Genomic DNA, 144,179 nt, shown 5'->3' on the forward strand with positions numbered 1-144,179 from the left:
ATGTTGATCCAATAAAAAAAAGAGGCCTTTATAATTTTATTATATGTAGACGTTTCTTATGTCTCTGTTATTAATAGATGTAAAGAAAGTAGCATAGGTATTATAGTAATGCGTACCTAAAGTTTCGTGCGCTTTTTGTAGTTGTTGTACTCCTGTAATGATGCTATATACACGTAATGTCAGGAAAAGATTTCGAAAACATTCGTCATAATAGATTACTTTAGGTAGTTTTCAACAACTCTACATATGACACAAACACAAACACCCGACTTACAACCACCTGGCCGATACAAACATTTTTTGCGATGGGTGCTTGCATCTTTAGCTTTAGCTCTGTCAAATAATAATTTCAATACCTACTTATGCAAGTATGTTCCTACAATTAATACTACGTTTTATAATTAGTAGGTACAAATGGGTACGTGAACATTTGACTTGTGTGTAAAACAAAAGAAAAAAATGTTAGCGATACTTTAATTATTTCACGTTTACTGTTGAGGTATTTTGCATTATTGTTGTAAGAAAACAACAATACGAGCAATGCCACCACGTAATGGATCCAATGAACAGACGCTGGCACTGCCAGCCACCGGACGTTATCGCCTTCATACAAACGTAGGTCACCACAAACGTCATATTATGTGTTACATTCTATGTAGCTATGTAAACGGTACCACGCTTTATATCGTTCATTTTATTATGTAACTTACATCTCGACATCGTGACGCTAAACTTATCACTTTACCTGTACCGTATGCGAACACGTGTTGTACGTGCTGATCTATTACAATGGATTCATAATAACGCCTTATATGCATGTTTTTTATTTATTTATTTAAAATTAACATCCAAGGACTCTAAAGGCCCATACGTTTTGTTGAACATCATGCATTATAATACCACATGCGATTTATTTTTCGAACTACAAATCGATAGTCCTGTGACTGCATAGTAACGCTAGGACGTGGTCCGTCGCTAACAAAATTTTTGAATGTAAGTAGGTAAACATAGTTACAACATATTAATCTTTTGCTTAAATGCTTTAATTTAGTACAGCGTTGATAAAAAAAAACGATAATAATTGTGGTATTATTGCCACAATCGAGGATATAAATGAGAGTGCGTAAATATCAAAGTCTGCGATGCAACTCGAGTAGAGGTGTGTCGCGCGACCAGATGCCGGTGGTGCCAGCCACCGACGCGCGATAGCGGACGAATGTACAATCTGATACACATAATTAGCTGTTGGAAATCACACAAAAGATTATCATATATTGATCTATAAAATTATATATATATAGAATTATAGCTTACAAGGCTAAGGTATTTATTTATTATTTCAAATAAGCAGCGTAATACCTGCCTATTTTTTATTGACGTTCATTCTGATTCTGGTGTTCAGCAAGAAGTTTTCTTTACAGGCGTAAAGGTGCGGTTACGGGTTTAATTCGTGCACTTTAGTACTAATTGTGTCGTATAAAATCAAACTCACGTAACATCAAGACTAACTATTAAGGTCACAAAATCTAATCACAATATTTTCCTAATACAGGTATTGTTTGGAAATTGTATTAAAAATAAACGATAGTTCTTATTAATTACGCATGGGTTATTTGTTGACGTTCCATTGTTAACCATCACTTCCGAGGAATGTTATCGCTGGTTATCAGGGGATGTAAGCATTGCAAAAATACTATCAATTCCGCTCCAATCGCGGAATTTCCGTTGTGATTTATATGACGAGTTCAAACTTAATCTAAACACATAATACAGCAATCCTTGAAGATTTTAATGTCTGCTTGTTTGTTATCAAACTCGTACTGCTTAGAATCTTTAAGGAATTTATGTATAATGTTTCCAATCAGCGACCAAAGAAAAACACTTAAATAACACACTTAAAAAGCATAAAAATTTTACATTTTTTTTTTCAATTCTAAGGGACCAAAATTAAATTTTCTATTTTAGATGGAACTTATACACAATTACACACACATGCACTAATGTATAATTCATTCTATTATCGTAGGTAAAAGAACTGTCGGGTAGGTCGGGCAAACATAAGATAAGAATGAAAGTGAATGATCCGCATATTATCTTCATGTTCTGTAAACAGCTTTTTAATTGAAATAAAATATTCATATATTTTTTCGTAACGAAATAAGTACTTATGAGTAGATACATCAGACCTAAGATAATGTGTAAATATAGATGAAAGGTTGTAATTTACTAAGTAATAATATGACAGAGATTAACACTGCTGTCGGTGAAATGTTAAACGCAGATCGTGTGTCACGTACAGCGACTGTTAGCTGTAGCACTCCCGATGGCGCAGGCTGCCCGATAATCGTGGATCGCTCTTATCGTCCGCGCGTCCGTGTCTCTGTCCGGAGCGGGTACGATCACTCACTCTAGCCACAGGACGCACCGCATGCGCCTGTCTGTGCCTTACCAGTAATATTTTTCTAATTTTTTCTAATAGTGTCGTAAAATAAAATTTAAAAATTAAAAATTATAGTCCTTTTAAATCGTGTAAGTACGACTATTATTATTTTTTACATTTTAGAAGCGCACCTTCATTTTTTTCTTTCTTTCTAGATTTAAAATGTATCGCGAAAATAGCGGTATGTCGAGCGAGGGATTAGGGGAGATGCTAATGTTCGAGTATTCACCGGCAGAGAGTCTTATTAATTTCGAATTACCGTCGAACTTGAATCCTGACATCAACGATTGGCAACTTAACGATTTAGATTTTCATTGCGATACGTTCGTTCACGGTTTGAATGACTTTAATAGAGACAGTTCCACTTTTGAAGATAGCTCAAATATACTTTTCGATTTCGACGATTTAGACAAGAATATAGATTTAGACGATTATCTTCTTGAAGCATTGACAAGTGACAAATCCAATGATGTGATGCAATCAAGCCGAAATACTACAGATGGCGACAGTGACTCTGCTCTAGGAAGGCTATCTGTTCTCGGGATCGACTTGGAATCAACTTGTGTGCAAGATATTCAGTACTCTCCCAATAAATCAGAAAAAACGTGCGAAAAAGTGCGATGTTTTACAACAGAAACGAAAGTGCGAACGTGGGGAGAGCCAACATTCTGTCCAGAAGTCGGTGCGTTCCGGTGTCCGGTGAAAGAATGCAGTAAATTATATGCCAAAGCGTCGCATGTTCGCGCGCATTTACGTCGGCACAGTGGTGAGAAGCCTTATCGGTGTACGTGGGGGAGCTGCAGTTGGCGTTTTGCTCGATCGGATGAGCTAGCGCGCCACCGCCGAAGCCATTCAGGAGACAAACCTTACCGGTGCAGCGAATGTGGCAAGAGGTTCGCGCGCTCGGACCATCTTGCAAAACATGGACGAGTCCACGCTCGCCGCGCGGCCGCCGCCATCGCCGCTGCCAAACGAGCGTCTACCCAATCATACAGAAATAGAAGACTGATGTGAATATGTTATTGCAATACACCTGTGTTAAAAGACCATAAATCGCGCGGGCGCGTTATATTTTCTGTTTTAAATAGTGAATATTAGTAATTATAATAAAATCCGTTACGTACCTACTTATAACAAACATTACCAAGACTTAAGAAATTTACTGTTGAGTTTAGTATTTATATAACAAGTGTAAGAGCTTTTTACTAACCGACTTAGAAAAGGGAGTTTATATATATTTGTGTGTTCGCGGATTACATTGACATTTGTGAACCGAATTTGTTGCTTTTTTTTTTGTTGGAAAGGAGATATCCCAAGGGTGGTCCCATGATAAGGAAACCAAGATCTGATAATAGCCTCCCAGAGAAATCGAGGTTAACCTTCGAAAATCTTAATCGCGACTAGTGCGTTTGTTAATTTTTTTCGTCTACTTACGTTGTATTACTTGTCGATGTAATTGAAGTTGAATTATTTTTTTAATAGTGTAAGTATTTTATCAAACAAATTAACAAATTATAGTTAAGCACCTACTTCGCATGATAATTTTACTATTTTGTTATATGTATTGGTATTTGGTATGGATAAAGCCATAACATTGTTAAAAATCAAATTAAGCTTTAGATGAAAGAATAGTAGTTCCCTGTTAGATTATTATGCATTTATTTCAAATGTTAAAATATTTAAATATTTTAAAAGTTACCAATATAATTATTATTTTATACTACAATTATAACAACTATGTGTAAAATTAATTACGTTGACCGTATGAATCTCGAATACTGCTGTGCGTGGTTTTTTTAAAAGTAATTCTCGGATTAGTCAGCTAGATGTTTATTTTATTTTATTATCGTTTTAATGGGCGGCAGTATCTCATACTTTGTATATAATTAAACATATTGTTTTGTACTTAGCTTTTAGATAACCAAAAATAATAAAATAATGGTTGACTCTACATTGTAGTTAAGTAAATTTTATTACAAAAATCTACGTAATTTTTATTTTTAAAAATGTAATACTTATTGGTGTTAATTAACCTCTAAATATTAAATTACAATATTTTTTTAACCAATACTGCAAAATAGTCTTATATATTAGGACAAGGCTTAAAGAAGATTGGAAGTCTCTAATTCCATTGTAAGTTTTTTTGACATACCTGCCTAATCTTAGAAATACTTCAAACAACTTTATCACAAATTTTCTTTAATTATGAATTTTTTTAACTTTAAGAAAATCTTAATTGTAATAGAAGAAAGCCCAAGAATGAGTACCTATGTTATTTTTTACATTCTTTTTTAAATTCGACAATGACAAATAATTCCTTAATATAGAGCTGCCGTGGGGCCAGTACGCATGCAGCCAATGTTTGCAGAGCATGCTATTCTCTGAAACCGCCGGAGCTTATTTTTAACGGTTGTAAGTTCTGTTCTCTGCCACCATATTACCGTTCCGTAGGTGATTATAGGCCTGACAATGGTTTTGTAAAGCCATAGAGTAATTTTAGGTGATATGCCCCAGCTTTTGCCGAGGAGCCGTTTGCATTGGCAGAGGATTATGCTGGCTTTGTTGATTTTTGAGTCTAAATGCCTGTTCCAAAGAAGTTTGCTATCCAGGATTACTCCAAGATACTTGACCTCCTTGGTCAGGGCAAGACTGATGCCAAATAATTTAGGGAGTTTAAGGTTCCCTAAATTCCGTTTATTTGTGAACATCACAAGTTCGCCTCTGGTTGTTTCATTCACAGTGAATTGGATGGCCATGTACTTTAGCATGCTGTCAATCCACCCGGCAATTGTGGTGTTGACTCCATGCTTAGTCAGAGCCCGGCTTATGCTGGTAAACTTAGTTTTATCAAGGGCCCCTTTAATATCGATAAAGGTGCCTAAGGTTTATATTTCATGATGGAGATTGCCCTCTATGTAGGACAGAGTCCGTTGATTTGCCCATTGAGTAGGTAGTTGGGATTCAGAGGTTGCTCAACTAGAGTTGTGCTCCTCAGCTCCCGATCTATTAACCTTTCCAGAACTTTCAATAGAAAGGAGGTAAGGTTAATAGGTCTAAATGTTTTTGGTTGCGAGTAGTCTCCTTTGCCGATAGTCGCGGTGACTAGACACACCAAGGCCTGTGTCTACTACACCGACTACAGAGATGACGCGATCTGTCGTTTCGTCGGGAGGGCGGCGGAGGCTACGGAAAAAGACATCCTCGAGCATAGTCTCAAGATAGCGATTCATAATAGAGACACCGCCGTCGTTGAGAGTATTCTCGAGATGTCAAAATAAAATTCGAATAGGTTGCTTTGCTTGGGAGGAGTAAGTTGGTAGTAATATAGATAATATTAAAAAATATATTTTTAAGAAAAAGATTATTACGCATGTAAATAATGTAAGATTAGGCTAGATATAAGTATAGTATTATAAGGAAATAATAATAATACAAAAAAAAAAAATTGTACCATACATTAGATTAAGAACCGGTCGGTGGACTCACGTCTCTTTTGGAGACATTAAAAACATAGTCTGACTTGAACAGCGATGTTGCTGAGTAACGCCTACCTTGAAATAGAAAAAAAAAATAAAAATAAAAATTGCATGTTTTAAGAATAAAAAAGGACATGGGTTCATAAACCCGTGGATGTATATCACATGTAAATAAATAAAAAAAGTCTGCTTTGCCGGGTTTGGGTATGAAGACTACCTTGACTTCCCTCCATATCTTAGGAGTGTAGCAGTAAGCTAAGCAACTCCTATATATGGAGACAAGGTGGACGATTTGTTTCCTATCACTCCATCTTAGCAGGCCTGGAAACACCTTATCCAGTCCTGCCGACTTGTATGGAAGGAAACTGTTGATGGTCCATATTACTTTGTCATGTGTGACAATTTTCTTGGTGGTGATCCAGTCCACCATTACAGGTGTCTTCTTCGACTCTTCCTCCCATACCACATTTCTTTCGATTTGGCATCCTGGGAAGTGTGTAATTATTAACAGTTCTGAAGTTTCCAGATCCGTTTTGGTTTAGGTTCCATCCGGTTTTTTCAGGCATCCCAGGTTGTGCACCGGTTCGCTGCACAGTATATTCTTGACTCTAATTGCCTGATTGTTCGTTTCAACGTTGGTACAAAAGCGCCTCCAGCACTCCTTCTTCCTCATTCTGATGCGCTTTTTGTAGTGATATTGGGCTTGCTTGTAGGCATCCCAGTGGTGTTCTAGACGAGTATTCTTTGCTCTATTGAAGAACTTCCTCACCCTGCGTCGTAGCTTTTCGAGCTCCGGTCCCTACCAGTGCCCTTTACGAAACTATCGCGCTCTAGGTGATGAAAGTGGGCATGTTTGTTCGAAGCTGGTGACTGGGCAGTCGGTTACCCGGTTGCTATGATTGTACCTTCATGGTTGTCAGGTAGTGTGACACCTTTGAGTTTCTCCGCTGTCAGAAGCTCATACCTACCGCGGTCCATCTTCCGAGGGTCACAGCGGGGTCTAGGTGACGTCAGCGTAACTTCTAGGTTGTATTTGATTCAACGGTGATCAGAACACGATACGTCGTCGTCAGACACATGCCAATCTGAAATATATTCGGACACATGCTCGGTCGCCAGAGTTAGATCTATGATAGTTTGGGATCTCGACGTTACAAAGGTTGGTTCAGATGCTTTATTTATAACATTAAAGTTAGTTGCGAGTAGAAATGAAACAAAGTCCTCATCTCGCTGGTTGTTATCCTTGCTGCCCCACAGCGCTTGGGTTTTAGGTGGAGCTGGCAGTGCCATCATCACTAGATAGGATGGCGTCGTCAATATCACCTGGCTTATCCTTAGAGATATCACCTAGGTCTATTTGGAGACCCTCCTCCGACGAGCCGGTGTCGACGACAGGCTCCTTACTGGGGCCCGGCTGTCCCTCCACCATTTTGTTTTCTGCACTGCCTAGGTCACTAGGGACGTTCTCGTCCGTACCGAGATTTGGCAGTGCGATAGTGCGGTCTTCGTGGAAGTGAGCGTAGATGTTACCGAACCTGTTATAGACACTACGCTCGTTCCAAGGCCAACCCTCGCTTATTGTGGCGTCGGAAGGTCTGCAGGAACTTCCCCACATCATCCCTGCAGAAGTGTTATGTTTATCCTTGTTGTTTAGGTTGTATAGGTGCATGTTTAGTATGTACGCTCTTGCGCCTATGAGGGTCTGTGAGAGTGTATCTGTGTAGTATAAGTGTGGTGTTCTTAGGTGAGTATATTATGTGTGTGTGTGTGTGTGTGTCACGGGATTGCCCGTGCCGGCACTGCCCACGGTTTCTTCCGCAGGCACTCTCGGCTTTGTTATTCATTTAGCACCTCCCAGGGAGCACGTGTAGGGTAGTGGTAGATAATTCCTACGGACGCGAATAGCTTTACCCCCCATACTAATTGAAGTCATTTTTTTTACCGTTACCGTCCATGTCCAAGACCAAAAAACAAGACCCATTTTCCTTCGGCGCGGGGTAAGACAGAAAGATGCAATATCACCGAAACTGTTTACCAATGCGCTGGAGCATCTCTTTAAGACCTTGGATTGGGGGTAATAGGGCATCAACGTCAGCGGCGAGTACATCTCGCACCTTCGTTTCGCCGATGACATCATCATATTTGCGGAGACGTCGGATGAGCTAGGCGAAATGCTGGGCAGCCTAAAAGAGTCCTCTCGACGAGTCGGTCTCGGTATAAACTTGGACAAAACGAAAGTTATGCTTAACAACCAAGCCATACCGAGACCGGTATCGGTCGATGGTACCCTTCTTGAAGTTGTTCAGGATTATGTTTACTTAGGGCATACCATCCAAGTTGGCCGTAGCAACTTCGAGAAGGAGGTCGAGAGAGCAATGCGTCCTGCCTTTGTTAACATACGGTGCTCAGACGTGGACTCCTACGAAGGGACTGGTCCACAAGCTTAAAGTCGCTCAACGTGCATCGGAACTTGCTATGCTTGGGGTTTCTATCAAAAATAGGATTAGAAATGAGACTATTCGCGAGAAAACGAAAGTAACACGTCTTGACACGCAGCAAAACGCAGTGTAGGATGGCCTCTGGCCCGCTGTACCGACGATCTACCGTAACTGCCGATCTGACGTAAGATTGCCGGTGTAGGCTGATGAGGATTGCGGAAAAATGGGATCTCTGGCGCAAACTTGAAGAAGCCTCTGTCCAGCAGTGGACTACGATAGGCTAAAGTGAGTAAGAGTGAGTGAGGTATATGTATATATTTTTTCCATCAAAAAATAAGGAAGTTCTGGAGGGCCGGGGATTTTGGACCATTATGTTGTAAATGTTGGTTATCGGTGTGGACTGTGGCTGAATAGTGAATGTTGGACAACCTTTAGATTTTATACATTACAGACATAGGCACACGTTTTAGGGGATGTCATTGTGAGAAACTTTAAAATATACAAAAATAAGAACGCTATATGACGTGACGTACGTGAGTGACGTACCGGACATCCGTGTAAGTATCAACAAGCGTAGGAAAGTATTTGGTGGTCCATATCGTCGTCCTCTAAAATATAAAAATAAATCTTTAAACGATGATTGCAAAATTATTTTCTATATGGGTGATCAGACTTAACCCGTTACTATTGCGTTTGACCATTATATACATATAGTTATGTAGTTAATACGCTATTGATTTCATAAGCAAAACGATTAAAAAAGAAGATTTCAAACGTTTATTTTTTATATACTCCATAAACAGCATATTATACTTATTAAAAATGGTTGAACAGATTATGTGAAGTGACTCTTATACCTTTGTGGCAGACGTTGCTGTAGTTCATGGAGCTTGGAAAGAATTTCTCATAAAATGATCGAACTAAACGTTGATAGATTTTCATTCACACATTTCAAATTAGCGCACAACAGCTCGCGCTTTTATTGACGCAATTTAGCGATCGCAGCGTTACGCTATTTCGTCGATATTTCCGGGACACTATTTTCTACGGCGATTGTTCTCCTTCTCTCCAAGCTCCATGCTGTACTTTGATTGAAAAGTAAAGTTCAATAACAAAACTTTTTATATGATGAACATATAATTTGGTGTATGCTATATTCGTTTCAAATATAATTGTGCTCGATTAAAATTTGACATAGGATACGTTGATTTACTAAATTTTAATTCATACTAATTACTTGAACAAATTGACATTCTTATAACATGGATTCTTCTATAAGAATAATTACCAAATTTCTTTTGACAAATTATAAATATAAGTTTCGTAGTTTAATTAAAATAAGTACAATATCTATGAATCCAACCAATCATTTGAACAAACCCTTTCTCCTTGCACAAGGTCAACGTTGAAATAATAAAAAATATCTCCAAACTTTTTTCATTTTATAATTACTACAACAAGTAAAAATTCGTACATGCACATTAATATTTATCTCGTAATAAAATATACCATTCCTAATATACATATTATTAACATTTTGTATAATTATTTGTTGAACAAAAAATGCTAAAAATAACAAAATATATTGTAGGCTTATGTTCCGACATCTTTCGTTTGTTAAATCAACAAAAGTAAAAAGTATTTATGGTATAGTTACAGATTACTCTATGCTTGAGTATAACACGGCTAAATAATGTTGTAAGCAAGTGCAATGTCTTTACTAAGAAAGATAAAAATTCTTGACAGGGCTAAGTTATCAATAAGATACACGATTCAATTCAACTCTACATACAAATAAAAATGGTGGTTCAATTTCTATATAAAATTTAGTAAATTGAAATATGTTTTAAAACCTGAAAGAGTCTTTAAGAAATTGTACACGATTTTAAGTATAATTATAAAGTAATTGTGCTTCTGGTACGATTACGTGGTGTGTAAGTGAGAATTGTATATGACAAATAACAGGTTGTTGAATACACCGACTTCGTTGCAATTTTGTGTTACATTGTTAGTTTGCACTGACATAGAAGATATAAAAAATAAAGAAAAGAAGACAGCATTTTTTGTGATTAATTGAGTTGTGTGTGACATGTCAACTCGTTAAGAGAGTAACAAGCTGGGCCGTTTCAATTTAATCAGCATGTGACCCACATCTGAGATTTCTCTTCCTTGTAGATTGTTTTCAAACTAAAATCGAATGTTTAAAACTCTGCTGCAGACCGGCTAGCATCTGGAATTCACGACAAAGAAGAAGTGACATATATATATGGATATGACAAATCGTGATCTTGTCACGGTTGACTACAAGTTGTGCAGCTCTCGGGGGGTCACAATCACATTGCAGTATTTCTGCAAACATCGTTGACGCGACGACGATAACTGATAATCTTAAAATTTGACGGAACAAAAAGTGTAAATTAAGTCATTCAATAATATTTGATACCTACAAAAATGTTAAAAGAAGTGATTTTTTTAAAAGACATTTAACAGTGTGTTGTGTCAGAAATGAGATTGAGTTCTTTACTAATAAATTAAAAGTGTGTACAATGAAGCAGGATGGCTCATGCTGAAAATCATAGATATATTGTGCAGGTCAGTAAAATTTTCAAAAATATTATTAGATCTTAAAAAATGAGCCCAATAATCTGTCGAAAGTTTTTTATAAAACGAAAATATTTTGAATATAATAGTTAAAAATAATGGTATACTCCAAAAAAATTCAGAGTTATGGTGCCTCTGATGTTCTTTTTGGCTGTCTTATACTGATAGCATAATTTAAATTGACCTTTGGTCAACTTTTTATCACTACTTTGAAATGAGTGAAGTTAACAAATAAATATGGCATTATAATAATTAATTTTTTTAAAATATTTATTTGTTTATTTTATGAGAAAGATAAATAGGTAAAAGAAATAAAGTGGTTTCTAATATAGGCAAAAATTACAATTTGGTTACTAAGTACATTAATAATCAAATTTATTACAGTGTTAGTTAATTTTTAGAAACTTTTAAGCAAACACTTGTGTTGATAATTACCACAGATATACTTAAAATGAAATTAAATAAAAAATTTAAGAACAGACTTTACTTTCAAATTAATTTAAATGTGCTTTGCTTCAAATCTTTTCTCTTTCATTATTTTATTTAATATGTGTAGTTTATTATACATTTTTAGATATTATCCACAGATTATTTATTTCACCTCATTTTTAAGATTTTTAAATAAAAGAAGTTGCTTTTATATCTAATATTTCATGGCCTATTAGAATACTTATTACTATTAGAATTTTAATGGCTCACAATAGTGATGTGAACCAATTACAATTTTGGACATCAATAAATATACTAGTTACTTTTATTAAAAATTAGTTTTATTAGCTTTTTGACTTCAATAAAAAAAGAGGAGGTTCAAATTAGACTGTATTTTTTGTTACTAGGTGCAAATTTTGATGATTTTTTTTTTGTAACCCAAAGTTGGTGCTTATTATCCCCCATTTTTTGACAAAGATCTGTCAAATACTCTATGAATTATCCATAATGATGCATAATTATTTTTCAACTACCTACATTCATATTACTTGTCGTGTAAAAGAGATTACATGTAGTCGATTCTCTATAGGAAAAATTGCTTTTGAAATGTGCAGTCAGGGTTAGCAAAGTATCCATGCTTTGAGTGAACTACAAATCAGTGGTCAGTGAAACAATTTTACAATTCCTAAAACTCTCATCCTCAACTATAGAGTATTGCTAAAAGTTCATGGCAATAATACTACTCACCAGTCCTCTGATGCTGAAACCCCAAAGTGGGTCTTGGCCTCCGAGACGAGAACTCTCTATCTTGCCCGGTCCTGAGCGGTCTCTTGCTAATTATTATTGGCTTGTAATGCGCACAGGTCCACCTCAACTTGATCGCACCAGCGATACTTAGGTCGTCCAACCGGGCGTCAGCCCGATGGTCAGCCCACGTAAGCCTTCCTCAGTCCTCGTTTCTCACCCATTCCTCCTACATGACCAAGCCAACGGAGGCGTTGTGCTTTAATTTCTCCAAGTATCAGGCTCAGTCATAAGTTCTTGTAATTCGGCGTTCTTTCGGACTCGCCAGCTTCCATCCTCTCGTTTCGTAGGACCAAAGATCTTTCTAAGAATCATGGCAATCATGGCAGTAATAATAGTAAAATATTTGTCAATATTCTTTTTGATGCAGGATTTTTGTTGTTTTGTTTGGTAGTTCTAATAGAGGTTCTTTGTGTGCTACTTGGCTGGTCACCATCTCCTACTCTATCCACTGTAACTTGAGGATTCTTTTAAGTAATATTATTTATCTTAATATGATCTATATGAGGTTCCTCCTCCAAATTTGATTACTTTAGCACATAGCTTACACTTTTCACTGTTATTGTCAAGTAAATAGTTCCTAGTAATTGATTAACCTTTTAGTTTGGCATTTTTACGCAAACAAGATAATGAATGTAATGTTTCTAAATAGTTCATAAGCCATTCTTAAACATTTTTGTACTGCAAAATTAGTTACATATTAAAACGGGATATCCAAGGATTCTTATGCCAGAGGTATACACATCATATTGAGATACATTATTCCTATCAACCTTTCCATGTGGTTACTTGGGATGCCCCCCCTCTCGTCCTCCAGTCTGGCGACGTGGCCAGCCCATTTCCATTTAAGTTTCTGGGCCAGACTGAGTGCGTCTTTCTAATTTGAGAGTGGTTTAATTTTTATATATTTTTTTATTTTCACCGTACTCCGTTCCATCCCTCTTTGGCATGTAACTATTAATCTTTTCGCCTTTGTTGGAAACTTCCATGTTTGGCATGCATAGGTCAATGTAGGGAGTATACACATGTCCATCACTTTCTTTTTGAGCTGGATTGGTAGGTCGCTTTTCAGTGTTTCTTTTTGACTCCTATACTTATTCCAAGTATTTTTGATTCATCTTTCAATTTCCTTTTCATTACATTTTGGGTCGAAACTTATTTGTTTTCCTAAATATGAGTACTAGTTGATATACTCTATCTGTTTGTCACCTATTTTTATTGTTTTTTTTTTTGTAATCAATCCTTTGCACAAAAACCAGAAATAAAAGGCTTTATTTTTTATTTTATTTTTTATATATCACTAGGTCGGCAAACAAGCGTACGGCTCACCTGATGGTAAGAGATTACCGTAGCTTATAGACACCTACAATACCAAAAGCATCGAAAGCGCGTTGCCGACCCAATTCCCAATCCCCCCAAGGAGCCCTGGTCACCTTACTCACCAACAGGAACACAATACTGCTTGAAAGCAGTATTATTTAGCTGTGGTCTTCTGTAAGGTCGAAAGGTAGTAGACCCCAGTCGGGCTGCTCCATATTTTGAGCAGGAAATTCCTACTGTGCCCAACCTCAGTTAGTTAAGTTATTTATTATTTATTTATTCCTATCAACTACTCATAAAAATGATCCATGTTTTAAATTTACTTTAGATGAGAAAATTTAAATTACAAAAAACTATTTGAAGCTTGCAAGAGCATTTGGAGAGAGAGTCGTCATTACTGGTAACCCAAAAAACTGGTGATTATCGGTTTAACAAAAAGCGTTTTTTTTAGGTTTTTTATGAAACCGGTTCCCATCATTAGCTCACAAATAATCGATCGATCATATGTGAATCCTGTGCTAAGTATCCAGAAATGAGTATGTTTCTATAAACATTCATATGGTTTATACTGACATTTGTCATGTGCGGAGTTCCAACATTATTTTCTATATATTAAAGCATTATAATGTTATTGGTTGAGGTAGGACACAGCAAGAAATATATAGCTCCAAATTTAGAGCAGCCTGTCTGGTAAAGTACTTCAACCTTACAGAAGATCATACCTAGATAATACTACTCTCAAGTAGTGTTGTGTTCACGTGGTCTATAGGCTACAGTAACCACTTACCATCAGGCAGTGTGCTTGTTTGATGGCCTTGTTGTATAAAAAAAATGTGTACAATAAATTAAATATTTTTGTAAACATTTTTTTTTTGTTGGTTTTGTATGAGAGAAACAAAAAAATCTTCTTTTTGATTTATTTCTAAATTTACAAATATTATTTTAGGTCTTTGTGGGAGCGCTCTCTGCACAATATGAAGCTTTGTCAGTCGAAGCCTCAAAGCAAACAAGTTCTGAAGAGATAGTTTGTTGCATTGCTGACAAACTTAACTTGAACAATGGATCCGGGGGACCTTATGAATTGGCAGAGGTATGTGTATACTTCATTTTTGCAACATTTGTAAACCAATTCTTATGTAATGACACTTGGACACCACAATGTCAATTTAATAATATTCTGAACTACACATCTTGTACATTTCAAGTAAGAGATATATAAAAAAAAAAAAATTGATTATAATTTTCAGCAAAAGTATAATGTACTTAAAAAAAAAGTTGTTTAAATAACTTAAATTAAATATATAATACTTGAAATTCAAATCTTTATATTTATATACCTATTTTTCTCACAATATGATTAAGTTACCAGATATCCTATGTTGATTTTTATACTTATAAGTTTGTTTAGTATAATAGTTATTATTTTGGTTTCGGTCCAATGACTTAAATGATATGTTTCGCTAGTTGCCAATAAATACACTAATGAATAACATATAAATATAAATAAATAAATTCTTCACATTCAACGGCCCCCAGTAGGATTTTCTCCTGTGTCGGGGGTCCGGAAAGAAACAATACACAATATAATGAAGTATAACATATAATAAAAGCTTATGATATGCTTATTGAAGTTTATCTGTTAAATATTTATATTTGCAACCAAGTTAAAATGAAACATGTACTAAAGCAAGCATTACAGGAAATAGATCTTTTTAATTGCACAATAGAATAAGTGGGACATCCAGCAAATCCTTAAAAGATGTTATGCCTGCTTAAAATGGATTTTTCACCTCTGTTTATGTTACATTTTAAATATTTTTTACATGTTTTTGTTTGTTTTTTTATAAACAATATTATTCATGCAAGGCTGCTTCGATGCGACAAAGCCAGCCCTGCGGTCACCAACCCGCTTACCCGGCGTGGTGACTATGGGCAAATACAAATGAGTTGACGCCATTTCTGACGCGTTGTGGAGGCCTATGTCCACCTGTGGACTGTGGTAGGCTGAAGTGATGAAGGCTGTAGTGTAGTGCTCTTATGTGTTTAATTAATAGTGGAAGTTTACTGATTTCAATTTTTATAATTAGTCATAAATATAATATAATGATGTAATATACGATTATTTGTCTCCTAAATATAAATAAATAAAAAAATTGTGTTTGCTCGCAAACGAAAAAAAAAACCGACTTCAATTACATCGACGAGTAATACAACGTAGATCGACGAAAAAATAGTCAAGTAACTACGCGTTATCAAAGATTACTCAAAAAGTAGTTATCAGATCTCGATAAAATTTATATGTGACCACATGATAAACATCAGCTTTTGATTAAATTAAAAATTATCAAAATCGGTATACCCAGTAAAAAGTTATTGCGGATTTTCGAGAGTTTCCCTAGATTTCTCTGGGATCCTGTCATCAGATCCTAGTTTCCTTATCATAGTACCAAACTAGGGATACCCCCTTTCCAACAAAAAAAGAATTATCAAAATCGGTACATCCAGTAGAAAGTTATGCGGTATAATACAACGCAGATCGACGAAAAAAGCGTCAAGTAAAAACGCATTATTAGATATAACTCGAAAAGTTATTGTAAGATCTCAAATAAATTTAAATGGGACCAAATGGCACACACCACCTTTCGATTTAAAGAAAATTTGTCGAAATTGCTCCACCCAGTCAAAAGTTCTGAAGTAACATACATAAAAAAAATACAGTCGAAACCTCCTCCTTTTTTGGAAGTCGGTTAAAAAGGCGTTTTATCTCCTGCTGATGCCTGCCAGTAACTTACATGCAAGACAAACTTTATTGGTGGTTTAGTGAGATGTTTTGAAACCTTAAGGTTGCCTATGCAAAAATAATTTTTCAAAACTCTTCCATAGAACTCATAGATTTCGAGTATTCCAATTGACATTGTAATATACATAAACCATGTTTATATTTTAATTAAATGAAATAGATGTCATTGTATTTTAATATTTTATAATATAAATTTATTTACTTTGAATAGTGTGAATATTTAAATTTTTAGTTTAACTTCCTCAAACATATTGTTATATTAAAAGCAACTCTAGCAAGGCAACTGATTATTATTAAAACCAAAATGTTTAAACTTTGGTCCCTCTACAAACAAGTTGTTAGTGTGATGTCTTTAATCAAAATGTTCATTTAAACATTTTACTCGAAACAATAGTAATACAATCCCAACGTAAGACAAGATTAGTCACTGATGATAAATATCATCAATTAATTTTTTGCTCCGTTACTAGAAGCTACTTGTGCGAATTCCACACTATCTGAACTTCCTAACAGTTGCAAGAATTATTATATTTGCGTAGAATTATTGTTTGTCTTATTTTAGTTTTTTTTTTATATGTATATATGAACCTGTTTTTGCTATTTTCAAACTTCGCTTTTAGTAACTTCGGTTTTTGTAGATTTTTTCCTTTTTTTTAAGGAATTATTCAACAAAGTTTTATTAATGAGCAGTGTGCAGTGTAATTATAAAAATTAGTATTGCACAAGTTGGTCTATGTTTTAACTTATTTTATTGGTTTTCAAGCCAAGAATTGAATTTAACTTATTTTGGACAAAAATCTATTTATTTTAGTATAAAATAATGTAAAAACCTATATTAGTAAGGTTTTAATATTAAAAAGAGATCGTATTTTTATTTAAATATCTTTAAAAAGAAGTAACTTCACGTGTTAAATAGTTAAGTATAAGTTCTTTGAGAATTTTTTTAGGCTATAAAGTATCACTCTGACTCATAGAAGTGAAACAAACAATCTGATAAAGTTTTTTAATGTAAACGAAATCACCGCGAACGTCCTGTTATATAGAGTATACTCTATTTAACCATTCATGCGTATTTTATATGGAAAAAATCTACCACAGGTTGTGGGCGATATGGTCAGCGGAGAGTGTAAAGAGAGGCGACTCGGACCCAACGAGTCGCCCGTCGCAGTTATGATGCTGTGGCCCAACAACAACTCGGGACAATACTACAGGTATGTCGTATATATTTTTAATAAATCTGAAAACTTTAATGTGTCTTTTATAGGAACTGTTTGTATAAATTCTACTGGCCTGAAAATATTCCACGGTCCAAAACTAGAACATCTGCTGGCACATTGGCATTTATTTCCAGTCGTGCTTTGAAAACAAACATCGCCCCGCCGGCGACGACTGACATTACCTCACAAAGAACTGACTAATATTTTTTAATCGCAAATATGTCAAGAGAGAGATTATTCACGTTTGTTATAGTTCATTTATTTGGAATTTTTATTACGTGTTCGACGACTAGACTGCGAGACTCTGCTTTATCGATATCTTTTCTATACTTCCTTCCGAATAAAAATGTGACTGACTCATCGAACGTTAAAAACAAATAATTTTGTCGTTATCTATAATATATATAAACGCGAAAGGTCATTCATCACGAAATCTCCGAAACTATAACACCTACAAACTTGAAATTTGGCAAGTAGGCTCCTTATATGACGTAGACATCCGCTAAGAACGGATTTTACGAAACTCAACCCCTAAGGGGGTAAAATGGGGGTTGGAAGTTTGTATGAGAGTCCCATGTTTTTGACGTAAGAGACTTGAAATTTAAAATGTAAGCTCTATAAATAGATGGTGAAAATGTGTCCAAATAATGTATCTTTAGAAATCAACCCCTTTTTGGGTTAAAACGGGGGATAGTAGGTCGGCTCACTGATCACGAAATCTCCGAAACTATAACAGTTACAAACTTGAAATTTGGCAGAAAGGCTCCTTATAGGGCGTAGACATCCGCTAAGAACGAATTTTACAAAATTCGACCCTTAAGGGGGTAAAAAGGGGGTTGGAAGTTTGTATGAAAGTCCCATGTTTTTGAAGTAAGAGACTTGAAATTTAAAATGTATACCTTATAGATGATGAGAAGGTGTTCAAATAATGAATCTTTAGAAATCAACTCCCTTTTGGGGTTAAAACGGGGGATGGTAGGTTTACTCACTCATCACGAAATCTCCGAAACTATAACACCTACAAACTTGAAATTTGGCAGATAGGCTTCTTATAGGGCGTAGACATTCGCTAAGAACGGGTTTTACAAAACTCGACCCCTAAGGGGATAAAACGGGGGTTGGAAGTTTGTATGAAAGTCCTATGTTTTTGGAGGAAGAGACATGAAATTTAAAATGTATGGCTCTATAGATAGTGAGAGGGTGTTCAAATAATGTATCTTTAGAAATCAACTCCCTTTTGGGGTTAAAACGGGGGATGGTAGGTTCACTTACTCATCACGAAATCTCCGAAACTATAACAGCTACAAATTTGAAAATTGGCAAGTAGGTTCCTTATAGGGCATTTGCTAAGAACGAATTTTATGAAACTCGACCCCTAAGGTGATAAAACGGGGGTTGGAAGTTTGTATGAAAGTCCTATGTTTTGGAAGTAAAAGACTTGAAATTTAAAATGTATGCTCTATAGATGTTAAGAAGGTGTTCAAATAATGTATCTTTAGAAATCAACTCCCTTTTGGGGTTAAAATGGGGTATGGTAGGTTGACTCACTCATCACGAAATCTCTGAAACTATAACATCTACAAACTTGAAATTTTGCAGATAGGTTCCTTATAGGGCGTAAACATCCGCTGAGAACGGATTTTACGAAACTCGATCCATAAGGGGATAAAACGGGGGTTGGAAGTTTATATGAAAGTCATATGTTATTAAGGTAAGAGACTTGAAATTTAAAATGTATGCTCTATAGATGGCGAGGAAGTGTCCAAATAATACATCGTAATCTATATATATATATATATATAAGAGAAAGGTCACTGATTGACATCACGAGAACTCAAAAACCGCTGGATGGTCCATCCATCCAAGATGGACAAAGATGAAATTTGGCAGGGAGGTAGATTATAGTTAGTAGACGTCCGCTAAGAACGGATTTTGCGCTATTCCATCGCTAAGGGGGTTTAATTGGGGTTGATAGTTTGTATGAAACATATACAGTAGCAACAAGTTCGCCTGATAGGTTATTCATACTGCAGCCTGAAAATAAAACTAAAAATGTGGTGTATAGAGAGGTTTTATAAAAATAACTATTAAATTATACTAAATTGTGCCTTTGAAAAAGTTACTCAGAGTGATAAGCATTTCAAGTGACTGAAATAAAAAATAATTTGCGATAAGCATCTTAATAGTAATGCATATCTTCATAACCACGCGGACGTAGTCGCGGGCAACAGTTAGTGTATTATAAAACAAAGTTCCCAAAAGCGTATGTGACCGATTCCCTCAAAATCTACTTAACGGATTTTCATGCGGTTTCACAAATGGAGAGAGGGCTTCAAGAGGAAGGTTTACGGAACGGCTAAGCCGTTTTTGATGAGAGTTTCACTGGAAGTTTGCCGGGAAAACTTAGTGACAAACTGATTTCAACGCGGGCGAAGCCGCGGGCACAGCTAGTAATATTATATAAACGAACGTACAAACGTTCGGTATTTAATGAATTTATCATATCGCAAACGTTTTCCTCCGCGACTCAATTAGCAACAATGCACAGTGGCCGGTCCTCTGTGTAATTATCGAAGTACAGCGTTACACGTATAACCTTGCTAGCATATTTATTTACATTCAATATGTGAATGGTATCTTTTCTTATAATAGACTCGAACACGGTACGGACTTAGCTCTCCGAGTTGCATTGTTTTTGTATATTTGTAGCATTGGTTATATTATATCTTCTATATATTAATACGTGAAGCAAAAACTTTGTACCCTTTTAGAGGAGTATGAAATTTTGCACACTTATAGTTTATATAGAGGAGGAGTGCAGAATGCTAATATTTTTGGAACAAAGTTTCTTACGGCAAGCTTGACATTTGGCTTGGCGAGCGAAATGAATAAATGTGAAACTAAAACCGTAAGAAAAATATATAACGGAAGTGACGTAATATCAGTCACACATAATATGACGTATGTAGAACTAAAATATTACTAATAAACTTTTTTAAATTTATTTATGTAATTTTATACTGTCGGCAAAAATAAATAAAGCCATATGTTTTTTTTTTATTTCACTTAATAGTTTGAATTATTATTTTGTTTGATTTATTTTATTTTACGGTATTTGCTATTTTTTAAAATACTAAATTTCCTCAATATTTTTATGTACTTAATTAAAAACCAATCAACAAAATTAAAAAAATATCAAGTACTAGAAAATATATATGTATAAAACATTTTTTTTTCAAATTGTGTTGCTTCTATACTATCCGAAGGAACTTCGTTCCTACCTGGTGTTCCATGACACCACATAATTTTTTATTAAGTTATGCATAGAAATACATTAAATCAATAAAAAAAACATTACATCACAATACTAGGTATGTATTTGACACACACACGCATATTTATTTATTTATTTATTTAATTAGAACCACCAACAGAATTGCATGTTTAAAAAATTTACAATTAGATATATGCAAAGGTATTAAGTATATACATATAATTCCTCTTAAAGGTAGTTACAGCATGCGCTTTAGACAATTGAGACATCAGCATCAAAAGATTTTAAACATATAGGATTTAAATTTAAAAAAAATATAAACAAAATAAAGAACTAAATACATAACTATTACTATTATAAATTAAGATAAGTTAATATTAGTGCTACATAACTTTTGATTTGAGGAATCAAATGACTTTAATAGTTTCTTTTTAAATACAGCTAAGTTATCTGCAAAGATGTCTAATGACTTGTTTTTAACTGTAAATTCTCTGTAAAGCCTACTCAGTCTAGGGATGAGGGAATAATAACCGAGGTTTGTTCTCTGGGTTTTATAAGCAAATAGTGGAAGGGGATATCGTGGTATGCGAGAGGGAACGTTAATTGAAATTTTGCTTAGGAGTTCTGAATTATCCACAGTTCCATTCACTAGTTTGTGTAAGAATACCATATCAAGTAGCTTGCGCCGGTTAGAGAGTGAGTTTAACCGAAACTTATTTAGCCGTGAGTAGTAGGGCATTCTTTTGTCCTGTCCAATAGAATAAAATTGCGTAAACCGTCTCTGTATACTTTCCAATCTATCTTTATGGGTCTGAGTTAGGGTTCCAAATGAGCGTTCCATATTCTAGCTTACTCCTTACTAATGTAGTGAATAAAATTTTTTTGGTTTTCAGTTTTTTAAATTGTTTAGAATTTCTAAAAATAAACCCCAACATCTTGCGTGCCGACCTGCATATGTTATCAATATGTACATTATAACGTAACTTACCATCAATAGTGATACCTAAATCGCGAACATACTCCAATTTCTGTAATTGGTGCGTACCAATAAAATATTTTCCCTCAACAAAAAATCGTTTACGTGTGAAAGTAATATATGAACATTTGGAAGGGTTAAGCTCCATTCCATTTAACTTACACCATTCGAAAACTCTATTGATATCTTCTTGTAAAGACTTAACGTCATGCTTATTTGTAATTTCTTTAGCAAGCTTTAAATCGTCAGCATAAATTAAACATTTGGAATTCTTGATGCAATTAGTAATGTCGTTAATGAAAATATTAAATAGTAATGGTCCTAAAATTGATCCTTGAGGAACACCAGACACAGCGAGATAAAATAGAGAATTGTGACCTTTGATAACTACGTATGAGCGTCTGTTGGCTAAATATGAAGAAATCCAAGACAAAAGAGGCCCTCCTATGCCAAAAGTTGAGAGTTTTGCCACCAGCAGTTTGTGGTTTACCCTGTCAAATGCTTTTGAGAAATCTGTGTAAACTGCATCGACTTGTCTACACGCATCTATAGATGTTGTAACGAAGTTCATGAAATTAGCTAGATTTGTTATGGTAGATCTACAGTCAATAAATCCGTGTTGAGATTCTGAGAGAGCATGGTGAACGTGGCGTGACAAGATTGGATGTAGCAAAGATTCGAAGACTTTCGATAGTGTCGAGAGTATTGATATAGGCCTGTAGTTGGTTATAGATTCACGATCGCCATTCTTATAAACAGGGACTATTCTTGCTAACTTCCATATCTCAGGATAAACACCTGTGCATAAAGATTTGTTATATATTAAGTGAAGTGGTAATGATAATGGAACAGCGCATTCCTTAATGAATAAAGGAGGCAAATTGTCCGGACCTGATCCTTTTCTTACATCAAGTCCTTTCAGCTTTCTGATTATATCATCAATGGTAATTTTAATATTGCAAATGCTACCTGAAATAACATTCAAGACATGTGAGTAATTTTGTGAATATTCACTCGAGTCATAGACTGATGCGAAGAAATCCGCAAAGAGATTGCACAAGCTAGAGCCATCAGTGGCAATTTTATCACCAAGCTTCATCTTTGCGGGATATGTATTTGTTGACTGCTTCATATTTTTTAGATGAGTCCAGAAACTTTTAGGATTTTTCGTCAAATTATCTTCAATTGATGCAATATATCTATCATAACATTCCTTCATTAACTTGTTACTGTCGTTTCTTAGGGATTCAAAATGAATTTTATCAAGTTTGTTTTTGAATATTTTAAATTTTAACCTGTATTTATTTTTTTGTTTCAACATGGAAATTAGTTTATAGTTATACCATATAGGGAATTTACTGTTTTTACGTTTAGTCTTAGGAACATGTTTTTCAATGATTTCCCTTACTTTATTATAAAATATTGTGAGCATAGAATTGACATTAAAACAATTTGAAAATAAATTAAGCCAAGGTGTATTATTTAAATCATTGATAATATTACCATAGTTTGCCTTATAGAAGTTTAATCTTTCAGTAGTCTTTTCATCTATATTAGCTAAGTCGCTTTGTTCAAGACTAACTAATAAGGGTGGATGGTGATTGTCAACTATGCTGATAGGGTTTGGGTATTTGATGACATTGACATGCGTATTACAAGTCAGGACTAAATCAAGTAATCTTTCATTTGAATTGAAAATGTTATTAAATTGTTTCAAATTATTTTCTTCAATAAAATCAATAAGAGAATTACCAAGACAATTACCATATTCTGGGTACATATAATTTACTTCTGGTGATACAGACCATGATATACTACTTAAATTAAGATCACCTATAATGAGTACATGTTCATTTGCGTTAATTATTCTAGAGGTGTTAATTAAAAATGTATTCAGTGCTTCACTTTTGACTGGTGGTGGTATATATATACTCTTTTGTTTATTATTACATAAGTTTAGTATTTACTTACAGTACAACATGTACACATGTGCAACAGAACCTTAATAATGTTCAAATCAAATGATCAAACTTATAATTTAAATTAATTATGGTCAAATTTCGACCACTGGGCGACCACTAGCGTATCATTGTTTATTCGCAAATGAGTCTTTTTATTAAGATGACAATTTTACAAAGAATATTTATTTTATTTAAAACGTAGCCTTATTAAGCTCATTACAGGTGTTTACCGACCCCTCACTGTAAATATAGTTAAGACTTATGCAAAGCCTTCTTTATTGTACAGAAGTTTATTTGCTTAAAAACATTTAATATCCTCCCGGCGATTGCTCGGGAAGCGCTTTTCCCGCTCGTAACACATTTCTAATACTTATATTGTACAGCACACCCACTTACGTCCGCATGCGACCCACGTTGTTTTTCTTAAGCGATAATTTAAAATCTGTAAATTTGTTTAAAAAAAAAAAACATGTTAGAACTATCAACATTGCACCTAAATCTTTTACTTTGTGATTATATTTCTTAGGTAAAAAAAAAATTGCTTCCGTGTTTCGTATCAGTTCTTTCTATATTTATAAAAAAAAAATTGGCCAACTTTTTTAATATAATAATATTTGTAGCATAAATAATAAAACATAGAGTAAATTGTGGGAGGACAGAGCAGGAAATTTTCTGCTCATAATCTTAAGCTGCCCGACTGGGGTAGTATCTCGACCTTATATTATAATATACAGCAAAATAAGACTGCTTTCAAGCAGTATCGTGTTCGTTCGTTCGTGTGGTTAGAAGATGAGCTCCTGGCGGGAGATTGGGGCTAGGGTCGGCAACGCGTTTACGATGTTTCTGACGTTGCGGGAGTATATGCTACGATAATTGTTTACCATCAGGGGATCCATACGTTTGATTGCGAGCCAGTGCTGTGACCTCTGCGCCAAAGCATTATGAATCAATATTTTACATATTTATAGATATCAGTATCGAAATATTATTTATAAGTATCTAAAAGTTATAAGACACACACTTGGTCGTAAAAACGTACAGTATCTTAACAATAACTCAAAAGTATTTTTTGTATTTACAAAAATTGCTCTTATTTAGTTATCTATACAAATAAATAAAATTTGAGTGTCTGTTTGTAATATTAAAATAACCACCTAATTTTTATACATATATACACGGTACATATACCAAAATATATATTTTTTTACAATTTTTGTTGTCTGTCTGTTTGTTCCGGCTAATCTCTGAAACGGCTGGACCGATTTTGATGAGACTGTCACTGGCAGACAACTGATGTAATAAGGAGTAACTTAGGCTACTTTTATTTTATAAATTTAATTATTTTATAACTCTGCGAACTGAACAAATAACCTTTTTGTTAAATCCACGCGGACGAAGTTGCGTGCACAGCTAGTGTACTTCATATACTTAGCGATGTGGATAACATTGTAATTTGTTTACGAATGCGTGTGTCGTGTCGACGAGTCTTAATATTTACTGGTTCATTAAATTATCCTGTCACTGGACAACTATTTGTAGACTACAATGGTCTTTGTAATTATTTTCCAGTGATTCATGTATAATTATTAGTTTCTGTTCGATTTGTTGTAATTTTACTCGTCGTATCCTTGATATTCATTTTAATATATGTGTTCGCATGTTGGGAATTGTTCTTATTTAAAAATGTCAGCTATTAAAAACCACAGTTTATGTTAAGTAGTGTATTTGAAATTACATGATTTAATAAAGGGCCGTATTACGACAGTGGTTGGGGATATTGATGGTGCGTGTGCGTCACTCTTCCTGCCGCCGCCGCGTGATAACAACCATCCTGCCAAACAAATTTAAACTGAAAATTTTTACTACTCGCAGTAAATATGAACTCTGTTCCTAAGTACTGACTGGTACAAATATAAAATGTTCGAAATGTAAAATCTTTTGTAAATATCGTTTGTACTACATGTGTAATAAGTATACTTGTGCTAATGTTGTTTTGTGTCCGACAGGTTCTACCTTCGGGAGAAGATTCCCGACGAGCCATGGATGGAAAACTTCTCCGTGGATCCGCAGCTCATAAAGGACTACTTCCAGAGGTTTCTGTACCAACCTAAGGATAGAGAATACCCGGACTTGTGCCAATTGCCCGAACTGAACGAACAGACGCTACTGGACAACCTGAGAGCCCGATTCGCCGCCGGGTATATCTACACATATGTCGGATCCATCTTAATAGCCCTCAATCCCTTCAAGTTCTATCCGATATATAACCCGAAGTATGTAAAGTTGTATCAAAACAAGCGGATAGGGTCGAGCCTCCCGCCTCACATATTCGCAGTAGCCGACGCGGCATACCACTGTATGCTACGAGAACGAACGAATCAATGTATAGTGATAAGTGGTGAAAGTGGTTCAGGGAAAACAGAGAGTACAAATTTTCTTCTCCATCATCTCACTGCGCTAAGTCAGAAAGGATCTCATGGAAGTGGCGTGGAGCAGACTATATTAAGCGCCGGTCCAGTGCTAGAGGCTTTCGGTAACGCGAAAACAGCTCACAACAATAACTCCAGTCGTTTTGGGAAATTTATTCAAGTTAATTACAAGGAAAATGGCATGGTTCATGGTGCTGTTGTGCAGAAGTATCTTTTGGAAAAGTCTAGAATATGTAGTCAAGGTCGAAACGAAAGGAACTATCATGTGTTTTACTATCTTTTGGCGGGTGCTTCTGAGCAAGAAAAGGAACAGTTGCACCTGCTCAGTGTGGACAAATATAATTACTTGTCGAAGACTGGTTGTAGTGTAGTGCCCGGCGTTGACGAACAGTATGAGTTCTCGAGACTCAAACAATCTATGGACATGGTTGGGTTTACCTTGGACAAGCAGCGACGGTTGTTTGCCGTTCTCTCGGCTGTACTCCTCCTGGGTAAGTTCTCAGCATATATGTCATAATTGAACAAATATTTGTGTACTGCACAACATAAACTTTTATAGTTTTCTTGAAGATATCTTTATTTAAATTATCAAATCAATAAAATAATAATATCATGAAAAGTATGATAAATACTTATGAAAGTTTTCAATATGCTAATCCAAGTAATCAAGTATTATGATAAGATATAATTTTTTATTTATCAGAAAGTTAACTGACCTTTATTTGCAGTTTATAATATTAGGTATTAATGAATACTATCATATTTAATAATTTAGCATAACTTGCCTAGGTTACTCTAGTACATCTCATATAAGTTAGTACTTTATATTTAATATTTATAAATAATTTTCATGTAGGTATGTAAAATTTTCCTTATTGACAATATTGACTACAAGTTGTTCTCATTATCTCTTATGAAAATGAAATAAAATAAAATAAAATAAATCCTCAAAACTACAAAATAATAACATATTGTCACTATTGTCTTAAAGATCTCTCAGTACTTAAAATTGAAAATATAAGATTGAATCCTAAATATTAAAAAAATGTTACATTTTTACAACACCTAAATAACAGTTGTACAATTAAATTATATTTTTCTCATAAAAGTGCTGAGTCTAAATTATATTTAAACTAATCAATTTTCTGATGCTAGTCGCAGATGCTGAAATAATCAAATATTGATAATTTTAGTGATGTGTTTCAGTGATAAGCCAGCCGGTCCAATGATTATGGCTTTATTTTTTAATTTTTGAAACAAGATTTTAATCTTGTAATATTTCAAGGTTCTAAGTTAACCTTGATTAGTAATTCTTGCAGTCTTAAATTAAATTTTAGTTAAAATGAATACTTAACGTGAATTTAAATTGAGAACATAAAAATAAAATAAATAATAAACAATATGACGTATTCTTTACACAAATTATAGAAAGTCGGGCTTAAATTTTATATTTTTGTTTTTAGTATATTTTCTTTTTACTTACTACCACAAAATAAAGATTTGTATTCTTGAATTGTATATTAAACTGCAAGATAGGTCTTACAATATTTTTTACTCGTCGTTACATTTCTTTACTTGCCTAGGAGTAGATTATGTACATATTTTAAGTAATCACAGTAAAATCGAATATATATTTATTAATTAATTTAGTCGTCTTAGGAGATTGTAGGAAGCAAATTAGATTTTGCTTTATCCAGCAGTGAAACTTTTGTGACAGATTTTAACAGTACCAGTATTAAAGAGCAAATACAGAACAGTATAATAATTTTCAATTTCCATTACAATATCTTCCTAAATTGTTTATGGTCTTTGACAGGCAACGTCGAATTCCAACCGCAAAGAAAGTCATACCATCACGACGAGGCAGTAGGTGTGCGGAATCCAGAAGTCGTATCTCTCATATCATCACTGCTGCGAGTTAAACAAGAGACATTGCTTGCAGCGCTAACGTCTAAAAGAGCTAGAGCTTCCGGGGAAACACTTGTTATTAATTATAGGTATGTGTGAAAAATCATTTATTAGCTGTAACAAATTATTTAGATTTTGGGTATCTTAAAGTAATTGATAGAAATGTAGGCCGATGAGTGCATACATTCGACTGATAACATCATCAACTTGATGAAAGTAGTCCGTTTACCGAGAGTCTTTAAGCCCAGATTATCCAGCAGCGGAACCTTGTGAAGACAGTTGTAGGAGGCCTTCGCAAAATGTTACATCGATGAGAGTATTAGAATAAAATAAAAGAAATTTATTATGCTCAAAATCTAAATTAACGTTATATATTTTAGTGATAGTATTATGTGTGAATATTATAAGAAAATATTTTTTTATTAACTTTTAATCTGTTTTAAAATGGGACCATCCTCGATTTTATAATAATATTGACCACATTCACACCAGGCTTACAATTCAATCTCTAAGATGTGACGTATTTTACATACATATTTAAATTAATCTAATAAATTAATAATAAATATAATCCAATGATACCTACGATGTTGATAAATGGTGATACAGCCTGAAGTGCATGCATGCTTGGATCATGCATTAGAAGATGCCTTTTCACTCTTTTTTGTCTCGTTTACAATATCATGTTAATGCTATAACTGTTAGAAACGCTCAGTTATTAATGTATTTGCTACAATGATTATTATTATTGTTTAAAAATGTTTAACATCCTAGGTTGCCAGAAGCAATTGCCACAAGAGATGCGATGGCGAAATGTCTGTACGGTGCTCTGTTTGACTGGATAGTGATGCAGGTCAATCACGCGTTGCTCTCTAAAAAAGATACACTCAGGGAACACCAAGGACATAGTATAGGTAAATTTTTGCATATTTTTTTATACGATTAGGTCGACAAACACTACGCGTACAGCCCACCTACATACTATCGTACGCGGTGACCGTAGCTTATAGGAACCAGAAACATCGCAAGCGCGTTGCCTACGCTATGCCTGACCCTCACCTGGAGCTCTTTCCACCTTACTCACCACAGGAACACAACACTACTTTAGAACAGTATTAATTAGCCGTGATCTTCTGTACGATTGAGGTATTTCCCCAGACCGGCTGATTGAAGTTAGTAAATCTTATAAAATAAAGAGAGTAGTAGTGTAATAAAAATATCAAAAAGTGGTTGTGGTTTTGCGTAAAATTGAGACTGGATGAATTCATTTGGTTATTTTTGTAAATGACTGAAACAGTGAATTTATATGAATTAAAAAACTAGGAAGGTTATAAAATTATAAGAAAACTTTATAACAACATCTGTGGTATCAGCTGATTAATATTACACCCGAATAAGCAGTAACGTAACCTCTCCAGGCGTCCTCGACATATTCGGCTTCGAGGACTTCGGTCCGAGCAACAGCTTCGAGCAGCTGTGCATCAACTACGCGAACGAGCACCTGCAGTACTACTTCAACCAGCACGTGTTCAAGTACGAGCAGGAGGAGTACCGGCGCGAGGGCATCCGCTGGACCGACATCGGCTTCTCCGACAACACGGGCTGCCTGCAGCTCATCGAGGGCAAGCCCGGCGGCCTGCTGTGTCTGCTGGACGACCAGTGCAAGTGAGGCTTGTCCGACTCTTAACTATGAGTATTGCTACTGTAGTGTTCATTTTAATTAAAGCTGGGAGGAGCTCGCATTAAATAGATAATTTTGGCGATCTACTATCATATCTAAGATTTTTATTTTTGTGTTACCCACATTAGGAATTCTAAACATTTTTGAATATCATATCAAAAATTGACCGCTCCAGCGGGGTTCCGAAAATTAAAAATTATCATATCGAAAATTTCGCTCGAGCGGGTGCATCGTTCCATAGCTTAATTGGCTAGAGCGCCGACACGGCAAGTCGGAGACGCGGGTTCGAACCCCGCTGGAGCGGTCAATTTTTGATATGATATTCAAAAATGATCTACTATCAATTATAAAATTAAATCATTTGAAGAAAATCGACTTCTAGCGCTTGATTCAAAACGCCATGTTAATAAACAGAGACCTAAACCCTCCTATACTTACACATACAACTTTGCGGGTCAGCTTTACTGCCGCAGTTGCTCTAGGACATTTAAAACTAAATGTAGATTAGCGAGCCATATTAGGGCCCATCAGAGAAATTAGTCATGACTCCCTGGGTCGCCGTCATCGAAATCGATGAGGAGGACTACTATATTTTAATACACTTCCTGTGGTGGGTATCACATGGTAAGCAGTAGTAGTTTATGTTGACTTTCAGAGTGACCCCAGGTTGGGAGAACCCACATTACCTCTTAAGTTAGACTAAACATAAGTTGTTTGGTCAAGGATTGTATGTGTTGACTTGACTACCAAGTTTTATAACATCATGATAAAATTGTAATTTACTATTACAGTTTCCCATGGGCGACGAATGAAACTCTCCTGCAGAAATTTAATTCCGTGCACGAAGATAATCCCTTCTATGAAAAACCGCAACGACGGGAACCGGCGTTCGTAGTGCGACACTATGCCGGAAGGGTTAAATATCAGGTAAGCTTCGTTGCAACACTATATACGATAAAGTTAACTAACATCGTATTATTATATGGAAGATTCATACATTTTATTTGTTTAGCAAAAAGTTTAATCGTCTGATTTTTTAAATTTTAAGGTGACAGCAATGCGTGAGAAGAATTTAGATCTAATGCGACAAGACATCGTAAGCGTGTTAAAGAATTCTTCCTTGGCATTCGTACGAGAGTTAGTAGGTGTCGATCCAGTCGCAGTGTTCCGATGGGCCATTGTGCGAGCTTTTTTCAGGTGAGCTTGCTTTTTTTACTTTTAGAAATGACAGAAAAGTGGCAGCTTCTAATTAAAAAAATTCCACAGGGGATATTTTGCCTTCTTAGAAGCTGGCAGGAGACATCGGGTAAATAGAGTCGAGGGAGCGTCAAGGGTACAAAGAGCGTCTATACATGCGCCGAATGACAGTATTATCAGGTGAGCTGCGGTACACCGTTAAATTAAATCGATCTTTTCTTATCGAAATTGCATCAACCCTAAAATAAAGATATGCTTCTGTCTCCAGTTAACCGAATCGTTTTGAAGTGCAAAATTATATTATATTAACATGTAAGAGGCATGATAACGATCTATATAAAATTTGCCAAATGTTTGATAAATATACTTTGAATTTCGTATTACTATGTTACCTATAAGCTTTGCTAATACCGTAATGTGACGTAATGATATGTCTTGTTGCTCAGCCAACTGGTGACAGTATCGTCAATCAATCTCGCAATCAACCGCATTGCGTAAGTCACCGTTTATGGCATGCTTTCAGTTCTATGTGCACTTTACGCATGGATATTGATGTTTTTTATTTTTATCATATTTTTCTCGACCTTTTTTCTCCTCAATATAACATCATCTAGGCTGTGTTTAGTCGTGTCAGTCCCGTAGTATCGCATCGCAGTACACGTAAGTGGACGGACCGTTCGATGGCGAGCCTCCGCCCGGCCCGCTAAGCGCAGCCTAGCTCGGTACTAACGGGCGCCGCGCAGCCGGGCTCGCGCCCGCGAGGCGCCGCGCGGCAAACCTTACAGGCTGGCGGAGACGCGCGCGCGCCGCCTCGAGCGCGACGAGCGCTTCGACGACGCGGACGTGCTGCAGCGCGCCAGCCTCATCGTCATGTACGTGCGCACGCTGCCGCCTGCCGCTTGCCGCTTGCCGCGCTCGCTCGCTCTCGCTCTCGCTGCCTCTCGCTGTCTCTCGCTGTCTCGCTCTCTCGCGCTCTCGCCATCTCGCCTTCATCAAACAATCTCGAACGAGCGCTATCGAATCGAACGTTTGTGATGTACTTTTCGTTCGATTCGTTAGCGTCTGCGCATGATTCGTATCCTATTCGAAGATATCGGGAAGCTCACTTTATTAGCTATAAGTGAAGAACGAGGGATTGTTTTTTTTTTCTTTTACGTATTAGTTTAATGATTTTGTTTGATGAATATAACAATACGGTCCGATCGACCGACTGCGGTGGAGGTGTTTTTGTTTATAATTTTCCGCGCACTTTTAATAAAGGTTATAGATAAAGGATAATAGTTGTAAATAAAGGTTTTACAGGGAATCTGTTGTGTCACTCGGTATAATTTCTTTTATTTATAATGTGTACATAGTTTAAAATATTGTATTTTTTTTTAATATTTTATATTAATAAGCTTTTATAATTTATAAATATTGGGGATCAGCCGCATGTACGTTTTAACTTAACTCCGGTGGCGGGGTCGACACGCCGACGCCGCCACCTCGCTCAAGCGGCCGTCTCACGCAGGAAGAACAAGTCGTTCAGGCCCCGCGAGCGCGCCAAGAAGGGCCTCAAGAACCTGCAGAGCGTGAAGACGCTGGCGGGCCGCACGGCGCCGGCCGGCAAGCGCAAGCAGCCGCTCACCGTGGCCGCGCAGTTCCAGCACTCGCTCGCCGCGCTCATGGAGACGCTCAACCAGGCCAACCCGTTCTTTATTAGGTAGCTGCTAGCGCTCTACTTGCCTCTAACGTCCCTCAGAATTTTGCCAAACCACCTTTTATTAAAGATACGTTAGAACGTAAGAACTCAATTCCTAACGATAATCTTGATTAATAGATCTAATATATAAAATTCTTGTGTCACAGTTTTCGTTGCCATACTCCTCCGAAACGGCTTGACCGATTTTGATGAAATTTTTTGCGCTTATCCGATATTAATGAGAATCGGCCAACATCTATTTATCATCCCCCTAAATGTGAGGGGTAGTCCACCCCTAAATTTTATTTTTTATTTTTTAGACTAAATTTTTAATTTCTATTCTTTTATGATACAACATTAAAAAATACATACAACCCTAAATTTTCAACCCTCTACCATCAACCCCTATTTTTAATATCGTTTAGCGGCAAGACAACGATTGCCGGGTCAGCTAGTATATCTATAAGAGTTTCACAAGTTTACTCATTATAATTTCTTTCACTGCCAAGTATGGCCACATCTTGTCTCCTCACTTTACTAAACAATTTCAACACTATCCATTCCATGTAGATAAAATTATGAAATGTCAAATTGCGTAATACCTTCGTAAATACGTTATCCTTGAAAACTAATGCCTATTTCTTATTCTCAGGTGTATAAAATCGAACAGTGATAAAGTGCCAAATGTGTTCGACGAGGAGACAGTACAACGACAACTGCGATACACGGGCATGTTAGAGACGGTCCGCATCAGACAGGCGGGGTACAACGTGCGCCTCACGTACGAAGAGTTTATACAGTTGTACAGAATACTCTTACCGAAAGGATTGCTAAGCTCGCAGACGGACGTACGACACTTCCTCGCTACGTTAAACTTAGACAGGGATAACTACCAGTTAGGTGAGCCGATTTTTTCAAACACTACTGCAAGTTTGTTTTTTTTTATCTTACGAAACAAATTATCTCAATTTTAATTTTGTTAATTGTTTACAGGCGCAACAAAGATCTTTATGCGGGAAAGTGAACAGACAAAGTTAGAATATAGGCTACATCAACAAATCATGGCGTCCATCATCACCATCCAGCGCTGGTTCCGCGCCGTACTAGAGCGACGGCGTTTTCTGGCGCTACGACGCGCTTCTCTCGTGATACAGGGATACTGCAGGTAGTATATTTAATTTCACCGTAAGATGAGGAATGTCATTGATCCAGAGTGTCATCATCATTTGAAGGTTGAGGTCTTTTGACTTTCGAGTCGAGGACCTTTAAGAATTTTGACCATATCTATCATCATCATGTCAGCCTATCACAGTCCACTGCTGGACATAAGCCTCCACAAGTTCACGCCAAAAATGGTGCAAACTCGTGTGTGTTACCCATAGTCACCACGCTGGGCAGGCGGGTTGGTGGCTGGCTTTGTCGCACCGAAGACGCTGCTGCTCGTCTACGGCCTGTGTAGTTCAAAGCCAGCAGTTGGATGGTTATCCCGCCATCGGTCGGCTTTTTAATTTCCAAGGTGGTAGTGGAATTGTGTTATCACTTAGTCGCCTCTTACGATACCCACGGGAAGAGAGGGGGTGGCTATATTCTCCCTTGCCGTAACCACACACCAAAGACCATATTATCTATAAATAAATATAAATTTATTGAAATGAAACGTCATGCGTAGACAGTTTGAGATCCGAAATAATATATATAGGCTAACTTTAGTTATTCTCGTTCCGCGAGTTGTATCTAGTAAATTATTTTATTTATTTAGACTCTATTAGTAATTTTCTGTCTGTTTTACAATAAAAAAAGAAACAACAAAAGGCAGACTTAATGCCTAGTGGCATTCTCTGTCAGTCATCAGTAGGCGAAACAGAAACAAATAAGTTGCACGCTAATAATCTCCACTCTTAATTGAGCTCCAATCATTCTTCTACATAGAGAAAAATATCTATGCCCAGAAATGGGATGTTACAGACTGAATCGTAATCACACTCAGAGAAACATCCATACCAAATACTTTCTAAAGGCGGATTTATATTTGACTGACGTGTCGTGTCGTGTCGCATCAGAACATAATCGGTATCATACATTTTATATGACAACGTTTACATTTATGTGTTGTGTCATATCACGTCACCAGCAGGCCTAGCATGCACGCCACGACAAAATTTTGTCGACCCCTTTTCTCGTATTATCTCTCTATGTCTACAGTAGCTAACATGCGTGCACGCGATACTCTTCTCGTTACGTCAAGAAGAGATAATCATTAAATTTTAGTGATCTGTGATATTTATCTCTACGGAAGCTAACATGACATCGTAATTTTGTCGAATTTTGTCGTTTTAGGAAGAGAAACTTCTCGTCTTCAATATTATCGACGAGAAAGACGATAAATAAAAAATAAATAAAACCGGGTGCCTATTTTTTGTATACCATGGCGTTTCCCTATTATAATTATATAATTTCGGTATACGAAGAGCGGGAAATGCGAAAAGTCGAGTGAAGTGTGCCATATAATGACACAAAAAACGTATTTGCGCCCTGTTGCTTCTTATTCTAAATAATAATAATAATAATAATACTTTATTTTAGACCAAAATATAAGTCCATATTGGGTTAGTACAACAAGACAAGACAACATTCAGAATAAAAAACAAAACAAAATTATATTAAAAAAATCAATAACTAAAAATAAAATTAAATAGAATAAAAGTAAAATCAATAATCAAAAAAAAAATTCAAAAATTCAAAAAATTTTAAAAATTAAAAAAAAAAAAAAAAACAAACAAACAATGCGTGATAGAATTACAATTATCTAATGTGCGACAAGATATAAAGCACAACACGAGCATATTGTTTTACATATATAATTAAATTCATTTACTTACGCCGTTTTATTTTCCATATTAGAGTTTTTTAAATTAGATATACACTTTTTATCTTAGCCAAAAGGCCGAGAACATTTTTAAATAAAACATGTGTCACTCGTTTGAAATTGGTCAATAACCTTGTAAATTCAACTTTACGACATAAGAAATAAGAATGATATTCAGTTGTGATTATGGTTGATAATGTTTCTCTACTCGACAAGGCGAAGTCTTCGGAAGAGAATTTTGTCTCTCGTAGTGCGCATGTTAGGGTAATCGAGAAAATACTCGATGTAGACATTATTTTTCTCTCTCGTCAAGAGATATCTCGTTGTATGCATGCTAGGCCGGCAGATTCAAGAATACGGACAATACAGAAAATATCGTTCTGGTGCGTTAGAACACGACATAATAATGTAAACACTAGCCATCACGGCATGACACGACACGGCACCACAGTCAAATATAAATCCACCTCAAGAATAATTTATTTATTTATTTTCTTACATTTAATATTACAGACATAACCCAATTCATTAGACATAGTAAAAGAGACAAAGAGAAAAAGGAGACAAAAAGTTAAACTATGATATAAAAAAAATAATTAGCTGACATAAACAATAATACTGCAAACAAAAACAATGCCACATTACTAAATATAAAAACATTAAATTAATTTCTCATAACATGTTATAGACAAAGTAACTTTTTGCGGATTCACTCCACGAACAAGAAAAAAGGTCTATAATAATGCTATATGCATCTTCGGTGGCAGGCAGTGGCTGGTGGCGCGGCAGGAGGCGGCGCTGCGCGTGCAGGCGTGGTTCCGCGGGCGGCGCGTGCGGCGCTGGTTCGTGCGCCTGCGCGGAGCCGTCGTGCTGTTCCAGGCGGCGGCGCGCGGCGCGCTGCTGCGGCGCGCGCTGCCGGCGCTGCGCGGCCGCTCGCCGCGCCGCCCCGCGCCCGCGCTCCAGGTGACGCCGCGCCGCCGCGCACCAGGGCCGGGCTTAGGGAGGAACATGTGGGGCTCCACCAGAGCTTGCACTTTGTGAAAAGAAATCTTTCAAATTCTGGCGCGCCAGACATTCAGCCACTTTACCTTTGAGATTTTTTTTTTAACTTTAGCTATAGTACTTTGTACAAACGTCATTCGATCTTAAATACAAAAAAAAAAAAAATCGATTCATTTATTAAAAGATCGCGTAAAAAAAAAATCTTTTTATTTGGAAAATAATTTGGGTGGGCATCCACACCTCTAAATCTGGCCCCGTGCGTACGTTTTCATCGTCCCTAATAAAATAATTTTTGACCTAGATTCTATGTGGACTAACTTCACATTCAGTAACCCACTAATTCATTATAAGCGGTCGAACGTGTTATGAGACACATCCGTGCATAATATCAGTGTTTCGTATTTTGGTCGACAGCATGAGAACAAAGCGGCGATCGTTCCTGACTCCGATGAGGTTATCAGGAGTAAACAGCACAGTATCGAGCAACTGAAGAACATTATCGATATACAACTGTGAGTTTTCATTGTGATGTGTTTATCGAACGTGATCATGATCGTATTTATGAATGATTCCTAATGATGTTTCAGAAACATGCTTATACAAGAAGAGGCTGAGAAGACGAGACAGCTTCGAGCGACTCAATCACTGCCATTAGGGAGGTACGTAAAATAAGAAAATAATATCTATATAATGGATATTATTATTATTATTTTTAAATAATAAGTAGGTACAATATATTATGATAAAAGTATTATGTTTTTGTACAGCTTAGAGAAAAAACGAGATATCTTATTAGAGAGCTCCAGTGCCCAAACATACAATAAAAGGAGAATTTCTAAAACTCAAAATATAACAGAACTGCCACTTAAACACTCAAATCCAAGGTATGTAGCATTTGTAACATTTCAATTTCAAATATTTTACTTATAAATAATATAATTTTTTATGATAAATGATTAATAATGTACTCTGTCGATTTTTTTTAATGGAAGATATGTTTGTGCTTATTATGTTTTTTTTTTTCCTTATTTCACATAAAATATTTTCAAAAGCATAGGATATGTCTTGTGTGTAAATTTAGGAATAAGAAACCTATTACGATAATTTTTATCATTTTACAGCTTGGTTAGTCAAGAGACTAACGAATCATCACCAGACGACAGCTGGAATGTAAACTCCAGCAAGTATCCTCAAGGCATAGTCGCGTGGCCGAACAAAATTACTGCAGAAGACCTGGCTAATGAATTACTATGGCTCAGGATAGACCAAAACTATCTCATGGCTGAAAAGAACAAGGTATATTAAAATTTTTGAATTATATATAGTTGGTCGAAATTTATCAGTCACAAAAATATTTTTTACAAATCTGAATACAGAAAATCCACATTCACCATGCTCATCCATTTTAGGCGTGAAAGTATCAGACAGATGTATATGTTTTTCTTAATTCAATTTTGAATTAATAATTACGGATGGAACAATAACTTATACTGTAGTAATAAACATTAAAAATAATATTGTAGATTCGCGAACGCGAGTTAGCGGAGTCGATCGCCAGCAGTAGTGAGGAGTACCTGCGGCAGGTGGGCGACTGGAGCCCGGCCGAGAGCTCCGACACCACGAAGAGTGGCTCCAGGTGTGTTCTTAGATATTTTGTTTACAAGCGCTCCTTAATGGCTAAAGACCATTATCCCGCAACTGGAACTCTGCACGTAAACGTGTTAACCTATCAGCTTGAGACAGTCCAGGTCTGCAAATGTTGAAAGCTGATGAAGGAAAGGCTAAGTAATAAATGGATGTTTTATAAATAACCTTTCAAAAGATCATACGTCTAGTCAAAAAAAAGAAAGAAAAAGAAAATGAATTGTCATAAAGAAATGTTGTCACAATAAAAACTACAATGGCTGTGGCTTACAGTCCAGTCCATGTATCCATTCCTCATTTTCATAAAAGAATAACAAAATCATATGCGAATATTGCTTGCCCACAAGCATAGATAAATACATAATATGTATGTATATTACAATTTTAACACTCTGTGTTACAGACGGACGTCCCCGCAAGTGTACCAGCGTAGCCTCTCCAGTACCACGCTGGAGCCCCCTGCGCGTGCGCTGCATTCCTTGCCGCCAGTGCGTCGCGACCCGCGCGACGCGAGAGACGTCAGAGACCCTCGCGACCGCGACTTACGTGATTGCGCCCCCGCACGTGTAGACACTGACGCTGATACCGGTAACTCATCATGACTACTGATTTTTTTCTTTATTTATAAATGAGGCTTCTTAGGTCTCTTTAACGACTATGTCGGCCCCATGTCTTGCATCACAAAATCACTCAGGCCTTAATCTAATTAATTTTGGAAATATACAATACGTCTCAATGGTCTGTGCGTCGTGCACGTGTATTGTGCGTTTTCGGATCCCCGTCATAGGAACCAATACACATAATGAGTACTTTGTAAATGGGCCCACCCGTGGCGGACAGTCCCGTGGTGCCCAGCAAGTAACAGTCCCCCCCGCCCCCCCGCCAGCCCGCGCGGACGGCCCGCCCGCGCCGCCGGTGCGCGCCGCGCGCCGCTCGCCCCGCCGCGCGCCCGCCGACGCGCCGCTGGCCGCGCTGCCGGCGCTGCCCGCCCTGCCCGTCCTGCCCGTCCTGCCCGCCGACCACCTCGACGTCAAACGGTACGCTCTAGCGTTTTGAACCCGTACGCCTCGGCGGCACCGCACACCGTGCGGTCTTTAACCATAGCCGATTGTCGACTTTTACAATTTGATACCGTATGTTTCAAAAATCACATTTGATACATTTCAAAAAGAGTGACTGTGGAGTTTCTTAGCGGATTTTTCTCTGCAGAATCTACATACCGAATCGGCGGTATTTACACTTTTGACTATAATAAATTAAGTAACTCAAATATAAATTTAATTTGTTAAATGACGTTGAAGTATTTTTGAAACCTATTTGAGTAAAATATTTATTGATTTCGATTGTATTATGATAATATAATATTCATAGACTACATACTTGTCACCAATTAAAAGCCGCCGCCATAATTGGTGTGACGTTAGGCTCGTACCACCGAGCCGTTCCTCCTCCACCACGCAACATGCCGCAGGTGCGGCGAGGCGGCGGGCGGCGAGGCGCTGCGGCGCCGCAACTCCGACCCCGCGCCCGAGCCGCGCGCGCCGCCGCCCGACTACATCGGCCACACCGGGAACGGACTGTTCGGGATCGCTGGACACAGGTCGGCCCGATACTTTTCTTTTTCAAATATTTATTACCGACTCAACACTCACATTTTGAATTCTTAATTTTATTTTATTCAAAGTGTGCCAATGGAACGACTGTGCGTTCATCACTGTTCATGCCAGTATTTTAGGTAGTAGGTTCAAGCTTTAAATTTCTCATAGAACATGTATTGCTGTAGGCGCTATGACGCACCATTTTAAACAGAAATAGGAGTTATAAGAAGAAAACTTTCATTTTTTGTTGTTTCCGAAACATTTTTTTTTTTTTTGTCAAATATCTGCGAATTAAGTTTTGTGTATTTTATTTTTGATGATACTCCCCATTTTTATGTAAATGTACTTCTAGCCGTATCACTATTAGCTTTCAATCTTTAATTTCCGGTTCGAAAATAGTGATTTTCTTCATAATTTCAAGAACAACTAATAATTTATTTTACAGATTTCGGAAAGGTACTAGATTCGCGAAAGGCGATAAATGTGTATACTGCCATCAAGCTATCGACGCGTTCGTCACTCAGGGACAACGATGCATCGACTGCAAACAGTTATACCACACGAAGTGTATACAGAATAAGGGAGTGATCACGATGCCCTGTCCCAGCCCCGTAACAGTTGCGTCCCGTAAAAACAGAAAACGAGTAATGCTGAATAAAGATTCACCATACAGTTTAACGACGGACCAGTCCAAAGGTTCCGTCAGTTCTAATTTCAGTTTGACCGGTACCTCGGAATTCATGGACAGGACAGACAAGATAATATCGGATGCGACAGAGCTACAGGCTATGCAAAATTTCATCACAAAGAAAATATACCTAATGGATGCGTCTGAAAATGAAAAACAGTCAGAAGTAAGTGAGGCAATTTGTGTACTATCCATATTATTGGCAAAATGTCTTAAATAATAAAATTATTTTTATTTAACAGGTGGATAGAGTATTTAAACACGCACTGAGGGAGTTCAAAGATAATCTGGTAGCCACTTACAGCATAGTAGAAACTCGAGGGTCAGCTCTCAAATACAAAGATTTGATTGGTAACTTTTTACACGTGATGGAAACGGTTTGTGCCAGAGAAGGGTCCACGCTTTCCATAACGATGGGCGTCAATGCGTTCAGAGGTTTCATGGACGAGTTTATGAGCCAACACGAAACAGATAAGGCTAGGACCAAAAGAAAAAAAGACAAGAAGAGAAAAGTAAGTGTATGAGGATTGTTATGCTATTGTGCATATTTTGAGATTTATTTTACACATAAGATTTTAGATTAACATGGCTACTTCTATTACTAAAACTATTCGAAACTGGGATATTTACCATGTTTTTTTATTTAAATTTTGCGGAGCTCGATATTTCGACATTAACTGTGAATGTCTTGTTCACAAGACTGAAATTTGTGGGTAGATCTTGACGGTTTTAGCAGTGTCGATACAGACGAAACGTATGATATCTTGTCCTATTAACAAACACATTTAACTGAGGTAGGGCACAGCAGGAATTTCCTGCTCAAAATATGGAGCAGCCCGACTGGGGTAGTACCTCGACCTTGCAGAAGACCACAGCTAAATGAAAATAAAAAACATGATAATAAGCTACAAGTACTCGCAACTTAGATAACAGTACAATCACATATGAAAAAAATATAAAAATTTATTAGAAACTACGAAATACTAATCTTCTATAATTTAATGGCAACTAGAATTAATCGTAGATAAATCTACTTCAAAAGTAGTTTAGAACTTAGCTTAAAACTAATAAAAGTATACTAGTGCATGCATTTCTCATTCGTCCGGTCAGTTGTCACTTCGTTTCCAGGTGGACGACCCGATTCAGTACAAAGGGCACACGTTCATCCTCTCCATGATCAACATCCCCACGGAGTGCGAGATATGCAAGACATTCTTCATGTGGCCCATCGAACGCTCTCTCATCTGCCAAACCTGCAAACTCGTTTCACATAAGAAATGCTACATGAAGGTACTAAAGTGCTACCTTAAATATCTTTTACTCTTTTTGGAGACTTGTGATTCTTCAAGTGTTTCCGACGTCTATAGGCAAATGGTTACCCCTTGCCATCAAGTGGGCCGAACACTTGTTTGCCGACCTAGTCTAATAAAAAAAATGTACGCCTGTAATTATTGTTTTGTATCTTTATATCTAGACGCCGCGTTGGCCGGTTGCGGGTTTCTTTCCCCACATTACAAACATTTATATTGGCCATACAGACGTTTGCCTTGGTGTGGTCCTTGTGGGTCTCCCCACCGTGCCTTGGAGAACACGTTAAGCCGTCAGTCCCGGTTGTTATCATGTACACCTTATACCAATAGCGATTCGTTACTCATAGTAGGGATTGAGCTTTAAGCCTTCTCCTACATGGGGAAAGAGGTCTAAGCCCAGCAGTGGGATATTACAGGCTGATGCGATCCTTATATCTAATAATGCCGTTGTAAATATTAAATATACAAAAGAAAAAATCATTTAAATTTTTGTGTACTTTTTTTATTAGTAGGGTAGTTACAAAACTTCATATTTGAAAAAAGAAAAACACGCGAACCTTTTCACTCTCCATATAATACGAAATTATAGCGATTACTTAACGCGTATATTTTTCTATAGTTTCTATTCAACCAACTTCAAAACGAGGAGGGTTCAATTCGACTGTTTTTATGTGTTTTATCTTATAACTTTTTACTGGGTAATGTACCTGTGTATTTTGATAATTCTTTTTTTTTATTCGAAAACAAATCGTGTGGTAGTTTTTGAGTTATCCTTAATAATGCTTACTTATCGACTATCTATACTCTGTTTTTTTTCGCTACGGACTAAATTGACACATGCAAATGTCAATTTTCGAAATAATGATACCAGCTTTTTAGTAATAGTACTGTACTACGAGACCGGTTTTATGAATCGTAATTTTTTATTTTGCCCACATAATTTTATTATTATTATTGACGAATCTTTTAAAAATCATGGTAACTATGGAGCATCAGATACAAAAATATATATTTTTTTATTGTAATTACTCAGTATACGGAGTAAATACAACAATTATTTATTTTTTGTTGAAGAATACGCAATAACAAGTTAGAAATTGGTCGATAGACTGTAGCTAATGCCATAAAAAACGAAAACACGTTGCTATTTTGAATACATGGCATTCGTCCTTCAATCTCTGAAGTGTTCGAATGCGCCCGTTGTCATAGGCGATTTCACGTGTTATTTGTTTCCTTTTCGTTGAGTTTGTTTTTTTTGTTCTTAAGTTTTGTTATTTTGTTTGAGCCATATATAATGGACGTTCAACCTTCAACTTTGTCGCGTAAACGCGATTAAGAAAACTTTTCGCCAAGAAAAAGACAAAAGCGTATTTCTTTCGCCAAAAGTGAAAAAAACATGATAATGAACGCGTACAAATATGTATACACCGAAAAGAGAACAGAATCTCCAGCCTAAACGCTGAAGAAAAACTAATGTGTTTTAAAAACTGCTGAAATTTTAAACATAGCCAGGAGTTCGGTATACAAAGTGCTCAAGGAGAATGAGAATTTGAGCGTTCCAAAAGTTACACATAAGGCAAATTATAAAGAGAAACTGGTACCTCCGCTACCACTGCCACCCTTCGGAACTCCATGGTTATGCAGATATTATGGAGATATCCATGGTTAAATTTTTGAGATTAGAAGAAGAATTCCGCAGCTTTCACACGTTTATTTCACATTTCACATGTTATTTTCAACAAGGAGTACATAAAAGTGATCTCGACTGCAAGATCAATAAACAATACGAACTGACATAAACGACATACGATCACTTTCAATATTCTATCTATCTCTGAACTTGCTTACTACAGATATAATTTTGACGTGAGCTCCATAGAAATTGCGTCAAAAATCTATCGCTAAGAGGCAAAACCAGAGATAGATTGACTATTGAAACAGCCGTATAGACAACATAGACTGAGATAGATAGATCTCCATAACCATTGGTTTCCGAACGATGGCAATGTTACCTAGTATAGCTCCCCATCCATCCTCCACCCTCCATTCCCCAAAACCCCATAATTCGATAGTTCTTAATCTAAAAGATAGCCTTAATTTGCATATGATTACTAAGCTTAATAAATACTTAAAAAATAAGCGTTTCATTTATCATATCTATACATTAGCCATACATAGGTATGCCTATAGGTACATTACGGTTGTCGCCACATTCTAAAGTTTATAAGACACATTTTTGTAATTATTGCTGAAAAACGATACTAAATTGTAAATTACGTAAAGTTCCGGTAGTGGCATATCACTATTAATGATTCGCAAAAAACTAGCAACACAGCTTATGTCAATTTAGTCCGTAGCGAAAAAAAACAGGCTATAGGTTGTATTACTTGTCGATATAATAATAGAAGTTATTTTTGTTCGTTTGTCAGGAAGCACAATGATTATACTTTTTTTTTGTTTTAAGATGTTACAATAACTAAAATTGAAATTGTTTTTATATTATGAATGATATGTACCTACTCGTTCAGGTGTCGACGCAGTGTCGCAAGGACTCCGTGACGCCGTCGGCGTCCATCGTCGGCGCCGTGGACGCGGGCGGCCGCGAGCAGTTCGGAGTGCTCAAGCGGGGGAAGGTGTGCGCACAGTTATTATCAACCTAAATATAAGTGTTTCGAAGAAAAAATTTACATTTGAGTTCTGATCCTTTTCCTACACGGGGAAAGAGGCCAATGCCCAGCAGTGGGATATTACAGACTGAAGCGATACCTTTCAATAATGTTGTTTGATGATAAGTAAATATTATATAAGGTCTACTTAGAATCTAGAAAAATTATATATTTTTCTATTCTCATTAATGTAGTACATTTTAGTCGACTAGGTTGTTTTGTAAAAGTTTTTTCAAAACCTTTTAGTAATTAACTCCTAATCATAAAAATATTAAAGGGAAAAGAGCCCAATGGTCATTTACAATATAGGTAACTATAGTGCGTTCAACGAGCCGAGATACCAAACGTAAATAAACAAAATGCGAGGTCATTCAACTATGCAGGGGTTTTGTAACCTATTTTTTACTTACACAAATTTTTAAAATGCAAAATATATTTATATTTTGATAATAAATATAATTATGCATATAAGATTTGATACTCCTTAAATAATAATTATCAAAATATAAAAATCACCCCGAGCGCTTCAGGACACGGAATGAAATAAAAATAAATAATACAAAATCAAAGGGCCATCCGCAGTCCGAATGTTTTCAAAGCCAGTTAAAATATCGTTCGACCTTGCAGAGAGACGTGCAGCAGATAGCAAACAAACAAGATAGAAAGAGATAGATTATATTTTGTTTGTTCCGTCGTCGCTACGAAAAAATGATGGGCTTTGTTTACGTTTGGTAGCTCTTCTCGTTGAACAGACTTTAGTAGTGTCTAGCTTGAAAAATTGTTTATAGTTACTAGTGGTCGCCCATTGGTCGAAATTCGAACATAATTAATTTAAATTATAAGTTTGAACGTTAAACAAAAGAGTATATATGCGTGTGTGTCTAAAATACATGGTGGTGTGTGTAATGTTTTTTATGTATTGATTTTGTATTTTTTATGCACAATTAAAAAAAAATAGGATTCTGCATTCCTTCTTCCATAAACTAAACTGTGCGAAATTTCATACTCTTCCGTCTGCGCAATGTTTGTAAAAAGGGACACAAAGTTTCTGCTTCTCGTATTAATGTATCGATTTATATTTGACTGTTTACCTGTTTGTTATTCATTTATATCAATATAAATCATATCATAACTTGCGAGCAGAGCACTAATCAATTTAGATAAATTTTGCTAGGCAAATAAGCTTTAACTATATTGAGCTATGTATTTTTTCAGGTATTTGGTATTCCTCTAAGCGAGCTACCCACTGGAGAGGGCAACATTCCAATCGTAGTTGATAGACTCATTACCACTATTGAAATGACTGGACTGTACACCGAAGGTCTTTATAGGAAGAGTGGACTCAGTTCTAAGGTACATTCGCTTTAAACTTAAAATATAAATACATATTTTAGTTACTTTTTATTGATAAGTTATTGATGTTGAAATAGAATACTTATTCCTATTGTTGATGCCATAGTGGTATTGAAAATAATTGCACTTTCCAGAACAACTGGAATTTATTTCACTTTTACACAGAATGGAGGAGGGGTCCAATGAAAAAAATGTTTTTGAGGGTTCATTTTGCCTGTTGAAATAAATCTCATGGCTATTAAAATCATTTAGTTTTTCCTTTGAATTTTATTAAATTTAAATAAATTAAGTATATTATACTTGAACAGTTTATTATTTCCCGTCAATCTCTATTATATTCACGTCAATTTCACTTAAGGGGAGCGGGGGATCCAAGCAAATCTCATTGATTTGTACGATTTTATTTTTGTGTTACCCACACATTAGCAAATTCTAAATTTTTTTTAAATATCATATCAAAAATCAACCGTTCCAGCGGGGATCGAACCTGCATCTCCGACTGACCGTGTCCATGCTAGCCAATTAAGCTATGGAACGATGTACCTGCTAGATCGAAATTTTTGATATGATGATTTTATATTAGGTCGAAGCCACCGTGGCGCCGTCCATAGTGAGTTCTTTACAGAAACCCGTAACTATTGAAAGTTGCGTGCGCAGGTGCGCGAGCTGCGGCGGCTGCTGGACGAGCGGCCGGAGGAGGGCGTGGAGCGGCTGGACGCGTACGCCGTGCACGTGCGCGCCTCCGTGCTCAAGAGCTTCTTCCGCGAGCTGCCCGAGCCGCTGCTCACCTTCGACCTCTACGACGACTTCATACTGGCCGCCGAGATCTCCGACCCGCAGGTACTGCCGCTGCGCCTGCGCACGCCACACCCACACGCCCCTGACTCGGTCGCGTTAGTGTACCGGTACAACAATGTTAATGCTTCAAGGTTAATGTGATAAACGTAACCCAATGGAAGTCGCACTGATATTATTGAGGTAATTATAAGTAAGTATATATAGGCAGATACGGAAGTCTAAGGTTTATGCAAAAACTGCAATTTCCCTAGAAATAATCTGAATTATATATAACATTGCTGAATGTGCGGTAACCAATCACGTTGATATCAAACACAAAAAAAAAACGACTTCAGCTTATGTCGATAAGTGGTATCCAAATCCAATACACATTATAAGATATAACATAATAATCACTCATCATATCGCGATAAAAATTTGTAAGGGAGTATACGGAAAGTGCCAACTTTCATTTTAAACAAATGATTAAAATCGGTACTCCCACATAAAAAAATATATTGAAAACCTCCTCTTTTCAATAAATCGGTTGAAAGGCCAATGAAAAACCTTTTACTCGTATGTCAAAAGAAAATACCCTTTTCGAATACATAATTGATTGACTGAATTTATGAACATGAGGAGAGTGTATAAAGAACTGTATATTTGGAAACGCTGTAATTTTTTTGTTGCTGGCCATAGTCAAACAGAAGAATTTATTGCACATTATCACAAATACAACAACAGTTAGATGTTTTTAATGTTTAAAAAATGTATTACAGTATATTCAAAATAAATATTATATCGTCATTTTTAGGAGCGGGTGTCCAGTATTTTCACAATATTGAAGAAACTCCCTAAACCAAATTATGATTTAGTTGAAAGACTGATATTTCACTTAGCAAGGGTGGCTTTAGGGGAAAATCACAATAGGTAAGTGATATTGTGTTGTTCTTAACATTACATAATCTATACTAATATTATGAAGCAATAAAATTTTATTTATTAATATGTAATTCGTATTTAAATATGATTTCCAAAAAAACACGATTTACTAAAAATACTGAGCTAAGCTCGGTCACCCAGGTACTTTATATTACACTAAATAAGCTATCAAAGTAATTAACCAATTTTTAATAGTTCACCAATGGTAAGTTACATTATACAGAAGTGACATAATGTACTTTAACAAAAATGCGACGCATTTTAGCTTAGCAGTAACTAAGTATAAAATGCATCGTGAGTTGCTATAAGGTCAACTGTAAATAATAGTTTATAAATGATTCTTTAAGATATTAATATAGGTCAATAACAGTGAGTTACGTCATTTCGATCAAAATTAATTTATTTTAGGTGTTGGACAAATTTTCTCATGAATCTCATAACAACGTTATTACAATTGGAGGTTTCATTTTTTCATTAAAGACTATTAAATTAAATACTGTATGCTAAAACAGTAGCAATAAACTTAGTTATGTTTTATATGAAACAAGTAATTTGTCTAGGAGTTAAAAATAAAATGGTCATGATTGGTCAAAGAGTCGCTCATGTCCCAGGATGGGCCCGAACGCGCTGGCCATCGTGTTCGCGCCGTGCATCCTGCGCACGCACAAGGTGCAGCCGGCGCAGGACTCGCTGCACGACATCGCGCGCCAGACCGCCTGCCTCGAGGCCATCCTCGTCGACAAGATGAGCACGGTGAGCCCGCCTGGCCGATACGAGTTGTCTTTACTGCTTCTAGCACGACTATTGCTGCACGACATCGCGCGCCAGACCGCCTGCCTCGAGGCCATCCTCGTCGACAAGATGAGCACGGTGAGCCCGCCTGGCCGATACGAGTTGTCTTTACTGCTTCTAGCACGACTATTGCTGCACGACATCGCGCGCCAGACCGCCTGCCTCGAGGCCATCCTCGTCGACAAGATGAGCACGGTGAGCCCGCCTGGCCGATACGAGTTGTCTTTACTGCTTCTAGCACGACTATTGCTGCACGACATCGCGCGCCAGACCGCCTGCCTCGAGGCCATCCTCGTCGACAAGATGAGCACGGTGAGCCCGCCTGGCCGATACGAGTTGTCTTTACTGCTTCTAGCACGACTATTGCTGCACGACATCGCGCGCCAGACCGCCTGCCTCGAGGCCATCCTCGTCGACAAGATGAGCACGGTGAGCCCGCCTGGCCGATACGAGTTGTCTTTACTGCTTCTAGCACGACTATTGCTGCACGACATCGCGCGCCAGACCGCCTGCCTCGAGGCCATCCTCGTCGACAAGATGAGCACGGTGAGCCCGCCTGGCCGATACGAGTTGTCTTTACTGCTTCTAGCACGACTATTGCTGCACGACATCGCGCGCCAGACCGCCTGCCTCGAGGCCATCCTCGTCGACAAGATGAGCACGGTGAGCCCGCCTGGCCGATACGAGTTGTCTTTACTGCTTCTAGCACGACTATTGCTGCACGACATCGCGCGCCAGACCGCCTGCCTCGAGGCCATCCTCGTCGACAAGATGAGCACGGTGAGCCCGCCTGGCCGATACGAGTTGTCTTTACTGCTTCTAGCACGACTATTGCTGCACGACATCGCGCGCCAGACCGCCTGCCTCGAGGCCATCCTCGTCGACAAGATGAGCACGGTGAGCCCGCCTGGCCGATACGAGTTGTCTTTACTGCTTCTAGCACGACTATTGCTGCACGACATCGCGCGCCAGACCGCCTGCCTCGAGGCCATCCTCGTCGACAAGATGAGCACGGTGAGCCCGCCTGGCCGATACGAGTTGTCTTTACTGCTTCTAGCACGACTATTGCTGCACGACATCGCGCGCCAGACCGCCTGCCTCGAGGCCATCCTCGTCGACAAGATGAGCACGGTGAGCCCGCCTGGCCGATACGAGTTGTCTTTACTGCTTCTAGCACGACTATTGCTGCACGACATCGCGCGCCAGACCGCCTGCCTCGAGGCCATCCTCGTCGACAAGATGAGCACGGTGAGCCCGCCTGGCCGATACGAGTTGTCTTTACTGCTTCTAGCACGACTATTGCTGCACGACATCGCGCGCCAGACCGCCTGCCTCGAGGCCATCCTCGTCGACAAGATGAGCACGGTGAGCCCGCCTGGCCGATACGAGTTGTCTTTACTGCTTCTAGCACGACTATTGCTGCACGACATCGCGCGCCAGACCGCCTGCCTCGAGGCCATCCTCGTCGACAAGATGAGCACGGTGAGCCCGCCTGGCCGATACGAGTTGTCTTTACTGCTTCTAGCACGACTATTGCTGCACGACATCGCGCGCCAGACCGCCTGCCTCGAGGCCATCCTCGTCGACAAGATGAGCACGGTGAGCCCGCCTGGCCGATACGAGTTGTCTTTACTGCTTCTAGCACGACTATTGCTGCACGAAATCGCGCGCCAGACCGCCTGCCTCGAGGCCATCCTCGTCGACAAGATGAGCACGGTGAGCCCGCCTGGCCGATACGAGTTGTCTTTACTGCTTCTAGCACGACTATTGCTGCACGACATCGCGCGCCAGACCGCCTGCCTCGAGGCCATCCTCGTCGACAAGATGAGCACGGTGAGCCCGCCTGGCCGATACGAGTTGTCTTTACTGCTTCTAGCACGACTATTGCTGCACGACATCGCGCGCCAGACCGCCTGCCTCGAGGCCATCCTCGTCGACAAGATGAGCACGGTGAGCCCGCCTGGCCGATACGAGTTGTCTTTACTGCTTCTAGCACGACTATTGCTGCACGACATCGCGCGCCAGACCGCCTGCCTCGAGGCCATCCTCGTCGACAAGATGAGCACGGTGAGCCCGCCTGGCCGATACGAGTTGTCTTTACTGCTTCTAGCACGACTATTGCTGCACGACATCGCGCGCCAGACCGCCTGCCTCGAGGCCATCCTCGTCGACAAGATGAGCACGGTGAGCCCGCCTGGCCGATACGAGTTGTCTTTACTGCTTCTAGCACGACTATTGCTGCACGACATCGCGCGCCAGACCGCCTGCCTCGAGGCCATCCTCGTCGACAAGATGAGCACGGTGAGCCCGCCAAGATTTTTGTAATTACACAATTTAAACCAATACTAGAGTGGAGACCGCGTCTTGGCAAACGCAGTGTGGGACGTCCTCCGGCCCGTTGGACCGACGATCTACGTAAGATTGCCGGTGTAGGCTGGATGAGGAGTGCGGAAGACCGGGATGTGTGGCGCGAACTTGGGGAGGCCTATGTCCAGCAGTGGACTGCGATAGGCTGAAGTGAAACCAATACTATTATTTTTTATAGATGCTACCGAGAATTGTGGAACCCTATAAATTGAATGTTTTTTTATCGTAAATAAATCGTAGAGTGGTACTCGGTAGTAATTAGTCTAACAGTATAGGGAATTCACCATAGAGCCAAAAGGCCCTGGGCGGCAAGCTATGAAGAGCAGCTCAAGCTTAGCATATGTATTCTGCTTTTGTTTTTTTTTATTAATTTTAATTACGGGACGACACACTTTATAGGTGAAGAGTGCTAAATCTTAAAATACGCATTGGCGCCACAAGACGTTTTGGCCAACATTAATTATCAAAATTAACATTTCACAGACGCGCGGAACCCTGGAAGATATCGCAACACTGGATAAAGCCTCAGAAACAGCGTCCAACCGCCTCACAATCATCCGAGCACGCAGCCTGGCACCGCGCCAGGAGGAGCAGATCCTGGAGGGGCACATCCACGAGATCGAGAAGGAAAAGCGCAACCTCACCATCAACCTGCCCACCCTCATCAGGTACAGTGACTGCTCGACAGAGACGCGAATCGGAATCTCTTGAAAGGCGAAATTTTTCTTCCTAAATGATGATTATCAACCAACAAATCACTACTTTTAAACTGTATATAAGTATATAATAGTACATTACGAGTGATGTAAATATTTATTATAATATACGAATCACTTGTAACACCCTATTTATCAATTCCAGGGCGACGTCAGACGACGATCTACTGTCAACAACAGACCACGACGGCGAGTTCGGAAGCACTGATGACGTCAGCACGGGCGCGTCCTCACTGCGATCCCAGCGTCTACTTCACCGACAGCTATCCTCCGACGACCCCATCATGGTGTGAATTAGGGATGTCAAGATCAAGATTCAGCCTGCAATATCCCACTGCTTGGGATCGGAGCTTGATTTACGCTGCTCAACTGCGGGTTGATTGGATTAGGAATGTATCGGTGGTCATTTATCGGAACCGAAGACGGAGTTTTTAAATTTGCTGCATTGGAGTTAGAACCGGAGTCGGAAGCAGTTAAGGAGTAGTTAACGGAGTTGTAGATTAGGCCAGTGAACTAAAAACTTATTCACATGCTACCAGGCTGTTGATTTAAGGGGGTAGAATTTTCTATATTCATTTCCACTTTTCCCTACAATAAGGGATTATTTCCGATAGAAATATGTTTTTCTCTATTGTACTCCATTCAGTAAACTTTTTATTTTGATAAATTTCTCAAGAACTACATGTTTCCCGAATCCAACCTTTGATTAAAACGTCCGACTCAAGAGTTTCGGATCCGAAGGTGTATTAATTGTCGGTAGTTCCGGCTTATCAGAGTTGGAGTCGAAGCTCCATAACATCCCTAGTGTGAATTTATATATGTGTGTGTACTCGCGTTACGACGCTTATGACCTACGTACCTTCTAGTAGCTGGTTAAGAATAGTACGATTGTTGCTCTATAACGCCATTTTTATGCGTCTGCCAAACTATCGCTGAATTAAATTATTAGTACCGATAATCACCGCCGTATAGATTTTGACGCCAATTTCTATGTATAAATTATATTTGACAATCGGCAGGCGATCAATCGATATCTTAAGTAAAACGTAAATGATTTGAAGTACTTGGCCATAACTTTGCGATTGCCATAAATGGCTTAACTTTTATCTAATATACCTACTGGTTTACTGCTATCCCCTGATTCTAAGTCGCGGCTTGTTGTGACTTTCTTAAATGCTTAGGTATCTATACATAAAGGCCTACCACTATCCCTTTTGCGTTCTTAAGTGTCTTTTAGTAACTATGATTGGATATGATTAGAAGTATCGATAGTTACGTTTTTGACTGCCAAATAAAAAGCAAATATAACTAAGTTCAGTTTAAAGTATTTATTATATCTTGCCATGATACTTAATATTTACAAAATATTATGAATAATTTTTCAATAAACTTTTACTATTTAAACATTGAAAAACAGGTTTGAAAAAATTATAATTTTTTTCTTAATATGTATCGAATTTATCATAATATTATGAATTATTATTAACATGTTTTTAAATTATGTAGTTTTCAAACAAGTTCTAAGTTATTAAACGATATTTTGACAAACATGAGAATAAAGAATCAAAGGATAACAACAAACAATAAAACATACTTTATGGTGAGACACGTGTTTCTTACGCGACTACTAATTTTAAATACGTAATTCAGTGTTTTAATGCATCAATGTTTAATACTCCAATTTTTTAAAATTTTAGCCAAACATTTTAGACTTTTACTTAAAAAAAAATGCATTTTAAGAATAACTTTTTAATGATAATAATATAATAGAAATTTTATAGAATATTGATTGTTAAGTTTTAAAATCTGGTAAGAATTAAAAAAGGACAAAAACGACATTTATGATGTTAACAAAATTTAAATATAAGTTTTTAAGGTACAAAAAAAAAAAATATTGTTTTTATTTGAATATATATTTAATTCACCATTTTTAAAACACAACATGCAAATCTCTTGTTTATGCAATAATGAAACAAAAATGATTGAATTTTATTGTTGATTTAAGTTAAATTATGTTGACAAACATAATGTTATCAAACAATAAACATGTAGTTTAGTTAAACTACTAAGCATTTATTGACGGATCCACTCTTATTTATAAGCTTTACTCGTACAGGTGAATTGCGAGATGACATGATTGTAAGACAATGTATCGCATTCGATATCTGTGTTGTTAAAATGTTCTGTATGTGATTACATATTTAATAATTTCAACAATTGATTAAGTATTGTGATAAAAAATTAAATATTTCTAGAAATAAATACAACATACAGTCTAGATTATTTACTTAAACATATTTTAACTACTAGAAGCTTTAGAGAACATCTTCTGACTTAAATTTTGTAATAAGACATCACAAATATGATAAAAAGTAAATACTATTTTTTGAAAGATCAAAAGTATTCCATGAATATGTTAGTGTATATAGGGTTTTAACATAAATGAAATGTTAGGAACATTTAATATTAATTTTATGCATGGTATATCTGTTAGTGTTACCGATCGTACCTTGCTTATATTTTATTCGTTTCATAATCTAAAAGACTGTCTATTGTTAAGCTATTGAATTTATTGTTAAGTCACAAAAGTTTTATGTGCTTTTAATTAGTTACTATATTTATACTTACGATTCAAACAACGAATATCTCTGTGAAATGTAACTTTATCTGCAAAGCATATTTGTAGCATTAAGTTATGAATTGATATTGCATGATCAAAAACTCACCATAATAAAATATGTCACTGATTTTATTACTAATTTTACCATGTTTTACTTGAATCTCATTTATTAAATAAACCATTTTTATGTATATCAATTACGTAAAGAAAAATCATAAATAGTTCTACTTAATTTGAAGTATGTTGCTGGATTTTTTAAATTGTATTTGAATAAGTTTATCTTTTGGGGGTTGTGTCACAGTACAGTTACTGTACTTTCTGTGCCTTCAAATTCTTTGCTTTCAGCAAACAGCAGTTCATGTGTATAGTTGTTTAGATAATGTTGTATTTACTAAATGTTAACTATCTTAACATATTATGTATATTACAGATTTCTAGATTTAAGTATTGGTTAACCACTTCAAAAATCTCTAAAACAATATTTTATATATAATATACCTTTGAAATATTTACTAAGGATCATAGAAACTTATAGCTTATATTGTATGTTGTAGGTTTTTGATAATTGTGCATTGTGGCTCTATCTTAGGATTATAAAAATTACAAGTCCATGTAGATAAAATGAAAATTTCCTTGTAAAATTTTTGTAAATAATTATTAGTCTAACAATTTAGTTACTACTTTATTAAAACATATACAAATTTGTTTTAAGTTGATTAACATTTAGAATGTTTTACGATTAATGGTTAGAGTTTTGGAATTGGTGCCTAAATTGATTTACTAAACACAGCTGTTTTACCTTCATAAATGCAAACAAGTTGAATTTTTCACCGTCTTAACGAATGTCAAACAACTTTTGATAAGATATTAATTTGATATTTTGTAATTTATTTAAAAAAAATGAAGGCAGTGATTTGATTTATTACAGTAAATTATAATTTGAGTTTGTTCTAAGGACCAATATGATGCTTTTCATTTATATTTTTAAATGTCCGTCTCCAAAATGACTAAAGATTTTTTCCTTGAATCTAACAATGTAATTTGTAATATATTATTAATATGTATATTTATCCTTTTTGATTTAGGGGTCCTGTAATGTGTCAATATAATATAATGATTTTAATAAAATGTAACCAAAATATTAAAGTGTATACAAATTATGGTAAAAAAATAAACAATTGCTGTGGATAATTATCTTTTATTGTCTTTTAAATGTCCACTGGCTCACCTTGCTGGCACATCTGCCATGGCAGCTGTCCTATGGGGCATGTGGACCATGCATGTTTTTCAGAAGATATTTGCCAAATGCCATATTTTTGATTACTTGTGTCTACAACGGGCTTTTCTTTTTCCACTGTATTGACTTCTAGCACTTCATTGTCATTAACGACAATTAATTCATCAATAACTTCTAGTTGTTTAATATCGTCCACTGTGTAAATTTTTGTAGACATCATTGGAAATACTTCTGGAGATGCAACTACTTTAGCCAATCTGCATATTTTATTTATTGCAGATTTCGGAAGTCGAGGTTGCACTAAGTTAAGTAAATCTTGAATGAAATATGTCAGATTAGGATTGTAAGCTGATATTATTGGCTTAATAAAGTTTATATTTGTTATTTCCTTTGGTACAGGTTTACGTAAATCTATAAGTAGACATTTCTTTTTATTTGGAAACCAATGATAGAACAGTGAGTATAAATCCTTTTTATCTTTTACACTCAAAACTCCCGTTTCTAATCTGGAATTGGAATTTATCTTGTAAACTTATATGTATATAACACAGCACTTAAATTCTAAAATTAATAATTGTTATTGGTATTTTTAATCACAATTAATGTACACAAAGTAAAAGAACTGACACTAATTATAAGATAATAAAACTGAGAAAGAGTAGTATACAAATGTATAATAGGTCGGGTAAAAGTATTTTCGTATTTTCTATTAAAAAGTTGCAATAAAATCTTTTTGGTTATATTCAAATAGCCAAAAATGTTAAAACACAAGTATTAAAACTCAATGAAATGAAAACAGTGCTATTTTTAACACTGAATTACAATAGAAGACTTATTTATGTTCCTCTTTTTGTCAAATAATGAATCATTTATATGTATGGAAATAATATATAGCAATAGCTTAATTTGTAAAAGAACTGAAAATTTGATTAAATCAGCAGTCAGTCAGTCAGTGAGTCAGTTCAGCCTAATTAAATCAGCACCAGTAAAATATTAGTTTTATTACTTACTCATATAATTTTTCCATAAATATTTGGTTTTTCTTCCAAGCTTTTAATATAATGGACACCCACTGTGCAGCAAGTCTACTCTTTCTATCACTATTTGTCTGCGTTAGTTTTATCAACTCTAATACAAAGTTAAGCAATAAATCATTTTTGTGAAGAAAATTTAACAGTCCTTCAAAACATTGTACATATTGCTTACAGAGACTTTTTGTACACTCAGAATTAAAATTGTCTAGAATATTGTGTAATTCTACTGATAAAAATAAAGAGTCATCAGCCATCAGTACTTTATTAACAAACCTCGATGCTAGCTCATTACTCAAAATTTTCTTACACTTTGAATTCATTGTTTCAATTAGATAATTAATAGACACTAATTTTAAGTTAGCAAAATCAATATTGTTATTAAATAATTCTCTGGCATCATTTATTAAGGAGTCTCTTAAAGTGCCGTCTGTTATATCAGAGACATGTTTTATATTACATTTTGAATGAGAACAAATGCTCAGAGAAATACAAAAATTAATAAGAGCTCCAATTTTATCTTCTATATCGCTATTATCTTGTAACTTCCCGACTATTAAATTATCAAAATTTTGTTTATTCTTCTCCCAATAATTTACTTGAAGCCACTCTAAGCTAGTGAGGGTTGCTTCCCGCAATAAATCTAAAGGCGGTAGTCGGTCACTATGGGCTGTATCGTGTCGTAGTTCTATAATCCAATCTGGGATACCTGAATTCTTTGCAGCTTGATACAATGTGAGACCTTTTGCAGAGTCTGAATCTAGCATATGATTTACAAATCGCATTAGTGCCGATGAGTAAGCTAATCGTAATATATGATCGCTACGTATATCTGTGTTATTGCTTAAGTCTTGTACATGAACTTCAAGCAAAGTTAACGTTGATTCAATGCCTGAAGGCAAAGAAGGACACCTGGCCTTCCAGACTAATAAATGATTTAGAGCGTCTTGTTTTGTAGCAAGCACTGAAGGTTCTGCATATACTTTGTCATAAACTTGCTGCCACTCTTGTTTATTAAACCACGGAACCACCTCGCCGCCTTGACTCATTTTTAATTTTTTCTTGTATAGTTATATTCTAATAAAAACTTTTATAACCTAAGAACTCAGGCACAATAAATGAATAAACATTTATTGACAGCATGGAATGACAGTTGATGAGTGGATTTGATCATTTGACACATAGGGCGCGTTCCACTGACCATTCGCAACGCCCGCTACACCCTATCTATCGTTTGTACTTATGAGATCGTGACATATGCGTAGATAAATAATCTGGGGTTGAATTCAACTCCGTGGTAGACAAGTCATTAACTAGCTACGGCCAAAGAATAGAACTATCTACCAGCGGCTGTGTTTCAGGAAAACTATAACCTAGGGATCTTTAGGTCGCGAGTGAATATGCTACTTCCGGGGCTCGCCCTGCTGTTAAAAGGTAACACAGAAAAAACAAGCGTTAAAAAATCAAAGATCGATACGCTTGCGCAAAAATACGGGGACGACTCTACCTGCCGTCTGGTGCAATTGCACAATAAAGCGATAGTGCTATTCGAGTGGGGGGAGAAGTCAGCCTTTGCGCAGGCCAGCTCGTGGCTGCAACAGCTGGGTGAATCCTCCGGGGGTGTCCCTGGAAAAATCAGCGTGGACTCTATGAGAGTTGGTTACGATAGAGGTGGCGTATCGGACAGATACAGCTGCCTACTAGCGTCAAGACACCACCAAATCATAGCCTATGAGGACAGGGGGGAGGATCTGGGCTACTTAAAGCCCAGATCACAACCACTTTCACCCCCTGTATGGCCGACTCTCGAGAGGCTGAGGCAAAAAAGAAAATGGAGGGACGACGCGACCCCGAAGATAATTAAAAAGGCGAAGCCCCGACTGATGGCGATAGCAAAGTTCGTCCAGGCTACCATCTCCCCCAAAAGAGGTAAACGACTGTCCCACCTTTCCCCAAAATTGGCGGAAACGAGTGAGCTGCAAATGAAAGCAATAAGCAGATTTACCAAGGACGAAAGTCCGAGGTACTCTCAAGCACCATCAGCCACTCGAACGAGGGCCGACATGGGGCAAGTAACACCACCCAGACTTCGACCAGCATCCACACCACTACAGCATGCGGAAAATGCGCTGGTCGAGTTCCTGGCCATAACAAATGCTAACCGCGAGGTAAGCCTGGCCATATGCAAGAAAATCATGCAGACCTACCAGTACAACCATGAAAAGTTGCTGGAGGTGGAACTCGAAGAAGCCGAAGCAGCCATCTATAATAACGACACCCGGCAAGTCCTCAAGGGCAACATGTCGGGAAGATATATGGCTGCATACAACATCACGTCAGGCTTCGTGGACGCAGTCGAGGACGAGGGACAGAACGACGAGATTCAGACCTTTCACACACCGAAAAGGGACCCGTTGGTGGTGGTGGCCAAGTGCACAAGAGTGATGCTGGGTGATAGGGTGCTCGGGATGGCTAAAACCATCATGAGTGACCCGGACGCCGAAGGCGCTTTCGGGGCTTGGAGGCTACCGCAACTGAGATGGACAAACGGGGTACCCGGATGCGGCAAGACAACTCACATAGTCAGGAACTTCGATGAGGACGGCGAAGTCGTAGTCACAACCACGATCGAGGCAGCGAAAGACCTTAAAGAGAAGCGGGCGCACCGCTACGGCAATAAGGCCAAAACGAAAGTGCACACAATGGCGTCCATACTGGCAAATGGTTTTCGTGAGGGCGTTAAGATAAGCCGATTAACGGTAGACGAAGCTCTTATGAACCATTTCGGAGCCATAGTCATGGCTGCCCGGTTATCGGCAGCAGAAGAGGTGGTCCTCATCGGAGACGTAAACCAGCTGCCGTACATCGACAGGGAAAACCTGTTCGAGATGCGGTACAGCAGACCTTACCTGATAGTAGGTATCTCATGCGAGCTGTCCTGCACGCATCGAAACCCAAAAGACGTGCTTTCGCCATCAGTGAGGTGTACGACGGGATCTACAGCTCGAGCCCGATCATCCACTCGTTGCGCATGGAAGGATTCACCGACTCACGAATACCAGCAGAACAGGACCGGACCCTGTACCTGACTTTCACGCAAGAGGAGAAGAAGGCGTTGATAGGTCGAGGATACGGAGCTGGGGAGGGGTCGAGAATCCTGACCATTCATGAGGCGCAGGGACAGACGAGTGAAAACGTCATTGTTATCCAGACGAGGGCGGAGAGGCTTCGAATCCATGATAGTGTCTCGCACGCGGTGGTCGCGGTGACTAGACACACTAACCCCTGTGTCTATTACACCGACGACAAGGACGACGCAATTGGCCACTTCGTCAGAAGGGCGGTGGAGGCTAACCGTAGGCAAATTCTCGAGCACAGCCTCAAAATGGCGATCTATAATAGGGATGCGAATGTTATTGAGGATGTGCTCGCGAAACTGGCGGCGGGCGCTGGTTTAGAAAAATGAGAGTGGCCGTCGACATGCATTATAAAATTAATGGAGCATGTAGAAAAAAAAAAAAAAAAAAACCATAATCGTAAGTGATTATTCTAGTTATTGTTATTTAATTTAATTCTAATAATTATTCTAATTATTATTATTATATAATTATATATATCTCTCACGGTCAGTTTTGGACTCACCATCGAAATAGAGAAAATAAGCTTTAGTTCGTAATTCGAATGCAATGTTGAAAATAATACGCCTCAATACTTGAAAATTAAAATTTAAATAAAAAAAGGCATGGGCACTCAAGAGCCTATGGATGTTAAAATTTAAATAAAAAAAAAGAGTGTTACCAGTAATTCTTATTACCATTAGCCCAAAATGCGGGTAAGTAAATTGTAGGCAATCATAGAAAAATAATTAAGTAGAAAGTGGACATCATTATTGTGTTTTTTTTTATCGTGTGATTTTATGTTTTACCTAAATTGAAATCAATTTGAATTTTTAACTCGTTTGTGTCTGTTTAAATTTGTAAATTAACTACTCATATTTTACTACTAAATATCATGATTTTAGGTTTCGAACAAATATTTTAATAGGAGATAGATAGAATAGGTAGCTGCTGTACGACTGAGCCGAAATGAACTACACCGACAGCCATCCTCATCTAATGTGGTTTGTTCAAACCATTTTGATAAAGCTGACATGTACGGTACTAAACGAGGACTTCGCAGAGTACCATCACATATATACTACTAATTACTACTACGTATTTTAATGTTGTATTTTTTGTTCTAGGACCTACCGGCTGAGTCTAAAATCAGTCGTTAACCAAGATTCAATCTTTGATACACCTAGAAAACATAAACTAAGAGAAAAGTAAAGAAAAAAAGGAACTTTATTTTAAAAAAAAAATGTAAAAAAATTAAATCATTACAGCAACGAGTTAGACGTCTTTAAAACAGGAACTTGCCCTTCAGAGGAATCATCAATTACTTAAAAATGCAATTTTCATTTACACAGATTTATATAATTCATTAAATAAAAACATGGCTGCAATAGATTTATTTAACAATTTGAAGCGAAAAAAGGAGTAAATATATTTAAAACTATAAACAGATTTTTATTTTCGCATACTCATTTTACCTATATTAAATTAATTGTGTTAATAAAATTTTCAGGGACTTTTTTTAAAAAGTGTCAACACTTCACTCACTCACACATATATAAAAAAGTGGCTTCACTTTTTTGTTCTAAGTGCGTTATCTATTTTTTACTTGATCTATGGCTACTTCTAGGTAAGCGTGCTCCATCTTTGACCGCATTTTCACATAATTATCATCAGATGAAATAGTGATCAAACGCAAGCCTATCATTGTATAAAAAAAAAACTAGCTGACCCGGCAAACGTTTTCTTGCCACTAAACGCTATTAAAAATACGGTTTAGTGGTAGAAGGGTGAAAATTTAATTTTGTATGGATTTTTAAATGAATCATAACTAAATAAAAATATAAAATTTTGTCAAAAAAATTGAAAAATATATTTAGGAGTTATATGTACCCTTATTATTTAGGGGTATAAAAATAGATTTTGGCCGACTTTCAGACCTATCAATATGCACACAAAATTTCATAAAAATCGGTCCAGCCGTTTCGGAGGAGTTTGACAAACACCGCGACACGAGAATTATATATATTAGATGATAAAAATAGAAATCCATATTTTTTCTTTAATATATCGATATCATCGACCTATTATTACGAACGCTGCCCTCTTACGGACTCGGTTAATATGTGGTCTAAGCGTAACTTTACTGTCGAGTATGCTTAGGTATATTTCTTTTTGCCGACGGATTGGATTGGAGTACCGAATAGGGTGATAGTACCGGGTCGACTTTGTTTTCAGAAGACGTGATTTGGATGTTCGACGAAATGCACAGCAATGGCAACTCTTGGCTCGGTGTTGACTTCGGTTCTAAATTTCCTGAACCACCTTCCGAGAGCGGTGATTGCGGATTGTCACGCTTGACGGAGCGTCCTGATAAGTAGATTGTTGTGTCGTCGACGAATGTACAGGCATGTCAATCGTGTATAACGAGTAGAAAAGCGGTAAGAGCACCGAGCCCTGAGGGACTCCGGCGCGGAGTAGACGGCAAGACAGAGTGCCATCGACTCGATATCAGAAATTACGATTTGATAAGAAGTATCGTATGATGCGCACGAGTCTATCTGGCAATTCTAACTGGTAGAGCTTGTAGATCAAGCCGACAAGCTAGTTTGTCCAATACTATAGCAACATTGAAGATTAGCCTCCGTTATGAGGGTTCGGGACGTAGCGAATCTCGCTAGAATTTGTTCGCTGTTTGCTCGCTGATGAACGAATGTCGCGATTGGTTAAAATACTAATTTTTGATGTATATTTTAATAAATTATTCATTAACTATTCATTACCCTCTGATCATCATCATCATTTCAGCCGATCACAGTCCACTGCTGGACATAGGCCTCCATAAGTTCACGCTAAAAATGGCGTTATACCATTATAGACCATTTATTGATATCGAGCAAAAATAGGCAAAATGGCGTTTTTGGTATGGGAGCCTCCCTTAAATATTTATTTTATTTTAATTTCATTATTTATTACTAAAGTAAAAATACAACTGAGTATTTTATGAATATTTCAAGTGCCTACCTGTTGCCTGTGTTGATATCGAGCAAAAAAGGGCCAAATTATCGCGTAGTTTGTTGTATGGAAGCCCACAATTAAATATTTATTTTATTTTGTTTTTAGTACATATTTGCTGTCATAGCGGTAACAAAAAAACATACTATACAGCCTACAGGTGAGACAGACAGACGGACGGACGGACGGACGGAGGGACGGACGGACGAACGGTCAAGAGCGAAGTCTTAGTAATAGGGTCCCATTTTACCCTTTGAGCACAGAACCCTAAAAAAGTACGAGGACTTTTTTTTACGTAGAACGTGGTCTATAACACCTACAGAACCGCCAACACCTAAACGATTTCAGCATTTTTGAAATTCAAACTCTAACGGGGGTGTTGTTTAACAGACTTTTTGGAATGCTTTTGAAGTTACGCTTTTTTTCCAGGGCTCAGTTAGGCACTGCCTGATCGAGAGCTCTGAGAGCAGTCTGATAGTTCTAGCCAGTGTTGTTCTAGCGCATGAAAGAAAAACATAATACATTTTTATCATTCTAATTTCTTCTAGTTCAAACTAGGTATAGTTCGCGTCATGTAAAAAGAACGCTGGCCTTGAAGCTGCGCAGAAGCGATTTATCGGTCTATTTGGTGGTACGGGGTAGGGGGACGGGAGTGTTTATCACTGTCGCATGCTTGCCGGTGTGCTATTGGTTGACAGCGGTTGACAGTTCGACGTCGACTCAAATTATTATCGCGCACAAAAGTTTTAAATTACAAAATTCTCCATTTACTATTTATTTCACTAAAAAACAATTATCAGTTTATCATTTAAAACACATAAAAACTATTAAGATACGAATATCGAGAGTACAGATAATTATTATTTTTGAATACGACATTTCGATAACTAAAAAATTTGTTATTGCTTTTGTTTAAAAAAAAATTGTGATTTTGTAAAGTGATAATTATTATACTTATTTAGTCCGAATTATTCGCACTTGTATTTCTAGTATTTTTTAATGTACCTACCAATAACCATTATACGAAGCCGCGAGTGAAAGCCTAATTAAAAAATAAAACAGTAGTACTTGTGCGCGAGTATACCCATGCGCAAACGTACCCCCTCCAGTTTCTTTCAGCGTTCTTTTTACATGACGCGAACTATACTCACCGTTAACGACTCGTTTAAGCATCATCCTTTCGTATGTTATTGTGTAAAGTTTAGGAATTTAAATAGTTCGGGTAGTGTACAAAAATTATGTGTGTGATATTTTAATTTTAAACGCGATCGTAATTGGCCTTAATGATTATATTTCATTCTTGTTTTATTTTATAAATTTTTCTATGCACACAGCATACCATCTATACAATTTTTTTACTAATTTCAATTTTTTTACTAAATGCATACGGTACATATACCCAAATTACATTTTTAACCGACTTCAAAAAAAGGAGGAGGTTACTCAATTCGACCGTATATATATATATATATTTTTTATGTATGTTCGGGGATAACTTCTTCGTTTATGAACCGATTTTGATAATTCTTTTTTTGTTGGAAAGGAGATATCCATAGTTTGGTACCATGATAAGGAAACCAAGATCTGATGATGGGATCCCAGAGAAATCGAGGGAAACTTTCAAAAATCGTAAGGGTGACTAGTAAATTTAATCATGTTTTCATTAAGTACTATAAAGCACTACTTTTTAATAAAGGTCTGTCTGTAAGTACAATGTTTTGACATATCTAATAATATTTTTTGTACTTGTTTGTTGTGTGTATGTTGTTTGTATTTGTTATTGTAGCCAAGTTGTATTTGTATTGTATTTACTTGGCACCAACTTCAAAATTATAAAATATTTATTTAATCATTTCTGATTAACTAAATGAAAATACGAATTACTTTGTACTAAGTAAATTTATTTTTCACTTTTTAGTTTCCTGTTTGAAGTCGGTTTTTTTTTTGTTAAAAATTATTTACAATTTTTGTCAGTTTTTTTTTTAATTCTACTCGGATGATGTCGCGAGCACAGCTAGTAAATAAATAAAATAATAGGCCGTAAAACAGAATGTCTTGATAAAAAAATAATTGTATGAATTCATACTAATAGTACATAATAGCGTAATTAACTGTTGATAATTAATGAGTGTATGAGATTTTTCATTCATTGTAGCCACCTAAATATTCAAACTGTATACTTAAATACATTTAGACTAAACACTAAAACTAAATTAAAGGTTTGTGGATAAGATAAAAATGAAAAGAAAGTATAAGAGAGTAATTTTTTTATTAAAAGTTTGATACCAAAGCAAATGCATATTGTATGCAGTTAAAACACCGAAAATGACGATTGATTGAATTTTTTCATTATTATTTTAGTTTAATTTCAGACATAAATATAAAATGTCGTTATATTATTACAATAAATATACCAATTAAAATTAAGTTTGTCCTCTTAAAAAATAAATAAAAAAATAAAAAGTAGTAGTAAAATTAAAATTGACAAAATATATGTATTGTTTATCAATTATGCTTTAAATTTTCGTGTTCATTTTAACTACTTACCATATTGACATAAATTTTACTGCGCATTTTACTAAGGTCTCAGACACAGACGACAATTAAAAAGCATATAAAAAAGTTTTTTCATAAGTAAATAATAAATAAAATACTATCCGGAAAAAAGAGTTACTAACATGACTCTTTGTCATAAGAACAAAAATGAAAGTTTCGGTAATAAGTCACGTCGGTATCATTCAGCCAAATTACGGCGACGACGAGCTAAAAGAACATAGGCGTCGGGTCGCGTTCGCGTGACTCGTACTACATATACAGTTTACACATAGAAAGGAACGTCAGGAAAAAACTACACCTTTTTGATATAAAAGAGTAATCTTATTACGTACCATAATAAATATCTATCAATATATACTCTCGATCAACAAATATAATTTAATATAGGCAATAATATATATAATACGAATTTTTAAATCTATCAACATTATCACAATACGAGTTTCGACGACATTATGCCGTCTAATATAAATTACGGTTCGTTTGTAACACTTTACTATTTACAAACATCGCTCGCCACCCCGCCCCCCCCCCGTCTCGCTCGCGGTCGCGCGCTCATAAGTCGACCGAGTCCAAGTCCTGGCGCGGCGCGCGCGGCGAGGGCGGCGAGGGCGGTGAGTGCGGCGAGGGCGGCGAGGGCGGCGACGCGGACTGCTCGGGCGAGGAGCAGCCGGGCGGCGGCGTGGAGGCGCGCGGGTGGAACTTGCCCGGCAGCGCCGCCAGCGCCGACAGCGCGGCGTCCGCGTGCGGGATGCGGCGCATGATCTTGCCGGACGTGATGAGGCGGCCGAAGCCCTCCTGGTGCGCGAAGGCGTAGCCCGAGCGCACGGAGCGGCGCGCGCGGCGCGCGGACGGCGTGCGCGGCGCGGGCGCGGCGGCGGCGCGGCGCCAGCGCGTGCGCGCGCGCAGGCGCTCCGCCAGCGTGGGCCGGCGCCGCGCCCACGCCAGCCGCCACGACACCACCGGCACCATCAGGATCATCGTCTGCGGACGAAGCACCGCTTGACACACTGAGGCCCCGGCCCGCCCCGCGCACGGCAGGATACGTCACGGGAAACACCTCAACCGTACTGAAGACCGCAGCTAAATAGTATTGCTCTTAAGTTGTGTTGTGTTCCTGCGGTGAGTGAGGTGGCCAGAGTTCTTGAGGGGGGTCGGGGGTGGGGTCGGCGACTCGCTTGCGATGGCTACTGGCGTTACAAATGTCGATAGGCTACCGTGACCGCTTATGATCAGGTGGGTCAGCTTGTTTACTGACATAGTCGTAAAAAATATATCCATGACAAATTAACACAAACTATTTTTTATTTGATAATCTCGTCGATTGATCAATTTTAAAATCCGCTTTAAACTGAAGCTAAAATGAGTGGCGAAAAAATCTCTACACCCTTCATATAAAATATGTTTAGGAAATCGAATCGTTACTTTAAATTTTTTTATATTTTAAGACCAATCTGACATTGGTAGTGTGCAGAAAAGTAACGTAAGCCACTACAAATTAAAATTTTGCAACGATATTATTTATGCTTCAAATTAAAGTAAAATTCTGATCTGAAAAAACATCTGTTGTTTAGGTTCTATAGTTGGGGTGCATCGCGAGGCCCCTGTATTTCCAATCCATAGGCGAGAGCCCACTTCAAACTAGCTTGGTTACCTTGACCACTGGCAGTATGACGGACAATGCCAGCTTACTATTATGATATCACCAATAATAATTAGAACATGGACACTGGACTCACCGTGAGCACGGCGGTGAACCAGAAAGTGGCCTGCGTGAGCGCCACCGTGAGCGAGCCCACGTAGGGGCCGCGGATCACGTAGTTGTAGAAGTAGTCCAGCACGAAGTACGACACCAACGAGCCCCAGATTGTGATATGATTGAACACCGTCCAGTACGTCGTGTCCAGTGCGATCTACGACACACAATTACAACAAATATAATATAATTACTTTTGATATAATTTTGTTCTCTTCTCTATTTTATCTCGTTTAGAAATATTGAAACCTCACCTGTGTAGTGTTGTCAATTATCAATATCGTAGCCACTACACTCCCTAAAAGCATGTGATCGGACAAAATCTTGCCGTCTGGCGCCAAACCATCCTTGTAAGTACCTGTAAAGTTATAAATGAAACAAATATAATACTAAGAAATACTATTATAAAATATTATTATTTGTAGTATTGTAATCTAATGAAGTGTTGTTACATAATTTTGCTGTCGTCGCCCATAATTATGAACATACCACAAATTTTTACTATTCGTAAGTCAGTACAACGACGGTTTTTCTTACTGTATTCAATAAGACAATCGCTTCCCTGTTATCGTCGATTTGCTTTAGATCATTGTCTTTTAAAAGACAATCAGGTATTCGTAGATGACATCAGAGTTGATCCTGATTCATCATTAATTCAAAAGTTCGTTAAGTTCGTATGATATCTAGTCAGTCCCGAGTGTGGCTCAGGCTGCGCTCACCGTACGGAATGAGGAACAAGACGAGCGAGGTGAAGCAGCCGTGCAGCGTGGACTTGATGAACTCGGTCTTGTTGAAGAGCTGGCTGGTGTGCCCGGGCGCGTACAGCTTGGGGAACTGCAGCGACGTGGCGTCCGACACGTCCTGCTCGAACACGCCCAGCGCCAGCACCGGCAGCGACGTGTAGAACAGGTTGTACACCGAGATGAACATCTCGTCGAACACCGTCTGAAAGAAGACATTTCTTTTTTTTGATTTTTCAGATCACTTATAAGCTTACCAACTACTGAACTTCCTTTAGGTTTTATGAAATATGTTTGATACTTCGCAATCCTTGAGCAAGGTAAGGGTCATAAAATTTGTGCGACTTTTTTTATACTACTGGGGTGGCAAACTCTGGAGGGGCCGACTGGGGTAGACCTCAATGTTACAGAAGACCACAGTTAAATAATACTGCTCTCAAACACTGTTGTCTTCCTATACGGTAAAGTAAGCTGAGTAAGGTAGCCAGAGCTCCTGAGAAGGGTTAGGGGCAGTAATCGCTTACCATCAGGTGAACCGTACGCTTGTTTGTCGACCTAGTCGTATACAAAAAGACCGATCTCTAAAGACTCACTTGGGCACTAAATCCACAGAAGAACGCGAACCAAAAGTGGCACACGGTGAAGGCGAAGTTCTTGTAGAAGAAGTAGCGCAGGAACTTGCACATGCGGTAGTAGGACCAGCGGCCGTGCACCAGCAGCAGCCGCTGCAGGAAGCGGAACTGCGCGATGGAGTAGTCCGACGCCAGCACCGCCTGCATGCCCTCCTGCCCCGATATGCCCACGCCGATGTGCGCCGCTGGACCATTGGCGCAAACTCATTGTATAATAGTTATTTAAAAACATCATAAACAGGTATGAAACAAATTGCACAACTCCTACATAGCGTTAAGTAACAAGTTTCAGTGCTGGTTTTAAAAAAAAAGACTGACCAATGTAGCGCAATGAAGGTGACTGTATTATTACACAAATTGCTAACATATTAAACACATATATTTATATTACAGAAGACTTAACTTTGATATGTTCAGTATTTCTTGTAATGTTGTTTTGTGCATCGCGACATTTTCGTCGCATGATGATTTATTGTTTTTTGTTTAAAAAAACTTTTTATATCATACAAAATATGTTTCTCACGAAAGGAAATAGTTTACTTCGCTTAGCGCAACAGTTTGTAAATACACATGAAAAATGATTTAACTGTCAATTTGTAAATGTGACCCAATTATTAGCAGATACAAATTTCTATTATATAAGCTATATTTAAAAGAATAGTTAATACCTTTTATCATAGAAACATCATTGGCTCCATCGCCAATAGCTAACGTGACCGCTTTTCTGCTTTTCTTTATAAGCTCGACGACCATCGCTTTTTGTAAGGGCGTCACTCTACAGCAAATTACTGATCGACAATGAAGGACTACGTCGAGAAATCTGAAAATATTAAAACCATATAAGATCAGTAGATTTCTTTTTTATTATACTTTAATTGACAATTTAGTAAATTTGACAATATTTCGCATTATTGAAATTCCAAAAACAACGATACTGAAAACGTTACTTTTGTCGTTTAAACTTTTTATTTAATCATCCATTTTGAAATTATTTATTAAATAGGACGGCCTTCAAACCAGAACAAATCCAATAGTAGAAGCCCAAGACGCTATAAGTATTTACTCGAGTATCATGGAGACCTATTGGATTATGAAGACTGGAAATTAAAAAGAAAGGTGTGTAGTCAATATATATTTTATATAAAAAAAAATGTATGCTCTTTTAATGGGGATAGTAGTACATTTTTTTTAAATATTAAAATTTTCTAGGCAAGTATTCTAATTAATTTTACCCAAAACCTAATTACTGACACAAAATTTAGAAAATTGAACAGAAAAACAACCAAACAGTACTCACTTTTCCTCGAGCTTCGGATGCAGGCAGTGCACGAGCGAGTGCCCGTTGACGACGATCGCGAACCCGTTGCTGTCGTCGGGGTGCTCGTGAGCGACTGTCGCGCCGCCCGCCGCGTACTCGTTGCTGAAACATGCGACCGCCACTACCGTCACTGCTACCACTACCACCACTGCCACTAAACACCCTATTACGCTTCAGCCTGTAATATACCACTACAGGGCATAGGCCTCTTTCCCCATGTAGGAGAAGGATCAGAGCTTAATCCACCACGCTGCTCCAATGCGGGTTGGCGGATATATTCCCTACCTATGAGTAACGATCGCTATCAGGTGTACATGATAACAACCGGGACCGACGGCTTAACGTGCTCTCCGAGGCACGGTGGGGAGACCCACTAGGACTGCACAAACACCCAGACCACGGCAAACAGCTGTATGGCCAATACAAATGTTTGTCATGTGCGGGGATCGAACCCGCAACCGCCAGCGCAACAGGTACAATCCATGGCTGTGACCGTTGCGCCAACGCGGCGTCGGCAGGTTAAAATTAAAAATGTCAGCACTTAATATCAGTGCCGATGACTATTCTATTGTAACTTTTTAAATAATTACGTTATTGATTGATTGATTGACATTATAGGAGAAGGGAATCATTTAATTATATTATTACTATAAATTATTATTTTCTTTTATTCAATATATTTCCCCATTTTTTATTAATAAGATGTTTATTTATGTTATAAGATATTTATTTATTTATAAGTTATTACATTTTTAAATTTATAAAAAAGAAAAAAATATTTAAAAATATATAAAAAAGAAAAAAAATAGTCAGGTGGCAGATTGAGGCCCAGGCCGCCGTTACTTAAAGCTACAGGCTGAGGGACCTCCTCACAATGCTGGCTGTTTCAAGCAACACTGCCTTTTGAACCTGACCCCCGATACAACAGTCACGTTAGAGTTTCTTAAGTTGTTGGTCGAAACTCTTCGCTTATAGACTATTGACCGAAAGAACAATGGGAATGATTATTATTGAATCTATATTCTACATGCTGGTAATCCCGTGGGCAAGGTCTAAATATTGAACTAATTTTTCTTTTTCCGCCTTTTCGAGACTATCGTCACGTGGAACGGTAATGTCAACATTAATTGTTCGGCGCGTTGATCGGTCTTTTAGCACTGTAGGTTTCATCATCATTACAGCCTATACAGTACACTGCTGGACATAGGCCTCCACAAGTTCACGCCAAAAATAACGTGAACTCATGTGTTTTGCCCATAGTCACCACGCTGGGCAGGCGGGTTGGTGACCGCAGTACTGGCTTTGTCGCACCGAAAACGCTGCTGCCCGTGTTCGGCCTGTGTATTTCAAAGCCAGCAGTTGGATGGTTATCCCGCCACCGGTCGGCTTTTTTAAGTTCCAAGGTGGTAGTGAAACTGTGATATCCCTTAGTCGCCTCTTACGACACCCACGGGAAGAGAGGGGGTGGCTAAATTCTTTAGTGCCGTAGCCACACAGCACAGTTATTGTTATTGGCTGCAGTAAACCTGTCAGTGACAATAGTCTAACCCAACACACACGACCATTTCCAAGAAATGGAGTTGGGTTATACCTATTATACATTAGGTAATACTTGAAGTAAAAACTTTGTGCCCCTTTTTACGAGAATAGCGCGGACTGAGAAGTATGAAATTTTGCACATTTATAGTTTATATAGAGAAGGAGTACAGAATGCTAATTTTTTTTAAATTATGCATAAAAAATACATTAAATCAATAAAAAAAAAAAATTACACACACTACCATGTATTTGACACACATACACACATATACTCTTTTGTTTATTATTATAGTATAGCCTTTGACAACAGAATATGTATAGTCAGTCAGTCAGTATAAGTATTGTCTTTGTCAACATCAACATCATCATCATCATTTCAGCCTATCACAGTCCACTGCTGGACATAGGCCTCTACAAGTTTGCGCCAAAAATGGCGTGAACTCATGTGTATTGCCCATAGTCACCACGCTGGGCGGGTTGGTGACCGCAGGGCTAGCTTTGTCGCACCGAAGACTCTGCTGCGCATCTTCGGCCTATGTCTTTGAAAGCAAGCAGTTGGATAGTTATGCCGCCATCGGTCAGTTTTTTTAAGTTCCAAGGTGGTAGTCGAACTGTGTTATCCCTTAGTCGCCTCTTACGACACCCACGGGAAGAGATGGGGTGGCTATATTCTTTACTGCCGTAGCCACACAACAGAACCTTATTAATTTTCAAATTTATAATGTTTATTAATTATGGTCAAATTTCACCATTGGGCACTGTAATAAGGCAACTCATTTTAAACGGTATTATTATAAACTGTAAAAACAAAATTTAAGCATGGTTACTGTTTTAGCAGACCACAAAATCAATAGACATGACTAAAATAGCAATTAAAGTTTTTAATTGTATTTATCCCATACACTTTATAAAAAAACAACACAAACATTAACGGCAAATTAGCAATAGCATGGTCACAAAGGGTAAACGTTATTTACGGGAGTAAATAGAAACATTTACTTTTAAAACTCTTTAAAATTATAAATAAGAGTACGTCAGCGATACATGGAAATAACTGTATCAAAAGTTGACTATTATACACGATTAATAATAATGCGAGGTGTGATGTAGTTTGATTGGTGATGTCATCATATGTCGTTTTATTATTATTTGTAAATTAGTTATAATTAAGATTTGGCTCGTTTTTTTTTTACACATTTTTATACTAAATCTAAAAATCAGCCAATCAATGTTTATATTTTAAAAAAATCTAAATTAGGAGATATGAATACTTTTTGAGGTATCATTAATAATGCGTATTTGAAAGTTTTACAGTTTATGTTCCCAACTAGTATGTTATGACTGGTATCAGCACTCATCTCGAAGAGGATTGATATCAGGCTAAAGATGTTCAGGGACTTAAGGTACATATGAAACGCAAAGGCAGAGCTTAATAAATGCCGCAAATATATTTGGAGTCAAACGTTACATATGAAACGCAAAGGCAGGGCTTAACAAACGAGGGTCGCAACGTCACCAGCACACGATAGCATACAGGCGGCTAGGGAGGGGCGCGGTACCTGTCCGGCTGAGAGTTATGTTCCCACCTAAAAGTGACGACGGACACGGCGGGCGCGTTGAGCTTGACGTTGGCGGCGCGGCCGGGCGACGGCCGCGGGCCCGCGCCGTTGGCCTCCGAGCGGCCCGGCGCCTCCGCCGTGCCTGCAACGCCGCCTCACGCTTTACACATGGCCGCACAGATCTCAGACACTCGATCGCTCACTTTATGATATTTAAAAAATTATTATCGAAAAACAATCTTATTACAAACAACATACAATATCGAAGCTTTTGTTTTTTTAATATTGCAAATCAAAACTAATTGGATTATTTGATTATAGCCTCCACCACCATAAGGTTATGGTCTGATTATTTTTTAATGTGCGTAACAAAACGGATCGATTGAATATAGGAACTCGTATCGTTTTCTAACGTTTACGCGAATTCCACTCATTATAATGAAACGACTTTTTCGGATTTTATCGCGGTTTTCGGATTAAGCCGTAAATCCGCATCATGAAGGTATAGGAAGTGAGTAAAGACAAGCCGTGCTGGTCACCGTGCGGCAGGAAGGTGTTGACGACGCGGATGGAGTCGCGGCACTTGGCCAGCTGGCGCTCCACGTCGTCGTGCGCCGCGCCGTCGATCACGAACACCTCCGCCATGTCGTCCGCCAGCAGCTGGCACGAGTAGCCGATGTTGATCGCCGTCTCTGGGGAGAGGGGTCCGTATATCATATTTATTAACTACGAAATGTACTGACCATATGTGTATACACGGTTGTCTGTTCTTAAGGTAAGTTAAATGGTAGTTTGATATCAGTTGAATTATTCATATATTTTTTTAAAATAAATATGTAACAAACTGAGAATCAGGAGAAGAATCATATCCTCTGGCATAAAATACTACCAACTACGTAAATGGGCCAGTCAAATAGACAACAACTACATTGAAATTCCTTAGCAATTTATTTAATCAGTTCAGGTAAACCTAGTTAGTCATATAACGATTATTTAAGTAAACGTTTTATTTCATCGTATCATTATTACCTTGTTTATCGCCAGTTAGTACCCATATTTTAATTCCTGCCATACTAAGATTTGCTATTGTTTCTGGTACTCCATCTTGGAGTTTGTCTTCTATTGCTGTTACACCTGCAAAATTGAAACAAATATTAACATACCAGAATCTTACGTTTAGAATTTAGATCGACCAATTTAACCTTATGATCGCAACTTAGTGAGTCAGTTCTGGGTTACAGGAAGAAGTTACTGAAATTTTCAAAATTATTTCTCTAATCTTTTTATCTCTTGTCAATTATATTGACGTTGTTGCAAAATTAAAGCCGTCATATATAATTTTAATTATATATATAATAATTAAAATTATAATTATATGTAAAAATTATATGTTTTTTTTCTTGGCATAGCGACTAAACGGGGAAATGCTGCCTGCATCCTTGGCACAATTCTATGTGGACATGATGACCAAAACTATTTGTAATTATTTAGTTTTTTTTTATGTTGTGAATTGTAAATATGTATAATGTATAATAAACTATTGTTCATTTATTTTTTAGTTGTGGAAGATATTATAAAATGATATATAATTTATGTGGCGTAATTGTGAGGTTAAAAAGGGAGGCAAACATCTTAACCTTAGCGTATTAACATATATGATGAGTTAGTTTTTTTAAAGCGACAAAATTTTTTTTAAGACCACATTCTTATTTGTGTTTTTTTATTTAGTGATGTTTTTTCATGTAATTTTACGATTTAAATCGTAAGTAAATTTCAGTCGCATCAAACATTGAGCGGCGAGTGCACAAAGCGCAACAGTAGTGAGGCGGCCCTACCCAGCAGCGCCAGCTCGGTCTCGATCTCCTCGTAGATGGCGTCCAGGCGCTCGTCGCGGTCGCGCAGCGCCAGCGCGGCGGCCTGGTGGCGCCGCTTCCACTCCGCGAAGCCGCGCTCCTCCAGCGGCCGCCACGCCAGCGCCAGCGTGCGCAGCCCCTCGCCCGCGAACTTCTGCACCAGACCTCACGCTTAGCGGACCCCACTCTCCAAACAAAACTTTTTTTTTAATGTCACTAGGTCGGCAAACAAGCGTACGGCTCACCTGATGGTAAGCGATTACCGTACCTGTAACACCATAAAAGGAAGCATCGCAAGCGCGTTGCCGACCCAATCCCCAATCCCCCCAGGAGCTCTGGTCACCTTACTCACCAACAGGAACACAATACTGCTTGAAAACAGTATTATTTAGCTGTGATCTTCTGTAAGGTCAGGTACTACCCCAGTCGAGCTGCTCCATATTTTGAGCATGAAATTCCTGCTGTGCCCTACCTCAGTTAAAACTGCCTAATACGAGTCATAGCGACGACCACCAATCGACATAAAAGACTTAGTTACGTTACAAACTTAAGTGACGTTCCCAGTGTCATCCAGCAACCTTAACCTAGTCACAATATGTATGTAGTATGTGTCTAATTTCACAGCAGGAATTTCCTGCTCAAATTATGAAGCAGCCCGACTGGGGTAGTACCTCGACCTTACAGAAGATCACAGCTAAATAATACTGTTTTCAAGCAGTATTGTGTTCCTGTTGGTGAGTAAGGTGACCAGAGCTCCTGGGGGGATTGGGGATTGGGTCGGCAACGCGCTTGCGATGCTTCTGGTGTTGCAGGCGTCTATAAGCTACGGTAATCGCTTACCATCAGGTGAACCGTACGCTTGTTTGCCAACCTAGTGAAATAAAAAAATAAAAAAAGGTAGTGCACGCTAAATCCTAGTGTCTCGGTAGACATCACCCTCCTATTATATCATTAGCTTTATTAAACGTTTTTTAAAACGATAAGTTAATTAATGTCCCCAGTAATCTGTATGGCCAAAATATTTGTCGTGTGCGGGGATCGAACTCGCAACCGCCAGCGCGTAACGCGTCGTCATACTGTCATGTGTCGTACATTGTATTAGATAAAGTAATTTAACTTTTACATTATGTGTACGGTTTCATGTTATAGTTTAACATTTTATAACAATGGATAAGAAAAACATTACTATCATAATTAAGTTAAACGAACTTACATTTAAATGCTCTTGTGTTTTTGATTTCACTTCTTCCTGACTGCTACGTTTTAATCTGTCGTATATTACATTATCAGCACCTTTAGTATATAACCTAATTTCACCATCCTTCTTCAATATCACGGACATTCTTTTTCTAACATTATTAAAATCTAATATACATAACAACTCATACACCTGAAACAAATAAAAATATATTAAAGAAAATTACATAATAATAATCATAACTATAAATTCAAAGTGACAGAATGTTACCTCTGTTTTACCCATAACTTCTATAGTAATCGTATTGGGCGAGCGTTCTCTGAACACAAAACCAAAATTTCTCGCCGCCGACACTAGTGCCGCCTCGTCCGGCGATTGTGCCTGTAATAAGTCGTCAATAAGATGATCTTCGTTTATTCTTAAAATGATTACTTTTTTAGACAATACCTGTACTTGGTCAAAACACGTTTTTATTAAATTCTGTTGCTCTTTTTTTATAAGAGTAACGAGATAGCGAAATATTCCCTGTTTTTGTAATGTGTACGCTCAGAACAGTACTCTGTTGTGTGTCATTTATATATTAATGTTATAAAGCTGAAGAGTTTGTTTGAACGCGCCAAATCTCAGGAACTACTGGTTCGAATTGAAAAATTATTTTTGCATTCGATAGTTCATTTTCTGAGAAAGGCTATAGGATATATAATACGGTGTGAAGTCGCGGAGCGCCGGTAGTAAATAAAGCCTTCAGTACCTGGTACTCGAGGCGGCCGTTCTTCTGCTCGGGCATGACGGTGTGGCAGAGCGCCAGCAGACGGAAGAAGTCGTACACATGGCGGTCGCCTTGCCGGACTGCCTTCAGTAGCTTCGAGTCGAAGAACTTGAACTCGGGCTCGTACTCCGGGTTGTCGGAGAAGTCGAGAGGTTCTGTGTTCTGTCGTATGTGAAGAACGGTTACTTTATTGCTTTCTGTTTTTTTTTTAATATTTGGAAAATTGAAACATATATTTTTTATTTAGCTAAGACAAGACTAATAAATTAAAAAAAAATTCATTCGTTGATATCATAAAGATAATTTCGACGATAAATATTTGTTATATTTACTTACAACGCAACAAAAAAACCATATTGCTACACAATCATGCAAAATCATGCAATACAACAACAAGTATACGAATCGTAACAACATGCAACTTTGTGAAGTATGTTAATGAGTTAATCATGTACTAAGAGAGAGTATGTGCAGGATTAGTCATATAATGTTTAGCACAGTATTAATTGCGACATCGATCATCGATTTTATATTTAAGGTTAGTGTACTTTTACTTCTAGTAGTGGGTTTAACAGGTTATATTTTCGAAAGATACCGAAGAGAATAAAGGTTTACAACAGCATAACTCCTTCTTATAATCAATTTATTAGTGTATAAGAGAAATATTAATTTGAAATTTTAAATGTTATAGCGTTTACTGAAAGATCAATAGGGCTATTATTTAGTATCATAATCGTTAGCGTTAGCGAGAGAAATTTAATAATACGACTCCGACACATCATACTACGAAGAGACCAAGCCGAATCGCTAACAGAATCTTGACTCGTGCGACCCACCTTTGGAAACCAAAAGGTTTCAAATGTAGAAAGACTTACTAAAGCCGCGTTGACGACTATTTTTACGCAATGAGAATTAATCATCGTCACTTTTTTACTGCTCGGTCCCGAATCATTCTTGACAAAAGAATGCAGCTTCATGAAAATGATTAGATTACGTTGACGTTCCCATGTGTTTAGATTACTGCTTGCCGACGAAAGATGATCCCGAGAAGGGATACGAGCACATTCAGAGATAATGGATTCTTAAGGCTAGTTCGCATTAGGCTAGTAGTTTAGAGGAGTAGCGAATTATTAAGTATTTAAACTATAATAGCAACAATTTGGTCGAGAAGATTCGAAAGAAATTTAATCAAGACGACTTCTAGCATACCTTGGTCAGTTTTGCTTTACAAACATTTGTGTACCATTCCCACTGGGTTGCAAGCGACACTTGGGTAGGATCGAGCGTCTTATACTTTATTTTTTTGTGTACATAGGTTAAAAAGTTAAAAACAATAACTTGACACTAAGCACAGAGATATTAAGACAGCAGCGTGCTCAAATCCTTCTTCTACAGGGAGACAGAGGCCTACGCCCACTAGTAGAATCTTACAGGCTGAATTGAGCAAGTCACTAGCCCAATGCGAGCTGGCCTGGAGAGCGTCAACGCGGCCAGTGGAGGGGGGGGGGGGGGGGCAAGAGTCAAGGGGAGCGTCGGGTGGGGTGAGCGTACGTGCGCGTGCGGCTCGGCGCCGGGCGTGCTGCGGCCCTGTTCGTGCTCCAGCTCCAGCAGGCGAGCGCGCGCGCCGCCGCCACCGGCTGCAGATCCCTCTGCACGCCTGCGCCCGCGCTGCGTCACACACCCGTCACACTCGCGTCACACACGTCACACACGTCACACACGCGTCACACGCGCCTACCACCCGAACGTGCCGCACGTGCCGTTCGATTCATATGAGTTGTCACAACATTATAACAGTTTTTTTTTTTTTAAATAACTGCGGAGTTTCTTGCAGTTATTCTTCTCGGCAGAATCTACATTTGGAATCGGTGGTAGCTTCAGATTTAATGATGGTTAAAATTCTAATTTGTAAAATATCAATTCGTAGGTGTTTTTGAAGCCTATTATTACAATAATATTATTTTTAACTTTGATTTTATCTTACCCGGAGTTACCCTATCCGTGTTGTGGTGTACTTTGTAATTGTTTTTATGATGTCGTTCACAGCGTACCACACGCGCTGGTCGTGCAAGCAACATATGCGTCAATCACACTTCGATATTTATGAGTCACCCTATGTGTTCTGGTGTACCATGTACTTTACTCACTTGTTTTGTTAAAAGGAATACTGGTGATTTGTTTGAACGTAACGTATAAATTATCGCGCGTTTATTTGTAATTTGTGCTGCGGTATTGTGCATGCAAGCTCTAAAATACTACTAATCGAGGTAGATGGGTGGTAGATTCGTGTAAAAATACTTTGTTATGACATTATTTTAATTGAAACGGTACTGCGAGTGTCGACGAACTTAGGTATAGGCAGGCAACGAGAACGAATCGTTTCGAATTGATGGTCAATGCATGAATAACAAACGAGTGTTCACATATAAATTATTCAAACAAAATGACATAACAAACATACACGTCTTTCAACGAGAAACATTAATTGACCACAGAGGCTGACCGCCACAAATATTATATTGCCACTCAGAATCAAGAATACAAAATCGCAAAAATTCAAAACATGCAAATAAATTCAATTCGATAATACGTGCTATTTTCAAAATGTATAGAACTAATCGCTCGCTCATATTTATTGTGTTGATCATCTCGAGAACAGCCTACATGCAAGTCCGCCGTGTCTTCTAAAATATTTAGTGCCTATCTACTCGTGAAAATATTCGGTAATCTGGTTGATTGTAAAAGCAGTGTAACTTACGTCAGTGAGTTCGATGGCCTCGCCCGTGTTCTCGTCCACCACGTCGCCGTAGCTGATACCGGCGATCGAGCACTTGTTAAACGTCATTATATTTTGCGTTAATGTGCCGGTTTTATCAGAGAATATGTATTGGATTTGACCTGAAAAATATACGAAACACCTCATGAAAACTGAATTAGTTGTGTACCCATTACTTTCTACAAATAAACTTAATTTTTATGCAACTTACCAAGTTCTTCATTTAATGTTGTAGTACGCGCCTTAGCCGCTGTTCCAGTCTTTTCGTAATACATTTTTTCATCCCAGTTTATTAAAAAACTCTGCGCAAATCTGATTACCTGCAAAAACAATAAAACTATGTGATTATCGTAAAATATATACGCATTAGCGCTACCCCTAAGCCGGCTGACCTCTCTAATGGTCATTAATCTATTTATGAACGAGCTCGATCATTCCACCCCAACGGAATAAAAGTTCTATTTTCGAAACAGTAATTTAATATAAAAATGAGTGTAATCGATCTTTTACGTTGAACGTTATGTTCAACGTTAAAAGGAAAAGTTCAAGTGCGAGTAGGTACATCTCGCACTTCCGTAGTTCCGGTCCCAATTTTTATATTGAGATGAAACTTAAATTTTTTATTAGTCAACCGTGATATGTATCGTGCGTGACGTGCATCTGCAACGTCACCGAATTCCATAAAACTAAAAGTGTTGAAAATTTTAAGCTTTTCTTTACATTTTCAAAAATCACATTAGTCCAGTGACTTATCTCGACAGAGATGTACTACCAGAGATACCAACAGTGGAATCTTAGTAAAAGTAAGTTGGTACTACTGGATACCCTTTAAAAAAGTTTACTCACCTCGACGGAGACGTACAACGAGATGGGCACGACAGTGTTCATGACGATCGCGTACGAGAAGAATACGAGGAGCGCTATCACGATGGCGCCCGAGGCGGGCTCTGCGGGCACCAGCGTGTCCCACGGCAGGTAGGCCTGGAAGTAGCGCCCCACCAGCCACTCCCACACGCCGCACGCCACCGTGCAGAACACGCACATCGACAGCAGGAACAGCACTATCTGGGTGTGGACAACTCTAACTGACGATTGCGCTTACACTTTTAGTCTAACTTTAGGATCGCACTGACAGTTACGTGTAGTTTAGTAGTGGTGGTCAGCGCGAGACGTTTTAGTATCGTGTTGATTTCCGCTAAATACGGACTAAAAAAATTATGAGTTCACTAACTAACCAAGTCACGTGTAGTTTAGCAGTGGTGGTCAGCGCGAGACGTTTTAGTATCGTGTTGATTTCCGCTAAATACGGACTAAAAAAATTATGAGTTCACTAACTAACCAAGTCACGTGTAGTTTAGCAGTGGTGGTCAGCGCGAGACGTTTTAGTATAGTGTTGATTTCCGCTAAATACGGACTAAAAAAATTATGAGTTCACTAACTAACCAAGTCACGTGTAGTTTAGCAGTGGTGGTCAGCGCGAGACGTTTTAGTATCGTGTTGATTTCCGCTAAATACGGACTAAAAAAATTATGAGTTCACTAACTAACCAAGTCACGTGTAGTTTAGCAGTGGTGGTCAGCGCGAGACGTTTTAGCATCGTGTTGATTGCCGCTAAATACGGACTAAAAAATTATGAGTTCACTAATTAACCAAGTCCTAGAATAGAACGCTCAATGAAGGCAAAGGCGCGCTTGCAATTGTCAGTATGACAGCTATACGTTATTCAGAATGGCTTTGTTGTTCATAAGTTTTGGGTGGTTAGCGCCGACGGTCAGCGTGCGGCCAGACTCCGAAATCAGTCTAAATACTATCGCTGCTAGTGAACGTTAAAACTTATCACACATTGTAGTCAAGTATTTATTTTCTTATAGATTGAAGATGTCTATCTTTTGTATGTTAGAAAAATTACGAACTGCGTGTTGTACTTCATTTTCGTAGAATTAAATTTTTTCGTAATGCGGTTCATCCCTAAATAATTCCGTTTTGACTTATCCTTCTCCTAGTTTTAAAATATATTCATATTAAATTTCATCATATCAATATCACCTTTGGCCACGAAAGTCTAACAGCAAACAGACTTAATGTTTAATATTACCGTACTAATCCGTACAGATCAATAAAAATGATTAGAGATTGGATTTTAATGTGACTTATCACAACGATACCATATAACATAATTAAGTCTAAAACATAACTTATGCCGTTAAATAATAATTACAAACAAAAATACATGGTATATTTCATACAAAATAACTAAAGAGATAATGGACTGACAGTTTTTTTTAAAAGTAACTGCGGAATTTTAGCTGTCGAATTTTATATGCAGAATCTACATTCTGAATCGGCGAAATGAAGCTCCTTATCAAATACATATAGGTAATTATTATTTAAAAAAAAATCTATAATATAAATGAGAAAGGGACTTAATCCCATACTTACCCCTATAATAAGAAAATTAAGTAGCCTATCTATGCTGGTGCGCTTGAACTTGGTCTTGCCGGAGTTCTGCATGAGCTTGGTGTCCTTCCCCGCGAACACCACAACCCCGTAACACCACGACGTATTCCGAAGCACGCAGCCCCGCAGAAGGATTTTGTCATTATCCAGCGAGAAGTGCTGGTCGCGCCAGCTCAGCGTACCTGTAATAATTTACTCATTATTGTACCTACACAAATAAGGAGATTACAATTAATTATGATTGAGGTAGGGCAACGCAGGATATATCCAGCTCAAAATCTGGAACTGCCCAACTGGGGAAGTAGGTACCTCAAACTTACAGAATATAACAGCTAAATATTTACTGTTTTCAGGTAGTATTGTGTTCCTGTGGTGAGTAAGGTGGCCTGAGGTCCTGGAGAGGATCGGGGGTTGGTCGACAACACACAATGCGTTTGGTGTTCTAGGTATTTATAGAATACGTTAACCGCTTTTTTTCAGACCCGTAAGGTTGTTTTCCGACCTAGTCGAATAAAAAAAATATACTAAAAAGTTTTTGTGCCAACTCCGACACGCGACTGAAGTTTACTCCTTAAAATAAAAACACACCTTACTACTTACATACCTTAATATATAAACATGAAATTTTTTCAATAATTCATCAATATAATATATATAAATTACAACAATACCACTAAATGTCAACATAGTGATTGTAAATTAAAGTCTGAGTCGAACGTTCAGTAATGTTTAATTTTTGAATATTCATCATATTACAATGAACCCAATTAATTATGTATTTGTATCATCTTACCTTAATCTTAAGAATTTTGTTACGACAAGCAATTAAACATTTAAGGATCGTTTTAAGGTCGCTTCTACTTTGCAAGATAAAAGCGGATTACATCAAGCTTAACATATGTTGTATTGTAGCACATTTGTATTTAAAATGTTAGTTATATTTTTATTACATTGTAAGGGCCAAAATAACATACGTATGGTCCATAAATTATATAACCTTTTTGTTCTGTATCTTTAACCCATTAATTATATAGGAGACACTGTTTATCTAATAATAAAAATTATCATTAACTTCGTCATATCACGATGATCATCTGACGACGCTTTGGCGCATCGTTCTCAGGCCCTGGCCTGGAAGTCGCGGGTTATATATCAGCTCATAGTAAATATTTGCATAACCAAGATGATTGCCATGGTCAAGGCGCTTGTACTTAAGTACAGAGTTTCCGGCCCCCGAATGTGGAGTAAGACGGACTGCGGGTCGTTGAGTATGAGATATTCATTTATTTATTTTATGTAATTACTTTTAATGTGTTCAGCCCTAAAAAGAATTATTTTCAAACAAACGTAATAATGTGTTTATATTTGAGGAATAAAAGCTATTACGAGTGAACAATGCAGAAACCAATTTCCATCCGTCAATTACTATCTAATTTAACAGCAAAATCATCGTTTAGTTATGAAACCGCAGCTCACAGCGCAGTTCTGCAACGTGATTGCGTGTATGAACTATCACGCCGAGCATCGTCACTAGTGCCTTATATTAACCAACTTCCAAAAAAGGAGGAGGTTCTGATTTCGATTGTATTTTTATGTATGTTACCTTAGAACTTTTGCGAGGGTGGACCAATTTCAATGATTTTTGTTTTAATCCACTAGAGGGCAATAGCAGTTTATTCTTTATAAATAATTCAGATCAATCTTTTTTAATCGAAAGCTGATGGTTGCTGTGTGGCTACGGCACTAAAGAATTTAGCCACCCCCTCTCTTCCCGTGGGTGTCGTAAGAGGCGACTAAGGGATAACAAGGTTCCACAACCATCTTGGAACTTAAGAAGCCGACCGATGGCGGGATAACCATCCAACTGCTGGCTTTGAAATACACAGGCCGAAGACGGGCAGCAGCGTCTTTGGTGCGACAAAGCCAGTACTGCGGTCACCAACCCGCCTGCCCAGCGTGGTGACTATGGGCAAAACACACGAGTTCACGTTATTTTTGGCGTAAACTTGTGGAGGCCTATGTCCAGCAGTGGACTGCATAGGCTGTAATGTAATGTAATGTATGATGGTTGTCTTGCGGTCCCATTTAAATATGATCGAGATCTGATGACTACTTTTTGAGTAATCTTTGATAACGCGTATTTACTTGACTATTTTTCGTCTACTTACGTTGTTGCACTTGTCAATGTAATTGAAGTCGGTTTTTTTCGTTTGCCAGCAAACCCAATTATAATCTTACTAATATTATAAATACGAAAGTTTGTGAGGATGGCTGGATGGTCGGGAGGATCTTTGTAACTTATTGAAACTTGGTACACAGATAGCTGGAGAATCTTCCATATATTTACATTTATGGAATCGGAAATTACGCATGTGAAACCGCGCGCGCAGTTATAGTCAGCACATAAATCTCTGATACGATCTCAGGTGCAATAACTTAATGACATAAAAGTTATCATTTACGTAATTGAATAATGAATCGAAAACAGGTTTTTAAACATTTAAAGGTTGCATTCATTCATTGCTATTTAAATAGTTATGTAAGTGTTCTTAATATATGTGGCTATTTTTGTGTTATGCGGTCACCGAGACCGGTAATCGTTTGTAACACTAAATCATCTATAATTGAGTTCCTGAATAAAGAAATGAATAAAAGGCAGGCTAAACAGCTGAGGGACGAAGGTAGGGATGCTGGCTTTTATCTTTACGTCAGCTACTTTACGTCGATTTTGTGTTTGTGAAACTATTTAAAATACAAATACTGAATTTATATACCTTCAAATTTATTAAGTAGATTGTTGGGCGTTTCGCAGACGATCTCGCCGTCGAAGGCACCGAGTTGTGCGTCATCCTGACCCATCGCAGCCGTCTCTAGAAGGCACTGACGACATTTCAGATTCGTCTCTCTAAAAATAAATAAATTTGCATTGTCAATAAAATATTTCAGTACCTTTACCATAAATGTCCGAAACAACGTTCAACAATTTACTTTATCATATATACAATTGTATAAAGTAAATAAAAACACGTAGCATATCACACTTTGACGATATACTTACAAACATATAAAATGTTTATATAACGAGTAAATAGTAAAAAAAACATATACCTATGAAAATCATAATTTTACAGTACCTAATTAAACATATAAGTGAGCATTTATGATAAATATAATTTAATAATCGAAGAAGAGAAATTACCGTAATTTTACACTATGGTAAACTAGTCATTATGATGTTACAATGTTCAAACTGATTACAGTTGTCAGGTGTGCTTAACGTTCATTTAAGCTATTACTGGGCATTTTAAAGATAATTAAAGGACGAAATTTTATGTCAAAATAATAAATTATATATCCATTCATTTATTCGTTCCTTTGGAAGCGTAGACATCGTGTACATACAAACATCCTATCATATTTGGATACTGGTAGCTAATAGTGTCAAAAGTACTGGCAATTTTCCTCCAACGTCACTTAGAATAGAGTAGCCAAGAAGGTCGAAATTACAATCTCCATAGAATTTTTCAGAGCGTAGAAATAATAACTATGAATAATCCAAATCGGTTCCATAGTTTCAGAGTACATTTGAACATAATTTAATACTAAGCGAAGACTATTATACATATTCATAAACACTTAACACCACCCACATCTTCAGATTTCTCTTGATATATCGTCACATCATAGCACTTGAGTTAATCAGTGATTTTAAGACAGGGTCTTAGTATGATAAACACTTTCACATTTATACTTAAATCACTGTATGATTAACGTTTTAGCAAGCAATGACCTTAACCGATAATAAGAAATACGTAGGAGTACTATTTACAGTATGTTGTATTCTTATATTATAAGTCTAACTGGAAATCCCGAGTGGTTTCTTCTTCGTAGTTTCGGTACATTAATTATCATTTCTTATTACAGTGCCGATTGAATGAATCATATCTTAATATTATATAGTCTATACAATTCCTTACATACATAAAAAGTTATTTTGATTGTATTCTATCAATCTCGATGTACGCCTACTCTATCTATCTCGAGATAATACCTACTTGAGAAATTAGCCGATTGTCGCTTTTCAATGGTCGATGTGCATTATTAATTTATTGCCGGGTACTGTAAGCTTTAAGCTTTGTTTACTTTTATGTCTCGATCAAGCTCTTTGTTAATAGTACAATATCTATACAAATAAATAAAATTGGAGTGCCTGTTTGTAGTATTAAAATAACCGTTTTTTTTTACTTTTATTTTAGAAATTTATTTATTTTATAACTGAACAATAACTTTTTTGTCAAATTCCATGCGGAAGAAGTTGCGAGCACGTCACGAGTTGTTAATATAAATTTACAGATTAGTAACGAATAACCCAATTTTGTCTTTAATATCTCAAAAAGGTATAGATTAGTATAGATATTCAAGAGCATTCACAGCGACTATAACATAGCTAATTTAAAAATACTTCTTGTATTTGTCGATTTTCATAAATTGGAGAACGTGTTATACACGCACAAGCATATGTTAATTATAAAGAGCCGATTGACTTACAATACCTCACGGCTGTCTCGGGACGACGTCGGATTGGCATGCTTTCAAAGAATAAGTTTATTCTATCAGTAATAAAAAAAATCCTATTTGATCCTATTTCAGTCCAATCAATGAATCTCACATAGTCATACCAAGGTATCATAACTAATAGGACATAGCATCTACAATATTATGATAATTTTTAAGATTATTATGAAATACTTTATTATTATATGTTAATTTTACTCATTTATAATAAGGGCATTTTTTCAGAACAGTACAATTCGTCGTCGATTCGAAATGTCAGTAACCCTGGCCAGAAAGCTCGATGTATTTCGGAACACATCCAGCGATTTAGTTTCTATATAAAGATCCAGCTTTCCATTTTTATAAAGTAATTTTTTATTATAATTTATTTTACGCAGCAATTGGTTTCGTAAAACACTAAATGTAACCAATTGACGAAATTTTCGTCGTAAATAGTCGCCGTCGACACGCGGTAGGCCTATGACGTCAGCTACGTTGATGTTCAAATTCCACGCAAAAAATTAAGTTATTTATATATCGTGTCTAATGTTATGACGGCGTTTTTGGCAACCGCACAGTTTACTTTACACGCCATCTCCCATATCGTAGTTTGTACAATAGTAAAATATAATTGTAGCGGCGGTACATGACCGCTAACTGGGTGACGGTAATCTACTTCTTATTTCTAGGTTACGATTAGTAAAACAACAACAACAAATAATTTAAGTTTTACCTCTTTAAGTTTTTATTAGATTAAAATCTATGGCAGTTAGAAAACGCTATATAGTAACATTAATATTTCTAGGAAAATTTTTATGATTCATCCATAGGATTTATCCAATTTATCACAACTGGATCATTGAAACGTGAATTGTAAACATTGATACAAGTAATAGGTTATTTCTCTTAAAAACCTACACTACCACAAGAACACACCTCTTAAATAAAATGAATGACCACGAACAGTTCCATATGAAAAAAAGAATAATACACCTAATATTTATATAGTCCATATAAGAATGTTTGCAGAGGTTGGAGGCGTTTGTGTTCGTTTCCTGACAACCTAACGACTTATTTATTATCCTACTGAGAGAGGTTGAGTGTGAGGCGTCAATACTTACCCGTCTAGTTCAGCAGTCTCTATGTAACATAGCCCGTTGGGTTCCGAACTGCTGAGAAGCAGTATATCCGCTGCAACGAACTGGTCGTTCTCCAGCCTGATGACGTCTCCCACCTGAACAGACGCCCACTTCTCCTCCACAAGCTTGCCATTACGCAGTGTCTTCGCTCGCCTGTGGTTTACTTGCGAGTCGTTCTGATGACGTTGCTGTAATTAACATGACTCGTTAAAACACAGCGATGAGTAACACATTTTATTAATGAGAAAATATAAAAACTTAATTAACAAAATGAAATTAAAAGTAACTAAAATACGTTTGAGCCTGACATTATAACTGGGTCAAGTAATTAGTTAATTCTGCTAATTACCAAAAAAAAAATAAACATATATATCTTCAAAAAAAAAAAAACGATAAACACGTTTTTGTTACGCTCTTGATGCAACTAACATTTATTATTTGTAAGTATATAGTCTAATGCTACAATCGTTTTCACATAATTCTTTTAGAATTATGCGAATTAATAAAAATAAAACTTTATAACAATTTTAACTATAAGATTGCCTGGAAGAAATCGCTAAGGAGTGATAAGGTCACCTTATTGTTATATTTTCTTTCTTTACGATTTCGTATTAAATTAGTCTTTGTGTATAAAGATTAAATAATGAAAATATGTAACAATAATAATAATCTAAGTTAATCTCGAAGAAAGATCTAGGGTAAGTATTCTTTAATTAAGCTTACAATTTCATTTGTTAAATTGTTCAGGTACGTTTAGAATTTCTGAACTAGTTTTCCTTAATAAAACATTTAAAACAATTTTAATTTATGCATATGTTTATAAAGTATTACGTTGATAAGTATATAAACATACGCAAAGTATTTACCTTGGCATAACGTGTAATCGTTCTCTTATCACACGTTACTCATATCCGTTGTGAGTATTTCTTTACGTTACGATTATACGATAGAAACTGATTAAGTTTCACTAAGTCTCTAGTTGTAAATGGTATAAGTCGTTTATATGAGTAGGTATGTGAAACGAGATATAAATAATTTTGTTTGGCGCCAACTACCGATCCATTAAAAAAACCACTTCTGTGATACATCCATAACGCTTATTTTAACATATTATTAATTTCTATTTTTTTTTATTTTTACCCATCTACCGAAGCAGGCTAATGTTTTTCGAGTGTATGTATGTATGTATGTATGTGTGCAGATTTTTATGTTTTTCTCTACAGCCTATACGGACTGAAGGTTTTTAACGTTTGAGGTGTTGTAAGATTCGTCTTTACGGCCCGAGTAACACTGGGTACATAAAAAAAAAATCAAAATGGCGGATTTTGACCCCACAAAACACAAATTAACAAAAATATGTCTACTAAACATATCGAGTGGAGTATCACGTTAGGGACTAGATTAGCTAATTTCAGAAATATATACCCTTAAATCCAACGAAGCACCCTCGAGAGATCAAAAAAAAATCGCATTGCTTTGCTTAGAAAAGAAACTTAGGTTTCAGAAAGGTGCTTATTTATTAATGATAATCTAAAAAGTCTTATATAAAAGCTATTTATTAAGACAACAAAAAACTCGACAGCGACAAATAACCACTAAAAAGGGAAAAACAAGCTTAAGAATTTAGTGTGAAGTGTATTCAGTGCACCGTGTATTATATTCCATTCGATACTTAATAAACTAAAGATATTGTTAAAAGTTTTCAAATTATTGCAAGCGGGGACAAAATATAACCCAAATAAATTCAACTGATAGTAGTTCAAATAGGTTTTGTCAATGTTCGATTGGTAGCATCTATAATCAGTGTTTTGTAGAGCTTTCTTGTCTACCAAATACGGATCAAAAGATGGGCCTTATCATAGGATAGAAGGATGGTTTGTCTGTACCTTTATATAGTGAACTTCAAAAAACATTACTTTGAACGTTTTTGCAAACTTCAGTTTTACGAATCACATAAACAAACCAGTCCCTTCACACAAGAAAACGTATATAATTCAAAGTTTGTATATAATTTAAAATGTAATAAAACTAAAAATAAATAAAATACATTTGAAATACGTAAACAATATTGTTGAGTGTGAAATAAAACAGTTGTGCCAAACTTCTGGTTACTATGCAATGATGCTCTGCTTTATACTTACTAATGGATATATTACAGATAGATACGCGGAAACAATAGAACGTGGTTATGTACTTAAGCTCAAATTTCGATTAGCCTGTTGGCGCAGTTTTGCAATGACTTCTACTCTGGAGTTTATGGGTTTAATTCCCGCCTTAAGTTTGGGTGTAATTTATGTATTTATCTATAATTGTGTTATTTAAACGTATACTTATCGGATTTTTTTTTCTAAGTATACAGTAGTCGACCAGTGCTGCGAAATAGGTCTATTTAGCGCCAATGGGACAATATCACCGCTTGGTAAGTAATATAGTCATATTACTTACCAAGCGGTGATAATATTTTATTTATTGTCTATAGATAGCCTTTACTAGGCTACTGTGACGAATGTGAAATATTAATTCAAGGGCTTATTTTTCAAGTATAAATAATAAAGAAGATTTAGTGAGTGAAAACAAAACTTCGAAACCATGTGTTACTTACTGCCAATGAATATTGCATTAATTAGGACTACGAAATATATTTTGCAGTTATTTACTAGTAAAAATTATGAAGATTCGACCATAGTAGTTAAATGAAATAATGGTGGATTTATTGAAGCACTCTTAACCTTATAGAAACAAAGAAACTGAAAATTATGTTTAAAAAAATGTTTTATAAAAAGTTAAAATTTCTTATAACGGTACTTGTTATATAAGAAATATTTATTATTTCAAAAAAAAAAAAAAAAAAAAAATAGTCAATGTCACTTAGAATCTTAACTATTTATGAAATGGGTGAAAATATAAAAAAAATAAATAATAATGTTTGATCGCAAACGAAAAATACCAACTCAATTACATCGACCAGTACAACGTAGGTAGACGAAAAACTAGTGGGGTAAATATGCGTTAATAGAGATAACTCAAAAAGAAATAGTCAAATCTCGATCAAATTTTAATGGTATTACATGACAAGCATCAGCTTTCGATTGAAAAAAGAATTATTGAAATTGGTCTACGCAGTCAAAAGTTCTGAGATAACATACATTACAAAATACAGTCGAATTGTCGTCCTCCTTTTTTGAAGTCGATTAAAAAATAAACATTACGAATGTACTTTAATAGTTAAATATTATCTTTTTATTAATAATTTAATGTTCATTTTTAGTATAAAATATTGGTTAGTACAAAAAACTTAAGTAAATTTTAAATTAATTTGAAACTTCCTGCTGTATTTGCGCACCATGATGCGCGCGCGGGCTGCGCCAGGGCTACATGCGCGCCGAAGTGAGGCTACTTCGGACAAAATGATTCTGGGTAGTACTGTAGTCGACTGTTACCTTATATAGATTATGTTGCTTACCTTAGATTACCGTGTGTGTATATTAAAGATATTTATTTATATATTATAAATTTGCAGATGTAAGTTCTCGTACTTACAAAGTCGTCGTAGGCGTCTTTAACGGCAGTGAGGGCGAGCACACCGATGAGGGGTATCGCGGTGGTTATCGGCGTGAGGGACGATATGGCCGGTATAAGCTGAAGAACCAGCAGACACAGGAAATAGAAATTGGCCAGACGCTGGAACTGCTCCAACAAGTTTAATGGCAGGAACGTGATGATCGAGTACTTCGATGTTTTGATATAATTGTTCTGAAACAAATACGATGAGACAACAAAATTAAACATTCATTTAAACAAACGTGTCTAAATAAGGTATACGATACGTTTTTAAGCTTATTAAAATTATTAAAAATGCGATGACTTCGTTGAGATCCTTATATGAGTATGTAATATAGAAGCTGCATGGTTGCCAAGAAGATAAAAAGACTGTATATGTTATGGATCAAGTGATTAATTTGGCATCATATAATTGTGATTGCTCGCAAACGAAAAAAAAACCGACTTCAATTACATCGATAAGTAAAACAACGTAAGTAGACGAGAAAATAGTCGGAAATCGGTCTATTTAGTCAAAAGTTCTGATGGTAAAAAAAACGAAAAAAATAGTAATCGAATTGAGAACCTCCTCCTTCTTTGGAAGTCGTTTATAAAATGACCGCGCAGTTTGATAAGAGCCCAATATGGAAGTTTAATAAAAAAAATAGAAATACCTACAATAATCAAATCGACCGAGCATTATTTACAATGCTCGTTACCTATGCGGCAGAAGAATTATATACACGTCCATAACATATACAACAGTTGGAATTCAGAGCCTAAATTATAAGTATATTTTGTAATTTAGGTCTACTACTTTGCTGTAGAAAATAAAAAAGGTATTTAAAAGACATTAACTTACAGCGTAGCGGAACTGCGCGTTGTACTCTCGGTTGTTGGCTTTGATTCTCCGTTCATTCTCTGCAACAAAGAACACGAGCGATTCAAGCGATTGTTACTTTATAAAAATCCTATTTTTTAAATGTAGTTGAACAAAACGAAATCTTTTTTTCGTAGTTTTCAAGAAGAAAAACTTTCGAGAACTACGCTTAAATTTACAACACAGATATAAGTTATTATAGTTATTGTTTATTATTTTTAATAATTTCATAAATCTGCTTTATATTGTTTTTCAGTGTTAAATGATATGCGTAATTTTAAGCACGTAATCGAAATTCAACAGATAAAAATGCCCCAATAATCAAGTCAAAGGTTCAGTTAATATTAACTTTAATATCAAGCTATAATAGTGAAATTTACTGTATTTCATTCTAATATAACGTGTACATTTTTAACATATACACACGGTTGTCTGCTTCTAAGGGTACGTGAGTTAATGTCTGATTGAAGGCAATATTGGACTTTAATGCAAATTTATATTTTAGTTTCTTAAAATACATGTGAATATTGCACATATTTTCAGATTTGGTAGATCAATCCCATGACCCAACATCGGAAAGCAGAGCCGTGTTGAACTGCGTCAACGGGCCAGTCAATAACTATATTATTTGATATATATGTAAGTACCGACTAGTGAGGGTACTACGAAATATGTTTGTAAGTATTAAATTATTATGTTAAATGAAGGTAAATCAGTTTCGCATTAAATGTTGACTAGCAACAAGTCTTTCCTTTGGTTCCTATATTTTAATATTATAAAATACTTAAATATTTATCAATTATACTAGCCGACCTTGCGAACTTCGTACCACCATTTTTTAAACATAATAATTATATATATATCGAAGAGGCCGCGTTGGCGCAACAGTTACAGCCATGGATTGTACCTGTTGCGCTGGCGGTTGCAGGTTCGATCCCCGCACATAACAAACATTTGTATTGGCCATACAGGTGTTTGCCGTAGTCTGGGTGTTTGTGCAGTCCTTGTGGGTCTCCCCACCGTGCCTCGGAGAGCACGTTAAGCCGTCGGTCACGGTTGTTATCATGTACACCTGATAGCGATCGTTACTCATAGTAGGGAATATATCCGCCAACCCGCATTGGAGCAGCGTGGTGGATTAAGCTCTGATCCTTCTCCTACATGGGGAAAGAGGCCTATGCCCAGTAGTGGGATATTACAGGCTGAAGCGTAATATATCGAAATATAGCCTATCTTTCAAGTTGGATATTGCACACGGTGTGCAAATTTGTTTAATAATATTTTATTTCAAAATTATGTATTTATTATTATAAATCGGTTAAGTAATTTAGACGTCCATTGCGGACTAATAACGTGAAGTGTAATTTATATATATTAAGAAGATAACACATTTGTAATGAGACTGTAACAACAAGTCTAATACATCTCGACGGATTCGTGATGTCAATAAAAAGCGTAAATTATTCAAAAAAAAAAAAAAATACGTTAGATTATAACTTATTCACGTCTTTCTTATAAGTTATTTACATATATTTATTTATGTAGATGTTGTTATAGGTACTATTAGTAAAAAAAAAAATTAAAGGATAGACATGAGAAGAGGCAAGATACGAGTATTTGGTAACTTGATAAGACGCGACCACTCGACTAAAACTATTATTACTAAACATGGAAGATTAGTCTCTAGAAATCTATGTACGACGCGGCGACGATGACCGTTCATGTCAATGACCAAAGAACAAGACCTATTTCCCTCCGGCGCGGGGTAAGACAGGGGGATGTAATATCACCGAAACTGTTTACCAGTGCGCTAGAGGATGTTTTTAAGACCTTGGATTGGGGGGAACGGGGCATCAACGTCAACGGTGAATTCATCTCTCACCTTCGTTTCGCCGACGATATTGTCATCTTTGCGGAGACGCTGGACGAGTTAGGCCAAATGCTGGCCGGCCTAAACGAGTCCTCCCGACGTGTCGGTCTCTGTATGAACTTGGATAAGACGAAAGTTATGTTTAACAACCAAGTCATACCGATACCGGTATCGGTCGATGGTACCCTTCTCGAAGTTGTTCAGGATTATATTTACCTAGGCCATACTATCCAACTAGGCCGCAACAACTTCGAGAAGGAGGCCGATAGGAGGATTCGGTTGGGCTAGGCGGCGTTTGGCAGACTCCGTCCAGTCTTCACTTCGAAGATTCCGCAATGCTTGAAGACAAAAGTTTTCGAGCAATGCGTCCTGCCTGTGTTAACATACAGAGCCGAGACGTGGACACGGACCAAGGGACTGGTCCACAAGTTTAAAGTCGCTCAACGTGCAATGGAACGGGCTATGCTTGGGGTCTCTCTCAAAGACAGGATTAGAAATGAGACTATCCGCGAGAGAACGAAGGTAACCGACATAGCCCACAGAATTAGCAAGTTGAAGTGGCAGTGGGCTGGTCATCTGTGTCGCAGGACCTATGGCCGTTGGAGTAGACGGGTCCTAGAGTGGAGACCGCGTCTTGGCAAACGCAGTGTGGGACGTCCTCCGGCCCGTTGGACCGACGATCTACGTAAGATTGCCGGTGTAGGCTGGATGAGGATTGCGGAAGACCGGGATGTGTGGCGCGAACTTGGGGAGGCCTATGTCCAGCAGTGGACTGCGATAGGCTGAAGTGATGATGATGAGTGATGGAAGATTAGGATAAAAATTAGAGAAATACCAAGAAAATCGAATGTAGACCAAACAAAGAAGGCTAATGACCAAACAAAGGTTGTGTCTTATAGTGAGGTCAAGTTTCGTACTGGAGATAGGTATAAATTGAAGAAGCCTTACCGACCAGAAATTAGCGCTTAGATTTAAATCAAATTTTAAAAATGCTATCTATATAAACAATAAGGAAACGAGTCTTCTGCGTTGCATAATTACACTATAAAGCAACTTATACCTCTTGTAAAGAATAACGATTGTTTCATGGACGTATATAAAATATAATTCATATAGAACCATGGCATATTAAAATAGAATGCATTCAATAGAAGCGTGCTCAAGGCATAAACGTATAGTTACACGGCTTCTACGAGCCAAACTCTAACTGTGAGTACCGGGAACATTCAATACTTTCTACTTTACTGAACTCGATTACGATGTGCAAAATAACGGCGTTCAAAACAATCGATTGAACAACAATTACTTAATTGTTGTAGAAATTGCTTTAATGTAAACTAGTTCAGCTGGCGAACTTTGCATTAACATTATTTTTCGTAAAATGTATCGGTTTTTTGTTAAATTTTCTTTTATCTTATCTTGGCATATAACGAAAAAAAAAAAACAATTTATTGCAGTTTTTCGGAGAATAGAAATAGAAGCATTTACGATTAAAACAATTTCACATTGTTATCAATTAAAAATATACTTTCTCACTTTTTATCCATAGGGATCGAATTACATTTTCACATTCCTTTTGAGTAGGAGACACGAACTAGAGACGAACTTCCACAATCTGCTTAATGGATTAAAATTATTTTATGTTTATTTTAGTATATTAGAATAATAATCGCGAAAGGGTTGCTTGAAAAATTCTGGCCAGGCTATATTTAATTCACAATTGAAAAAAAAATATATTTAATTAAAATGCACCTACGAGTTTAAGGAATAAATTTAATGCATCTGTAGAAAACGCAAACGTTGGGTTATGTATTATTTTCCTGGCATAACTACTGGGTGGCGAGTATAAACAAGTATATTAATATGTATTGTTATAGTTACTTTCACCCTCATGTTCAATAAATAAATCTTACATCAAAACGAGCGCTGTTTCATTGCGAATAGGATGACATGGGCTTGCCTGCTACCTAGTTTGAATGGTGGTTGGCGAATATAATGTAGCCAGCCAGGAATTTTCCAGCCAACTTTTTCGCTTTTTATCTTTAACATACTAAAGAAGATAATTATTTAATTTTTATCCATTAAGCAGATGGGTGAAGATCACATCCAGTTCGTATCTTAGACTATTTGGTTTTAATTTCAATTCTTTGTCAATAAAAATAATGTATGCTTTATATGATATTATATATTTAATGTATTATATTGATATTTTAAACCTTAGAAATAAGAGATGTTTTCATCAATCAATTCATTATAGGAAGGAAGGAATATATCATTCTCTTTTTAGAAATCACTTATAAAAGGAACTAGCTGACTAGCACATTGTGTTGTTAAGAAGATTAACGAGTAAATATGTTACTATAAATCACAAGAGATAACATAATAATATAGTCTCTTCCTACTACGGTTTTTCTTAAGAACTAATTATCATTTAAAAACGTAAAGAACAATTATTATTGAAATTGCTTTCTATTAGTCTACATTATTTCAAGTATAATTACTAGAACATTGCTGCTCGTAGTTTCAAAACGGCCGAGTCGTTTAGCAGTGAATTTATGTGTTACAGTTACGTAAACGTGTGCTGCAATAAGAAAAGATACTTTCGTTGTGTATCCTGACAAAAGATATATAAGTATGTCTAACACGGAAGTCACCGGTTTAGGTAATTAATAAAAAAAAAAAATTGCATTAAAGCAACAGTCTATCAATAAATGTACGAGGAATGAGACATTAAATATAGGTACCATCACTATGTACTACTTATCACGCTGCGATTTATTGCAGTAAAGTAGTAGCCAAAAATAAAACTAACAAGTACGAACATAGTAATCGAGGCATGTAAATCCCGTATGACACATTGTAAACATATTGTTTAACCATATGTATCTGATCAATGTTTATAAGTGGTGACTGACGTGATAGTCTAAGGTGGAGCGCATGCCTAAATTCATATGCATTCTTATTTTGAGGGTACCAATGCGAAAATAATAATTCTCGTTATGACACTGACTATACAATGTATCTATCTATTTATATAATTATAATACTGATTTGATGTATGAATTACATGCAAAAAAATATCGTACTGGCATATAGTGCACGACAGGTTGGTTAGGCGGTGGAAAAGTTTTATTTCGTTCAAGTAATTGACAGTTTTATAACATAAAATCAGTAAAACAAAATTTGTAGCTGATTTGGTACTAATTAGTTGTCGAAATGACGATCCCAATAATTTAACCGATTTTAGGAAATCGCAATTATTACTAGCTTTATACCGAGTATGGACGAAAAGTTTGAAAACTGATAAACATATAAAACATTTCCATACGCTTTTCAAGAAGTTTTCCTGTTTTACAACAGCTCAATACAATTTTAACGTTTCATTGCTGATTTGTTTATTTTTGCATGTCTTTTAATGTTAATGATTGTTGTACGTTTTTAAGATTTGCTACAATATACCAAATACAATCACAGAAGTTAAGAGATTAGATAAACATTTATCTCATTGAAGTTGTAAATTTATATTATTGTTTAGCTCTAATTTTTTATTGAGTTCCTACGGCTGATAAATATCATATATTTTATCGTATTACTTCAGAAACAAATGAATACACCTTTCAATTCAATTCATATATTTTCTGTACTTGCGATCCCGGATACTTGAAAAGTTCTTCAAAGGCGCGTGCGTAGCCAACGATGAGGGTTCCAGAAAATTTAAACGAATGGCAGCCCTATGCCCAAGACACAGACATATATATTTGTAGATAGCTACATATTGGCACGCAAAAGAGATCCTCCGCTTAGGCCAAAAACCAAATTCATTTTAAAACTTATAATTAACTGAATAGTCTGAGGACTTACTGTAAAATATCGAATTAAATCTATAGATACAATTATAAAGCTGATGAGTTTGTTTGAATGAACGCGCTGATCTCTAAAACTACTGACTTGTTCGAATTGAAAAATTCTTCCAATGTTTGACCTTTTATCGAGGAAGGCTATAGGCTATATAACATCACGCTACGATGAATAGGACTGGATCAATCAACAGAGTTGCAAAAGCGAGGCTAGCCGATATTAGAATATTACAGTTTTAGAAATAAAAATTCTACCGGTTCTATAGGCTATATAACATCACGCTACGATGAATAGGACTGGATCAATCAACAGAGTTGCAAAAGCGAGGCTAGCCGATATTAGAATATTACAGTTTTAGAAATAAAAATACTACCGGTTTTATGCGGGCGAAGCCGCAGATGGATGCTAGTTTTACGAAAATACAATGGGCTCAATCAAGGTTATAGTACCGATAGGCAAAATCGGCAAAGAGTCCGATTGTATAGCAGTGACGTAATATAGTGTGACTAATCGAATGTGTCTCGTACTTTGTGACTTGTCAACAGTTGAATTCGTCAATATTTGTACAACTAGGTCTAGAAACGGATGGCTCAGGGGCTAAATCATGTGGATCGAAAACGGATTGGCGAGTTTATATATGGGTTAACCTTTAAGAAATGATTGATCCTATAACTTTATAAACTTTCACGTTTGCGGTAAAAGCTTGTTTTTTAAACGGTTTTATTTAGCTCACCCCGTTTGTTTTATTTATTTTTTATTATTTATTCTTGGGTCAAATTTAGTAATTCAAATTTCACCCTCTTCCTGTCAACCGATTAATCTGAAATTTTGTATACACTTTGAATTTTGGTGACAATACAATTATATTTATTCATTATCATTATAAATTCAAGATGGCCGCCGCTACAAAATGGCGGATAATTTATGTTTTATTAATCCCATCAATATGGGTATCAAATGAAAGGGCTCAACAAGCAGAATACAATATACTATAAAAAATTGAAATCCAAGATGGCGGCCGCTACAAAATGGCGGATAACGTAGGTTTTATTAATCCCATCAATATGGGTATCAAATGAAAGGGCTCAACAAGCAGAATACAATATACTATAAAAAATTTAAATACAAGATGGCGGCCGCTACAAAATGGCGGATAACGTAGGTTTTATCGATCCCATCAATATGGGTATCAAATGAAAGTGCTCAACCAGTATAATCAATGTACTATATAAAATTAAAATCCAAGATGGCGGCCTCTACAAAATGGCGGATAACTTAGGTTTTATCAATCCCATCAACATGGGTATCAAATGAAAGGTCTCAACAAGTAGAATACAATTTACTATGCAAAATTGAAATCTAAGCTGGCCGCCGCTACCAAATGTCTGATAACAATTTTTTATCAATCCCACCAATATGGGTATCAAATAAAAGGGCTTGACAAGAAGAATACAGTGCACTATACAACCTCAATATTTAAGATGGGCCTTGCAATAATGAAGCACTAAATGAATTAAACAGAATGCGAAATAAAAACTAAAAACTAGAAAATAAAAATACTACTGCATCTTTACAGAGTCACATCACAACAACAAAAACAACAAAAAGACTGCCCACGTCGCGTCCTGGAACCTAATAAAGGGGAATATGCTGTTCATTTATGTATATAAGGTTTCTTGGTTGGACTAGTGATATTTTTAAACATATTTACTGAGTATCAGGATAGTTAGTTCTCAAGCAATAATAAATCAGAGAATTCCAAAACGCTTGTCTGTACATTTTTTGCAACTATTTTTGGTGTCTATAAATACTCTTCTATAAATACTCTTATAGTTTTTCGAACGTTTTGAATTATGTTTTGTAACATTTTTCTTGATATGTGATAACCACTAGCACGAGGGGATCGAAGTAAAAATATTTCAGTGACAAAAAAAAATCAGTGTGACTCACGAAACGTATTTTATTAGATTTATTGTATGTTCCACTTGAAATTATATGAATAGCGCTGCTGTTCGTACAATCAAATCTTTTATTTTTACGTTATAAATTATCAATTAATTTTATCTATTACACAAATTATCATATATTTTTATACACAGCAAAACAGTTATATGAATAAAATTTTAAATAGTTTATTATTATAAAAATATTTGACTATTTAAATAATAAATAAATAATTAAAATGGCGTGATTAATCATCATTAAATACTCATCGCTAATTTAAGCCTGGTATTCTGTAAAAGCAATAAAATTTGTCTTTTTTCCGCTTAAGCTTGTACCAAGTGATCAATGCGCAAACCCATCGTAGATTGGCGCTGTATTCAGCACAGTTTGATCACCACTTTTGACAATTACTTTTGTCATGAGTAATCACAGGATTTATATTGTGGTTATTGCGTTTGAATTCGTATTTCCAGACCCTTGACGCATGATTTTCTTTTTTTCTGAGCCATCGACAATAAAGCGGTTTTTACTAATTACTATAACAGGAGCATTATGTATGCCGCGTGGTGTCGGCCGAGTAGAATAGCACCACCCCCTTTGTTCCTATGGAGGTCGTAAAAGGCGACCGTGGGATAAACCTGGCTCAAAATCATTAGGGTCCTGGAGAAGGAAAACTTCATTTAAAACCCGGAATGGGGTATCCGTCAAGCATTCGTGACATAGCTCTAAAATGCGAAAGACTCCTGCAGCTGAACTGGCTCCACACGTATCGACTCGTCGTTCCTGTGGGCCTAGCCAGTAAGGTCAAGAGGGTGGCGCAGAGCTTAGGCAACTACGTTTTCCTAAAGAGTGGCCTAGGCGACACAGTGTCTGACACTGTCTAAATCGTCTGCAATAGACGGACTAAGGCCAATGATGATTTATGATGTCTGGTCTATTTGAAAAAAATGATAAGTGACACCGAAAGAGGAGACTATTTTTTTTTAAATCTCTGCATCTGCTATAAGTAAATATTGCGTATTCTTTAGCGTCCAATATTATGAGACAATTAGCGAGATGTTATTGACGACATTGTTGCACAATATACATTAAGACTAGCTGTATCCGTGACTTCGTTTTCGATTATAGATTTTAACTTTGATCCCTACTGCCAAGAGATAGGTACTGAATTCCGGGATTAAGGTCTCCAGAGACTTAACTTGGGTTTTCAGTTAACAGTTGATGTCGGGCTAAGAAGACAAGCAGGCTGACAATAATAAAGTAAATTACAGTTTAAGCTAAAGTACAGATTGTAGAGACCCGCTATAGTTTTATTACAAGTATAAACATAAACTATATATTTTTACTTATAATAAAACTATTACAGGTCTCTATAATCTGAACTGTATTATAGTTGTGCATTATAATTCGTTCGTATTTTTTTTGAAATAATTTTTAAAGAAGTTTAGTTGAACACGTAACATTAAAAACCTATATATAGGAAGTTAACTAGTTCAATAGTATTATCTATTCAATAAATCGCTTTATATTGCTCACATTAAGAGTGCATTATGCCGCCTCTTACTCGTTGAATACATTCAAGCCGGACAATATTGGAGGTTTAAAATAATATAAATAAAGTTCAAACGTGTCCAACTGTAAAGCAGCGAGATTAAGACATTACTGCTAAAGCATAAGATATATGATAAACAGCTGTTCGTTATCTTAATAAAAAACCTGTTTAGTCATTTTATTTACACAAATATGAGAATATTGCTCTCATTGTTATATTTTCTCGAAGTATACTATCCCCATATTCATTCATATATACGTAATATTTGATGTATTTGATGCCTACACCCACACGCGTTTGAATTGAAGTAAAGCTGTTCAATTTTTGAATTACAATATTGTACTCGTATCTCCTGCATATTATTTTATTTTATAATTATCAATGTAACGATCACAACATATTTAATAAGTAGAGCAAAGTGTAACTCAAAGCGTAAAAATAAACATTTATTCAGCCTATTGCAGTCCACTGCTGGACGTAGGCCTCCCCGAGTTCGCGCCAGACATCTCGGTTTTGCGCAATCCTTATCCAGCCTACACCGGCAATCTTACGTAGATCGTCGGTCCAACGGGCCGGAGGACGTCCCACACTGCGTTTGCCAAGACGCGGTCTCCACTGCAGGACCCGTCTGCTCCAACGGCCATCGGTCCTGCGACAAAGACTGCTAATTCTGTGGGCTATGTCGGTTACTTTCGTTCTCTCGATAGTCTCTTTTCTAATCCTATCTTTGAGAGAAACCCCAAGCATAGCCCGTTCCATTGCACGTTGAGCGACTTTAAACTTGTGGACCAGTCCCTTCGTCAGTGTCCACGTCTCGGCTCCGTATGTTAACACATGCAGGACGCATTGGTCGAAGACTTTTGTCTTCAAGCATTGCGGAATCTTCGAAGTGAAGACTCGACGAAGCCTGTCAAACGCCACCCAGCCCAACCGAATCCTCCTGTCGGCCTCCTTCTCGAAGTTGTTGCGGCCTAGTTTGATAGTATCGCCTAGGTAAATATAATCTTGAACAACTTCGAGAACTTCATTCACTGATACTAGTCTCGGTATGACTTGATTGTTAAACATAACTTTCGTTTTATACAAGTTCATACAGAGACCGACACGTCGGGAGGACTCGTTTAGGCCTGCCAGCATTTGGCCTAATTTTGGCCTAACGTCTCCGCAAAGATGACAATATCGTCGGCGAAACGAAGGTGAGAGATGTATTCACCGTTGACGTTGATACCTCGTTACCCCCAATCCAAGGTCTTAAAGACATCCTCCAGCGCAGTGGTAAACAGTTTCAGTGATATTACATCTCCCTGTCTTATCCCACGCCGGAGGGAAATAGGTCTTGTTTTCTGGTCCTGGACATGAACGGTCATCGTCGCCGCGGCGTACATACACCTCAGCACCTCGATATATCTCCAGTCGATATGACATCCCTGTAGAGAGTCCAGTAAAGCCCAGGTCTCGACAGGGTCGAAGGCTTTCTCGTAGTCCACAAATGCCATACACAGCGGCTGATTATATTCTTTTCTTTTGAATAATCTGCCGAACAGTATGGATGTGGTCTACGGTGCTGTAGTCATTTCGAAACCCAGCCTGCTCTGGTGGTTGGAATTCGTCGAGTCTTCTGGCAAGACGTTTCGTAACAACCCTCAAAAACAGCTTATAGACGTTGCTCAGAAGTGAGATCGGTCTGTAATTCTTCAACAGAGATTTATCACCTCTCTTAAAGAACAGCACCACCACACTCCTGGACCACGCCTCCGGCGTAGTACCTCGGTGGATGACGGTGTTAAAGAGTCTTGCCAAGGCTTTTAGGGCAGGTCGCCCTGCGGCTTTAAGGAGCTCAGTGGTAACTCCGTCATCCCCCGCGGCCCTTCTGTTTTTAAGCTGCCCGACCGCAGCACTAATCTCATCTTCTTCGAAGTCTGGGATACACTCTGAATAATGTTGCAACAATGGTGCCCTTGGATCTTCAGTGTCCCAAGTCATAGATATGCGTGCGCTCGACGAGTACAGCTGTCCATAAAAATTCTCAACCTCTTCTCGGATCTGAGGGCGCGAGCAAACGGTTCTGCCATCCGCTCTTTTAAGCTTCGCAAGAAGGCTTCTACCCAGTGGTCTTTGGAAAACTTTGGACCCCCTATTCTGCTCAATCAGAGTAGCAATCTCTCTCGTATTTGAGCAGCGGAGGTCTCGGCGAACAAGTTTCCGTATCCTTTTGGAAAGAGCCCTCTGTTCTGGCGAAGCAGAGGGCAACTCGCGCCTCCACCGCATCAGATCCAAGGCTTCTAGAGAAAATTTGGACTGCTTCGTTGACTTCGTAGGCGAAAAGTGTCTGCGACCCAGTGTACACACCGTCTTCACCACGTTGTCGGTCATCTAGCCTACGTCACCAGTAGTTTCCACCGAATCGAATCGGTTTTGGAATTGCAATTGGAACTGCTCGGATCCACATAGTATTTGGGGCAGCGTAGGTCGGAGAGTAGGTTTCATCAAGCGGGCCCGCTCTTTTCGGAGGAATATATTTAGAGTGCCCCATATCAGCCGGTGGTCGCTTAGAGGTAGCTTAAAGGAATGAAATGCTTTTATTAAGTTTTAAAGACAGTGTAAATAAAAAATAGCAAAATTTTGAAAGTTCGTTTGTTGTTTCATTTTGAAATAGCAAACGATAAACTTAATTGAGTTTTAACTATAAGACTCAAAATAATTAGCGTGAACTATTGTAAAACTGATTTTTTGCTATACAATTATTTTTGCGTCCATTCTAATTCTAGGCCAGCGCTTAGAGTAATTAGTAATTAAAAACTTTCAAACTGGAGGGCTACGGATGTAACTCGATTGATACTTCCTAATAATATTAAATTTGCAAAAATATGTAAAGATAGCTGGATGGATGGATGTGTGAAAGAATGAATAGATGTTTTTATTATCTTTTTAGATTTTTTTTTTATTGTTATAAAATTAAAATGATACAAAAACTATGGATACACATTAGTTTTTAGCACAAAATTTTTCACAGAATCGACACATTATTAAATTAATCCAGCAAAATTGCGAGACGCAGCTTGTATGAAATATTTAGGCAACATCAAGCACTTTGACGTAACTTCAACTACTACTAACGTATTTTTTAGTTCCGCTACTTAAAATTTCCACTCGAGCAGTTGAAATAAAAGAGGTCGTTAAGGGTGTATTTAAAGTGTTTACTATTATTGTGATAGCTATTAGAGCGTCTAGGCGGGGGAGGCGCCGCGGAGACGACGATCGATCTGCACTCCATCTTATAGTTAATAACACTTCCTGGAGAGTTTCACTTTCAATGATCATCATGCATTTATATACACACATTTTAGTACATGTATATACACACACTTCATACAAGTATCTGAAATTTAAAGATAACTAACGCATTTTGTTTAGACTTACTTTTGCAAAAGTCAAAATCAATAAAAAATACTCATTACAACACTGAAATATTCTCATGGTGTTAGCGGAAAATACGATAATTTATCAAAGTGTGTTAGCCCATACTACGTTATTAATTACATCACACAAAATTGAGGTTTAAAAGTGCGTACCTTGTTCGCTCTAAAATAAAAATGTGTCACACACTGTTCCGTCGACATTGCCAATTTATTGGTTTAACTGACGTTATCAAAAATATAATTAATAACCGAGTCAACAAAACCAGATTATAAGACCTTTGTCGAATATAAAAAATAAGCATTTATTTTTAAAACGCAACATTACTTTTCTTATCTGCTATTGTTTTTATTTTAATTAAAGGTAAATAAAAGAAGGATTTCATTTCTTATTACTCAGTACGCTATTAGCAATTAAAACTTTAATGTTTGTTTTTACAGTATTCCATTTAAAACTTTAAATTACTTTATATCGAAACTGTTAATTTTTTTTTGTAACTTTCACTAATTTATTAAATGCGGAATAATACCAAGAAACTTTGTTTGAGGTTTTCCACCCATATTCATCAATTATTTTAAACGGGGTTTTTATAGATCAATGTCACAGTATGATGTTTTATAGGCTGTGCGTCATTTCAACACATACGTTATGTAAAATTAAAATGATAATGAAAATCAATTCAGGAATTAACTACAACAAATTACACCTTTGTAACAGATGCAGTTTCAATTTTTGGGTATTTTAGTACGCGTGAGACAGGACACGTTTCTCACATTATATCATGTACGTCTCACTTTAGTTTTTTGCTATATCATATAAGCTTTGCTATATAATAACGTCTCGCTAATCGAACATAACAAACGAAATTAATAAAAGTCAACTGTTTGTTAAATTTAGCAGCGCCGTGCAAAATGATTGGTGGAACGAAGTACACTCGGAGCTCCCACGCTTATGCCTTCATTCATTGAATGCTACTATGCAAAAATGCGATGCGGATTTCATTCATTTTTGACATTACGTAATACAAATAACGCCGCGTTTTGAGTACCAGCGCCACGATAAATATTATTTACATTATTTATCGAAAAACCATTTATGTTTTATCACTTAATGAAATAGTGTGTTTCTTAAATTAAAAGTCGAGACAAACGGCATTTGAAAAAAATATTCAGAATTAGATTCGATGAACCGAAGAGAATAATTTCAAAGTTATCAATGTAATCTCGTCTACTTTGTAATCTTTTAGTGTTTCTACAAATGAAAAACGTGTTTCTGAATTACTGCAGCTGTCATATAAGCTGAGTTAAATGCCAGTCTTGACAATTATCCCATAAAAAGCGTCCATTGAAATATCTATACAAATACTACGTAATTTATAAGGCTTCTTTGGATGATACGTGTTCTTAATCTTTATCCATTATCACTCCGAACAAAACAGAATTGAACTGGTTAGCCACCGGGTAAAGCTTGACATAACCTAACAACCATTTTGTAAAATCTGTCAGTATTGTAACTTGGTAACGGCATAGAAAACTTTCATCCGAATCTGGATTATTAAATAAAAAAAAATATAAATGCAAATCTTTTGTGGCAATGGCTTCGGTTTCAGATAATTCTAATACAATCATGATTGTTTGAAAAAAGCAAAATATTGACAGTTAATCAATAACAAGTGAGCACGTTAGGTCATACGCGAAGTGCTACGGCGCCGCCGCCTCGGCCGTTGACCGTGCGGGGGCGCGCCGACTCCGACCTTGCCTATTGTGCAATATTTTACAAGAAATTATAATAACAAGAGAATATCATAACAAGCTCTCAGTCAACATCTATAGTCTCAAAGAAAAAAACGTAAAAGCCCAAATTACTAACTTACTACATTATTGCAAGAGGACAATAAGTCAATACTTATACCGCTAAAGAGTCTAAACGTAATGTCTCGCATCAATGTAGTAATTGGCTAGTTATGAATTAACATTTATACTAAGCGTCGGATGGTTCTCGAAATACAATAGTAAATACGGACCGCATGACACGAATGTGCGAAACCGATGGTTGTGCCTGGTGCGGCGGCGCGGTGCGGCTGGCTGGTCGCGGCGCACCAGCTTGCCGAGCAGCTCGAGCAGTGAGAGGCGCAATGGGCGCGGTGGCACGCGGGTCTCGCCGCCCTCCGCGCCCAGCACCTCCAGCTCTACCGCCTCCGAGCGCGCGCACATCCGCGCCGCTACCGCCGCGCCATGCCGCGCTCCGCTCCGCGCGGCCACGCCGCCGGTTCACCGAGCGAGCTCCACGGACTTGTCACGCGCCACAGATCGTGGCGGGCTCTACACGCGCGCTCCGGCTCGCCGCGGAACCGATACTCCTCTTCGGCGTACACTAGCGCCCTCGCGACGGCGCGCGCATATACACAATGTAAATTGGTGTTGCCTGGCCTAATCTAGTGTTAACAGCGAAAGAAAATGATTTTCCGCGAAAAGTTATCTCTCTTCTTTTAATCAAACAAGAAAGATATACTCTTACAATGGAGAGCGATGATGCTCTCAACGAGTTTATATGTACTTGAAGATCCTAATTTTTCTTATTATTTACAAATCCCACCAGAATAACCAACGACTCACTCGGTTTTGTACGTGCCCAGTTTCGATACTAGTTAAGATTACTTCACATTTTTGGTTCGTTATCCTTTGCTGTACAATCGTAGCACAATATTTTAAGAGAACTTTCGATTGTAAAAACTATAACTATTAAATTTATTCAATATCAGACACTTATTTCTCCACCTAGTTATCTCATATTAGTAGGTAGAATATATATATATTTGGTCACTTAGTTGATTAAATTAAAACATTAAGCATTATTCGTGACAAAGATAATTATTATTTGCTCTTTTCAACAAGTATCCGTATCCTAGACATTAAAACCGCAGAGAACGATTAAAAATCTATACTAATATTAAAACGAGGTAAAGTTTCTAACTTTGTTTGTTTGTAGGGGGTAATCTTCGCAAATACTGATCCGAACATGAAAATTCCTTCACTAACAGAAAGCTGCACTATTCAGGAGTGATATAGGCTATATTTTATTGTTATTAAACAAAAACTTCAGTGAAAAATAATAGTATATGTAAATCAAGTCGGAGAAATACGAGCGAGATGAAAACTTTACTATATATTTGCATCACAAAAATAATTAACACCCAACGAAGTGGGCACGGGTCGGCTAGTATAATATAAACTGATGGTAGCTGTGTTATGTTACCCGCATATTATAAGTTTTAATCTTGTTAGAGTTTGGACGAAATATCGTACTAATACTCGTATTATAAATCCGAAAGTTTGTGAGGCTCGATGGATGTTTGTTACTCTTTCATGCAACTACTAAATAGATTGTAATGAAGCTGGTGATTAAGAATAACACATAACTTTTTATCTAGAAATTCCCACGAGATCGGTAATTACGCAGGCCGCGAGACGCAGTTTGTAAAATATAAAAAGCAGATCGTTTTGATTTGTGGTTTCAACTATCTACATACTGAGTTTCAACAATGGTGTAGACAAAATGTAGAGTAACACATTAACATCTGATATGTCCAATGGAAAATTTACAAAATCATGTTGATGCTATACTACTTCATCAATAATCGCAAAAACAAAATCTTCGGATTCCCCTAAGAGGTCCACATATAAGGAGCCAGAACAAAGAGCAATACCAGTCTAGAATCGCCAATACAGATTTCTGCTGAACCTTAAGTCCACTTTATTAATTGTTACCATAAATTGCCACCAGTTAACGGGTGGCGCTTTTAGGACTGAGGTGTTCCGAGTAGAATCAAACCAATATCAGTTCCTTACAACATTTCTACATTAATTACATTATTAACTGAATGACAATTTGTATACCTATAGGTATCATTATTGTTAAGCTTTTAGCATCCAAAAAAACTTCTATCCCCTAAATTTCATTTAACGTATAATCTAAATCTGATAACCGCTCTGGTGGAGTTGTGATGTAACTTCCGTATTAGCGTTCGATTTCCGCTTTAGGCGGATATTTGTATTTTTACAAATATTTATATTTAGTCTGGGTGTTTGTTCTTACGGAACTGATGCCTTGGAGGTGACATAAATCTGTCTGGACCGTCATACGTCTGTCACGTTATTATTATAAACATTTTATATTGATCGTTTCACTTGTCAAGGAAAATTATTAGCCTAATCTTGAGTGAGCAGTGTGGCAGATTATTCTTCAGACTTGAAAAACTAAGCGCCTTTAGAGAAAAGAAGGCTTTTGATTTAGAAAGTAATTTAGAGAGACAAATTATTTGTTTAAATTATTTTTGAGTATTTATGATACCAATGGACTGCAATACTGTATCTGTCTATGTGCTTGTTCAGACAAATCTGCTATACCTACTAAATTTAATGCGGTTTGCCTTTATTTCATCATGGAAATTTTTTACATAAACTTCCGTTGGTTTGATCTTGTCACATCATCACAAGTGCAGTTATTTCTTTATTTAGTGTTTTTTTTTTACATTTTTTTAAGATTAATTTAAGTTATAGTGTAATCAAACTGAAGTGATTTTTGGAACGAAGTTCCTTACGGCAAGGCTTGACATTTAGCTGGGCGACCAAACTGAAAAAAAATTGATACTAAAACCGTAAGAAAAATATATAACGGAAGTGACGTAATATCAGTCACACGACTATATAATATGACGTTTGTAAAACTAAAATATTACTAAACTTTTTTTTAATTATTTATTTAATTTTATACTGTCCACAAAACTAAATAAAGACATGTTTTTTATTTCACTTAACAGTTTGAATTATTATTATTATTATTATTTTTATTATTATTGTACCTGGTATCCCATGACACCACATATTATTTACAAATATTATTTTCTTTAATATCGACTTCCGTTGTGTATCGCATTCATATTGCACTAAGAAGATCGAGGACAAATAAAAATAATTGTGTTTGCTCGCAAACGAAAAATAACCGACTTCAATTACATCGACGAATAATACAACGTAGATCGACGAAAAAATAGTCAAGTAACTAAGTGTTATCAAAGATTACTCAAAAAGTAGTTATCAGATCTCAATAAAATTTTTATGTGACCACATGACAAACATCAGCTTTCGATTAAATTAAAAATTATCAAAATCGGTACACCCAGTAAAAAGTTATTGCAGATTTTCAAGAAGTTCCCTCGATTTCTCTGGGATCCCATTATCAGATCCTGGTTTCCTTATCATGGTACTAAACTAAGGATATCTTCTTTGCAACAAAAAAGAATTATCAAAATCGGTACACCCAGTAAAAAGTTATTGCGGATTTTCACGAATTTCCATCAATTTCTCTGAGATCCCATCATCAGATCCTGGTTTCCTTATCATGATACCAAACTAGGGATATCTCCTTTCCAACAAAAAAAGAATTATCAAAATCGGTATATCCAGTAGAAAGTTATGCGGTATAATACAACGTAGGTCGACGAAAAAAGCGTCAAGTAAAAACGCATTATTAGATATAGCTCGAAAAGTAGTAGTTAGATCTCAAATAAATTTAAATGGGACCAATTGGCACACACCACCTTTCGATTAAAAGAAAATTTGTCGAAATCGCTCCACCCAGTCAAAAGTTCTGATGTAATAGTTGAATTGAGAACCTCCTCCTTTTTTGGAAGTCGGTTAAAAATGTAGACGAACTCACTCGAAAAATACAAAAAGACGAACATCCCGCTTCTTTTCTGAAGTAGGATACCAAGGATCGTAAGAGGTGATAGGATAACATAAAACATTGCATTAAAGTATATTAAAAATTCAATGTACTGAAGCAGTCAGAAATAAAGTATACCAACATCGAAAATTGCTAGGAATGCAATGACCCTAGAATAATTCGGCTAACTTTTTCGATGACAATTACAATTTACAAATATTAAAATTAAAATATTAAATAAATTGATACGATGACAACTATAATTATATTATAATTGAATAACGTCTAATATCTCGAATCACGATCGATCGTAATATATTTTTCATTGACTATGACTTACATTTACCGCTACTACTTAAAATAATGTAAAGTAGTTTTCTAGAACGACCTTAGAGACAGACAGGTGTACGGTTAGAAATAGGTATTAGGCAACACACTCACCTTGGCCATGTGTTCTCGCCGAGGACTTTCCCATGTCGGCCGCACCATCGACACACATAAACATACACTCACGCGACACTTAACACTAAACACTGTGTATCTACTTAAACTTATTAGGTCGGTATAAAAGAGGCGTACAAAAGTTACACTTTAAATTATCTAAGGCCACTTGAGGGTTGAGATAGGTCTCCTATGGAGTTGCAGGCGGTAGGGTGGTATCGAAACGTGCGGAGGACCACGCGGTGCGATCGGCATCCTGCGAACCAATCTTGCACTTCAATTCTCTGTAAAGAAATAAAAACAAAGAGTTCATTTTCGTGATTACAGCCAGTATGACCTTAAAAAAGGTCAAATAAAGCGCTTAAAGTAATTGAATTGTTTAGTCGTACAACTGTTTGGGTGAAATTTAAAGTTCAATATTCTTGTTTGGAAGTTTAAAAAAACGGAACGGTGTTAAATTAGCGGCCAATGTTTATTGTAGATTTAAGGCTGTACGACACAAGAGATCTACTTGTAAATACTGTACTGCACCGACAGAAGAACAAGCAAGTAACAGCGTCCTCTCATATGAAGAGATGGGTGGGAGACCGGGGTATAATTCACTGATTCATTGAGGCTTGAGAGATGCCTGTATATAACATATAACTTAAAACTGAACATAATAGCAGCCGAATGTTTTTCTTTACCACCAAACCCGAAATGCATTTAAAATGAACGTTTTACGTTTGAAACTTCATCAGTTTTTACTCCAGATTTGAGCGCGTGTTTCTGGTCGACACATGCTGATTCACTGGATCGTTACTGCTCTTTAGCGAACTATATTACGATTACTTATATCCGCGACTTTAACAAGATTTTTATATGCAGACAAACGGACAAACTACAACTACAGAACATATTTTTGACTTTAGTATCGATTGTATAGGTACAAAAAAATGAAAACTTCAAAACATCTATTTGTTACTATTTTATTATTAAAAGTATATTTTAAAGAAATCTCATTTATTTAAAGATATTTTAATTCAATACTTCTGTTACAAGATCAAAACCATTAAATATAAAACGACTGACCAAATATTTATATATTTATTGATCCGTAAGTCTTTAAAGTTTTCCATATTTTTGTTTTAAATATAACTATATTTTTCGAAAACCACCAAGCTATATAAAACAATCGACAACGTCTATACCAACGATATCCTCTTGTCGATGTTCAAATCTTAATACGATTCTTTCAGCTATAACGATTCCTTATATATATTTAGTTTTTGTATACGTGTTCCTTATTTTGAGTATCTCACAAGTCGTCAAAACTAAAATCGCAACAAAATATAGTGTAGGTACGTACTGGCAAAGATAGAATAGATTGGTCGTAGGTAAATAAGTGGTAATGTGGTCAGACCTAACGACAGAGACCGTCAAGCAGTTTCTAATGAGACAATTAAACTTGATTGAGACAATTGAGATGCGCTGCTTGATATTGTCGCTATCACACGTCCGATAAGTACTCTTCATGAAATTACGTCGCAGCATCTGTAAGCGTCCTATTGATAAATGTTTTTTTTTTCTTTTGTTAAATTAATTACCGACTTAAACAGACCGTGACTTTGTCTTGTCGTAGATATCTTTACTGCGTAAAGCAAACGATATGCTAAAGATAATTAAAAATATTTTTGTGGGCTTAATCAAATTCAAGTTTGTCCAACCTTTCACATATAATCACTTAATTAAAAATTATTTAATTATTTTGGGAACAATTTGCAGTTCACGTAAAAGTTACGTGAAAAACAACTGGAGTTTTTTTAGCCGAATTGAGACCATCTTTTTATTTTGATGTACAAAACTCCTTTCAATACTATTCGGACTATATGTTCTGCTTGATCCATCCATTGTATCCAAGACGCAGATAATACATAACAGAAGTTCCCTTTTCTGCATTTTAATGTTTAGATGGCACCATTGTTTATATAAGCCCCGTACTGGATGACATACATATTTTAAAGTAAGGAACACCATACATCGAGCAAACAGGTTATATTCAGTTCAACTAATCTTTTTTGGTGCAATACGTTTCAGTACGTAATCAACAACTAAACGGATGTCATCTATTGATTTTACATATCAGTGCTTCTAAAATGCGAGGGTAAAATGTTCACATAATATTCGTGTCGAGTCATCTACCCTCCGTCGCTTAATATCCGTCGGATAGAAGTTATGGAGTCATAAACGGACGACAGCGTCGATATCGTTACGAACCGTGTACACAACATACTATAATTTTAATAGACATGTTTCTTTAGTTTGGCTATTGGCATAAACCAAACAAAAGGCACAAGAGATCTCTTCGCGGCTTTACACGCGTGGTTTGGCTGTTTTGTTTACTCCCATTAAAATCTTTATTTTATGTCACTCAATGATAACGTAGCATTCATTTAGCGCAAGAATTTTAAGATCCAGTAGTTTCGAGTAGAATATGTTTATAAGAACTATTAATAAGGGTACTCTACTTAATGGCTTCAAAAAAAGCTACTCTAATGATCTTTAGCAAAGTATTGTAATGATTTTGTTCTAATTGAAAATATTTTATATGTTTTTTATAAAAATAAATATATTTACAATAAGCAGTGATTTTGACTATTTTTGGTGCTATGGATCTGTGTTTACTTTTTAATGAATTGTTTGTAAAATCCAATTTATTTTGTATTTACATTTTATTTATTGTAAGCAAATAATTGTTTAAGAAGATTGCCTTTATTATTTGTTAAATACGGATTGTCAAAAGCAGTTGTTTCCTTTCGTTGGCTATAAATAGTTTATTGGCTTTTTAAAAAGTGCGGTCTTCTTATATCAACGGTACAGACTAGAAGTCGGAAAAGAAATTGTAATAGTAAAGTTGAAGTAAGGTGTGTTAAGTGGAAGATATCAAATGTGAATAAAGTTATTTGTAACAACTGGATTTTGTTATTTCTCTACAGTATATACTAAGTGCGAATAACACCGGCATAAATAGCAAGATTATCTAATTGATCTATTTACATACACATAGTTGGCTAAAGCTGAAGTTTCAACATAGTTCCTTATTTAATTATAATCGTGCCTAATGTTGATGTATAAGAGAGAATAACAAGAGTAAGCTATAGGCAATTTATATCTATGGATATTAAAATAACTTTTTTTCTAAATTAGTTACTAGATAAAAAAATGGAATTGTCAAATGAAGAATTAAGAAAACCGTGAAAAACTAATCGCGTTTTCCTTACAGTTTGAATGCGTCATTGGATGTCAGGCATGCTAGTACATAATAAAATAACAAATTATGCAAATCATATTTATCAACGTCTGTAAGAGCATCGTAGCGTAAGGCTGTAACTCGCTTGACTCGTAATCCCATTGGCTGCGTTTGAATTTAACTAAACTTATTTCCTTTTTGTTGTTACTTGCACATATATTATTGCATTTATATTTTTCCTTAAAACTTGAATGTATTTACTTACTCTAAGTATGTTTTTCATACACATTATAACTAAAAATATATTAAGAAGAACGATGACGGACCTTTTTTTAGTTATTTGAATTTACTTATTTAACAATAACATTTAAACTAATATTAAATCTATCAGACGTACTTTGATAAGGTATAAATGAAACAAAATACATAATATAAACGAAATGAAACCTTTGTTAGGTTACGACGTTTACCACTCCGCGACTAGTTAAGTTATAAAGCTTAAGGTGTATGTTACCTTTGCAAACAAGTGACGTATTTTATGTGAGTCTTTACAGCGCCAATATAAACAGATAATTTAATCTACGGAGAGATTTAACCATTAACTCCTATACCGCCTAATCATTAGATTTATTTCATACCAGTATAATTCCAACGGATGAGATAAACTGTTTATTATATTGTCAACGTCACTTAAGTAGAAAATAAGGTATCATTAAACGAAATTGACTTTAAGCGTTGTAACTAAAGTTGACAAAAAGAGATTCTTTGTAATAAAATTGTATTAAATGCAAAAACAAATATAAAATGTACACCGCAAAATATCTATTATTCTACCTCATAATATTATCTGTATTTTAATATATACATTATTTTAGAATAAATTTAAATAGATTAAAACAAAATTGCACAACAAACGTTTAAGTTTGTTTAGAAATGTTCACGTCTCGTAGTTAGTCCAGTTTTTTACAGATGGAGTGGAGTGTCTTTTGAAAAATAAATTTTAAAATTTGTTTTAAATTAAAACTAAGTGACCTTTTTTTCATAAAACAAAGAATTAATTATCCCATTTGGTCATCATCGTATCGTTTCTAAGAAATTATTTCTTACAATATTGTCTGGGAGTAATCGTCACTAGGTGCGAAATGAATAATCGATATCAAATAAATGAATTAGTCGATAAACAATAAGAACACATAGCTTGCATAATCAAATAGATCTAATTTATATTATTAGTGTACTTGAATATTACAAATTAACCTAATAGATGCGGGACAAGGACCTTCTATATTCACCAGTGACATCATATACATATCAAGTCTTTTGCCTTGAACTACAATCTGCTTCAACTTTTCGCGAGGCTATTAAAAACTTCAATGAAACAGATTAGTCAAAAAAATATGTTGTGTTCTACGGTATTTTGATTTTATTTTACTGAAGAAGTATTATGACTAGCCCCGTTGCGTAGTTTGCACAGCTTTGCTTGCTTTCTGCTTTGAGGGTTATTAGGTTCTATGAAGCTAATACATATTTATCTATTTATATATTTAGGTATTTATTATTTATATGTTCATTTATAACAAAAGAAAAGTAGTTTGACCTGTATCATCACTTTAGCTTATCGCAGTCCACTGCCGGACACAAGTTCGTGCCAAAAATAGTGTGTTTTGCCCATAGGCACCACGCTGGGCAGACGGATTGGTGACCGCAGGGCTGACTGTGTCGCACCGAAGACGCTGCTGCCCGTCTTCGGCCTGTGTATTTCAAAGCCAGCAGTTGAATGGTTATCCCGCCATCGGTCGGCTTTTTAAGCTCCAAGGTGGCAGTGTAACTGTGTTATGACTTAGTCGCCTCGTACGACACCCACGGGAAGAGAGTGGGTGGCTATATTCTTTACTACCGTAACCATGCAGCTAGTATTAGTATATGTTAAACATGTTTGTATGAATATTATCTGTAAGGTAAAATTCATCAAAGACTCGTATTATACGGCGTAGCTTCTGACCTTGTTTCGACTAAGTTGCCGTCTGTTATGTCCATTGTATGAAATAATTATTGCAAAACCTCGATAAGTAAAACAAACGACTGAATTCCTCACTGAAAACTGCAATACAAGTAACATATTTGTGGATATGAACTTGCCACACTGCACTTGTGCGAGTTGGTAATCCATTATTTGATTGTTTATAGTATTTGAAGACTATATTACATTAGGACCAAAATTTACACTTATTGAATGTAACTGATTTTAGGGATTCTGTAAACACTCTAAGCAGGTGAAACCGCGAGGGACGATACTAATACTGAACTGTTAAAGCAGCAGTTTAAAACGCAACTAACCAGTATAAAATATTAGCTTTATAAATTGGACTAATTTAGAGACAGCTGGAGCATAGCGTTAACGAAAGGTACTGAAACCCGCGTTGTTTAATATATATATTATATACATACGAGTAATTGTGTTTGCTCGCAAACAAAAAATAATAATAATTAAAAGTGATAAAACGTAGATGGACATAAAAAAAAGTCAAGTAAATACGTATTTTAGAGATATCTCAAAAAGTACTTGTCACATCTCAATTCCTTTCCTCCTTTTGATGAAAAAAAAAATCATCAAAATCGGTCAGTCAAAAGTTCTGAAAAAACACACATAAAAAATACAGTCGAATTGAGAGCCTCTTCCTTAGTTTGAAGTCATATACGAGGTACGAGCAAACACTAAACTCATCCCTATAATCGGAGGGATGAACGTGTAAGAACATACTGTAATTACGGTAATTGATGTTATTTATCGATGAACATCAACATACTTTTTTCATTACTCGATATCGGCTAGTTTCATTACCGTGTCTTACAGGCTTCCTGGCCTGAAATTACGTCATGTATTATCACAGTACGCATAATTCAACCTTGGTAATGACATAGGCAATAGAGATTTATCCTTGTACTGTGTGTAAAACTTTTTTAATTATTTGAATGTAAACTTTATTCCAGTAAGCTTTAAAAGCACTTTTAAACCATTATTTTACACATCAAAATTTTGTTCGTTTTTAATAATTATAAATACAGCTTTACACCTTCCGTCTACCACCAATTCGGAATGAAGTTCGGTATAGCATAATCGGCAAGAAACCCCACAGTTACTTTGCCACCAATCTATACAAATAAATAACATTGGAGTGTCTGTTTGTAATATTAAAATAACCGCTTTTTACTAAGTGCATATGGATGTATACACAATACATATTCCAAAATAGCAGTTTTTACCATTTTTGTCTGTCTTGTCTGTTTGTTCCGTTGACGCAACGGTCATAGCCATGGATTGTACCTGTTGCGCTGGCGGTTGCGGGTTCGATCCCTGCATATGACAAACATTTGTATTGGCCCGACAGGTGTTTGCCGTAGTCTGGGTGTTTGTGCAGTCCTTATGGGTCTCCCCACCGTGCCTCGGACAGCACGTTAAGCCGTCGGTTCCGGTTGTTATTATATACACCTGATAGCGATCGTTACTCATAGTACGGAATATATCCGCCAACCCATATTGGAGCAGCGTGGTGGATTAAGCTCTGATCCTTCTCCTATACGGGGAAAGAGGCCTATGCCCAGTAGTGGGATATTACAGGCTGAAGCAACAGTTTTCTGTTTGTTCCGGCTAATCTCTGAAACGGCTGGACCGATTTTGACGGGACTTTCACTGGCAGATACCTGATGTAGTAAGGAGTAACTTGGGGTACTTTTATTTTATAAATCTATTTATTTTACAACTCTGCGAACTGAACAATAACTTTTTTGTTAAATTCCACGCGAACGAAGTCGCGAGCACAGCTAGTAGTACCTAACATGAATAGTCCTTAGAATTGCATGTTTTCGACACAGCGTAGATTGCTTTCTATTTATATTTTCATAGCTTACTTTAGTACATTATAAATAACAATTAAAATTAAAACAACAAACGTTGCAAGGTGCTTGCGTGATGTATGTAGCTTTTTTAAATTTTGATTCGTTAGTATCAAAAGTTTATAAAATAAATTATTTGTTAGTTAAATATAATTATTTCATTGAACTAACAAATCTTCTAATTTATTCTAAAAGCATTTTTATTTAAAATTTCATGGATATAGAACCGTTTTTTTTTTTATATTTATGTACGTACTCGTTTTAAAATGTCATTATTAAAATAATTGAATAGCAGATGCTATCGTCATTAAATTAGCCACGATTTTGTCGAATGGAAACGTGCCTAATAAACGAGGATGGAAAAACAGGAAAAATGGGATCTTTTCTTTTATTTCATGTTGACATTTATATACAAAACGTTATCTTGGACCAAGGTAATCTTATAAATTACGTTACTTGTTTTTACAAATAATTGTAACATAAATATATTGTTTTATTTTGTCAAGTAATATTATGTATTTACTCCCATAATTTATCGAAACAGGCGTCGCAGTTGACATCTAGTACGTCAGCGTTAAACTAATAAAACTCTCATATTGACGAGTACATACCCTTAAGGGCGTCACACACGGTGAAGACACTATAATATTTTATCATAAGATACCTGGATATAAAATATTATAGTATCTTAAGGTATCACACACGGTTATGTTACAATAATATATCCACATACACACGTACCTTTCTTCACTGCATATATATACATGGAGATCTAATATGAATAATACGGCCGTACTATTCGATTTATTAGATAGCTCATCGAATGATAATTCTGACTTCGAATATGACTTAAAAATGTCTGCCGCACATTTTAAATGCCGAACAATTTGGGTAGAAAATCATATTAAGTATAGGAAAGACCGCGGTGAATTCATTCTCTACGAAGAACTTTCATCAAAAATGTTTCAAATATATTTTAAGAAATCAAAGGAGATTTTTATTACTATTCATAATTTAACTTAATTTTTCATAATTCTTTTTATTTTTAGTTTGAAACAAAATACAAATAAGCGACACAAACACCCCCCCCCCCCCCCCGCACCTCGCATTCTGGGCACACTCTGTGTAAGGATCTTGCGATATATTTTGTGTCTTAAGATACCATGTTAAGAGGAAAGGGTACCGAAGCGACTTTTCAAAAATAGGTATTTGAATAAAATGTTTCTGTCGCGCTGCATGCCGCTACCGCGCCCCGCGCCATCTCCGCTCCGTTTTTTCTATGTGTGACTGTCGCGTTGTTAGTGTGCGTGCGCCGGCTATTCAGCTATTAATTGTTGACGATATTTGAGTATTCGCATCTTTCGTTTCTGATTGACTACGAGTACATATAGCGCATAGTGCTATTTTTCTGAATTTGGCTTGTTTTATTGAATTTGTTCTGCATCGTATTGCTGTGACTCGGCTTTACTATTATTGGATTTCGTAAACTACTTATTATTATGTTTTATTATTTTGTCTTGGATACTCTTTGTGACTTGATACATGTCTATATTTTTGTGGGTAATTATCGAAATACTTAGGTACTTTATTTATAAATTAGGTATGTAATTACATGGTTGAGGAGTGTGTAAGAATGGGTAATGAGATACATACATAATTATAGTGTATACATGTAGTACATAGTATAAGTGTAAGTATAGTATATATATGTAATGTAGTACATACATAGTATAAAACGTTTGTCTTAGTACCTATATAATTTGTAATGTCTCATGTTTAATATCTAAGATTTTATTTTTGTGTTACCCACATTAGGAATTCTAAACATTTTGAATATCATATAAAAATTGACCGCTCCAGCGGGGTTCGAACCCGCGTCTCCGACGTACCGTGTCGGCGCTCTAGCCAATTAAGCTATGGAACGATGCACCCGCTCGAGCGAAACTTTCGATATGATACTTTTTAATTTCGGTTTAAGCGAACCGTGGCGCCGTCTATAGTGAGCTCTTTACAGAAACCCGTAACTATTCAAAGTTTCATATTACAATGAAAATCTTTGACAGGAGACGACACCGTGCTATTTTTAATATCTAAGATTTTATTTTTGTGTTACCCACATTAGGAATTCTAAACATTTTGAATATCATATCAAAAATTGACCGCTCCAGCGGGGTTCGAACCCGCGTCTCCGACGTACCGTGTCGGCGCTCTAGCCAATTAAGCTATGGAACGATGCACCCGCTCGAGCGAAACTTTCGATATGATACTTTTTAATTTCGGTTTAAGCGAACCGTGGCGCCGTCTATAGTGAGCTCTTTACAGAAACCCGTAACTATTCAAAGTTTCATATTACAATGAAAATCTTTGACAGGAGACGACACCGTGCTATTTTTAATATCTAAGATTTTATTTTTGTGTTACCCACATTAGGAATTCTAAACATTTTGAATATCATATCAAAAATTGACCGCTCCAGCGGGGTTCGAACCCGCGTCTCCGACGTACCGTGTCGGCGCTCTAGCCAATTAAGCTATGGAACGATGCACCCGCTCGAGCGAAACTTTCGATATGATACTTTTTAATTTCGGTTTAAGCGAACCGTGGCGCCGTCTATAGTGAGCTCTTTACAGAAACCCGTAACTATTCAAAGTTTCATATTACAATGAAAATCTTTGACAGGAGACGACACCGTGCTATTTTTAATATCTAAGATTTTATTTTTGTGTTACCCACATTAGGAATTCTAAACATTTTGAATATCATATCAAAAATTAAACCGAAATTAAAAAGTATCATATCGAAAGTTTCGCTCGAGCGGGTGCATCGTTCCATAGCTTAATTGGCTAGAGCGCCGACACGGTACGTCGGAGACGCGGGTTCGAACCCCGCTGGAGCGGTCAATTTTTGATATGATATTCAAAATGTTTAGAATTCCTAATGTGGGTAACACAAAAATAAAATCTTAGATATTAAAAATAGCACGGTGTCGTCTCCTGTCAAAGATTTTCATTGTAATATGAAACTTTGAATAGTTACGGGTTTCTGTAAAGAGCTCACTATAGACGGCGCCACGGTTCGCTTAAACCGAAATTAAAAAGTATCATATCGAAAGTTTCGCTCGAGCGGGTGCATCGTTCCATAGCTTAATTGGCTAGAGCGCCGACACGGTACGTCGGAGACGCGGGTTCGAACCCCGCTGGAGCGGTCAATTTTTGATATGATATTCAAAATGTTTAGAATTCCTAATGTGGGTAACACAAAAATAAAATCTTAGATATTAAAAATAGCACGGTGTCGTCTCCTGTCAAAGATTTTCATTGTAATATGAAACTTTGAATAGTTACGGGTTTCTGTAAAGAGCTCACTATAGACGGCGCCACGGTTCGCTTAAACCGAAATTAAAAAGTATCATATCGAAAGTTTCGCTCGAGCGGGTGCATCGTTCCATAGCTTAATTGGCTAGAGCGCCGACACGGTACGTCGGAGACGCGGGTTCGAACCCCGCTGGAGCGGTCAATTTTTGATATGATATTCAAAATGTCTCATGTTTGTCGCAGTTATTAATACATAGGTATAGGTTATATGTATTAATTAACATATAATTGCGGCGATATAGTGGTTAAAAATAATATTATAATTAAAGAAAAAAAAAAACAAGAAATGCCGCCTGCGTAAAGAAAAACTATTAGAAAGTCAACTGAAAAGGCTGGAACAAGATAAAAATTCAACAATTACACAAAGATAGCTAAATAAATCACAACAATTTCACACATTATGTACTGTACACTTACAAAAATCATGAAGGCGACTTTTTCAATTATTATTTTATTTATGTTTTTTTAGTTAGGCAAATTACGTAATCGATTGAATTTTTTTAAAGAGTGGTTGATTAACATGACATAACATAACAATACACTTTATTGTACACCAACAGAAAATAATAATACGTATCAGATTGATTTTTAGCCGACTTCCAAAAAAGGAGGAGGTTCTTAATTCGACTGTACTGTGTGTATGTTACTTCAGAACTTTTGACTGGGTGGACCGAGTTCGACTTGTACGCAAAGGAAAAAAAGCCGGCTTCAATTACATCGACATGTAATACAACAAAGGTAGACGAAAATATAGTCAAATAAATACGCGTTATTAAAGATTACTCAAAAAGTTGTTATCGAATCTCTGCTACACGATAAACATCAGCTTTCGATTAAATTAAAAATCATCAAAATCGGAACACCCAGTAAAAAGTTATGCGGTATAATAACGTAGGTCGACGAAAATAGTCATGTAAAAACGTATTATTTATATAACTCGAAAAGTTGTTGTTAGATCTCAAATAAACTTAAGTAAGACCAAATGAGACACACCACCTTTCGATTAAAAAAATATTATTGAAATCGGCCCACTCAGTCAAAAGTTCTGAAGTAACATACATAAAAAATACAGTTAAATTGAGAGCTTCCTCCTTTTTTGGAAGTCGGTTAAAAATAGAAACCGATTTTACACGTCTACAGAATTCCTAAGTCGACAAGCTTGAACAGTGAAAGATTTAGTATAAAAGAAAGAGGAGTGAGAAGGAAATTCAAGAAGTAAGCTTTCCTCAGAACGAAGACTGCGTTCATTGGAATCAATAAGAAATTTAAATCGTCGTTTTGGATAAGCAGGTACAACAGGGTTAAAAAGAATAGAGTAAAGTAAGTTGAGAATATACGTATTCCCGCAGTAGGGAATTGGGTGCCACTCAGGGCGTAACTACTGCCGTATCAGCCGTATCAATGATACGGAGCCCCCTATTTACAGAGTATTACAGGTAAGGTGTGTAAGCAAAAATTAGTAAAATGTTATCCACAATGTCATTTAATCTTGTGCTTCCTGGAAAAAAGAATAAAAAAATGGCATACATACCTATAGAGTTTTCACTTCAGAAATGACTGAAGTCTGAAAAGCAATCCCCTTTTATCCGAGTCAAGCGTGCGCCCAATTGTTGATAACATTCTGTATCGTTTATTTCGGGATTCAGTTAATCATTATGAACAATGAATTAACCTTTTTTTATATAAGAATGGGGCACACAAGCAGACGAAGCCATCTGATTTATAACGGCTACCGTCGCCCATGGCCTTTAGAGAAAAGATGTAGACACTAGACGCTTGAAAACCCCCAAATTTTGGCAAGGTCATTCCACACTTTGAATGTACGCGGAAAGAATGCGCACGAAGCTCGCACATTGGTCGCAAACCACTGGTGGATACAATTAGCACCACTAGACTTCTTGACATCGAAAGAATGCAGAACACGACAAACGACACTGCTCATAGTGCACTGTGGAATGCTCGATGGTGCTTTTCCCTCATCGTCAAGAGTTGAATTCGACGCAAAAAGAGTGCAAAGAATTTTCGCTTACTTTTTCGCACAATGTGCCAGAGAGTCTTCAGGTTCGCACAATGATGGAAGTGTAGACTAAAAAACGTTACCTTCGACAGCTTTTGTAAGAAACAAAAGGCACGGGTTCCATTTGGAAAGCCCAATAGTCTCTCGCCAATTCTGCTGTGTTTGAACTTTGCCCTAGCGATTTATTACCTGTAAGACCTGGAGGCAGCGTTGAATCTCTTCTTCAGGTTATGCGCCTGTGAATTCCCCATATAGATGCAGAAGATTCATAGGAATTCACTAATAGTATTGGCCTCACAGGCTGAAGCGAACGATCCCCCGCATCTATTGCTGCAGGTCAAGGCTAATAACTCTCCAGCTTTGAACTACAAGCTCTTTAAATTAGCTTAAAATCCGAAATTCAAAACATTTATTCCATTAAAGAACTCATGGAATTATTACTGATAAAATTCAATAGCCTTGCATCCAGTTTTCCGGAGGTATTAACTTGATGTTTTTCAAAACTAAAACTGATAAAAAATTACCTAAGGATTTCGATGGAACAGGAACAGCTACAGCAGACTACACTCACTATTGTCTATTCTAGGAGGAAGTAATAACTTATAATCAATAAATATTTATTTTAATTCGATGCAAGCATTTTTTTGTGAGAAATCTTTACCCATCATTTGCCTGCCCCCCCACTAATTTTGATACAGGGCCCCAAGATTCCCGGGGTTCCAAGGAATGCTACGCCAGTGGTGCCACTTGAGTTTTTTACGCAATTCAGAAATATGATTCTATTTGCGAAGTCCAAATACGAATCGCATAGGTACATAGATTCGACCAAATTTAATAATCTGCTCCTCAGTAATGTCAAGAAAACAACTACTTAAGCAATTTTTACCGATGAAAAAAAACAGAGGAGGTTCTAAAGTCGCTACGTACCTATATTTATTTATGTTTGACCATGCATAGCTTTTTATAAAGTATTCCGAAATTGATAAAAAAATATATTGGAAAGAGTAAACCCCGAAGTTGTTTTTCGCTTAGGAGGCGAGGAAAAAGCGCGGCTCGCAGCTTGCTTGGCACAGGCATGGGAAAGAGCAGAGTCCTAATTTTTTAACTTTCTTATTATATTTTTTATTAGTATTACGGTAATAATAATCATAATATACTTTTTTGAAATCCTTGTATTGAGCCCTTTAATTTGATACCAAAAACAAACAACACAGTTATTTATTATAATTATCATTGTTATTTGTTAGCGAAACCCTTCGCTAGCCCAGGTTTGCACAGTGTTACAATAAAAACCGCATATACAAATACGGTTTTGTTGTAGTTATGAAATGAGAAATTATTTAATTTTGTTAATACGAATTTGAGAAAATATCGACTAAAAATTACATCACTAGTGTATCGATATAATTATCGACTATGAGGCATCACTTCGCTGGCGTATATACGTATTGCTTGACCCTTCCCTCCCCCAGACCTATCCCCCTAAAAGCAAGAAAGGGACAACTGCAGCTCAGGCCGTTTTAGGTAGATAATTTTTGACCAAAACAGTGTTTCGTAGTCGACTGTTTTCTCCTCAAAACATGGCAATTTTTTTTAAAAATTTTTTTTAGAAAATAAAAGAAGACTTCGGCTATGCCCCTATGTTCTCATTTTTTTGAAAATATGCATATATTTTTTTTAATGAGTGTCTGAAAATGTACAAAAAATTATGCAATATTTCGAGTTTTTGAAGTCTCCTAATTCCTATGATAATAAGAATATGAAAAAAATCAAAACATAGGGGCATGGTCATGGCAGCAAAGAGTTCTATGTCACAAAAATATTTGATCTAGTGTCATTATCCAGGGAGAAAACAGTCGACTACGTTTGTATGGAGAAAGAGCCGGTACCCTTTCCTCTTAAGATAACATTTCGCATATTAAGATAATATTTTACCATGTTAAGACATATCTCGTATCATAATATAACATTTCCATATCGCTCGATAGCTAAAGATACTGTAATATGAAAATATATATTATCTTAACCATGTGTGATAGTTCATACTAAATGTATACCGAGCGATGTTGTATCTACATATATTAAAATAGTAGGAAAGTCAAAACTGTACATTGAATATTTTTTAAAAAAATACTTTGTGTGTGATCTACAATCGATACCGAAGCCAAAAATATAGTTTTTAGAATTTTTGTCTGTTTGCTGTATGTATGTCCGGGATAAACTCAAAAAGTACCGCATGGATTTACTTCAAATTTGGCACGAATATTATTAAGAAGTCGGGTCAACATATAGGCTACATATTATCATGCTATCACCTACCGGGAACGAGCAATGAACCTTTATTTCCTCAACGCATTCTGTAACAACATGTAATATTACGACGAATATTTGAATGTTGTTGTTGTTATTACGTTAATAACCATGCTATATAAGCTAGCTTCACACTATAAAAATCACGCGATATAAGTAACTAAGCCGATAAATATAATTAAATGAATATAAGTAGACAATTTTAAATAGACAAACAACAAGACAATTTTAAAGCAGCGCCATCTATGAGATTTTTCTGTAGATATGAAATGTAAAGAAGAAACGGGTAAATGAATGTTATTTTAAAAGGTATAATCGTAGGTATTTTTGGTGCTATATAGCGTTCACGCAGACGACGTCGCGGGCAGCAGCTAGTCTTAAGATAAAATATTATAGTATCTTCGCCGTGTGTGACGCCCTTTACTCATATACGTAACTATTCACCAAACGTATTAAAGCTGTCTATATTTATCTTAAAAAAGAAATTTGTTTTATTTTCTTAGCTAGCATTATCTATTATTTTCGTCACAGTTCTGACTATGGGACGAAGATAAGGTCGTCTACATAAATGAAGCGCATATTTTATTAATAGGTCGCTTGGATTACATTCTTTCCATTGACATTTCGAGTTGGACTCAAAACTTCTCTCTCTAAAGACCATACTCGGGTTGAGAGAGAAGTTAGTTGCGGTCTTTTGTCAGGTTTTCTCCTGTCCACATTATTTATTTATTTATTTACAGAAAAAAATACAATTTATTTGATACAGTGCAGCAAAACAAAATAATAATTTCATAAAACAAGCGGCAATCGGCTTCCGTTTGGTAACAGGTATAATTTCAAATTTATAGACATAACTAGCTGTGCCCGCGGCTTCGCCCGCGTTGAAATCAGTGTGTCACAAAGTTTTCCAGGCAAACTTCCAGTGAAACTCTCATCAAAATCGGCTTAGCCGTTCAGTAGGTTTTGAGGGAATCGATCACATACACTTTTGGGGACTTTGTTTTATAATACACCAACTGTTGCCCGCGACTACGACTACGATCAAGATGTTTATCGCAAATTATTTTTTTATTTCAGTCACTTGAAATGCTTATCACGCTGAGGTACATCGTTCCATAGCTTAATTGGCTAGAGCGCCGACACGGTCAGTCGGAGACGCGGGTTCGAACCCCGCTGGAGCGGTCAATTTTTGATATGATATTCAAAATGTTTAGAATCCCTAATGTGTGGGTAGCACAAAAATAAAATTGACATATTAAAAATAGCATGGTGTCGTCTCCTGTCAAAAGATTTTCATTGTAATATGAAACTTTGAATAGTTACGGGTCTCTGTAAAGAACTCACTATAGACGGCGCCACGGTTTGCTTAAACCGAAAATAAAAATCATCATATCAAAGATTTCGCTCTAGCGGGTACATCGTTCCATAGCTTAATTGGCTAGAGCGCCGACACGGTCAGTCGGAGACGCGGGTTCGAACCCCGCTGGAGCGGTCAATTTTTGATATGATATTCAAAATGTTTAGAATCCCTAATGTGTGGGTAACACAAAAATAAAATCAACATATATATATATATATAATTTAAAAATATTTTAATTTCCATTTGTTTTCTAAAAATACATTATTTGGACACCTTTTACCCATTTATAGAGTATAAATTTCAAATTTCAAGTCTCTTACTTCAAAAACATAGGACTTTCATACAAACTTCCAACCCCCGTTTTACCCCCTTAGGGGTCGAGTTTCGTAAAATTCCTTCTTAGCGGATGTCTACGTCCTATAAGAAACCTACCTGCCAATCATTACAGCCTATACAGTCCACTGCTGGACACAGGCCTCCACAAGTTCTGTTCTTATTCTGTTCTATTCTATTTTATTCTGTTCTATTCTGTTCTGTTCTTATTCTATTCTGTTCTGTTCTATGCTGTTCTGTTCTTATTCTGTTCTATTCTATTCTGTTCCTATTCTTATCTATTCTGTTCTGTTCTTATTCTGTTCTATTCTATTCTGTTCTTATTCTATTCTGGTCTGTTCTAATTCTCTTCTATTCTATTCTGTTCTATTCTGTTCTATTCTATTTTGTTCTATTCTATTCTATTCTGTTCTTATTCTATTCTATTCTGTTCTTATTCTGTTCTATTCTATTCTGTTCTTATTATATTCTATTCTGTTCTTATTCTGTTCTGTTCTGTTCTATTCTGTTCTTATTCTGTTCTATTCTCTTCTTTTCTATTCTGTTCTATTCTATTCTATTCTGTTCTGTTCTATTCTATTCTGTTTTATTCTATTCTATTCTGTTCTTATTCTGTTCTATTCTGTTCTGTTCTTATTCTATTCTGTTCTGTTCTATTCTATTCTGTTCTATTCTATTCTGTTCTATTCTATTCTGTTCTTATTATATTCTATTCTGTTCTTATTCTGTTCTGTTCTGTTCTATTCTGTTCTGTTCTTATTCTGTTCTATTCTATTCTGTTCTGTTCTATTCTGTTGTTCTTATTCTGTTCTATTCTATTCTTTTATATTCTACTCTATTCTGTTCTGTTCTATTCTATTCTGTTCTTATTCTGTTCTATTCTATTCTGTTCTGTTCTATTCTATTCTGTTCTATTCTATTCTGTTCTGTTCTTATTCTGTTCTATTCTGTTCTTATTATATTCTATTCTGTTCTGTTCTATTCTGTTCTTATTCTTTTCTATTCTGTTCTATTCTGTTCTGTTCTATTCTGTTCTTATTCTGTTCTATTCTGTTCTTATTCTTTTCTATTCTGTTCTATTCTTATTCTGTTCTATTCTATTCTGTTCTGTTCTTATTCTGTTCTATTCCGTTCTATTCTATTCTGTTCTATTCTATTCTATTCTATTCTTACTATTCTGTTCTATTCTATTCTATTCTTACTATTCTGTTCTATTCTATTTTGTTCTCTATTCTGTTTAGTTTTGTTCTATTCTGTTCTATGCTGTTCTATTCTGTTCTGTTCTATTCTATTTAGTTTTGTTCTGTTCTGTTCTTTTCTGTTCTCTACTATTCTGTTCTCTACTATTCTGTTCTATTCTATTCTGTTCTGTTCTATTCTATTCTGTTCTGTTCTATTCTATTTTGTTCTTTATTCTGTTTAGTTTTGTTCAAATTTTAAGCCTCTTACTTCAAAAACAAAGGACTTTCATACAAACTACCAACCCCCGTTTTTACCCTCTTAGAGATCGAGTTTTGTAAAATCCATTCTTAGGGATGTTTACGCCCTATAAGGAACCTGCTTGTAGATTTTAAATTTGTAGCTGTTATAGTTTCGGAGATTTCGTGATAACTGAATCAACCTAGAACCATAGATAAATTATTTGGACACCTTCTCATCTTATATAGAGCATACATTTTAATTTTCAAGTCTCTTACTTCCAAAACATAAGACTTTCATACAAACTTCCAACCCCCGTTTTACCCCCTTAAGGGTTGAGTTTCGTAAAATCCGTTCTTAGCGGATGTCGACGTCCTATAAGGAGTCTACCTGCCAAATTTCAAAGTTTGTAGGTGTTATAGTTTCGGAGATTTCGTGATGAGTGACCTTTCGCTTTTATATATGTATAGATTTGTAGTCATTCTCAGGTTGCATAGCTTTAATATTTTCAAAAATATGTAAATTCTAAAATTATACAATACATAATACACGTAGACTCTTTCTTCCTTATAAAGGTCATTAATGTTTATATAGTATATAAAAATGATTTGACAAAGTTTCATAGATATTAGAAGATTTTAAAAGTAAATAAAAAATGCAACACAAGAAATATTTGCTAGGCGTAAAGATTTTTACAATATTAATAATTAACACAATCGGTCATTATCGTAATCTATCGAAAACCTATTTGCACAAGATAAATTCTTGATTTTTATTTGATTCTTTAAAATCGTGTAATTCGTTATACGGTTTAAATATATGGATCATATATGGTTCAAATGGAATTAATTCAAAATAAATTTCTTTGAAGGGTTAAATACATATATTTATTAGCTAAACTAAACTTCTTCAAAAAAGTTTTATTGTCGTTAATAAATAAATATCTATAGATTCTCAGTTTGTCACGTACCCACTATGTACGAGCCGTATATAAGTACCTAGTACCCGGGTGACCGAGCTAAGCTCGGTATTTTTAGTAAATCGTGTTTTTTGGAAATCATAAAGTATAAATACGAATTACATATTGATAAAATATGAATAATATTTTTCGATTTTACCGACATAATAATAAAAAATAAGAACAGTCTATTTAAATAAAAAATAACGAGTGCAATTAGAAAAAGAAAAAGAAAAAATAATTGATCAGGGACATGTGAATTTGAACCATGATCTTCTCGGTTGATCCCGAGTGGCCGATTTCCCACCGAGCTATTTCAACTACATTGACTTATGCGAAATTTACCTTCGTATTCTAACGATATTTTTTTCAATTCCTAAAAACAGGGATAAAACGACATTTCCTGAAAATGAATCCTAGCCAGATAGATTTATCTCCCCCGAAACCCCCTAAATACTAAAATTTAAGAAAATCGTTGGAGCCGTTTCCGAGATTCAGATTCTATATATATATATATATACAAGAATTGCTCGTTTAATAGTATAAGATAGTATACGAACATTCTTTTCAATTGTCGGCGTCAGAACATTTACACCAAATGATGTATTCCAACTCTGTCTGTATACTATGAATGCCCTAAATCCGTTTTTAATTATGTCCTATCACACATATACCTAATGACTAATATTACAAAATTGATATATTGATCATTTAATAGTTTTATTCAAACGTTTATATTTAAACTGTTAATAAGTAAAACATTAATAATATATCTTAATATATATAAATTTATTAACATATAAATTACGCGTCACGTTGTTTCTCCGCGATGGACTACCTAAACTACTTAACCGATTTTAACCAAAGGCTATATTTTATTTTGATATAAACAATTATTATCATCACAAAAAAAGGCTGTACGAAGTTCGTCAGCCCAGCTATTAGTATATTATATAAGAATGGTTAAAACTTATGTGATAAATTAATCAAAATCAAAATATTTCAAATATTCTTTATAATGAGCATAAGCTTTTTGCTAAACACGTCTGGGCAAAGTTAAACAAGGGTGTAGAGTTCGGAGTTTCGATTTGCTTGTAAATGTTTAAATAAGGTTTTCATTCAGTTCTTGATTACGTGTTCCAATTTCCAACATTGAAAATTTTATACTTTGCTTGTCTAAATTGTATTAGGTTATTTACTTATTAAGGGATTTTAAAATTGTCTGTACCTTAAAAAGAAAGAAGCGAGCATTGTTTCCTTTACAGATAGCTGTTTGAACCTAGAGTTTTTTTGGTCTTATCCGGGGCGAGGTGGCGAATCCCAATCCCCATCCCAGCGTGACCCCATCTCGCCCCACCTAGGCGGATAACTGCTAACACGTGATGGTATTTAGCCAGTAGGAGTCTAGCACAACCTCTCCAGTGGCCCCACGCCGGAAGGTATCCATGATGGATTTTCCCCAAGTTAAAAAAATGCCATGTTGGTCAGGTTAGCCAATTGATTTATTGATGCTGGAAAATAGAATATGTTTATATAGGTTCAAAATATTTTCGTACATTGTATCGATAGGTATATAGCCTGACTCGTGTTACGTATTAACCTTCATTCAGGTCAACAGTTGCTTTTACCACACTTCCGCATTCACCCTATCATGATGTTATACCTCACTTAATAACAGTGATACAAAGCAGTCAGTCTGCCAAAGCCTTTTAGAGAGTTGTCTCAAAAAAAATTATATGGCAATTACAATTAGTGGCTCAAAAATTAAAAAGAGTTTTATACAACATTGAATAAAAACTTTTGTTGAAGTTTGGCAAATATGAAAGTTTTATGTTTATCGGTCAAGGCTATCAACTACTCAAACATACGACGGCGGCGTTAAAGGATTTATAGAAAAATGTGTGTACCTATTATATATGCCGTATTTTTGTTTATTTTGTTGTTAAAAACGAAAGGAGATCGATAGAAAATAGAGATATAAAGAATGTAGTGTAATTGTAATTTATTAGACATTGCACAAAAAAAAAGTACACCTTATGTACTTATCGTGTTTATTTGGTATTATTAAATAAATAAAAAGGATATAGGTTTATTTTAACCGACTTCCAAAAAAGGAGGAGGTTCTCAATTCGACTGTATTTTTTTTTCTTTTTTTTTATGTATCTAACCTCAGAACTTTTGACCGGGTGGACCGATTCCGACAATTTTTTTTTTAATCGAAAGGTGGTGTGTGTCAATTGGTCCCATTTAAATTTATTTGAGATCTAACAACTACTTTTCGAGTTATATCTAATAATGCGTTTTTACTTGACGCTTTTTTCGTCGACCTACGTTGTATTATACCGCATAACTTTCTACTGGATGTACCGATTTTGACTATTAATTCGTCGATCTACGTTGTATTACTCGTCGATGAAATTGAAGTCGGTTTTTTTTTCGTTTGTGAGCAAACACAATTATTTGCAAGCCTTTTGTCTATTTGTTTATTGTATAACTGCAAAAAAAACGTCACCGTGTATGTCATCTACTTTGTGTAGCGATTTTAATGACTCTTGTATAAATCGAAAGCTAGTTGTCATAATTATAGTCTCATTTAAATTTGATCGAGATCTGATTACTACTTCTTGAGTAATCTTTGATAAAGCGTATTTACTTGACTATGTTTTCGTGTCCCTACGTTGTATTAGGTTCTTGTCAATTTAATTGAAGTCGGTATTTTTTCGTTTTGCAAACACAATTAATTGTATAAAATTTATTAAATAGTTGTATAAATTAAGAAAATGTTGGTTGCACATTAAATTAACAAATGATAATCATTTTAACATCATTTTTTTTTTAACTTATAAATAAAGATGAAGCAGTATTCAATTTAAATTACGTAACTTTTTAAATTTTCTTATTAATACTTAGTGTTATTTTTCAACGATTGTAACGTTTTCTATAAGAAATATATAATTTAAAACATTACGATAACCTTAGTCTACTATTTCACAAGCCTGTATTGTACAACAGAAAAACCCAAAAATTGTAGGAGGTAAATTAAACTATGATGACTATTATAACAAAATGGTGGTCGCCCGTGGTCGAATTTCGACCATAATTTATTTAAATTATAAGTCTGAACATTAAACAAAACAGTATATATGCGTGTATGTGTCAAATAAATTTAATACGTATTGATTTTAATACATCGATTTATGTATTTTTATGCATAATTTAAAAAAATGTATTAGCATTCTGCACTCCTTCTCTATAGAAACTATAAGTGTGCGAAAATTTCATACTTCTCCGTCCGCGCAATTTTCATAAAAAGGGGTACAGTTTTTGGTTATATAGAAATACTAGTTCTAAACGTACTTTGATTTTCATCCGTGTTGACATTTATTCTTACTATTATAATTACACTCTTTATTAATATATCTTGCGTAATTATTTATTTATTTATTATTTATTTTACACTTTATTGTAAGAAATAAAATAAACAAGCAATATTAACAATAATTAGTAGAAAATATACAAAAGGCGGCCTTATTGCTTAAAAGCAATCTCTTCAGGGCAACCTTACTAGGTAATTATTAGCCTATATCATTTCTAAGTAGCTTTTTAATTATGAAATAGTTATCGTTCAAATCGGTTCAGTAGTCTTATTGACTTTTTTTTTCATAATATTTACAGTTTTATTTTAAAAATGTCATAACTAGAAAAATAATACTTTTTGGCATCACTGTAATTAAGCCAAAAGAACAAATAAACAAACAAAAAAATTAATTGCGAATTTGGAAGACACAATCGGGTTTAATATAAATAACAACAAAAAAAAAAAAAAAAAAAAACATATCAGATACAATAATACTATTTTCATCATATTATATTATTTATTTTTTATAATTTTAGCATAACTTTACATTATCATATTAGCTCGCCACGAACAACGAAACGAACTACAAAGGTACATACATAGCCACATTGCTTAGGATTTATCTTTTATTTCCTGCTTTGATATTGAGTTTGTGTAAGAAATTCTTAACGCTATTCGCTTTATAGTAAATATATATAAAATTTTATCAATCCTATTAACATTCTTCGCGTAACTATATCGACAAAAATCATTACAAGAAAAAATTAAAAAAAAAAATAATTGGTAATTACCTCGTAATTTTGCTGATTAGTTAGACCTTTTATTTAGGTTTTATTTATTAAAAATTATATTTAAAACATACGTAATTATTTAGTTAAAGCACAATTTATTTTTTGTTTTAATTAAATTATGAACTAAATTAAAAATTTAAATAAATCGAATAGACTAGGGTCGATAATATTTGGGACCAAAAAGATTATTTTGTTTTTTTTTTTTTGTTTTTGACCATTTTCAAACGCTTCGGCGCTGGTCTAGAACTTTTTATATCGTACATGAAATATATGACAAAATAAATGAATTGTTAAAAGCAATTAATACTGAAAATAGCCTAAATTTAATGAGAACTTACATTAAAAGAACCTCTGACTACACTTCAGACTTTTCAAGGTATTCTGTCATGTTCAGCTTTAAAACCTACAATTGTTCTTGTCAGATTTAAGTAAAATCACACCAAGGCACTATGTGATCCGATTGATATGTATTAGCGAATAAATGTGGAATACCCGCAGCGAGTGATGGACAGACGTGCGAGTCGCAGCGCTGCGGTAGACACACTGTTTTGATAGCGTAGTATATGTATTTTTTGCGTACGTAATAGCAAACCCCAAGGTGAGTAGGAATTCTATATTATTGTAGTGTTATACCTAATTTTTTACCACGTATTCCTTTATCTTTTAAGTTTATTTGGATTCTCGTAACACAATTTAAATAAACGTTGGAGAACGTTTTTATTTTCTTTCAATTTATTAGGGCGTTACCACAAATATAAGTAACATTCTGAGAATTTATTAAACATTTTACTGTTGAAAACAATAATAATGTTTCCAGACGGCTGGAGTATACATGTCAAATATTTCAATTACAAACGACAATTAATATAGCAATAGCATAATGCTATAGCATAAGTCTATTTATGAATGAGTATTTAAAACATTTTTAACGAGTAATAAATTAATAATCAATTAATAACAGGTTCCTGCAATTGAACATTACTATCATTTATAGTTATACTATAATTACTCAGTTATAACATAGGTATTCGGACTGATGAAGGTCAGTCACATCGCAGCATTGGATCCACTTTGCTTAGGGTCTGCACAATATTTTCCTTCTGTTAAATGTCTTCTTATGAATTACAACTTTCTTTTATATCATATTATATTCTAGCAATCAACAGTTTTTTTTTAATATACCGCTTATCGATTCGTATTCGGACTATTAAATAACCGTACTATAAACTTCATTATATAAATTATCATTACAAATCATTCCATACATACATCATAGAAAATCAAAACTACATTTTATGCTTCATATCTACAATATCACTCAAATGCTAATGTAGTTTTAATGATTTGGAACACAAAATTTTAAAATAACTATAGTAAAAACTAATTTTGTTAATGTATAAAAAATATGCATGACATGATGTCACGTAGTGTTAAATTAAGTATTGTAAAAATAGTAAATATGATTAATGAAGGTGGAAATCGATTGTGCAGTGGCGATGACACTACGCCGAGTGCATGCTGCGTGCGTTCGTACTAGAACGTTCGTACTAGACGCACGGTATAGAAGAACGCTAACTTTGTACTGACACAATTGAAAACAAAATCAACTGCTGACTGTAAATAACTTTACCACATCATACACAGAAGTTACATGGTAAAGCGATATTTTAACTTTTGTTAATGTTAATATATAATTTTTATATGGCGACATTGTGCCAATTTTAAAGGTTAATACTTGAAAATAATTTGAGTACAGGATAATATTGTAACAGAATACGATGCGTCATTAGTTTAACATAGTTTCCTACGAGTGCACATTCCTCAATAGCTCATACGTGCCAAGTATAACTTAGACTGTGTACTTGAAACCGATACATAAAATGTAATTATATTATATTTTTAATGTTTGTTTGTTTGTTCACATATCACACAAAAAAGAAAAAACCGATGACTTAAAACTGTTTTGTTACACATAACAAAACGTTCTACTGAATTTAAAATTCCTAAATAAACAGCATTATATAATTAAGCTCTATTTCCATATGGAGCTATAAATGAATAGTCGTAAAATAACATAAATTATATAGTAAGTAAATAGAAACTCAAACTTTCTTTAAAAGTACCTAAGACTTGAAAGTAATAAGACCTGAATCTAAAGTATATGTATATCTACCCGCACATAGTCGGGGAAGAAAGCTAGTGTATTTATAATAACACGGTTTTATTGTTACTACTACAGTAAAACCTGCCATAACAGTATAAGTCTTATTTTTAAATATTCATAAAGTAGGTAGACATACCAATTATGAATACTTAGATAAAATTGTGAAATACGTAAGTTTTATAACTGTTTTATAAACTCAATACGAATAATTATATCCGTCCTATTGAATATTAGGCCAATTCTATGTCAAAAATTCCTATATCCACCAATTATCTACTATCATAATTATACAATTACATTGACGTCTTCACACTAACAAACAAGATATTTACCTACCAATCGATTGATCTAAGTATCTACAAACGGGTAATAAATTTCCTAGAACGGTGTACTTTCAAAAATCGATAAAGTAAATATTTCTCAAACACGTCTTCCTGATTGTTTGAAATTCATGCATGTCTCATAATTTATTATAAACAACGTGACGACCGTGACTCCATTCCTGGGCGCGCGGCCCGGACAACAATCTGAACACTTTTAGACGATTAACAGTGTTACGTGTGCGCGTCGTGTGTATTCACACAATTAAAACTCACGTTGCGCTTATTTACCGTTTAGCCAAAAAATACGACTGAACGAAAATTATAACGAATAAGCTTAATGGCTGATTCGTGAAGACGAATACATTATACTTTGTTCATCAATTTCTATGTTTGTTAGAGATAGCGTCTATCTAAATCTTAACAATAATAATAAAAAAAATATCTTAAAAGTAATGAATACTTCAGTCTCCATCACGAAAATGAAAATTCATATATAACGAAAAGTGTTTAACAAAAACATGCACTTGAGTTAATATCCCACGCAGAACTTATTTATTACCTCTACATTGTAGTTTGATTGCTAATTAAACTTTGTACAGATAAACATAATTAAAAAAAACGATTTAAATAACAAACTCAATAATTACATAAATTTAAAAAAAAAAACAATTACATTTTTAATTTAGAACATTCGTTACCTACTGAAATGAAAACACAAACTGAAAATTCAAAAAACATTCTCTTTTATCCTTTTCTCGAACCACTTCGAAGAACCAATTTAATTTGAGTATTTCCTGAATTTAACATAATGACGTATCAAAATATTGTAATAACGTTTAGTTAAAAATTACGTAAAGCACTTACGGCACACACACAGACTCGTTTTCGTTCTACTTTCAGCGACATTAGCTACGTTTTCCTGCCATACGTGACTTTATGGGGTGCGGTACCATTGCGACGATACAGTTATTTCGGCGATAATACGGCAATACGGAAAAACTATAACTCAAGGAAAAACGAGCATACAGATAGATTAACAGGGCTACGTGGATCCATCAATTTATATAGGTACCCTACCAAATTTCCTGTCTGTCAATAAAACACATTAAGACAATAGGAACAAAAATGTACCCTTTAACTTGACAAGAAATTATTTATGAATACGGCCCCTAGCAGTTTAGTCGTAGATTTGGATCAATAGAGATAATAAGTAAATATGGATTGTCATGTGTGCTTTGTGAGTAACAATATATACCCTTACTATGTGTAATATAAAAAGCAAAACGCTGACTTTTTGTTTATTTGTTATTTTCCTTTATTCGTAGAATTCTCGGAAGAAAATTATGGAAAACAACTTATGTGAGTGTTTGATATTTGTGTAAATATCTTAGATTGTTTTTTTGGCGAAATAACTAAAATTAAGTAAGAATAACATGAATTCAATCAATGCCTTGTGTTAGTTATGTTGCGTTCTAAAATTGAAAAATTACTATCAATTAATAACTGCTATTAGTTCAACGAGTACTTTAAACAAAATCTAACTAATATATATAAAAATAAGTATTTAGGGTTCCGTAACTAGGGTGTTAATGATTAAACAGTCTTTCGTCTGTCGTCTACGAGGCTGTATCTTCGGAACCATAAAGGACGGACTTTAAAAACTTTCTTTTAATGTATTTAAAACAACTAATTACCAAACAAAAAGTACTAACAATGATAAAGTAAGGTTGCCACCAGGAATCCCTCGTTATTTTCGTTTGTAGCTCAAAGTCAAAAATGTATTGTTTAATGGCTCGTTTTCATTATCAAATTAATGAATGTAAATAAAACAATAAAAATAACAACGGCTATGAATAGTTTCTTTTTAAATATTTAATCTATGTTTCAATGACAGTGAAAAAATCTCCTTATACTGATGACACACTCGTTAAATGCGATAAAATCATCAAACTAACCTGACGTTGCTAGGCGAGCATCGGCTGCGATGTCTGGCATGTTACGTTCATCGCGATTATCTATAAGAAAAGAAAAAACAATGATAACAAATGGTGGTTTAAACAATTCTCTCTCTAAAACTATCATCATCGTACATATTTTACTAATAATTGTGTTCGCAGGCAAACGAAAAAAAAACCGACTTCAATTATATCGACAAGTAATACAACGTAGGTAGACGAAAAATGAGTCAAGTAAATAATTTGAGTACAGGATAATATTGTAACAGAATACGATGCGTCATTAGTTTAACATAGTAGTAAATACGCATTATCGAAGATTACTCCAAAAGTTGTAATCAGATCTCGATGAAATTTAAATGTGACCACATGATAAACAACATCATAAACGACGAAGTTATCCCCGAACATACATAATATATATACGGTCGAATGAATGATCGAATGATGAAGTCGGTTAAAAAAGTATGTTATGTAGTTGCTTAAGCTTTTAAAATTAACGAAACTAGTGGTTGCCCAATAGTCGAAATTCAGCCATAATTCATTTAAATTATAAGTTTGAACATTATTAAGGTTCTGTTGTCAAAGACTAAGATAACTTCTATAATAATAAACAAAAGAGTGCAGTGTTTTTTTTATGCATAATTTTAAGAAAATATAGCATTCTGCACTAAACTATAACCGTGCGAGATTTCATATTCCTGCTTCATTTATACTAATATTATAAAGAGGTAAAGTTTATAACTTTGTTTGTATGTAGGGGGTAATCTTCGCAAATACTGATCCGATCATGAAAATTCTTTCACTAACAGAAAGCTACACTATTCAGGAGTGACATAGGCTATATTTTATTGTAATTGAACAAAAAATTCAGTAAATAAGAAAAAGATTAAAATGTAATATCAAAATGGTAAATAAACTAGCACCATCAACAATTTATTAGTCTTTCGACGTTATTAATTTAGTCTTATTTTATTCTATCGAAGACGTTTTCTCGATTTTTGATAGATGGCGTTGAAGCAACATATTATTTATTTAAGTGCTATAAAATTTGTTCTTTAACGTATGTTAGTTGGTTAAAAGAATAATAATTAACGCCCAACGAAGTGGGCACGGGTCGGCTAGTGTATTAATATATAAATTTGAGTCCAATAGCTCACCGGTGACACTGCATAGGCCAGTAAAAATTACAACAGTAACAATCATTTCAAAAAAAGGAGGCGACTAAAATTTTATTTTATATGGTAGTAGAAAGGAGCATAGGCATATTATTTTTTCAAATTTGAAAAGGACCAAACGAAAAATGTACGAACAAAAAACTAATTTTCCATATCAGTTTGTAAATAATTGAATTATGAGATAATAGATATTAAAATACTAGACTATTGAGAGCTTCTCGGACCTTTTTGAAGTCCATATAATATACTTTGAATAATTGTATTGACAAAAATCGTACAAGAACAAATCGACTTTTACGTTCACAACTTGACATCATTATTTCTGAATGATTCTGCGTATGTTCGGAAATTTCGCGAATAATATAATTTTCATTACCCACGATGTTATTCGTCATTAAATTACACCATCGAATTATTATTTAATTAGTCTAGGAAAGAAAAATCATTAAACAATATTGCTGCCTGACTGATTCATATCGTTAAATATGAATCATTTTTAGTAACACATTTTTAAAAACCATAAAGCGAGGGTGATTTGACAATGAATTTCAAAACAAAAACAATGCTGTAATACATTTTTGCGTAATCTGGCAGAAAACAAAAGTAAAATTAGCGATTAAAAACTAAACATACTATAATTTATTTAATGCATAAGATTATTGTAATTATAAAAAGGATTTGATATAAATCTTTATTCGCAGTGTTTGTTAAATATTAGTCGTAATAAAAGACTGCCTGAAGTAGATCAATGAATAGATACGAATAGCCGCAATCAGTCGCAGTGAAATAGTTAAATCCTGATTAACGGCTAACATAAAAGAATTAGGTCGGTACTCAGCGGGTGTTATTGTGGTAGATTTGGACAACCCTGTCATGGCAGAGATTAGGGTGGACTAGGGTGTGTCGGTACCGTGAAATGTCGTGCCATTTTACCGCACTGTGACGTCACGGGCCACTCCTGACATTTCGACTAAAGCAACAAAAGCAGCCCTACCTTCCCTCACTGCTGATAACTGAAAAAACCTTAATAACTTCAGGCTCTTTGCTTTATTTGCACACGACCACTCGCGCTTTCGCTGTTATATTTTACCTTGGCATTTATGAACATGCCTACTAGCTCCTAAAATTATGTCAAAATGTTTCGTGTAACAAATGAAATGGTGGACAATAAAAAATATCAAAATAATCACCGCCGAATAAAATACATTTAATAAAAGTGGTGCTTTTTATTGTCTGACACTTTTTATTTAGTTACCAATGACAAAAAATAAAAATTGAAAATAAAACTGTAAAGCTTTTCTTAAAAGGACACGACCAATAGTTATTTTTCTTTAACCTCATACATATTATAATATCGGTAAATTAATGAATACAATTCATCGGTAGGTATTTACATTAGAAATATAACGTTACTATTTCATAATATTAATTAATATTTTGTGAAATGGTTCTATTGAGTTTTTATTCAGGGTCGGATAGACCCTTTCTAGTTCCCCGAAATTGAAACAGAAAACTCGGAAACTTTATTACTCGACCACGGCAAAAACGGTTCTAAATGTAATTGTAATTATCGGATTTATTTACGACACACTACGTAAGCGTATTATTAAATGCGCGTAAAGCGTTTTGAAAGTCTTTCTAATAGCATGATCCACATTAAAGCACTAGTTAATTTTTTTCATCTACTAATAGAAATTAAAAATAAATAATGATCTACTATAATGTCTTTTTTTTACAAACAAGTACAAAAATTTTTGAAATTGCCCAGACAATATCAAGTACAATAGGATTTCATGTCTCTACGTTGTACAAGGTAAACATGTCTACTTAATTGAAAATAATATTTTATCGTAAATTATCCTATGTATTAAATACGTGAAGCAAGAAAATTTCGCACACAGATTATAAAGAGAAGAAAATAAAAGAAAACATTACACACACCATGTATTTGACACACACGCGCATACGCTGTTTTTAACCGACTTCCAAATGTTACATCAGATCTTTTGACCGGGTAGACCGATTTCGACAACTTTTTTTTGATCGAAAGGTGGTGTGTGTCAATTGGTCCCATTTAAATTTATTTGAGATATAATGCGTTTTTACTTGACGCTTTTTTCGTCGACCTACGTTGTATTATACCGCATAACTTTCTACTGGATGTACCGATTTTGATAATTCATTTTTTGTTGGATAGGGGATATTTCTAGTTTGGTACTATGATAAGAAAACCAGGATCTGATGATGGGATCCCAGAGAAATCGAGGGAAACTCTCGAAAATCCGCAATAACTTTTTACTGGGTATACCGATTTTGATAATTTTTAATTTAATCGAAAGCTGGTGTTTATCATGTGGTCACATATAAATTTTATCGAGATCTGAACTACTTTTTGAGCAATCTTTGATAACGCGTAGTTACTTGACTATATTTTCGTCGATCTACGTTGTATTACTCGTCGATGTAATTGAAGTCGGGTTTTTTTCGTTTGCGAGCAAACACAATTATTTAAATTATTATCGCAGGGGAACCCATTTACGGGTGATATCCAGGATGCCCGGGTAGGCATTCCTAGACCGTATGTCGGCTTCAGCACTTGGGGGTGCAATACCGACCAAAACCCCTGCGGGAGCCTTCAACCGCTTTAATTGGAGGGTTCCGGATCTGCAGGCAACAGGATCCCTCCAGCGACAGGCTGGCCTCAGCGAAAAGGCCAGACTTCTCCTCCATGGGGACTGTCCGGCTCACCTCTGAACAATCTCGAACTTTTTGTAATTTGTATGAGATGAAGATGTTTTTAAAATAAAGTTTCACAAGGTTATTTTTTTTACACCAGCATTGTTCAAACTTCAGTTCGTAAACTTTTAAACGTAAAATTTATACCTATTTTTTGGTCTAATTTTCTTGTTTTTGTTAATAATGCTTGAGTAGCATTTTAATTAGGACGACTTATGTATTCCTAACTACCTTGAACAAAAAATAACAATAAAATAAAAAAGAGATATCGTGAAATTTAATATTTAGCTTACGTGGATGATATTTTCATCACATTTTGAAGAAAAAAAAGCATAATTCAAGAACTACAAGGCCTAGGACTATAAATTTTAGTATTTTTGTTAGATAATAAGTCTCACTACCCCCATAACCCGTTGGTCCACTACTTACGGGACACCCTGTATATAAGTTATTATAAGTTTATATAAAAGGATATTTACGATACATTAGTTAGGATGATTTAATTCAAACTTGCCTAAATAAAAGTCCTTTAAATACAATTTTTGTCATAACAACCAATTAACTGCTAATAGCGTCTGACGTAAACTGATTCGTTAAGAGTAACCGTATTAAATTATAGAACCAAATTACTTTACTATTATGCGATAGAGCAGAACCAAGACAGTTTCGATTTCCGATCTCAACTTTTGTGAGATCTCTACAGCCATATGCATCTGTAACGTCAAAGTATACAAATTTACGATAGATGAATTTATAAACTGCATAAAAACATCAAATAAATACTTCTGTGCTTGGCAAAAAGAAAGTTCAAGGTTCTCAGATAACATTGGCTTTACAGTCTTAATAAATTATTCAACAATCTATTTGATCCAAGCGCGTGAGAGTACTTACACCTGTAACTTCGATGACGCATACTAATAATAAGATAACTAGTGGTCGCCCAGTGGTCGAAATTCGACCATAATTAATTTACATTATAAGTTTGAAAATTATCAAGGTTCTCTTGTCAAAGACTATTCTTCTATCTTATACTATTAAACGAGCAATTCTTGTCTATATCTATAATCTATCTATATCTATACACATATATATCTATCTATCTATACATATATAAAAGCGAAAGGTCACTCATCACGAAATCTCCGAAACTATAACACCTGCGAACTTGAAATTTGGCAGGTAGGCTCCTTATAGGACGTAGACATCCGCTAAGAACGGATTTTACGAAACTCGACCCCTAAGGGGGTAAATCGGGGGTTGGAAGTTAGTATGAAAGTCCTATGTTTTTGAAGTAAGAGAGTTGAAATTTAAAACGTAAGCTCTATAGATAATGAAAAGGTGTCCGAATAATGTATTTTTAGAAATCAAGTCCTTTTTGGGATTAAAACGGGGGATCGTAGGTTGATTCACTGATTACGAAATCTCCGAAACTATAACACCTACAAACTTGAAACTTGGCAAGTGGGTTCTTTATAGGGCGTAAACATCCGCTGAGAACGGATTTTACAAAACTCGACCCCTAGGGGGGTAAAACGGGGGTTGGAAGTTTGTATGAAAGTCCTATGTTTTTGAAGTAAAAGAATTGAAATTTAAAATGTATGCTCTACAGATGGTGAGAAGGTGTCTTAATAATTTATCTTTAGAAATCAACTCCCTTTTGGGGTTAAAACGGGTGATGGTAGGTTGACTCACTCATCACGGAATCTCCGAAACTATAACAGCCACAAACTTAAAGTTTGCAGGTAGGTTCCTTATACGGCGTAGACATCTACTAAGAACTGATTTTATGAAACTCGACCCCTAAGGGGTTAAAAGTGGGGTTGAAAGTTTGTATGAAAGTCCTATGTTTTTGAAGTAAGAGACTTGAAATTTAAAAGATATGCTCTATAGATGCGAGAAGGTGTTCGAATAATGTATCTTTAAAAATGAACACCCTTTTGGGGTTAAAACGGGGTTGGTAGGTTGACGCACTCATCACAAAATCTCCGAAACTATAACAGCTATAAACTTGAAATTTGGCAGGTAGGTTCCTTATAGTGCTTAGACATTCGCTAAGAACGTATTTTACGAAACTCGACCTCTAAGGGGATAAAACGGGGGTTGGAAGTTTGTATGAAAGTCCTATATTTTTGAAGTAAGAGACTTGAAATTTACAATGTATGCTCTATGGATGGTGAGGAGTTGTCCAAATAATGCATCGTGATCTATATATATATAAGAGAAAGGTCGCTGACTTACTCATCACGAGAACTCAAAAACCGCTGGATGGTCCCATCCACCCAGGATGGACAAAGATGAAATTTGGCAGGGGGGGGGGGGTAGATTATAGTTAGTAGATT

The 144,179-nt window shown here is 36.0% G+C and overlaps 4 protein-coding genes across 4 annotated transcripts; 2 read left to right on the forward strand and 2 right to left on the reverse strand.

The window, feature by feature from the left end:
* The first annotated feature begins 2,564 nt into the window (after window positions 1-2,564).
* Window positions 2,565-3,583, forward strand: LOC123659112 (Krueppel-like factor 6). Its single transcript, XM_045594375.1, has one exon. It carries the CDS (start codon window positions 2,603-2,605, stop codon window positions 3,452-3,454), a length of 852 nt encoding a protein of 283 aa, XP_045450331.1. The 5' UTR covers window positions 2,565-2,602; the 3' UTR covers window positions 3,455-3,583.
* Window positions 3,584-10,865: 7,282 nt separating this feature from the next.
* Window positions 10,866-52,066, forward strand: LOC123658897 (unconventional myosin-IXAa-like). The gene is given in 34 exon segments (XM_045594187.1): window positions 10,866-10,946; window positions 14,455-14,598; window positions 17,407-17,519; window positions 25,743-26,656; window positions 27,982-28,162; window positions 28,848-28,987; window positions 29,492-29,738; window positions 30,546-30,681; window positions 30,803-30,951; window positions 31,021-31,131; window positions 31,398-31,445; window positions 31,617-31,823; window positions 32,462-32,653; window positions 33,285-33,532; window positions 33,626-33,797; window positions 36,266-36,461; window positions 36,915-37,012; window positions 37,088-37,159; window positions 37,268-37,384; window positions 37,622-37,796; window positions 38,024-38,136; window positions 38,548-38,732; window positions 38,932-39,181; window positions 39,616-39,744; window positions 40,188-40,596; window positions 40,673-40,942; window positions 41,559-41,720; window positions 44,269-44,373; window positions 45,622-45,759; window positions 46,417-46,599; window positions 47,351-47,466; window positions 48,090-48,231; window positions 51,121-51,305; window positions 51,499-52,066. Coding segments are annotated over 34 exon segments (6,231 nt in total). The 5' UTR covers window positions 10,866-10,910; the 3' UTR covers window positions 51,647-52,066.
* A 3,085-nt stretch (window positions 52,067-55,151) lies between these two features.
* LOC123658828 lies at window positions 55,152-57,389 on the reverse strand. The gene is made up of 2 exons (XM_045594126.1): window positions 56,221-57,389; window positions 55,152-55,716 (listed from the first exon to the last, which is right to left on the reverse strand). The coding sequence occupies exons 1-2, from the start codon at window positions 57,288-57,290 to the stop codon at window positions 55,182-55,184; spliced, it is 1,605 nt and encodes a 534-aa protein (XP_045450082.1). The 5' UTR covers window positions 57,291-57,389; the 3' UTR covers window positions 55,152-55,181.
* Window positions 57,390-65,480: 8,091 nt separating this feature from the next.
* On the reverse strand, window positions 65,481-106,489 carry LOC123658898 (probable phospholipid-transporting ATPase IM). The gene is made up of 23 exons (XM_045594188.1): window positions 106,300-106,489; window positions 91,618-91,676; window positions 90,756-90,968; window positions 87,198-87,403; window positions 84,297-84,427; window positions 81,505-81,704; window positions 79,912-80,130; window positions 79,277-79,385; window positions 79,048-79,187; window positions 76,272-76,451; window positions 75,791-75,901; window positions 75,536-75,712; window positions 74,305-74,476; window positions 73,499-73,603; window positions 73,009-73,161; window positions 72,470-72,611; window positions 69,351-69,473; window positions 68,722-68,873; window positions 68,015-68,238; window positions 67,401-67,626; window positions 66,936-67,039; window positions 66,665-66,838; window positions 65,481-65,909 (listed from the first exon to the last, which is right to left on the reverse strand). Exons 1-23 carry the CDS (start codon window positions 106,487-106,489, stop codon window positions 65,481-65,483), a joined length of 3,939 nt encoding a protein of 1,312 aa, XP_045450144.1.
* Window positions 106,490-144,179: the final 37,690 nt, after the last annotated feature.

The sequence above is a fragment of the Melitaea cinxia genome, chromosome 13 (assembly GCF_905220565.1).
Source record: "Melitaea cinxia chromosome 13, ilMelCinx1.1, whole genome shotgun sequence".
In the NCBI taxonomy this organism is placed as follows: domain Eukaryota; kingdom Metazoa; phylum Arthropoda; class Insecta; order Lepidoptera; family Nymphalidae; genus Melitaea; species Melitaea cinxia.

Excerpts from the sequence above, each read along its gene's own strand:
- LOC123659112 (XM_045594375.1), top strand. The coding sequence starts at position 2,603 with ATGTATCGCGAAAATAGCGGTATGTCGAGCGAGGGATTAGGGGAGATG.
- LOC123658898 (XM_045594188.1), bottom strand. The coding sequence starts at position 106,489 with ATGTGCGCGCGCTCGGAGGCGGTAGAGCTGGAGGTGCTGGGCGCGGAG. Across the intron at positions 79,188-79,276 it reads AACATTAAATGAAGAACTTG|GTCAAATCCAATACATATTC; the intron begins GTAAGTTGCATA and ends TATATTTTTCAG. Across the intron at positions 67,040-67,400 it reads CTTGTTCCTCATTCCGTACG|GTACTTACAAGGATGGTTTG; the intron begins GTGAGCGCAGCC and ends ATAACTTTACAG.
- LOC123658828 (XM_045594126.1), bottom strand. The coding sequence starts at position 57,290 with ATGAGTCAAGGCGGCGAGGTGGTTCCGTGGTTTAATAAACAAGAGTGG. Across the intron at positions 55,717-56,220 it reads TTTATGGAAAAATTATATGA|ATTAGAAACGGGAGTTTTGA; the intron begins GTAAGTAATAAA and ends TTCCAATTCCAG.